The sequence below is a fragment of the Phoca vitulina genome, unplaced genomic scaffold (assembly GCF_004348235.1).
Source record: "Phoca vitulina isolate PV1807 unplaced genomic scaffold, GSC_HSeal_1.0 scaffold69, whole genome shotgun sequence".
Classification (NCBI taxonomy): domain Eukaryota; kingdom Metazoa; phylum Chordata; class Mammalia; order Carnivora; family Phocidae; genus Phoca; species Phoca vitulina.
In genome coordinates, this window is record NW_022589772.1 from 2642407 (window position 1) to 2786585 (window position 144179).

A 144179-nucleotide genomic window follows, 5' to 3' on the forward strand; every position below is an offset into this window, starting at 1 on the left:
TTATCAGGGTTTTTTTTTTTTTTCTGTCTTTGACCCACATATTTGATAAGCACCTTGGTCACATCATCTACTCTTAGGGCTTATGCTTTTCACACTTGAGCTTTCAGCCCAGAATTTTCCTCTGAGTTCCAGACACACATAACTGTGTGTGTACTATGCACTAGGATGTTCCAGAGATGCTTCTCACCTAATAGCCAAGTTGAACACAATTATTTACTGCTCTTCACTGTCCATCGTCAAAGAGAAGGGGTGTGGGGAGATCACACTGCAATCTACCTATATTCTTATGTTAATGAAGGATATCTCCATGCACCCCAGTTCTCAAAGCAGAAATGTAGGAGTCATACTACATCTCTCCCTCTCCCTCAAACTCCTTTTGGCCCCTCCCCACTGTTTCCCATCCAGCCTGTCTGTCTTCTGTCTTCAAGTCCTTTTCTGAATCCATCACTTAGTAGACCTATGAGCTCTGTGGCTTTGGGAAAGTCATATAACCTTTCTAAGTCTCAGTTTCTGCCCAGAAAATGGAGGTAATGCTTACTTCATAAGGCTGTTGTGAGGATCAAATTTACTATTCAAATTTAAGGGACAGTTACTTGGTAAAAAGCAAGTCCTGATAGCAAAGATTAGGCTATATTTGCTCACAATTCCCAGCAAATATCTATGATGACAGCCTCCTGGGCAGGTCTTCTAGATTGAAGGCATTTTAGAATCACTGATGGGCCTACACTGTCACCAGAAAGTAGAATTACATCCCAGAAAGAGAGAGAACAAAGTTCTTTGGCTGCCAATTGTATTTTACTCACAGCTGTCAAGAAAACATGGTGCACACTGCAGGTCATTAGGCAAATGCCCAAATGTGCCCTGGGGTTGTCTTACCCCAGCACCCAAATACTCAGAGAACAAAGCTGAGGTTCATAGAGCAAGGCTTTTCCTATTGTGTGATCCTTGCTTCCTGCAGCTGTTGCTTCCTGGGATTTTGTGGGCAAGTAGTCTGGCTCATAGCACTGTCTCCACTGGCCAGCCACTGGCCCTATCAGATTGCTCCTGTGGAAAATGCTGTTGTATATTTCCTGAGCCCTACTGAGCATATTTTGGTTATCCTGTAATCCTCACTTTTCCTTCAGCCTCTTAGCCAGTACCAAGATGGCAGGAGACACACTCATCCTTTCAGCTCTTTTAATGTCCTTCTGTAGTGTAGTTGCCCAGGTCTTTTCAAGCAGCTGGACAGGCTTCACCATTCAGCAAAGCCAGTAAAGTGTAGTAATGCTGTGATAACCAACTGGATGCCTAGAAACCAGTCTTTGTGAATGAGGTTCCTAAATTGACAAAGCTCCGTGACTTGCTTCAGGATGCAGAAGCAAGGATAATAAGGATTTCTTGGTTCTGGAATGCTGCTTCTCTTGTTTCATGGAAACTCTTCTAACCCAGTTAGATTATCCTCTGGGAAATGAATCAGGGTGGTTTAGAAAATCAGTTAGGCCACCAGTGGTCACTCCTCCAAATTGTTTGGCTAGCTGAGAAGACAGGGGTGTTAGTGCTAGAAAGGCTTCAAAAGACATTGATGGCTTTGTGGTGGGAGAGGTGGAATGGGGAAGAATGACAGAGGAGATACTGTTCAGAGACTATGGAAGAGACCATTTGTTCTTTCAGCTGTCCGGACCATCATTTAGGACACTGCCCTAGGAATAGAATTCTAGTCAAACCTTGATTAACTGGAGCATGAGAGAGTGAATCTTCTGTTCCTAGGCAAATCAATCTCATAATTAGTTCAGCACCAGGGTACCTTGAATGCAGGGGCCAAAAGGGAAATGAAAAGTGAAGTTTGGAGGTTATAAATGGAAGACAATTTCTGAAAGAATAAGAAAGATTTGAGAATAACCTGGGAACTGGAAATACCAATGTTACAAATTTCTATATTTTACAAGAAGACGGTTTTCAAATACGAAGCAGATAATGCTTTAAACCAGGCAGTGGCTTCCTGTTGCTATGACGTAGGCTGAACTAGAATGTAAACTTCATAAGGGTAAGGACACTGTCTATCTTCTTAACCCTTGTGCTTCTTGTACCTAACACAGTGCCTGACGCATGTTGGCAATTTGTAATTGTTGGCAGGTTGCCTTTCTCCAAAAGGGCAATAATCAGCATGGGTGATGAATCCTCCTCATCTGGTATATCAGACTTTTCAAGAGTTTTATTTAACATGTTAATGAAAGCTTTATTTTTTTCAAAAGTTTATTCATATTCAATATAAATATGCTTACAGAATGATACTCATAGTTGTTAATACAATGCAATTTAGCTTAACTTCCACTGAACGTGTACTGAAAATATGGTCAATTTAAGTTAAAAAGGGGGGATTTGCAACCTGGTTTATTTTTCATCTGTTATAAATTTAATAAAGAGCCTCTCTCAAAAGCTGTTAAAGCAGGCAGCAATGAATCTTTTAGGACATTGCCCTAGGGATGAAATTCTAGTCATTCTATATTCACAAACAATTTATCTTTGGTTTACTTCTGTATAATATACAAATTATACTCTAAAAGCTTAAAAGTTGGTACAGCAAAAAAAAATTTGGAATGTTTTAGTGCCAGCTAACAGTGTATAGTGGGTAGACATCTATGTGTAATGTATGAAACAACTATGAAAACTATCCTATTTTGGTTCATATTGCATGTAGCTTATAAATCTATACAAACTAAGACTGAAATAATTTCTTAAATCTGAGTTTCAGTGATGTGCTGGAATTGGCTTGTACCAGCTCATGAGAGTAGATTGTGTATATATCTTCCTAACTCCACTTTTATTGACTTCAAGTTGGTAGCTTGCAATTGGCCACGGTAGGAGTATTTACACCATGGGAATAAGCAAATGCCACAAATCAGGGCTCTCTTGCTCCCCTGCCACCCAAATCCAGTTATTAAATATTTATGAGCACACCACATCATTAGTTAACACTATTGGTTCATCCTCTGAGGACAGTAAAAAAACTCAACAAAATAGTTGTCAGTTCTGATTTTTATAGAAAAATAAATATAAGTTTCATCTCTAGGTTTTCAGTCTAGAACTGAAACTACAGCATAGGCAAGGTGTACCTTTCATATTCAACCTGCATGGGTGACAGGCCATGGAGTCTATGCGGTTTTAAATTTGCAAGCACTTATATGCAAACTCTCCAAAGTTCAAGGGTAATGGTGCTCTAGAAATGCCTCTAGAAATAAATGGCCCTTTCTTATAGACTAGAAAAGAATATGCACCCCATAGTAAAAAGAAACTTTGTTTTAAAAAAACCAAGTAGCCCCCAAAGAAGAAGCAGCTCTGACAAAAGAGCAAGAAGAACTTAAAGTATACCCTAATGAGTATGAGGTTTGTTTTGGGGTTAATGAAAATGTTCTAGAATTAGATTGTGGTGATGGGTCACACAATTTTGGGAACATACTAAAAAAACCTGATTTCCACACTTTAAAAGGGTGAATATTATGGTATGTGACTTAGATCTCAATGAAGTTGTCAGTAAAAAAAAAAAAAAAAGTTAAGATATATTGGCGAATAACAAATACAGGTTCAAAGGATAGTTAACAGAGAAATACATTTTCATGAGCTTATCGAATAACTAGTGTGTTGTTAACGTCACAGATTCTAAAAATCTGGTGAGGGTTGGTTGGCACCTTAACAAAGATGAAAGCAAGCAGCATTTTTTAAAAATTTCACTCCACTCCCCTTCCTTTTTAACTCCTTTCTCCTAACAATTGACATAATGTCTTTATCATTGTGGGTTTAACCAGGGGTCAGCATCATTTTTTTTTTTCTATAAAGAGCCGGATAGTAAACATTCTAGGCTTTGTGGGCCATAAGATCCTTGTCACAACTCAAATCTGCAATTGTAGCCTGAAAACAGCTATAGATGATACATAAATGAACACGTTGTGGCTGTGTGCCAATAAAACTACAAAAACAGGCAGCCTATTGGATTTGGTGCATAACACAGTCTCTGGTTTGCTGACCCCTTGTCTAGACTGCAAAAGTTTGTGGGAGTATTGATTTTGCTTGAGGAATTCTATTGCATAGAGCAATGGTTTGCAAACTAGGGAGGGGGGCAGGATATATATCAGAATCATCTATCACCATATCTTGTCTTTGCAGGATCTCTTATCCCACACTGACCAAAGGCAAAATTTAGGTGTCCCCTGGGTCCCTGACCAATACCCATTTTCACATTATTAAAAATATTATATATCATCTTATCCTCTAAATAAATTACAAGAAGTGTTCCCTTCTCAATCCTTCCCCCGCAATCTTATGAAAGTAGGGCTGAAGAGCACATTTCACTTACTTTTTTATTTTTATTTTTTTGTACTTTTTAAAATTTAAATTCAATTAATTAACATATAACATATTATTGGTTTCAGAGGTAGAGTTCAGTGATTCATCAGTCTTATATAACACCCAGGGCTCATTACATCATGTACCCTCCTTAATGTCCATCACCCAGTTACCCCATCCCTCCACCCCCCTTCCCCTCCAGCCACCCTCAGTTTGTTTCCTATGATTAAGAGTCTCTTATGGGGCGCCTGGGTGGCTCAGTCGTTAAGCGTCTGCCTTCGGCTCAGGTCATGATCCCAGGGTCCTGGGATCGAGTCCCACATCGGGCTCCCTGTTTGGCAGGAAGCCTGCTTCTCCCTCTCCCATTCCCCCTGCTTGTGTTCCTGCTCTCGCTGTCTCTCTCTCTGTCAAATAAATAAATAAAATCTTTAAAAAAAAAAAAAAAGAGTCTCTTATGGTTTGTCTCCCTCTCTGATTTCGTGAAGAGCACATTTTAAATGAAAAATTATCTAGAGTCACAAGATGTAAATGATTTTTTTTTCCCCAGAGAATTATTAACTGTTAAACTAAGAACAGGAAACAAAACTTTACCCAATAAATTAGATCATTATTTAGTATACATTTAAGTTTTCATATTATTCCGCTTAAAGGAACTGGGAACATAGGGAAAAAAGGATAAAAAGAGCTAAGTAAAAATGATCTCTACTTAGAGTTGCAAATGATGATCAGTTCTCCAAATGATAGGTGTAGCCATTAAGCAAAGGGTAATATTTATTGGTGCATAGAGTGGAATCAACTATTTTTCTTATGTCAAAATCAGCCATATCATACACAGTTATTATGTGTATGCTAATATTGACTTATTTTTAATGACAGAGGGTCTAGCACTTCCCTTTATACAGCCTTATAAATGAAGCAGTGATTCTTAAAGGGACACCAACTGGGAGATTATAAAACTTATCTCAGAACTCACACTGCCAAAAATCTGACATTTCACCTACTAGGTCATCTGTCCCTCCCCCAAAAACTGCCTTAGAAAGCTATTATTACAGATGGGAATGTGGTTTATCAGTGTGTTGGGGCAGGAAAAACAAAATGATTGAAAACTGCTGATGGAAAGTAGCAAGATAGACCAATGCATGCATGCATGAATGTAAGGTTGTATCACTGATAAAAGACAGGATGCCCACTTGTATCCACAGCAGGCGGGAAAAACTTTTAACTTCATTAAATAATTGGGGTACAATAAATCTGTCAAACTGCTAGCTCATTTACTCTCCCCTTTTAAATTATTGCTGCAGAATGCTAGAAAATAGGCCTGATTACTTTTATAGCATTCTAGGCAGGCAAATAGGACATTATAGAAGTAAAGATACTTTGGACCAGTCTAGTATGCTCTATTAAGTTAAACTGGTTACCATTCCTCCTTCTAACTCATTTTGTTTAGCAAAGTTCCCTATTCACAAGGCATCTGGGAGGGGAAATGAGACACATACGCGAAAAACTAACACAGGGTAGAAGGTTATAAGTTTCCCAAAATAAGTATGGAGTGCCAGGGACATTCACAGGTGGGAGAGATGACATCAGGTTGGAGCAAAGCATCAGGCAGAACTCCATTAATCTCCAGACTTGTCAGGTATGTTCCCAAGCACAAAAGCAGTTTTTGGTGCTTTGGGATAAGTTAGACCCTGGCTTTTGGTAGTACTGTTATTTTTAAAGAGGCGTTATGTAAGCTTTTTCAGGGTGTGATTTCAAGTTTCTTAAATGTAGTCATTACATCTTGGAGCCATAGATTGCGCTGTTGGAGCATCAGACAATGGAAATCAGTTTGGGGGAAAAAGGTTATTCTGTCTTACTTCATTCAGGCATGTGTTTTCTGTCGTTTCCAGCCACTTAGGTCTGCTACCTAATATATATGGTGGAGATTATTTAGGGCTTTTGAGGAAAGTTAGGGAGAACCTCTATTCCTCGGCAGACATGTGAGCAGCAGATGAGGAAGTGAGACAGATAGGCAGTTGCAGCGACGCACACGCGCGCGCGCGCGCGCACATGCACACACACACACACACACACACACAGCTGACTTGGCAGCTGTGAGGATGGAGGTGGGGAACTCTGTGCCAGCTAAGCTACTTCAAGTGCCTGCATGTCTGAGGCTGGATTTGAAGGCTCCAGCGTGTTTGGAGTTAATTCCCATTAGGTTGGACTCCGCCCCTCTCTCCCAAAGGTAAAGCAAGGTTTTCAGGCATCACTGCAAAGAGCCGCTGGGATTCCCATTCTCTTCTGACAAGTTGTGAGGAGAAGTTGTTTCTCAGATCTGAGTCTGAAGAGAGGGAACAAGTCAATCAGCTTTCGTGGTCAGAAGGTAAATTTGCAACTTGGGCCAAATGCACTGGAAACAGCTGGATAAGAAACTGTTTTTGCTCTCCCCGTGCTCAGCCCCTCTTCTCCCTTTCCTTTCTCAGGCTTCCTGTACTTTCATCTCACAGCTCAGAGAAGCTGTTTTCTTCCCAAAGAGGGCCTGGTGCATTTTTACTTCCTCATAGCCTGTTGTTTGCACAGAGGCTAAGAGGAATCCGGGCTGGATTCCTATTTCATATTGACAGGGCTTGAGGACCTAAGGGTTAACGGTCAGCTGGTTTTCCTAGGAGAGTTGGTAACTTGAGGAGAGGAAGTGCATGTCTCTGGGAGTGGAGAGAGGGCTTTTGCTTGGACCTGTCTGTAGAAGGAGGAGTGGATCCGGTTTGCTGGTGTGCTGGGTTGATCTTTTAGAATTGCCTAAATTGGGACTACGGGACCGAAATAGGGTGATGGGGTTAAACTGAAATGCAGATGTTGAAGTCATTCAGTCCGGCTGGAAACAAAAGATTGTATTCACTCTGTAAATATTTATGAGTTCCTACTATGTGCCAAGCATGATGATTTACAGAAAAACCTGAAATTGTTTGACTATAAATCCATTCTCGAAAAGAACATGGGACACAGTGGTTCCATTTTGTGGTGAGAAACTGAACACAGAAAGAAGCTGAGAGATAAGAAGTCACTGGAAGAGTGGCTGGAGGGGAGAGAGAGGGGAGAGGAGGGATGTTCTACTTCTTGAGAGACTTCAAGTCTTCTCTATTACTTACGGTGGAATGTTATCTTTTCCAGTACAGGGGAGAGTAATGGGCACCTATCCTGGTGTTAGATTTATCACAGATATCATTTCACTTGAACTATGTTTAATCATCTTCATTTTATAGATAAAACTGAAACTCTGAGGTTTTAAGTGATCCTCTCAAGTTCATGTAACCTGTAACGGGAAGACCTCAGGACCCTATCTCAAATCTGATTCCAAAATCTGGACCCTTTTCCACTAAAATGGTATTTCTCAATCATTAGTTTCCAACAGAATCAATTGAGAATTTTTTAAAAATGCAAATCTCATAAATTGTAATTCAGTGGCTCTGAGAAGGAGTGTCACAGTCTGCATTTCAAACAAGCACTGAGGGTGATTCTAATGCAGACGGTTTGGGGCCACCATTTTGAGAAATGCTCTTAATGTGCCACACTGCCTCTCATGTCTGCCGAAGTGGCTGGTGAAGCATCCAGCCCACCTTCTTCCTATACTGGCCAGGTTCACTGAATGGAGGTGATCAGCTGGCGTGGCATTCTATTCCCTTTTGAGGCCACAGGTGGAGGGTCTACTGGGTAACAGTAGCAGGGCTGGGACCAGGAACCTAAGGGTGTGGGGAGATGCAGTACCAGTTAGCCCACTGTTGATAGGGCTTAACGGTGTCTTGCCAAAGCAGGCTGGTAGGAATGGTTTCTAACTGGTGAATGGGAGTCTTAGCTGACCAACTGATCACTGAAGGTGGTGGCATCTGTCCAGCCAGAATAAGAACTGGGATGAAGAGCTCTAACTGGCACCTCAGTTTTCAAAGCAGAAGACAAATGGGGAGCTCAGTGAGCACCATTTTTTTGCAGGGAAGGGAGAAGTTCATATGAAACTTAGGGAAATCATTTTCCAATTCCTACCTTTCCAACCTCAAACTCTGGAGAAAGGGACCAGGACCTGACATGGAGTTTCTTTGTAAGGGCTTTCGCTATCTCTACATGGCCAACTTGATTATTTAGAAATGGTTGTCAGTGACTCAGTTGGTTATCTGTCTCCACGTACTCTCTAACTTCCAGCCTCCAACTGTCTCACCTGCCTGTGAACATCTCAGACACAAATAATAAGTAAAGCCAACATAGCTAGTTTTGCTATTCTTTCTATTCCAGAATAAAAGAGGAGGGAAGAAGAGAGAAGGCTTAGAAAGAGGATCAGCAAGCATGGCAGCTGACGAATTTGAAAGACAAGGCTTAGGTCAAAAGTGAGATATTAAGCAGAGTAGAATAGTGGTGCCAGGGACTGGTGGGGAGGCGGGTATAGGGACTTGTTGCTCAATGTGTATAAAGTTTCAGACGCTAGATGAGTAAATTCGAGAGATCTTCCATATAACTTTGTGCCTAAAGTTAACAGTACAGTGTTGTGCACTTTAAAAGAAATTAAAAGGATAGATCTCACATTATATTCTTAACACACACACATACACACACAAAACCAATACAAGGAACTTTTTGAAGTTTCTGAATTTGTTTTAGTACCTTGATTGTGGTGATGGTGGTACAAATATAAGCATATGTCCAAACTCATTGCGATGTATGCACTAAATGTGTGCATTTTTTTGTATATCAATTACACAAATGGGAAATAAAGCCCTTGGAGTAACTACATCCTGTGATGATTTCAGGCATAGGAGAACTCGGAGTAACTCCCATTGCAGGGATATACAGAGGAGGAATAACTCCTGAAGGACTCAGGTGGAAGAAAATGAGGAGAGAAATGCTTGGGGCTGTGTCTGAAGTAGAAAGATCTAGAATGTTCAGGTTCAGGCTGCTTATATACCCAACTTGATATAAGGAACCACATTGGGCAAAGACATTTCTCTGGAGCGTCACTCTATTTACCACTGGAAACATATGCCTGTGTATCTTGCTCCTTTCCTACAAAAGTCTCAACACTGAGTATGATGTATTTGTAACAGGGTTGGCAGGTAGGCAATGCACACCATCTGGGGGGCATGAGGAGAAAGGCCTGTTCATATTCCTTTGCCAACACCAGTGCCAACAAAGCTGCTCCTCACAGACCAGTCTGAAACCTGTAGTCTTGCAGCCGTGTTTTCCTTAGCAGCTGCAAGTCAGAGACGCCCTTTCTGACCACTTCGTATTCTGGTCATTAACTCCCCGGCTGCTTTGCCTGGACCCCGTTACCTTTGGTAAGGTAGTGCTTTCCTTAACTCCAAAGTTGCATGACAAGCGCAAGTGGGGACAAAAGTATTTGAGATTTTGTCTGTGGGGACTGGGGAGAAAGTGAGGTAAAGGAAGGATTTGGTTTCTTTTCCTCCCACCTAGAAAAAAATAAGAGCAGTTTTTCCAGTTTCATCGATACTAAGTGCTTATGTATGAGTATGTACACAGGAGAATGAAAAGGTGAGAACAAATAATTAAAGACTTGGCAATGAGACACCACAGAGAGAGGCAGAGTGCTCATTTTGGGGGGAAGGGGGCTAAAGGTAAGCTCCCAGCAATCTGAGTTGATTAAGGGCTCTCCTCTGGAAGACCAACCAAGCTCTTCTCTTTTCCCTCTGATGATGCGACCAAAGAATTCGGCCTTATGTTACAGCAGAAAAAGTTTCAAATGAGACATAATGAATGATTTATTGACAGTGAGAGTTGTTAAGCTACTGAGAAAAATCAGAGAGTCCCCTTCTCTAGAGTTCTTTAAAAGTAATCTAGATAACCATTTGATGTGTACGGCTTAGGTGGGTTTCCTGCCTCAAAAGGTTGAAGTGATTCCTACCCATGAGTCTGCATTAGAATCATGACCATATCTCTTAAAGATTAGTGAGCATTAGCCTTCAGTAAGGACAGTAAATGCAGAACACACTTTGTGCTTCCACCCTGGTTGTCACAACTTTCTGGCCACACTCACTGCATCCTACACAACCACTCTCAGAAACAGGCACGTGACCCATTTAGGAGATGGAGAAACTAAGGGATGAGGGACCATTTGACAACTAAAGAGAGAGTGTCAGTAAGAATCCTATCAATGTCTTGTTACTGGACAAATTAGCAGGTACGCTGGGGTTGAGTTCTCGTTTTCTGAAATCCAGTGTAGCTGTGTGGCTAGAATTCCAGGTCAGGGAAACAAAGCCATTGCATACATGACGTATACAGGAAGAACAAAGATAGAAGGAAGTATAGCACTGTACATGATTTTTATTTATGTGAGTGCAAAGAGACTTGGCTAGTTCCTGGGAATGAACTTGGATTGCTTTGGAGGACTGTCATGGAGGGACATCCACTGTAGGCCATACAGGAACTAAAAGCATTTGCCTGAATGTACTTCCCCATCTGGCACATGTGAACACATAGCAAAGTGCCTACGTAGACACCAAAGCCAATGCCTCCCTGTCCAGCCACAGGTGAAGCTGGGTTGGGGTTTATTCTATGCTCAGAAAACACTGAGCAATTGGATCTCTGGGCTCTCTTCCTTGACTGCATGAGGTCACATCTATGATTCAGAAAGGTTTACATTCAAAATACATAGGCTTCATCTCTCCATTGTTTAATGCCATGGTCACCTTTAACTTCACATTGTTTGAGTCCTGGAGAGAGAACATTAGAGAATTATCTGTGGCAGTGATTCTCAGCTTGCTGTCCACAGATAGTGCTGGCTCGCCACACCTCTAGTCCTAAAAAGGGTGACTAACTTTCCTAGTTTTGTCACTGTAAGTCCCACATCCCAGGAAATCCCTCAGTCCCGGAGAACTGGCCTGACTGGTCGTCCTAGTCCTCAGTGAAATAAGGACAATGAGTTTTTCCTGAAGTTAAAAGTATTTAAATTCTGAAAGCCGATGAGTTTCTCTAAAGCTAAGCATATGTAATTTAAACTGGATTTTGTGATTCTGCCTTCTTATATCTTGGCTTCAAAATTCCATTTAAAAATAAAATTATAGTGACAGTGGTTGGTAGTATTGTAGTTTTTTAAACAGCCTGATTTGTCAAAGATGATGATAATCTTTTTTTTAACAATTTAAAAAAATAAATAAAAGATTTTATTTATTGGGGCGCCTCAGTGGCTCAGTCAGTTAAGTATCCGACTCTTGGTTTCAGCTCAGGTCATGATCTTGGGGTCGAGAGATTGAGCCGTGCATCCAGCTCCATGCTCAGCATGGAGTCTGCTTGAGATTCTCTCTCCCTCTTCCTCTGCCACTCACGCGCCCCCTGCCATGCTTGCACACTCGAGAGAGAGAGAGAGAGTACGCACGCACACATGTACACACGCGAGTGGGGGAGGGGTGGGGGGGGAGAGAGAGAATCTCCAGCAGACTGTGCACTGAGCATGGAGCTGAGTGTGGGGCTTGATCTCACCACCCTGAGATCATGACCTGAGCCAAAATCAAGAGTCTGATACTCAACTGACTGAGCCACCCAGGCACCCCCAGATGATGATAATCTTATGTCAGAACCCCACCTCTTATTTCTAGTATAATCTAGGTACCACTCACTGATACAGTTTCTTTCTCTGCCTTAAATTCTCTGCCCTTCTACTGGTTGTCATACCGGGAATTTTGATCTCAATGTGATGATATTTATGGGCAACATATGGGGTTGGTTCTTTTTTTTTTAAGATTTTATTTATTCATTTGACAGAGAGAGACACAACAAGAGAAGGGACACAAGCAGGGGGAGTGGGAAAGGGAGAAGAAGGCTTCCTGCCGAACAGTGAGCCCGATTCGGGGCTCGATCCCAGGACCCCGGGATCATGACCTGAGCCGAAGGCAGATGCCCAACAACTGAGCCACCCAGGCGCCCTGTATGGGGTTGGTTCTGACTAGAGCTGCTGAGCTTGAAACAGCTAATGCTCTTGTTCCTCTGGTTTACACACTGCTTAGAGAAAGTGGCCTTCCTCCTACCTTCCCAGTCTGCCTCTCTAAGTCTTTCCCCATTCTTAAACATTTTTTGAAATCCTAGCTGGGAAACCATGGAGGCTTTTAATTGTAATACTACTGGGGTGATAACGGAGCAAATGGCGGCGGGGAAGGTGGTGGGTGAATGAGAAGTGAGAAGTCATGGCTGTGCCAATAAATTACTGTGCAACCTTGGACGAGTCACTTAGCTTTCTAACCCTCACTGTGCTCATTTGTAAATTGGAGGTGACACCTTTCTTACCAAACAGAGAAGGTTGTTGGGCAGCGGTCATGACATAATGGCTTTGGAAAGGAATATGATGATGCAGCCCTAAGTGTTTGTCAGCTGGTTTCCTCTCATCCTCCCGCCTGAGCTTCTTCACCAGGAAGTGAGACCATAACAGAGGGCTGCTTGCACTTTTCATAATCTTACAAACTCTAATATCACAAGCAGAGGCATTACCTCATTGCAGCCAAGCATACCTGTTTCCTAAGAACAATTACTTAAAACTAGTTCCACTTCTCCTCCCGTTGGCTTTCCATCCCTCATCACATCTTCTCACCCCGCCCCCCTCAGGCATAAATCCTCATTCCCAGGGGCCCAGCTCAGGGCACTTTCTTCCCAAGCCTTAGCATTCCAAAGTAAGCACCTGCAATTTATGATCTCTTCTCCCTTCCTGCACAAAACACACAGCACACAATACATATGTTTCAGGAGGGGAATTGTGGTGGACTGAAAACAGAGCGTTATGCTAAGAATCAAATAACTGGGCTCTGGTCTGGCCAGTGTACCTCACTAGTCCTTTACCCTTGGGTAAAATTACTTCCTCTTCCGACTCCAGTGTGCAAAGTGATGGGGGGAGGGGTGTTAGTACTATGTGGTAGAAAAGTACCGGCCCAGGAATCTGCAGATCGGCTTTCTTATTCCGGTGCTGCTGCTTGCTAACTTACTCTGTGACTTGGGGGAAAGGATTCCCCCCCCAATTACCGGGCCATGCTCCCCCATATGTAAAACAAGAAGGTTGAATTAGGTGATTCATTAAGGTCCTTGCCAGCCTGGAAATTAGCTGCTTCTATGCAATGGTTTCATTAGACAAACATGAGTTAATGGTGCTTGTGAAAAGACCCACAGCTGGGCCTAGTCCCCGAGACCCTGAGTACAACTGCTGCTTTTTCCTGACAATGTCCCAAATTGGCAGTATGCTAGCCCCATATAGCCAGTGCCTGTACTCCCCTTATCTTCGGTCCCCCATTGCTGGACCCCTCTCCTCTCCCACCACCTGTAGTTTTATGCAATGGTGATGAATCATGGAGAAGTTTCTGAAATATACTCCACCATCTTCCTGCTGGAGACATTCACAGTGCAGTCATCAAGCTGCAGTGTGGTCTCTGCCCTAATTGAGGCCAGAAAGCAAAGGCAGAGTAATGGAGTTGGGAGGGAAGTGGTTGATTTTTGACAGAGGGGTCTGTGAAAGCCATTTGTGAGCTGAGCTGAGGAGATTAGATCTGAAAAAAACTCTCAGTGTCTTGAATCTGAGATTACTTGTTACAGAGGGCACCTTGAAAGGTCCTTACAGCTATATATGCATGTTCCTACTGCCAGGCAGGGGCTACCTGATCCATTTCAGAGAGAGGAGAAGCTTTCCTGACTATATTGAGCAAAGGATGAGGCAGGTTTTCTTAGTAGCCTGTCTAGACTTAAACAACCTTCACTGGTTGGAAAGTTGCCTCCCATATTGTTTTTGGGAAAAAGTGACTAAACAGTGCTCACTCAGTGACAAGCAAGGGGTATAAGACAGGCACCCCTTGTTTTATTCTACACATTTCAACCCTGTGAACAGCTCATACTGAGGCACTATTGGACATCCTACATAGGTCACATGAGCACATGCTGTAACTCCATAGTGAGCTCTCCTTCCCTCTTCTCCCTTGTAGAAGGGGCAGCCCCGTGAGTTGTCTTCCTTCTTCCTTCCTTCTTTCTTCATTCTCTGAAAACGACTTGGTTTCTGACCCTCTTGAGATATCATCTCCTCCCAGGCCCCCAGGCCAGCAAGGCCATTCCACTGGAAGCTGAGGATTCTCTGGGCCGCCTTGGTTTCATTCCAGCTTCAGCTCCAGCCACTTGTTTCATGCTAGATGTCAAGAGTTGAAAGCTGTCTGATTAGGCTGCATTTGAGTTGGTAGAACAGTCACTAATTCAGTTCTATGGTTCTTCCTTTGCAGCCTAGAGACCCTAGAACTCTGAATCAGGTGGGAGGAAGGGAAGATGGGAAAAGTGCTGGAAAGCAGAATCCCAGAAGGACCCAAATGGGCCTCAATAGAATAATCTTATCTAAAGGCAAGGGCCAAGTTGTCCATAAATGAGCCCTAGGACTGGCCAGCCAGATGAAAAATAGGCCAATGGAGCCTACATGCTAACTTTCTGCATTTGGTGCTATGACCCAACTCATCTCCCCATTCCTGCAGAGAAACCTGGGACCATGAGGAGCAGCCTGACACTGGTGGGGACCCTCTGGGCCTTCCTGTCTCTTGTTACTGCTGTGGCCAGTTCTACCAGTTACTTCCTGCCTTACTGGCTCTTTGGATCCCAGCTGGGGAAGCCAGTGTCATTCAGCACATTCCGGAGGTGCAACTACCCTGTGCGGGGAGAGGGGCACAGTCTGATCATGGTGGAAGAGTGTGGGCGCTATGCCAGCTTCAGTGCCATTCCAAGCCTGGCCTGGCAGATGTGCACGGTGGTGACAGGTGCCGGCTGTGCTCTGCTGCTCCTCGTGGCACTAGCTGCTGTCCTGGGCTGCTGCATGGAGGAGCTCATCTCCAGAATGACGGGACGTTGCATGGGAGCAGCACAGTTCGTGGGAGGTAAGACTGTTGCTGGGGTTGGGTAGGTCTTGGAGCTTGGCAGTGGGGGTGGGAAGTGTTTCTTCATGGAGAAATCCACTCTCAGCCCCTTCCCTTTATCCAACTCAAAGGCTACGAATGGAGACTCCTTTGAAACACCCAGCCTAGGACTCCCCAAAGTGCCATCTATACCAGGGCTTTATTTGCAGCAAAATTGGCTAGCAGCAAAGTTGATATCTGGTTTGTTAGCCCTCCATTTTCATCACCTTCTTCTGTCTGAACAGTGCTCATTTAATGATATTATCCAGGTCCACTTTCTAGGGACAGCAATGTATACTCTAAATACACTTGATCTCTGGGCGCCTGGGTGGCTCAGTTGGTTAAGCGACTGCCTTCGGCTCAGGTCATGATCCTGGAGTCCCGGGATCGAGTCCCACATCGGGCTCCCTGCTAGCAGGGAGTCTGCTTCTCCCTCTGACCCTCCTCCCTCTCATGCTCTCTGTCTCTCACTCTCTCTCTCGCAAATAAATAAAATCTTTTAAAAAAATAAAAAATAAAAATAAATAAAAAATAAAAAATAAATACACTTGATCTCTAAGAGCCTTGATCTCTGGTAGTTATCTCAGAGGACAGTGATCTGATAAACATATAGGCACAAGTCCTCATCACTAACAAGTTTGATGTACAATCCTCACCAAAGAAATACACCTCTAAAAGTGAAATGCTAGGTACCAGACAGACTATAGGTGACTGCTTATTTGGCCTTTATCTAAGGCTAGCCCTGTCTGGTAGCCATTAGCAGTCTATCCCGATTTCTTAGGGCCCTGACCCACCCTACTTATTTTTCCCTCATTCAGTCTCCCTCTAAATTTAGTGCAGAACACCTGGGAGGCTGGTGATGCATAGATGGGCCAGGAAAGGACCAAATGCAAAAATGGCAGACTGCAGGAAGGCAACGGGGGCAGTTTAATTGGAACTTTATGAGAAGAAAAAGCAAGTTTAGACAGGCAAATCTGTGGGTGAATATGTGAATTATATTTTATACCTGGATGGCACACTGGGAAAAAGTGCTGGTAGAACCTATTGCTGAAGTGGTGGTTGTTGCTCGTGAAGTTTCAGAATCATTACTCAATTCATTATCATTATCATCTCCATTAGCAGTACAGTGTGGGTGACTGGAGCCAGGAAACTTGGATCCCACTTCTGGCTCTTGCCCTGAGTTGCCCTGTGGTCATGGGCAAATGACAGTGACCTTTCCTGGTGCTCATCTGCCTTCCTTCCTTGAATTTGTTCACTGGCAAGATAGTGCAGATCCTGATTTTCTTTCTTCTCTCTAATGACTGTATTCAGGTGGCCATAGAGTGAGGTGGTAGTGGTGAACAAAGACAGCGGTTCTCAACAGGGGCTGATTCCTACCCCACCCTGGACATTTGGTAATCTCTTTGAGACACTTTTGATTATCACAACTTGAGAAGTATGCTATTGACATCCAGTGGGTAAAGGTGAGGGAACAAGAACAAGACAGCTTCCCACTTCCAATGACAAAGAAGTACCCAGCACAAAATGTCAATAGGGCCAAGGTCGAGAAACCCTGAGCTAAGATATCATGGTTTCCTGACCTGCTTATTAAAAAACACTGATTCTTTTGGTTGTGCCAGTTAAGGTGATATTTTCTGGTCCCCTCTTTCCTCAGACTCAGTGTAAAAGTTTTAAATATGAATGAACATTCTAGCCTCCCTTATCTCTGAATTTTTCCACTCTTTAGCTACTAATGATTTCCTGGCCACATTGGAAAGTCATTAGATTAGCTTCTTTCTTCCCCCTTGAGAACCATGGTACAGAACCAATTACTAAGGCTGGTCTAAGCCAATGACTTTGTCTCCCTTTGGGGACTCTATGGATATCACAAATGAACCTTAAATGGGCTCACTTTTCACCTGAATTCTTAGGCATGCTATAGATAGCTTAGCACTTTTATGGACACATTATTTCAGGAAATGACACTTAGCTGGCAGAAGAAAGAGATGGTCTTTTCAACCCATATTTATAGTCTCAGGTCCCAGTTCATTGCCTGGCACAGAGCAGGTGTTCAGTAACTGTAAAGGAATGAATGCACAGCTAAGACAATGTTTAGTGTATATTGGGATAAGTTGGACATGTGAGAGCTGGGTTCATGCACATCCTATCCTTTTTTACCAGGCTTCCATTCAGGGGGGTTAGCACCCTGAGTCCTTTTCTCTTCTGATTTGAGAGGGGCAACTTAGCTTCACTTGAATTTCTAATAGTTGCCAGCAGAGAGTGAGGAGGGGCCAATGGGTAGGAATCAGAAGGCCAGTAGCAACAGCTTCCATCAGACTCCAACCATTAACAGTGGCTCCTGTTCCCAGCTTGCTTGGGCTTGACTGAGACTTTAAGAAACCCTTGTGGTTCTCCATATGATACATTTAATTGATCCTACTTCCTAGGTCGAGAAACTCAAAGGAAATTCTTGAGATACGTGGGTAGATCATGGAGCTTTAGACACTCATAGACTGAGTGGGGAAGAACTTTGGCTGAGTGGCGGGTGTCATACAGAGGAAATCAAAACATCAGTACCCTTTTCATCTCATATGATTCCCCATATAGAATGATTCCCCACTGACCCATGCTCGTAGGAACATGGTCACAGTATTTATACTTAGAGGAGGGATTTTAAAGTTCAAGAATAAAACACCATTTGACAGTAGGCATGGAAGGAGTCAAGACCCAAGGCGTGGTAGTACAAGGTTTATCCCTGGATATGTGAAAGATATTGGATAGGTTGCTAAATTTCAGCAGCTTCCCCATCTGTAACATCAGCCAAATAAGGGTCATTCCTACCACCTTTTTGGGAACTGGTGCCTGTCAAGGTTACATAAGATGTGAGAGAATGGTGAAGACTGCTTGGATGGATCATATTTTCTAGGAGCCCCTTGGCACATGACCATTACCCAAGGGTCTTCAGAGACCTTGGATCTGACCTCTTAGAGATACGCTCTGCCAGTGTCAGGAAGCCAAACCTGAACAGCATGTTCAGCAGCATGGATAAAAGACACAAGAGAAAGAGCTGTGGGGGTTAAGTTTAAGCTTGTTCAGCTGCAGGGAATTGATTTTGTTGCTCCAGGCCTGGCTTCTCGGCAGCTAGTGCATTAACTGAAATACATCAGGGGGTGGAGCCAATTTGTTTTAGGTCTGGTTTATCTCTGCCAGACCCCAAACCACTGAAGAGATGGAGTATCCATTAAGAACAACCCCCTCCCCCTCTTGACTCTTGTTCCCCAGTTTGGCAGCTGCCCACAGAGATGAACGGTGGGAAGTGGGAGAGACAGGAAGGAATAAAGAGCTGCTGGCCTGAGTCAGACTTAGCAAGGTGACCTGATGGGGCCCTTGGGTCCCATTTGCTCCACCTGCAACTGATCCAGCTGGACAAGCCTAGGGTCCAGAGAGCCTTCCACTGGGACCTTCATGCCCTGCTCCAACCGGTGAAGGAAACATCTGGCCAGGAGATTATTTCAACCCTGGGGATCCTGAGGTTTCCAACCAGCTGGCCCCCAGTCCCTGAGAACAAGGTCATTATTCACATTCCCCTGTGTATACATATGCAAGATGCTTGTGAATTGTTCTCTATCTTCAGTGAGAGCTAAACAAAGAAGAAATAGTTGAGAAGTAAATATAAGGAACTTCTTGGCAGGAAAAAGTGTAAGATCTTGGATCGGGTTACTTGAGGGAGGCCAAGAATCTTTCTAGAGCAGGGAATGTATCAGGATCACCTGGAGCGCTTAAAAAATGTGGACTCCCCATCTCTCCTATCCTCTTTCCCATTCTGATATACATAGCAACAGGTGGAAGTCTGGTGTTTTGAAAAATCTCCCCAGTGACTCTGATGTGTATGCTGTGTTCCCTTTCCCCAACTCAAGTGAGAACCATCCCCCTGGACATTTTTTTTTCTTTGAGAAGATATAATTCAACATACCCAGACAGGCACCAGTGTTTTTTTCCATGTAAAGTCTTAATGCTACATGCTTCAAGCTCAATGAAAATTGCCACTGGAGGCAGATCCCTGAGAACCTGAATCAAGGAAAGAGAGCTACTTTTCTTTCTTTCTTTCTTTTTTTTTTTGAGAGCTACTTTTCTAAAAACCATTATGTTCTCTGGAAACCATGCATTTCCTGGAAAATCCTTCAAAGTTTCACTGGCATCATTTAATTTATACTTACCATGCTGAACAAGGATACAAGTGGCTTTCTGTTTGGGAAAATAGTATTTAAAGAAGTTAATACTTATGTAGCAAATTGGAGCAGAGCAGAGAATATGGGTCAGAGCTCCTGACTCTCACCCCTGGGCTTTATGCACTGGTGCTATTGATTTTTCCTTTTCCTCTTGAAGATGAAATGCTATCACAATGTTTTTCAGAGTGGCCCATGAACCAGTTGCATAAGAATTACCTGGGGTGCTTGTTAGGGCCATTCTAAGCATATTGAATCAGAACTGATGCCCTCCAGTCTATATTTTACACAGCCTCTCAGACTGATTTATTTTTTTAAATATAGTATAAAATAGTTCAGATGTATGCACCACTCAGCTTAAGAAATAGAATATTACCAATACAGTTATAGTGTCCTTCATATCGTGATCATATTCCCTTGTTCCTATAGGAAAGGTAACTACTGTCTTTGATTTGTTTTTATCATTCTCCAGCATGATTCCAGTACACGCTAAAATTTGAGAACCTCTGCTCAGTTTCATTCATAGTGTTGCTTTTTTCTAGAATTCCCTTTTTTTCCATCTCTGTCTGTAAACATCTGCCTATTTCTCAAAGTTCATGTCAAATGCAGCCTCTGTGTGAAGTCTCCCCTGATCTATTTTAAATGTCTCTCACAGAAGTAAATTGTCTTATAACTCTGAGAGAGAATATGGGGTCAAATGAATGGGACAGTTGAGTGGGGAGCTCCCTGGGAAGGGAAAGCTGAGATTATAGCTGGAGGGCAGACTTATAAATTTTCTACTGTGTTTGAGTTGAAGTTGTTCTAAGAGCAATAAATGAGCAAATAACAAATTAACCCATACTAGACTTCTGCTCAGGTAGTAAATTCAAACTACCTAATAACCGTATTTGGACAGATATTTGGGGATCGGGTTGGGCGTGTAATAAAATGATTGCACACTCAATATTTGTACTTGTGAATGGCTGTGGAGGAAGCAAAGGGGGTTGGTTAACACCCAGGGAGGGGGCTTTCTCTGCCCAGAGACAAAGATTTGGCATCTGCCTAACGGAGAATGTGCGGTTAGGAGGAGGCTATACAACTGTTGGGATATGGAGAAGTAGTAATTCTGGCATCAGGGGAAGGTTGACTGTAGCTGGGAAGTAGCTGCAAGGAGGGTTCCAAGTTCTGTCCAAGAAGGTGTGTCTGAGGTTTTGTATGGGAGTTGAGGTTGCCTGCCATAAGGGCTGAAACAGAGTGAAGTGTTTAACCCCAGGCCTCTGCTTGGTCAGAGAGGTGAATTCAAACCATAGCAACCATGTTTGGGGAGGACATTTGGTACATTTTGCATTAGGGGATTCTTGTGGAAAGAAAAGCTGAGGAAGGGAAACAAGATGGCAGCCCTACTGATCACTGTATAGTAGGGAAGTAAGGATAGTAACATATTCTAAAGAGCTTTTTTTCCCCTTTCTAGAGGCAGATGAGAATAAGAAAGTACCCAGCTGAACCAAGGGACATATGTGGTTGGAGGGGTAATAAAACCAGGAGTTAGCTATAGCACTTAGAGAAGGGGGAATGCATGTTCCTAGGCTACAGTTACTGAATCAAATATCTCTGGCTAAGGCCTAAGAATCTACATGTTTTAATAGGCCCCACTCTTCCAGAAGGTGGCAAGACCTGACACTGGCAAATGACTTCTGCATTTCTATTTGAAGCTCATCTTCAAAATCCTAAATTTATGAGAACTGTTGGAAACAAATATAATTGAGGATAAATTACCCTGTGACTTCATTTTTAAAATAAGTCTCCCAGGACACATCTTTCTCCAGCTATGAGCAAATGTGATGGAATCAGCTGTCAGTTACAAGTCAAACATCTCCATGAAGCATGTGTACAACCTACTTGCGCTCATCTGTCTAAAAGGCAGGAGGGAGGATAGGGGATAAGAGGAGTAGGAGGGCTGGTTGGGTAGAGCGTGGGGCCACATGCACTGGGGCAGAACACATGCCTGGCCGAGATTTCTAGTCTCTGGCTTGGTGCCTGCAAAAAATTGCAAGATAACAACTCCAACCAGGAAGATTTGAATTGAGCCCTGTTGAGCAATTTGACTTTTCAGCTGTATTTTTTCTGAGGACAAAGAGGTGAGGAAGAAATTAGCATGGAGAATATAGGTGGAAAATGAGAGAGGAGTCATAGGGAGAGGCTGTTGTTTAATAAAAATAATTTTTTGTTGAACACTTTCTATATGCTAGGCACTCTATAAGCATTATTTCTTGAAACAGCCCTATAGGATGGAATACTATTATTCTCATTTTAAAGGCAAGATAACTGAAGCACAGAGAGATTAAGTGACTTGCCTAAAGTCACACAGACTCTAGGTGGCAGAGCTGGAATTTGAACTTAGATCTAGACTGACTACAGAACCCTTTCTCTCTTTTTTCCCATATTATTAAAATATAATTGACATATAACACTGTGTAAGTTTAAGGTGTACAACGTGATGATTGGATATACATGTATATTGTGAAATATTAACCATAATAAGGTTAGATAACACATCCATCACCTCACATCATTCTGGTTTTGTGTGTGTGTGTGTGTGTGTGTGTGTGTGGTGAGAACATTTAAGATCAACTTTCAAGTATATAATACAGTATTGTTCTCTGAAGCCATTGTGTTGTGCTGTCTCTCTGGATCTAATGCCTATAAGATTCCTAGTACTTGCTATAGATATTGTTGTCAAAAGGTGGTCATTTCTGGATACCTGTCTTTAGAACAGCAGAGCTTCTAAGGGGTTGATGATTGCTCTGATTAGTGGGAAAAGTGTTGCCAGTAACTGGCTATGTGACCATAGGTAAATAGCTTTCCCTCTTTGAGTCTCAATATCCACATCTGTAATGGGGATGGATTGGAGTAGGTAATCTCCAGAGGCCTTTCCCTCTCTAAGATTCTATGGCTGTATCAGTTGTCTAGGATGATCTCCCATTCCCGCTATGAAGATCCCTTCAGAAGGCTTCCCCATTGGGTAGCATGGGCAAAGGAAGCTGTCTGTCAAGTACCCAGAGTATACTCTGAAACAGATGCATTTATTGGGCACTTATTATGTACCAGTTACCAAGGGTTCCTCCCTTCCAGGAACACACACTTTAGTGAGGGAAGCAGAGCTCAATCAGTTGTGAAGCATATATTATCACAGGATATTTTAATCACAGGAATAAGCACAGGGTACTGTGGGAACACAGAGAAGGAATATGTAACTTAGCCTGGGGGTGGGACCTTGGGGATAGTGAGAAAGGCTTCCTGGAGGAGGTGATTCCTGACCTGAGCTCCTCTACATGGTAAGGTCTGAGGAACAAGAGGGGGCTGAGGAGAGTAGAAGGTTCCCCCTGCCATGTTGAGACACACACTTGGCCAGCACTGATACCTGCTTGAGAAATCAGAGTTCATGCCAGTCCCAGGGTTCTGAATGTGGAGGTTTGAAAGCAGAACTGCTGTTCTTTTATGAACTTATGTTCTTTTCTTCCTAGTTTGTGTGGAAAAGCTCACTTTTTAGTAACTCTTCCCTCAAAGGATATATATACTAGAAGCAGGAAAAGGCTAGGATTTCATTTCCAATTTTGTCCTTAACCCATTGTGCATACTCTGGGTTCCATATTCTGGCTCATACTTCCTCATCTCGTAGGATTTCAGTTTATCTGTGGTACAAACAAAGAAAACAGAGGAACCCCTAAACAAATAGGAGTGTTGTTCCATTGCCACTGGATAAATTCCAGAGCCTAGAAAAGTCTTTGAGTGACCAGTTTCATTTCCTTTAAGACTATGAGACAGATAAGAATGCCTTCTAATTTTAAGCATTCCACTGAAGGGAATTTCTAGCCTTAATTGGTCATTCTTTTAGTTTCTAAACCCTCTCTCACTGTCAGAAAGTTATCACTGTTTTCCTATTTAAACCTTTCTTTTTTAAAAAAGATTTTTATTTATTTATTTGAGAGAGAGAGGAAGAGAGCACAAGCGGGGGAGGGGGCAGAGGGAGAGAGAGAAGCAGGCTCCCTGCTCAGATGCGGGGCTTGATCCCAGGACTCCAGGATCGTGACTTGAGCTGAAGGCAGACACTTAACCAACTGTGCCACCCAGGCACCCCTATTTAAACCTTTCTTGCTATTTCTTAAGGCCCTCATCTTTTTCTCTGGACTCACTGAATATTGAGAAAAGCTGGTTGCCATGTTGTAGACAAGCTTAGAGTACTTTGAGATCTCTTCCAAAAGGATTCATCTTAAGGCAAAGTGGGCTTATTAGCTTCTCAGAGTGTATCTGGAATCTTCGTCAGTGGGGAAAGAGAGGTGTAGGTGAGGCCAGTAGTCCCTGGAGTAGTCTGCCTTTCACTGTCCAGCTGAGCCCTGGAGCTCTGGAACCTCTAACTATGTCATTCATTCATCATTAATCAAACACCTGCTCTGTGGAGGTTCTGTGTTATGTGCAGTGTCAGCAAGCAGACCCAGATTTGTACCTCTCGTTGGAAGAGTAAGGTTATCACTAAGATCCCACAGTTACTTTGTAGTGACCAAATAACCTAAATAAAATGGACATGAAGACAAAGGTTTAGTGGAAGGTATTGGAAGCCAAATAAAGGAGAAATTCTTATCATAAAATTGGAATGATATCTCAGAATAAGAAAGTATTTCTGGAAGAGGGAGTGTGGTGCCCTCCTCAACAGGAGAAGCCTATCCAACGTGTATGCTTTCTCTAGATCTCAGTCTGGCAGCTGAGTCCACGTGATAGAAATCATGACCTACCTTCAACTAACAGGGACCTATTTGACTCTTAGAAAAGGCTGAATTTTAGGAAAGAGTAGCAGTCTCTACATTATTATTCTTTGAAAATCAGACCAAGGTAGAAAAGGAGTCTGACTGGGGAGTCCAACTTAGTGTTGTAAGCCATTGTCATAAACATTTGGGCTGTAAAAAGTACACTGGACTGTCTCAATTTCTAACACTGCCCTTTCTTTGTAAGTTGTTCCCTCTACTATCTACCTCAACTCACTGCCTATGGCATGGCAAAGAAATCCTGTTGAGTTGGTAGTGTCATAGACATTTAGGGTTAAAGGGGAAAGGTAAACTCTGAACAGAAGAGGCAGAAGTTGAGCCAAACTAATACAGAGAGAAATTTTGGGTGACAGAAGACCTGTTATATTTTTTTCTACCTATGTGTATGCTTTTCTTTCCAGGGCTGCTGATAAGCTCCGGCTGTGCATTATACCCCTTAGGATGGAATAGCCCGGAGATAATGCAAACATGTGGGAATGTCTCCAATCAATTTCGGTTAGGTAAGGTGGCCTGGGCAGGATGGCAGTGATGGTTTTTTTGGGAATCTAGTTTTCAAAGTGCTTTACCTCTTACAGGGGACTCTGCTTGCTAGTGGTGCTTGTCTGAGTCTCTGTCATTATGTTGGCTTGTGGGAAGTGGTCGCTTGTCCGGATTCATTTGGCCTTGCTAACTCACAAAGGACTTAAACTCCTCTTTTTAAATTATGTCTCTCCACATCCTTTACACATTTTTACCCAGAGTCCTATGACCAGTTTGGGGAAACCCTATCTACAGGGGGATTTCAAATGCTTAGAGACTGATGATCGGTCATTCTCTGGAAAACTCCTAGTTCCTATTACTATTTCTTTCCGAGGCACTGTTTTCCCACTATAAATCAACAGTGTCTCTTCTCACGCTCTACCAAGGATGTAGCAAGAAGTCATTTGGTTTACACCACACATTAGGAACCTAGATTAAATATGGGGAATTGTTACATGGTTACTGGTATGTTAATGGCAAGAGTTGTCAAATATTAGAATGGGTGACAGAAGTAGCTCTGGACTCTTCTATGGTTGCCAATCCTCACTGAGAATGGCTTAAGTTCACTAGTGTGAACTGGGAATAGATTAGTCTCCAACTGAAAGACTTCAAAATATTTTCCCAACTTACTATGATGGAAGGGAGTAGAAGGGGAAATGTCTAGGTTTCCTTGAGTATTCTCAATTGTAGGAGAGGATTTTGGAACAATGAAGCCCCCTGTTCCCTATAGCTTATGCCCCAATACTTCCCTTTCTCTCTGTTGCCTCAGACTGTTTTTTTGAGTCTCACTTGACTCATTTTTAGAGAAAGGAGTTGTTCACTATAGAAATATAACATGAGGGAAGGGCTATATAGAAGATGTGACAAATGTGGACCCTAGAATGCCCAGTGTTACTGGCTCAGGGCATAGCTGACTGGCACCTTCTGCCATAGGTGAAGGAATGAGTAAATATTTGGGGGCAGGTTCTGAAGAAAAAGGAAGCAGGCCACTGGTCCAGCCAGTCAGGATAGAGAAAATTGAAGATTTAGCACATCTCTCCTACTTGGTTGTTAGACATATAATTCTCCTTTTTAAAATAACAGCTTTATTGATATACAATTCACATACCATAAAAGCTGCCCTTTTAAAGTGTACAATTAGCGGTTTTCAGTAGATTCACAAAGTTGTGCAATCATCACTATTATGCAACTCCGAATATTCCAAAAGAAACCGCTTACCCCTAAGCAGTCACTCCTTATTCCCCTCTGCATCCAGGACCCAGCAACCACTGTCAATATAGATTTGCCTATTCTAGAAATTTCACATAAATGGAATCAAATAATATGTGGTTTTTATGTCTGCTTCTTTTACTTAGCATATTGTTTTCAAAGTTCATCCATTTGTAGCATGTATCAGTACTTCTGCTTTTCATGGCTGAATAATATTCCATTTTATGGCTATAACATATTTTGTTTATCTACTCACCAGTTGATGCATACTTGGGTTTTTCCACTTTTAGGCTATTATGAATAATACTGCTATGAATATTTGTGTACACATTCTTGTATGGACATATATTTTCATTTCTCTTGGGTATATTTCTAGAAGCAGGATTGCTAGGTCAAATGTGAATCTATGTTTAAGCCTTTTGAGGAACTGCCAGGCTGTCTTCCAAAGTGACTGCATCATTTTACATTTCAACCGGCAATGTGCAAGGGTTCCAATTTCCCAACATCTTTACCAATAGTTATTTTTCATTTTTTAAAATTATAGCCATCCCTGCGGTATGAAGTGGTATCTCAATGTGATTTTAATTTGCATTTCTCTGATAACTGATGATGTTGAGCTTCTTTTCATCTACTTATTGGACATACCCTTCCTATATCTTCCTTGGAGAAATGTTTATTCAAATTCTTTATCTATTTTTAACTGGGTTATTTGCCTTTTTTTTTTTATTGTTGTTGAGTTGTAAGAATTCTTTATGTATTCTGGATACTAGACCCTTTTCAGACATATGATTTGCAAGTAGTTTTTTCCCATTCTGTGGGTCATATTTTACTTTCTTGATGATATCCTTTGAAGCACGAACTTATTTCATTTTGATGAAATCCAATTTTGTCTATTTTGCTTTTGTTTCTTGTGCCTTTGGTGTCATATCTAAGAATATATTGCCAAACCCAAGGTCATGAAGACTGTTTAGCTATTCTGGAACTCTTGCATTTCCATGTAAATTTTAGGTTCAACTTGTCAATTTCTGCATGAAAGCCAGCTGGGATTTTGATAGGGATTGTGTTGAATCTGTACATAAGTTTGGAAAGTATTGCTACTTTCACAATATTAAATTTTCCAATCCAAGAACACAAGATGACATTCCACTGAGTTAGAGCGTCTTTAATTTCTTTCAATGATATTTTGTAGTTTTCAGTACACAGGTCTCACACTTCTTTTGTAAAATATATTCCTAAGTATTGTTTTTTTAAGATTTATATATTTACGAGAGAGAGAGTGGAGGAGGGGCAGAGGGAGAGAATCTTCAAGCCGACTCCCCACTGAGCATGGAGCCCAATGTGGGGTTTGATCCCACAACCCATGAGATCATGACCTGAGCCGAAATCAAGAGTCAGATGCTTAAACGACTGAGCCACCTAGGCCCCTGTATTGTTTTTGACAATATTATAAATGGAATTGTTTTCTTAATTTTATATTTTGATTGTTCATTGTTAGCATATAGAAATACAAATGATTTTTCTATATTGGCTTTGTATCCTGCAAGCTTGCTGAACTCCTTTATTAATTCTAATGATATTTTTGGGTAGATTTCTTAAGATTTTCTATATACAAGGTCATGTCATCTGAGAATAGAGAGTTTTAGTTCTTCATTTCCAATCTAGATATCTTTTATTTCTTTTCATTATCTCATTGCCCTGGCTAGAACCTCCACAACAATGTTGAATAGAACTGGTGAGAGCAAACATCCTTACCTTATCCCAGATCTTAGGAGTAAAGCATCCAGTTTTTCACCATTAAGTATTGATGCTAACCATGTTTTTTTTTTTTTTTTTTATATGTGGCTTTCATTAGGTTGAGAAAGTTCCCTTTTATCTATTTCTAGTGTGTTAAGCGCATTCATCATGAAAGGGTGATGGATTTTGTCAAATACTTTTTCTTCAACTACTGAGATGATCACATGCATTTTATTGATTGCTCTTCATATGTTAAACCAACCTTGCATTTCAGGGATAAACCATAGTTAGCCATGGTGTATAATCCATTTTATATGTTGCTTGGTTTGGTTTGTTAACATTTTATTGAGGATTTTTGCATCTATATTCACTAGGAATATTCATCTATAGATTTCTTTCTTGTGATGTGTTTGTTGGATTTTGGTATGAAGGTAACATTGGCCTCATAGAATGAGTTGCTACTTTCATTAATAAAAAAAAAAATGCCAAAGTAAAAAATTGGAGACATGATTTGTACATAGTCATTTGGCAGTTTTCTGCACTAATCACCACACCCAAGGGGCTAGTTCACAAATGGGCAATTTTGTGTGCGGTTGTTTTTGTTTCAAGTTGATGGCCATCAATTGTGTTTACCACAGGATCATTATTTTTCTCTTTCTTTTCACTCAATATTTTGTATTGTTTCTTTCTCCATTGCATTCTCCTCCTTTATTTACCTTTCTCTCCTGCACCATATGTCTTCCGAAGGGCTCTGGCTCCCCTCTCCTCAGTGCACTGAATACTGTTGTTCTGTGAATCATTAGGGATGAAGGGATTGCTGCATCCTGCTCGAGTCAAGCCCTCCCAGTTCCTTTTTTGAATCACTCTTTCAAATTCTTCCAACTGCCTAAGTGTCTCTCATCCATGAGCCACATTTCCTGCCATATTCTTCAATTATAGGCCTCCGTATTAGCACTTTTCTGGCAAATACTGAAAAGAAGAGATAACCTGTGCCATCCTTGATCCTCTTCTGGTCAGCTGCCCAAACATACATGACAGTGCCCACTGTATTAGCAGCTGTTCCCTTGTAATATAGAGGTGGCAGGAGCAGCAGCAAAACAGGTAGTAGAATTAAAAAATATATTTTATGATATGTTGTGGATACCAAGGTTTGGAAATACCAGTGCTAGAAGTACAGCCTTTCTCTTTAGACCTTTCTTTAATGCTCTGGAGATTCTGGTAGCATGGAAGCACCCTCGGCACACGTTAGATATTGTGTGGATGGATGAATGAAATAGGAGAAAAGTACCCTTGGTTTCCAGTATACAGACTTTTGTTTCTTTTTCCTTGAGAGGCAGATGGTAGATTGAAAGATTATAGGCTTTTGAGTCAAAGATCTCAGTTGCTATCCAGGCTCTGCCACCTATGTATTTGTTATGGAGGTAAAGTCACTTAACGTCCGTGTCTCACCTTCCTTCTCTGTAAAATGGGGGATAATAATAATACCTGTCCCCAAAAATCTTCTCCAGATGAGAATTTTCACACTTCACCCAGTGGTTTTTCTACTCTCTTGCTTGTATATTTTGAAGAACAAAATTTAATAATTATAATAATAAAACATAAATCTTTTCCATTTAAAAAACCTGTCCCAGTGTTGTTACAATGAAATAATAAAAGATATATTAAAGTACCTAGCGCAGCATTTGACTTAAAGTGGGTGGTGGCCTTTAAAAGATAGCAGAGCAGAATGTGCTGGAGGGTAGACTATCAGTCAGTGGCATTACTTTGATTCTGCTGTAGGCTCTATACTCTACTATGCACTCCGTATTTTGGATAGGAAGTTTCACAAAGTCAAGAAAGACATGAACCCTACCCAAGGAACAAAGCTTCTTACCCTGACTTGCTTGAGAGAGATGAAGGGAATGTGGAGGACAATGGAAGCAGGCATTATTAGTCTGCCAAGGTGATTCTGAGAGTAAGTAAAATAGAAATTCTACTCTGAGACTCTGAATGGCCTCCTTCATTTTCCAGTAGAAGGAGTCACACTCGTGTCTTTAACTCTTCTTTACCTGAGTTTCCATTCAAGTTATCCTGAACCATCCACAGTTATGATTTTTGTCCTAACCTGAATTATCAAAGATATAACTTGTATTAAATAGGCAGCAATCTTGATGTCTGTGTTGGATTAAAGATGGCCACAAATTCTTTGATGCTCTTCCCATAGCAAGCCTGGGTCTATCTCTACCACTTATCCCCTAAATCTGGGCTGGCCTATAACTGTTTTAACCAATAGAGTGTGGCATAGTGACATAAAGCTCATTCTGGGCCTAGCGTCTAAAGAACTTGTAATTTCCATGTTGGTTTCTTGGATCTCTGAGCCATCATATGAAATATTTGACTACTCTGCTGGAGGGACCAAATGGAAAGTCCCAGAGATGCTTGGAAACAGAGGCCCACCTGAGTCCAAACTTCCAGCCATTCCTTCCAAGGCACCAGACATGTGAGTAAAGCAGTCCTAGGTCTTCCATTCAAGCCATCTGAATACCACTGAATGACTCTAGTTAAAGCCAATTGCAGTGGAGATAGCGCTCAGCTGAGCCCTGACCAAATTTTGACCAATAGATTCATGAGATATAATAAAATGGATGTTGTTTTAAGCTACTATGCCCTGGGGTTAGTTTATTATACAATAATGGTTGTGTATTTTGAAGATACAATAATGGTTGTATAACAAACTAACCAGAAAAATGCCAAATCATATACATATAAATTTAAGATTATTATTTTTAATCAAAAGTAATTTATGTATGTGATAAAACAGTACATAAATGTATAAAATGCAAAGTCAGAGTCTTTCTCCTAACGCCGACTCCATTCCCCAAAGGGACCATTAAGTTTTTTTGTATCTCTCCAGAATTTTTAATAAATATAAAAATATGAGCATATCTTTATTTTGTTCAACCAAGATCATATTATGTATCTATCTAGCTATATGACTAACTATACCATTCTGAACCTTGCATTTTTCACTCACCAATATCTCTTGGAGAGCTATCAATGTTTATAGATCTCCCTGCTACATTTTAGGCATGCCATATTTTCCCATTGTAGGGATAGAAGGCAGGGATTTTTTTTTCTGTGAGATTAAGTAACTTGCCTAAGGTCACTCAGCTGATAAATCGGCAGAGCTGGGATTCGAATTCTAGATGTCTGGTTCTAGCTAGCACCATCCAATAGAAGTTCCTGCAATGATGGAAATGTTCTGTGTCTTCCTATCCAATGTGTTAGCCTTTAGCCACATGCCATTGTTGAACAATTGAAATGTTAGGTTGATGGGACTGAATGTTTAATTTAATTTAATGAATATTTAATCTTGTTAATTAATTAAATTTAATTTATTTAATTTTATTAATTTAAATGTAATAGCTACAATGTGACTAGTGGCTACCATATTGGAAAGCACGGCTTGAGCATCTGTGTTCTTAAACTGCTATGCTCCTCTACAGAGAAGAAAGAGCCTACTAAGGAGACTCAGAAAGAATACCCAGAGAGACATATAAAAGAAAAATAAGAATTCAGGGTCACAACAGGCAATTGTGTTTAATACTGATGCAAGTTGCTAGATGAGGATAGAGAAGTGACCACTGGAGTCTGCCAGACAAAGGTGACCTAGAGGAGCAGTTTTGCAGTTATAGATACTGGAGTAATTTTGAGGTGAAGAAAATGAAAGCAGCATGTATAAACAATTCTTTCAAAAAGTTTTGCTACAAGGGAAAGCAGAGAAACTGAGCAATAGCTGGAGGAGAGTGTAGGATTAAGAGAGGCTTTTTCTAAATTGGCCAAATACTTGAGTCATGATGATAATGATTCTGTAGTGGAGACAGATTGATGCAGAAAAGCAAAGTCCTTGAGAATGTGAAGGTACAATGAAGAGGACCCTTGAATGGAGACTTCATTTCAGCTGGTTTCCAAATACATGTATTTTAGCTTCACTGTGATCTTCAAAATCCTCTTAGACCCACAAAACTACTAGGGAATTCCTTCATACCCGATGGCCTATCACCCAAATAAGTCCCACTGAAAATTTCAAGAAGCTAAATGGGACATAGCTGTTTTCAAGCTAGCTTATAAAACTACACAGTAGCACTTAATTCTAAGGTAAGGACTGTACCTCCTATCAATGGATCACATTTGCAAGATGTTCTCATGAATATTATCTAATCTGATTTTCAAAAGTGCATGGACAGCAGGTGGTAATATGCCCATTTTATAATGAGGAAACCCGGAGGTAGGAATAGGTAAAGTAATTTGTGTAAGGTCATACAGCAAGTGAAAGGCAGAACTGTGAATGGAGCTTATCTCCTAATTCACTGTTCTGTGTATGACTACAATGACTTTTCCCCTCTCCACTGGTGAGGGTATGCCTTGAGTCATTTGAGAATTTCTCCTCAAGATAAACTTTAGCGCTATTGTTTTCAAAAACAAATGTCTGAAACATCGTGGAAAGTACCTAGTATTGCATCTTGTCTCCTTCACTTCCACCCTCAGCCTAAGTCCCCTGTTGATCTTTTAGTATAATCAGGGTACAAATACAGAAGGTGGCAGCTGAACCTGATGGGATTCTGGAAGAGGTTGTAAGTGGAACGGACGTGTGTGGGAAATTTTAAAGTGCCTCTAGATTTGACTTGCATTAAATAAAGACACCTACATTGTCTTGCTAAACTTGATCATAGGAGAAAGATATACAAAAGTTTTTTTTTCATATGCTCTAAGATCATATACAATCTTCCTAGGGTCACTCTCTGGTCTTCTAGCATATCTACTCCTTACGGTACTACTTACCTTAGTCTCTCTTCTTGAAAGAAAGAGATTGGGTGGTGCAAAAAAGGGAAAATAGAAGATCAGAGGGTGTTGGAGAAGACAAGGCTCTCCAGACAAAAACACAGTTGTATAAGGAATCCCCAAACTCTGGCACCCCAAAAGTTTGACTATCACCAGCTAGACCCCAAGACCTTGCCTTCACTGCCCACCTGCTTGTACTCACCGACCTTTGTCCCACATTTTTCCTTAAGCTCTTCTTTCCAGCTTCTCTCTTAACTCAGGCAAATGGAAAGTGAAACTGCCCCTCGAGCAATAGTGACTGCCCTGACAAGACCTCCTGCCTGCCCAGACTATCCAGACAAGTTTTAACTCAAGCCCCGACTCAAGTCTGCACAGATGGACCATGAAGTGACCTCTAGAATGACCGATGACTATCTTTATTATAATGCTAAAATCTCCACCCAAGGTGGAGCCTCAGCCTCATTTATATAACATACAACGGTATGTATAGGCATGGTTCCTTAAGGCACATTGTGACCTTATGCCTGCCTCTGCATACAATGACAAGACTTCCCTATCTAAATATTCATCCTCACCCTAAATAAAAGGAACCCATCCACCCTTGCTTGGGGACTCATGGCTTTGGAAGCTATTCCCCGTGACCTCCTTATTTGCTGCAAATAAAGTTTACTTTTATGCAACAACTCAACCTAGTGTAGTTTCTGACTTACTAAGGAGCGAACTCATGTTGGTTGGGTTACATGACCACCTTCCTCCCACTGCCTTTTCTGTTTCTAGGATCTTCTCTCATGTCTCCCAGTCTATCTTCCAGGTCCCCTGTTGTCCTTATCCTCCCTCAGTGCCTGTTCTTACACCCTGGAAACATACCTTACCTGGCTCTCACCCACCAGAGTCATCAATTAAGCAGTTTAAGGAATCGACTCCCTTTCTTCTTTTTAGCCATTTAAAGAAGAAATTAACTTGTATGAAACCATAAGAGACCCCCGAATAGCTAAAACAGTCTTGAGAAAGAAGAACAAAGCTGGAGGTATCATGTTTCCTGATTTCAAGCTATAATACAAGTCTATAGTAGTCAAAACAGTATGGTATGGACATAAAAGCAGACACACAGATTAATGGAACAGACTAGAGAGCTCAGAAATAAACCCACACAAATATGTCAATTAGTTTATGACAAAGGAACTGAGACTCTACAATGGGAAAAGGAAATTCTCTTCAAGGGGCGCCTGGGTGGCTCAGTCAGTTAAGCATTTGCCTTTGGCTCAGGTCATGATCTCAGGGTCCTGGGATCGAGCCCCGCATTGGGCTCCTTGCTCAGCAGGGAGTCTGCTTCTTCCTCTCCCTCTGCTCCTCCGCTCATGCTCTCTCTCTCTCAAAAATAAATAAAATCTTTAAGAAAGAAAAAGGAAAATTCTCTTCAATAAATGGTGTTTGGAAAACTGAACAATCATATGCAAAAGAAAGAAGCTGGGCCACTATCTTACACCATACACAAAAATTTACTCAAAATGGATTAAAGACTTAAACATAAGACCTGAAACCAAAAACCTCCTAGAAGAAAACATAGGAAGTATGGAAGTAAGCTCCTTTACATTGGTCTTGCCAATCACTTTTTGGATTTGACACAAAAAGCAAAGGCAACACAATTAAAAATAAACAAGTGGGTCTATGTAAAACTAAAAAGCTTCTGCACAGCAAAGGAAACCATCAACAAAATGCAAAGGCAACCTACTAAATAGGAAAAAAATATGTGCAAATCATATATCTGATAAGGGGTTAATCTCCAAAGTGTATAAAGAACATATACAACTCAATAGCAATCCCCCCAAACAATCCAATTTAAAAAATGGGCAGAGGATCTAAATAGGCATTTTTTTCAAAGAAGACATACAGATGGCCAACAGGTACATGAAAAGGTGCTCAACACCACTAATCACCAGGGAAATGCAAATCAAAATCACAATGAGATATCCCCTCACACTTGTTAGAATGGCTACTATCACAAAGACAAAAAATAACAAGTGTTGGTGAGGATGTGGAAAAAAGGGAACTCTTGTGCATTGTTGGTCGGAGTGTAAATTGGCTGATACAGCCACTGTGGAAAACAGTGTGGAAGTTCTTCAAAAAATTAAAAACTATATGATCCAGGAATTTCATTTCTTGGTATTTATCTGAAGGCAATGAAAACACTATCTCAAAAAGATATAGTCACTCCCCTATTGATCGCAGCATTATTTACAGTAACCAAGATATGGAAGCAAACTATGTATCCATTGATGGATGAATGGATAAAGAAAATGTGGAATATGTATACAATGAACTATTATTCAAGGATAAAAAAAGAAGGAAATCTCGACATTTGCAACAACATGGATGGACCTTGAGGGCATTCTGCTCTGTGAAATAAGTCAGATAAAGACAAATACTGTATGATCTATAAAGCCAACCAAACCAACCAACCAACCAACCAAAGTCATGGATACAGAGAACTAATTGGTTATTGCCAGAGGCAGGGGGTGGGGGTGGGTGAAATGGGTGAAGAGGGTCAAAAGGTTCAAATTTCCAATTATAAAATTAGTAAGTCTTGGGGATATAATGTACAGCATGGTGACTATAGTTAATAATACTGTATTATATATTTGAAAGTTGCTAAGAGTAGATTTTTAAAGTTATCATAAGAAAAATATTGTAACTAGGTATGGTGATGGATGTTAACTAGACTTACTGTGATGATTATTTCACAATATGTGCAAATATTGAATCATTATGTTGTACACCTGAAATGAATATAACATTGTATGTTAATTATATCTCAATAAAAAATAAATAAGAAAATAACAATCAAATATTTAAAATAGGGAAAAAAAAACCTAAACACTAGTCAGGAGCTTGCACTGAAACCTACAAAAGGAGGGACCTCGCAGATTAATCAGTGGGCTTATTTATAATTAGTGAGACCCAATAGGGGCAGGTGACTTTTTCAAGGCCCACAACAAGGGACTTGGGACTAGCTTCCTGACTCTCAGGCATATTGTAGGTGCCGCTCAGTGGCAATCCCATACCTGTTTGTTGAATGAATCACTCATTCAGTAAGAAGGGGAAAGTCAGACAAAGGCGCTTAGCAACAGCCCTGTTAAGTGCAAACTTTCCCACGCTTTAATTTGATTAAGTAAATGAAAGATTTAAGCTGAGAAAGGTGTTTTGATGGTTGTTAATTAAACTCTGGCCATCACATAGAGATTTCAACAACTTGATCCCACACAAATGAATCCTCAGTCCAACATTAAATTAATGCATTTCACTCCTCCTCTTGTTGTCCTTCATCAAGCCTCTAATTGGCATCAACAACAGTGGGAGCCAGGGAAGAAACCCAAGGGAAGATTGCCTAGTGGTAAGAGTGGGCTTTAGCGCAGCGGCATCCTTAGCTCTGTGACCTTGGGCCGATTTTTCAGCATGTGGGAGCTTATTGCTACCTCCTGGGGTCGTTGTAAGGATTAAATGAGATCACACATGCAAAACACCTAGTACAGTGTTTGGTATACAGTTACCAGTCAACAGTTGTTGTCTGGTATCATCATCATCATTGTAATAATACTAATTGTTGAAATGGAAATGTTCCCAGTACTTTTCAGTAGTTTTCGGAAAAAGGACCTATTACAGCAAGGAGCCATTATTTATAGCATGATGGCTTAAAAACACAGGTTAATAGTAGAAAGATCTGCATTCAAATCTGAGCCCTGCCACTTACTGGTTGTGCATTTTGGGGCATGCTATTTAACCTCACTGTGTCTCCATTAATGGGGATTGATAAAAGTAGTTTTCCCCATAAGTTATTGAGAAGATTAAGTGAGGTAATACGTGCGTACAAAGCATTTAGCACAGTAGGCTGCACTAAATGTAACATGTGTTAGTAGGTAGTCGGCCCAGTTCTCAAGAGCCTCCTTAGGGAGCATGCCCCAGGCTTGGTTACTGGGAAGGAGGGAGAGACCCACTCCACTTGACAAAGGCCTGCAGCAGAGGCTCCCCAAAGGCCTTGTGTGGGCTCCCTGTGTTTCCTCTCTCAGAGGCCCATTTCCTTTGCTCTCTCATCATTTCCTCTCATTCTTGCCAGTTCAAAGCCTTTTACGGTGACTCGGGGTTTGGACTTTATGGGTTCAGTTTCCAGGCATTTCCTGTTACCTTTCCTCTCTATCAGTTTCCTTCTTTGTGGACGGTCTGTTTTCTTGTGCTCAGCAGAGCACAATGAGGCAGCTTAATACATTCTCATATCCACAGAGGGGCAGCAGAGTGTGGTAGCAACAGTTCTGGCCTGGGTCAGCTGTGTTTTAATTTTCCGAAATTTGCTTGGGCATGTCACTTCCCTACCCTGAGCCTTGGTTTCCCTGTTTTAATAGAGAGAACATTGAATTAGACTGATGAGCAACCAGAGGCCCCAGACACCTACTTAGATCCTTGCTGTGACCTACCTTTGTGGTGAGGCCTTTGATCAAATTTCGTATTTATCTATTGTGTTCTTAAAAAACCAGAAGGATAGGGGTGCCTGGGTGGCTCAGTTGGTTAAGCATCTGCCTTCAGCTCAGGTCATGATCTTAGGGTCCTGGGATTTAGCCCAAGGTCATAGGGCTCCCTGCTCAGCAGGGAGTCTGCTTTTTCCTTTTCCTCTGCCCCTCCCCGTCCCACTCATGTGCAATCTCTCTCCCTCTCTTTCTCAAGTAAATAAACAAAAATTAAAAAAAAAAAACAGAAGGATAAACCAGTCTACTTAAGGCCATCCTAGAGGAGAGGAACCTTTTAGTATCACTCACTCATGGGAGTGAGGGCCAAGGATGGACCCAGGGAATTGGGAAAAGCACCTCATTCGTTGGGCAGCAACAGATAGAATGCTCTGCGGAGCCTGTCCTTCTGGAAAACTCATGGCTCAGGTGTTGCTTAAGGTTTTTCAGTTGCCCTCCTGGTTCACACAAAGAGGAGTTTCCACCTGGAGAAGCTGGGCTAACTAAGCTGGAACAGGCAGGAAACAGTGAGTCAGGGAGCAATGTAATTCAACAGCATATCCCTGGTGCCTGGCACATGCTTTGCACTCTCTAAATGTTGCACTGAGTGGAATGAACAAATTGCAAGATGGCTCTGTTGCCATCTTACTGTGTGACCATAGCCAAGTTATTTCAGCCCCTTATATTTTTGTGCTTTTTATTGAAATATATTTGACCTATAACATTATGTAAATTTAAGGTGTACAACATGTTAAAATGATAGATTTCTATATGGTAATATGATTGCCATTGTAGTGATATTTAGCACCTCTACCTTATTACATCATTATTTCTTTGTAGAGGTTAGAATAATTAAGTTCGAGTCTCTTAGCACGTTTGACGATTATAATACAATGCTATTATCTACATTCACTATACTGTGCATTAGACCTCTAAGGTTTACTGACTACTTGTTGCAAGTTTGTACCTTTAAACAACATCTATCCTATCTCCCCACCCCCCTCCAGCCCCTGGTAACCACCGTTTTACTCTCTGTTTTGGACCACTTTGGCTTTTTTTAGATTTCTCATATACATTTCACTTCTTTAAACCTGGCTCCCAGAGACTACAGTGAGGATTATTTTATCTACCTTTAGGGATTGTTTTGGCCATGAAATTACAAAGTGCATGTAAATGTGCTTCATGAAAACAATGCCCTACAGGTCTAAGGGGTAGAAGATGAGAAAGCGTATCTACTGCTAGATTTCTCCTCCCTATAATTTTAGCGACTAAACTTCAGTGCCAGTTTTCTCACTGACCATCTTCTTTTAAAAATAGTGAAGAACATCAAGTAATGAGACTCGGTACATCCCATGGGATGCTAAGCTATTTTCATTTTGAATAGAAAAAAAAAAAAAAATGATGGTGCTTATAAACATTCTGCCTTTCCTGAAAATAGCCTGCATGAAAAAAAGGGTGTTTATCCTGCAATAGTTGATCCCGAAGGTGACTTCCAGCCTGGTGACTCCAGAAGACTTAGAAAAAGACCTCAAAGGGCGGGTTCTCTGTTTTATTTGGCCTTATTTCCCCACTTAGCGCCTTGCAGAGGGTCTAGCAGGCTCCCTGACTGAAACAGTGAATGCAGAATTGTGAACTGGTTGTCTGATCATCAGACCACCACGAGATGGCGGTAAAGTCAGGTGAATTCATTCTGTTCTCTGCTGCTTTCTCAGTCCCGCCTCTGGTCCTCAGGTCAAAGAATCTGATTCATGCTTCATCTCCTTGCTTCCGTTTCCTCCACTCAAATTTCCTTCTATAAACCTCAGTAACAGTCTTCTTTGTTCCCCTCACTTTTAGTGTCTTTCCCTGGCTACTCTGGAATGATACACTATCCTAAGCCTTTGTTTAAAAACAGAAACCAGTTTTAAATAGGGGTGTTAGTACCGTAGTGCCCATTTCACGGGGCTCTTGTGAGGATGGAAAGAAGTGACGTACCTAAAACAGTACAGGGCATGAACTCAATAAATGTCAACAAGAACTGCCATTATTATTATTGTTATTCTTATAGGTTAGACTGACCCAGGTTATTTAATAAGTGAAATTTATTTTCATTTATTATATAAGCAGGAACCAGAGGGAAAACCGGGGATAGTTCTTGCACATTCTCGGGGCAGTTCTCTGGCAAAGTTAGAGTTACATATTAGGGGTGGACATATATGTCCATCCGCTGTGTTGCATGACTTTTTCAAACCATCTTTACTTTATCTTTTGGGAGAAATTGCATATAAATATGTCTTTCAAGAGAAATCCCATAACATTGCATCAAGCATACTGTAGGTTGTTTGTTTTTTTTAAGATTTATTTATTTATTTGAGAGAGAGAGAGCATAGAAGGCAGGGGCAGAGGGACAGAGAGTCCTAAGCAGACTCCGTGCTGAGTGCAGAGTCCAATGCCGGCTAGATCTCAGGACCATGAGATCACAACCTGAGCTGAAACCAACACCTGGTCACTTAAACAACTGAGCCACCCAGGCTCCCCTGCCCCGCTGTAGGTTCTTAATTCAAGTTTGACTTTTCATCTAAAAGTTGGAAGAGTTTGAGCTAATGATATGGTCTCATTCAGGTGGTTCCCCACTGGACTGTGCATTGCAATCATCTGGGCCCTCTCCCCAGAGATCATAATTCTATAGATCTGGAGCAGGGCCTAGAAATATGTATGTTAAAGCTTTCTCCAGACATTTGTGGAAACTAGTGGACCAGTTGAAAAATGGGTTAGGTTGAGAGGAGAAGGGGCCCAGAAGTATTGATCATTCTAGGTGCTGTTCTGAGTGCTTTATATGTATCATATCATTTGACCTTCACAGCCGCTCTGTAGTGTCACTTCCATTGTGCCCATGGGAGAGCTGAAACTCAGAAATGTTAAATGACTTGCCCACAGGTTCAGTTTGTAAACGACAGGTCATGGTTACAAACACCATTCTCTGTCATCCTCATTTAGGAACTTGTTCGTGCACCACATGAGTTCCTGAGCACACATGGGCCTGGCCCAGTCTCTACTCTCTGGCTACGTGGCAAACTTTATCAAATACTTATCTGTCTGGGCGCCTGGGTGGCTCAGTTGGTTAAGCGACTGCCTTCGGCTCAGGTCATGATCCTGGAGTCCCGGGATCGAGTCCCGCATCGGGCTCCCTGCTCAGCAAGGAGTCTGCTTCTCCCTCTCCCACTCCCCCCTCTTGTGCTCTCTCTCTCTCTCACTCTCTCTCTCAAATAAATAAATAAAATCTTAAAAAAAAATACTTATCTGTCTGCTCAATGGCTTTCTCTATAAAGACATTCCTGCCTCTAGCTGGGACTTGATGAATGAATAAAACAAATACAAGAGGATTAAATGAAATAATGAATAGAAAAAGTGCCTCATAAATTGTAAAGTGCTATACACATATTGGGTGGTATTATTTGTGGCATTGGTTGTTACCCAGAGATACCGGGCCCAAGGAGAGCCTTTAGGGTCTATATCTATTGGCCAGTGGAGCATGGATAGAAATACCTGATATTCAAACCTAGCCTTGCAGGTATGGGGCTAAGTCAACAGCTGGAATGAGGGTGCACTTGCTTCTGAGTCCTGAGCTTTGTAGGCTTTCCCGGTCTGGCATTCTAGCATTCATAGGTATTTGAAGATCCTGTCAAAAGTATATAAGAGTAGAGCAGTGATATGGCACACTGCAGGTGGTGAGGATGTGTGCGCCATCGCTCCTTCCTCTTTCTGGACTCCATCTGTGCAGTAGAGGTTGCATTGGCTGCCGTTCAGTCTTGCTGGAGGGCATCGCTCCAGAAGATCAAGTCTTGATCCTGGCAGGCACACCCCTAGAGAATGAGGCTACCCTGGGTCAGTCCGGCTCTAATCGCCCTGGAAGTAGCCAGCCACACGCTTGGAGGTGAAGTCCGTGGTTCCCTGGCCCATGTTGGGAAAGTAAGAGGGCAGACTCCCAAGGTGGCCAAACAGGAGAAACGGAAGAAGACCTGCCCAGCTAAGTGGTGGATGCAGTACAACCGGCACTTTTTCAATGTGGTGCCCACCTTTGGCAGGAAGAAGGGCCTCAATGCCAACTCTTAAATCCATTGTAACCCTGGCTTTCCCCAATAAAGCCACTTAGTCCAGTCAGAAAAAAAAAAGTATATAACAGTCACTCAGTAAGCATATGATAGACACTTACTGTATATGAGATACTGAATGAGACACTGTACATAGTCTTCAAGAAGCTTCGAGGAGACATTTTATATATATACACATATATAGATGTCTATCAAATACAACCATAATAATATCAATCCTAAACCATAATGATATCATCAGAAGGAATAAATACTGCTAAGGCACATGAGAACTCTAGAACTTATCTTCTTTCTCTTAGTATCAATTTTCATCTATATTATAGAAAACAATCCGTGACTCTCTCCATATTCCTGAAGATACTGCACACCACTCTCTTGATTTGTCTCACATTCTGTGGCTAAAGTGATATTTCAAAAATGCAAATCTGATGTCATTCACATTCTTTAACAATCGTTCCCCATTGCCTGCAGGATAAAGACTCCTTAAGCATGGCCTATAGGGACCTTGGCCATCACTTCCATCAACACTCAAGCTCCTCCTCCTGCCCAGCCACCCTGAAATACCATGTTCTTTCAAACCTTTGCAACCTTGCATGTGTTCTTCCCATAGTTAGGAATACCCTTCTCCCCTTCCTCAGCTAGGTAACTCCCTACTTTTTCTTGAAAACTCCTTGCCCCCTTTGAACTGCACTTGCTGTCCCTCATCTATATCGTTGTATTGCTCTATGTCGTAGCACTTGTCACACTAATAGTCTGTTTACTTGTTCCACTTCTGTCTCTGGCTCCCTTTCACTCAATCTAGTTTGTTGATCTTACCTATGCAAGAACAACATATTTAAAGAGCATACCACAGTGACTTTATTAGCTGAAAAAGTTCAAGTGGATGCAATCAGAAATCTATTGAGCAGATGCTAGAGGAGAGGGGCCAATTTCTTAGAGGCCAAGTATCTTACAGAGCTCATGTTGAGTCAAGCAGGTCCAGTACTTGGTTTTTGACTAGTCCTTTGGGGAGAGTACCTTAGTTCATTTGCACTGCTGTGAGAGATGCCAAAGACCTGATGGCTTATAAACAACAGAAATATTTTTCTCACAGTTCTGGAGGCTAAGAAGTCCAAGATCAGGGTGCCAGCAGATTTAGCATCTGGTGAGTTCTTTCTTCCTGATTCATATGTGGCAGTCTCCTCGCTGTGTCCTCACATGGCAGAAGGGGGCAAGGGAGCTCATTGGGGTCTCTTTTATAAGGGCACTAATCCCATTTATTAAGGCTGCGCCCTCATGACCTAATCACCTCCCAAGGGCTTTACCTCCAAATACCATCACATTGAGCATTAGGATTTAACATATGAGTTTTGGGGGACACAAACATTCAGTCTATAGCAATTCCCAAAGCTCTTCTGAAATGCTACTTCAAGCATAGTTTGATGGGCTGTATAAAGAACAACACAGAGTGACAAGAAGGTTTATTCAGGGAAAGGTGGGGGCCAATCTTGAGAAAGCCCCAGAAGCACAATTTAAGTTGACCTGAGACTTAATTCCTCCCCTTTATCCCCCATTGAAGAAAAAGATCATCAGAGTAGCTAAAACTCAGGATAGCTATGCAGGAAATAACATAAATAGGAAAGACTGGTTGGCAACATACAGGGATGGGTCAGAAGCAAATGCTTAATAGTGCCGGGGAAGATTTCAGTGGAAGGACTCAATTTTTTTTGGCAGAAGTATAAGAGAAAAAAAAATCAACCTTATCAGGTCATCTTTGTCACCATGAGGATTTGACTCTTTACTGAGTGCTACCCTCACTTTCTAGCAAGTGGCTAGAAATAGTGGCTACTAACAAAAACATGTTTACCCAAATAGCTAAAGTTTTCAAAGGATTTTTTGTTTTGCCTTTTTCTCTGGCAAGGGAGCCTAACAGGCTTCTGGAATCTTCAATAGGTTCTGGGCCTCCAGTCTGGGTTCCTGTTGAGACTCAGGCCCAGCCTGGAAAGTGAAAAGAAAGCTGTTCTCATGGCTTTGGCTATCTTTTCACTGAGGCTATAGTGGGGTGGGGGATAGATAGGGTGTTTGGCAATTGCCCTTAAATTCATGACTTTGCTTTACTTTTTACAATTACTCTCCTGGGCTGAACCCAGCAGAGAAGGTTTCTCCTCATTTAGCTTGGCTGCATTGAAAATGTTTTTATGCTGCTACCTGTGGAGACCCTATAGTTAGCAGGATCTCTCTGAACAGATGGGACCTCCAGCTTCTTCCAAACCCTTGCTGCCTGCTTAACACAAAATGCAAGTCCCCATGGCAAGAATATGTTGAATACGCAAGTATCAACCCTACCCTTCCCCCCATCACACACACCACACAGCAGTTTGGGAGGTGGGTTGCAGCCCTGGTTTCATAAGCTCAGACGTTGCTACAGTGATGGGAAGAGCAGCTGATTTTCCTGAGCTGGGTCTGCTCTGCAAAACCCCCACCTTTATTAGGAATAGGTCTGTTGAAGACCTCAGCCTATCCACTCAGTTCCTATGTGCCAGGTTTTCTGGTGTTCTAATCTTATACTAATGTTTTCTAAACAAACTCTCCCTGCCTTTCTTCTTTTCCTCTTCCACCTCTCCCATTGACTCTCCTTTAGACTCTTTCTTTTCTTTGCTCTCTCTCTAGTTCTTCCCCTTTCCCTCCAGAGAATTCCAAAGGAACTTACGTATCTCTCTGTAACTGAGGTGATTGCTCTCAGGACCAGTGCAGGCAGCCTGGTTTGATACCATGAAGGCTGTGAAGGACTCCCCCCCGCCCCCAGGTGGCTCCTAGACAGACATCTCTGCATATCTGTTCTGTCTGCTCTGGAAGGTGAGGTTGAGGACAATGTGTTGGTTCCCATTGCAGGTCCTCCTCCATCCTTGGGGTCACTTTTTCCTTTATTTTGTCTATAAGGCTAGAGCAGTGTCTCTCAAGTTCCCTGGTTATTTGAGTATATTAGATGATAAAACAGATGTCAATATCGTTCCCTTGCATTCTACCTGAACCACCTCCCCAAATCCTGACTCCATGAGTTCCTAGAATTTGGATGTCATCTTTGTAGGAATACAGTCCCAGTCCTCACCCTGGAGCTGTTTATATTGTTAAACAGCTTTATCCCTTGTTATCCTACCCCAAAACTCCAAGCTACTTCACAGTTCTCAACCCCTCCATCAGCCTCTTTCTTACCACAAATCCAGAGCTCCTTACCTCTGATCCTGGGTCACAAGCATGCCTTTTCCTGGAGTATTAGATCCCAGAACTAGCTTTTTGCAACAACTTGTGTCAAATCAAAACTTCATATATCTGAAAGTTCCATTTCATTGCATCTAGCACTAGTCAGTGTTGGAAGTGTTAGTGGTCATTATGTACTTGCTATGTCCTTGCTTCCCTGTCTCTTCCTCCAAACTTTCAGGGGCCTAGACTTCCGTCAGATGATTTTCTAAAAGGGAAGACTTGAGAAACCCAAAAGACAGACTTACCTCACTCTTTTTAAGTGAAGACTTTAAAAAAGAAATTTAAGATTCATAGCAAAATTGAGGGGAAGGTGCAGAGATTTCCCATATGCTCCCTGTCCCCACACATGCATAGCCTCTCCCACTATCAACATCCTCCACCAGAGTGTGGTACACTTGTCACAACTGATGAGCCTATATTGACACACCATAGTCACCTAAAGCCCATAGTTTACATTAGGGTTTACTCTTGGTGCTGTACCTTCTATACATTTGCACAAATATATATTGACATGTATCCACCATTATACTATCCTGCAGAGTATTTTCACTGCTCTACCAACCCTCCATGCCCTGCCTATTCATCCCTCCCAAAACCTACCAGCTCATGGCAACCACTGATCCTTTTACCATCTCCAGAGTTTTTTCCTTTTTCAGATGTCATATAGTTGGAATAGATAGATAGATAGATATAGATAGATAGATAGATAGATAGATAGATAGATAGATATAGAGGTAGCCTTTTCAGATTGGCTTTTCACTTGGTAATACATATTTAAGTTTCCTTCATGTTTTTTGTGGCTTGATAGCTCACTTCTTTTTAGTGTTTAATAATATTCCATTGTCTTGTTGTGCCATAGTTAATTTATCCATTCACCTATTGAAGGATATATTTGTTGATTCCAAGTTTTAGCAATTATGAATAAAGTTGCTATAAACATCGTTGTGCAGGCTTTTGTGTGGACATTAGTTTTCAGCTCCTTTGGGTAAATACTAAAGAGCATGATTGCTGGATCATATGGTATAAGTATCTTTAGTCTTATAAGAAATTGTCAAACTGTCTTCCAAAGTGGGCTTACCCTCTTTATGCCTTCTCCCTCTTTCTCCAAGCAGGACTCCTTTCTTTGAATTAGTTCTCTAGCAGTGTTGGCTTCTAAGCTGGCATTCTGAGCATGCCCTCTGCAAAGAAAGCCTCTCTGTTAGACTCTTTCCTACTCTGATTCCCAATCCTGATGCCCACACCAATACTAGACCCCACCAAAATCATCAGCCTGTGGCTTACTCCTCCCAGTTCATAATGATCCATTTACAGTAGGCCAGATACCATGTCCCTAAGGACATAGGACTGGGGCTCTATGGAGGGGGGTCAGTTTAAGTAGCAGCCAGTCATAATTTGTTCTCTAAACAGCAGAGATGTAATAATCTAACTTAATGCTGAATCAAAGAAAATAGAGTCAAACTCCAAACCAATTTGATTTGCAACTTGGAATAAAAGCAACGTGTCTTGATTTAAATGTCAGGCCCACTGCTGAGTGATGATTTAATAACTTTTATGAGGGATCTTGTCACAGCAAATTCAGCACTGGACTAGAATGACTCACAGATAGAGTGTTAGAAATTATACAGGAGAGCACAAAAAGGAACAGGCTTCTCTTAGGGCTCCTCTAGAAACTTTTGCATAAAGCTAATTTGCAGTTAGGACGTCTTTTCTCCTCCTACCCTACCATCCAATCTTTTTCTTCACAGATACCTATGCATGTATGTAGAGACAATCCCCAGCTGTGATGTCAGCTCACTGCATTATTTTCTGAGGACACAAGAACAATTCTAGCATGGAGGCTCAGAATTGGTGCAGTTAATCTGAAAGGTGAAGCAGCAGTGAGCCTGGTTATTTCTGAAAGGGACCTCAAGAACTCATCTGGTCTTTACTGCTCTGTCTTCAGACGGGTACTTAACTACTTTCTCTGATTTTAAAGGTGAGAGAACTGAAGTCCTGTGGGGTTAAGAGATTTCTTCAAAGACTCCTATCTCCTGACTCCCAGGGAATCAATGCTTCCTCCTGCATACCTTGTGAGATATCTTTCCTTGACCTTCCCCAGCTTCCCTGGGCTAACATACTAGAATGCTCAAAGCTGACCATGCCCCAGTTCCAGTCAGCTTCCCAGGTCAATAGGAAACCATGCACAGCTGTTCTTAAGGAAAAAGATTCCATTCTGTTGGCCTAATTGTTCAGTTATCAAGATTCATTTTGGAGGTAATTCAAAGTGTAAATATATTGTGTTTGCCTAGATGAGGGTTGCTTAACCTCAGAAATACTGACATTTTTGGCCAGATCATTTTTTTGTTGTGGGAGGCTGTTTTATGTATTGTTGGATGTGTACCAGCATCCCTGCCCTCTGGTTAACTGGTCTCTTCCTACAGTATACAACTGCCTCCAATCCCTTTTATATAGAGATTTTAAGTTAATCTTCCCAAACTATACCTCTAACTCAGTCATTCTTAATGGGAAGCAATCCACTCCACCCCCACTCCCAGGGATGCTTGACAATGTCTGTTGATATTTTTGGTTTCCACAACTCGGGGGGGTGGCGGTGGATAAGTTGCAGACATCTAGTAAGTAGAGGCCAGGGTGTTACAATACACCAGACAACCCTCCCACTCCACCTCACCTCACCCCCATACATCAAAGATTTTTTTTTTTGGCCCAAAATATCTATAGTGCCAAGGCTGAGAAACCTTCTTCTATCATGTCATCCTCTGGTCAGAAAATTTCCATTGTTCCCCATTGCTTGTGGGAAAGATGCCAGATTTCATGGGTCCTCCTGGTCTATATTCAGCTTATCATTTGCCAACTATAGCTCCTTTTCTGAAGCAACTGAATGGAGTACTGTTTTTGAAACATGTGGTCAACTTTATCACTTACATAACTTTGCTCACACCAACCACTCTGACTGCCTAGAATGCCCACTTCCCACTGCTAAAGTCAAGTTGAAATGCTATCTTCTCTGTAAAACACTACCTGATTCTGAATTCTCCCAGATACAAATAATTCTTTTCCTAGATGTTCTTATAGTATTTCCATTATATGTCTCTTAAAACATTTATCATGTTCATAGTAGAATGGAAATTTTGAGTTGGAAGGGGCTTTTAAAAATATGTCCAGCAATGGGGCGCCTGGGTGGCTAGGTCAGTTAAGCGTCTACCTTTGGCTCAGGTCATGATCTCAGGGTCCTGAGATTGAGCCCTGCATTGGGCTCCCCACTCAGTGTGGAGTCTGCTTCTCCCTCTCCCTCTGTGTTCTCTCTATCTCTCTCTTTCTTGCTCTCTCTCAAGTAAATAAATAAAATCTTAAAAAAAAAAAATCTGTCCAGGGGCGCCTGGGTGGCTCAGTCGGTTAAGCGTCTGCCTTCGGCTCAGGTCATGATCCCAGGGTCCTGGGATCGAGCCCCACATTGGGCTCCCTGCTCAGCAGGAAGCCTGCTTTTCCTCTCCCACTCCCCCTGCTTGTGTTCCCTCTCTCGCTGTGTCTCTTTCTGTCAAATAAATAAAATCTTTAAAAAAAAAAATCTGTCCAGAAAAATTCCCTTCACTTAAAGAAAAGGAAACTGAGACCCAGAAAGCTGAATTGATTAGTTGAAGGCACACTTTCCCATAAGTCTTGGACCATAGTAACTTGTGTCCTTGGCTCCACTCTCCTGGCATGGTTGAAATAGGTTACCATGGACTTTCAGTCTTGGCACTCACACCTAAACTCTGACACTTGTATGTCGACAGAGTAATTTTTCTTTCTGAGACTCTGTTTTCTCAGCTTTTAATGAAAATAATCATGGCTGTTGTGAGAATCAAATGAGATGGTATATTCAAAATGTTTGGCACATGGTAGGTACTTAATATTTGTTAGATGAATAGAAGAATCAACAGTGCTTTAGGGAGTAGGATTTAGGAATTGGTGATGGTCTATGGGACTTCACTAAAAAGTGATTGGAGGTAAAGGGTGGTTACTGCTCCCTATTTTGCACCCTTCCATAGAAAACACAAATTCCTCTGTAGGCCATTGGACCAGTGTCCAAGCTTTCTGTGGAGTAGGTGAATACTGACAGCAGCTCTCAACTTGAAGATGTAGTTCTTGAAAGGTTTGCTTTTTTTCTCCCCTTTTGCAATGCTACTGATACAACCTCTCTATTCCCTCAAGCAAATAACAGGTCGGATTGTGGGGAAAGGGTTGGATAGAAGGTATGTTTCCTCTATTTCTCCTTGGCTCCCTGTATGGCAGCAGCCTGGAGCTTAGGTGCTGTTCAGTGGCCTAATAGGAGTCTCTGTGAGAGGAAACTCTGATTGAATTTGGTGTGGCCATGGGAGCACTTTGGTGCTGGCTCCGAGCCCTGTGATACCTGGTTTTGACATGACTTCAATAAGGTTATTGAAGCCCTTCTAGCCAGCTCTTCACTCTGGAGCTGCCCAGTCTGTCAGCTTTCTTCCTGCCTAGGGCTTTGGGGTAATGCCATGCTATGCATTTATTCCTTTCATTTACAGAAACAAGTCTTTCCCTAGCCCCAGGGTGCATGTATCTAATAAAAATATCCCTGCTACTCTAATGGGGGGGTGACCTGACAAGCAACTGAAGAAATAGAATGAGACTTCTGATGCCTTGTCTAGACTAGATTGGGAGCATGCCAGAGAGGAGGAAGTTGCCTGACAGTGGGTCTACCCCAGAGCTGGCTCCTGTCTACTCTACCATGTGAGCACAGGAGATTTTGGTTAGAGGGGCTATGGGAGAAGCTCAGGTGAATCTATTACAAATTAACTTAGGAGCCCCCTCTTTAGGGCTTATAGGCCAAGGGTCCTGTAAGAGAAAAAAAAATTACTTTTGGGAGGATGAGGAAACCAGTAGAGAGGACAGAGTACCAGACTGAGAGTAAAGAGACTTGGTCTAAATCCCTGCCTCTACCTCTCTGCTTCCTAGGGCTAGAGAGTTCCTAGGGCTATCAACTAAGCCTCACATTCCTGTCTGTGAACTGAGTACAATAAAACCTTCAACCTTCCTCCTAAGGATGGCAGAAGTTGAAGGTTTGCCCATCTCTGGAGTTTTCACCTTGTGAAACCCAAAGCATTATATAAAACCTCCTACTTTTAGTGAGTAAGTATGTGTGTATGTCTAAAAGGAGGTGTGACAAGGTGGGGGGAGGATACAAATTTATTGGCTGCTCACCTCAATATGGTATTCTTCAGTTTACTCTTTCCAGAGTCCCGCCATTATTTTTCATGTTGAGGCCACTTTGTAGACAGTTGAATTATTTTCTCTTTCAAATTCACTCCATCTAAGGATTGCATTGTTTCCATATCTACTGTAGTCTGGCTCTCAGTATAATTCTGGGTGGGGCCATGGGATTTCAAGGAGTTATATGACTGCCTCCATCTATTGGTAAAGTACTATCTCTGCTGAAGAACTAAAATTTGACATTTGTCATGGCAGGGGATAAGGGATTCACTCTTTCATTCAAGTATAGAAGGAAATATACACAGTGCTAATAAGGGCCTTTGATGAAGGAATTTGAATTACGGAGGTCAGGGAAGACTTCGCTAAGGAATTAATGATTGGGCTGAGCTTAGAAGAATGACTGAATATTGACTAGGCAAAGAGAGTGGTGGGAAATATTTGTATACATGTGCATATGCAGTAAGCATTTTAAGCAACAGAATATGCATAGGCCTTATGGTGGGAAGGACTGTAGCACATTCCAGAAACAAATAGAATAATACTGCAGCTGGTTTTGTAACTTTAATAAAAAATTTAAGCCATAGATTTGTATGGTGAGGATTAAAAATGCAAGTGTACCCATATTTGGAGTATTGTTAGGCTAAAACATGCATAGTGAGCACCCACTGTTGATAGAGCATGGGAGGCATTATCAAGAAAAAAACAAATACATCTGCACTGTTGAGCCAACAGTCTGGAAGGGGGTAAAGGGCAAATAAAAATATGTCATATGCAAATTTTCCTCCCCAAATTTTGTCCAACAGGTACACCCATGTAAGGGATATATAGACAAACTCCTGGAGGGCTACTTGGTTGAGGTGACTTGAGCCCACTGGGGTTAATCTGGAAAAGCTTCCTGGAAGTCCTGGATAGTGTTCTGGGGAAGATATGAATTGGTGAATAAGAGGGAAGAAGCTGTTTCTGGCAAGAGAGACAGTATGAATAATAATTTGGTGGTGGTAGGAACACTATTTCTGAGGTGAGAAATTTGGGATAAATTAGGTTGGCCTGAATGGAGGAGCAAAGCAGCCTAAATTGGGGCCATGTTATACTCTTTATATGACATGCCAAATAGTCAATTAAAAGAAGGAAAATTAAGGTTCACTGAGCACCATGTGAACAAAAACAATTGGTTATTAAAAAGTAAATTGTCAAGAAGATCAGTCTTGACATCTCCAACTGACCAACTATAGTCAGGACTAGCTTTCTGCAAGACTGTGAGGTAGATGAAGGTCACTGCCTACCTCTTTTCTTGGGGCCTCTCTACAATTTTCTACCACTGACATCTACTCCAATTTCTGGAGTCCTGTTTGCTTAGGCACTTGATTTTAACAATTAGTTGTTACTCTGTTCCCTTATAAATTAATAGCTCTCCTTTCTTTGGGCATTGACATTTTCTGAGGGAAAATTCTCTGAGAAAACATAAATACTTCAAAGGACAGAATCTACCTCTGATAGAAAGGCAGGTGGTGGAGTGGATGTTTTTGAACAGGTGACCTTTCCTATTACCCTTTAAATTGAAACTGCCGCCTTACAAGCTTGGCCTTGATTCCAGTGCATATTTCTTCCCTGGATACTGAAAGGGTAGGTTAAGATAAAGGCATGTAGCAGGGGGCAAGGGATTTTTATTTGTTTTTGTGCCTGTCAAATCTCCTGATGATGCAGAATACAGTTCTTTGGAAATCGTCCATGCACAGCAGCACATCTGTGTGGAGAAAAAGGTAGAGCTTTAGAGTCAAGATTAGCCAAGGTTTATATCCTGACTCTATTGCTGTCTCGCTGTGTGATTTTTCACAATTAACCTGTGCCTCAGTTACCTCATCTTAACGAGTGCATATCTCACATAGTTACTATAATGATCAATGGGATATATGTCTAAGGAGTTTAGCATAGTTCTTGACACTTGATCAAGTTGTTCTTGTCATCAGTTTCATTAGCAGCATCACCACCGCTACCACTCACACCACCCCCAGGTTCCTACTGTAACAGAATAAAATTCTGTAACTTCTTGCTAAAGCAAATACCAGCCATCAGCAAAAGAGGAAAGGAGGAAACAGGAAGCCCAGTTGCACTCACACATTCACATTAACTCTAACACCCCAAGGAGAACGTATGAGAAGACAACCCAATCCTCATGTCTCTGTCCCTATTTCTCCAGGTACCTGTCGGCTTGGCTGGGCCTATTACTGTGCTGGAGGTGGAGCAGCTGCAGCCATGTTGATCTGCACCTGGCTCTCTTGCTTTGCTGGAAGAAACCCCAAGCCTGTCATGTTGGTGGAGAGCATCATGAGGAACACCAATTCTTACTCCATGGAGCTTGACCACTGCCTCAAACCTTGAGTTTTGGCAGAAGATTGGAGAGGGTGGGAAAGAGAAGGGAAGAGGGCCTTGAAAAGAGACACTAAGACTAGGCCACTTGCTACCCACCTGCTAGTAGTGTAGCCTCATGTTTGCATGCTTTTTAAATCACCAGTCAGTCATTTTCACTTTCCCTTAAGCCATTGGGTCAGTGGCTATTTACAAAATTCATCAAGAACAATGATTCTCTCAAGCATTTACCCAGCTGGTGAGTACCCACTAGCCCTCAAGTCCCAAAGTGTTCGTTTGTGCAAAGTAAGAAGAAGACCTCACCTGAAAGGTAACTTCACAATCAAGTAGATCTTCAGAGATCTACAGCTCCTGTCTATCATTTAAATGTTGTGTAAGAACATATATGCAAGGAAGGACCAGGAGATGGACTGGGCTGGTTCCTACCACTCCATGTATATGGCCCTCCCCCTGGTATTTATTGCCATCTCCAAACATCTATGGAGTGCCACTGCTCAAATTTTTGTGACTTTCTCAGGACTATACCTTGACTCTTCCTATTTTCTCCTGCTTCTCTTCCTTTCCAGTTGTGGGGAAGCTTGTGGGGAGGGCGACTCCCAATGGGGAAAATACTAATCAAGGATGACTGCATATAGTCTAAGACCCCTTCCTTATTATGCTTTAGAATATTCATAAGAGTTCATTTTGTGTTCTGGCTGGGTGACTGGCATCAAAATAGTGGCAAGTATTCCCTAGTCCCTTATAGATACAGAAATGGTGTTCATCCAATGTTCTGAGCAGAGACTAGCATTTGTTGTACATTCAATAAACATGAATTCACAATGATGATGACAAGGTTGTTTCTGCTGGCTCCTTATTAAAATTTCTAGTAGAGTTCATTTTTATTGACTAGGAAATTCACAGTGGTCTTTTGACCCTATAGTCATTCCTAGCATGATATAAGTTTCTCTGCCTGTTTCAAAGACTGCTCATCAAATGCTTTCCCCTCCATCTGGGGTGAATTAGACATGAAAGAACACAGCTTTGGTGTCACCTAGGGCTGATGTATTTTTAGGGCTGGCCTCCATCCCATCTGTGCTCAAGTCTGATGGATGATGTAGAAGAACTTGGTGTCTCCCAGGGACAGAATCTGTCTCCCCCACCCCAACTAATTCAGGCCAGCTCTATTGTTCCATTACTATCGCTTTAGGGTTTAGGGAGAGCCTGTGACTCAAAAGGCCAGCTCATCTGTTTCTATTCTTAATCACTCCAGAGTGGTTTGGGTACAGCCCTACCTGGAAGGGGAGAAATGGCCAAAACTGGCTTCATTAGTTACATGCCATTTCAAGAAGGGTCAGCGTCCTGATATTGACCTTATGTAGGTAAGTGAATTCAAGCATATACTTCATGAGCTCATTCATTCGTCTAGTCACTCATTCAGGATACATCTCTTGAGTATCCTACTATATGCCACATTCTGTGCTAACTGCTGTGGATAAAAGGAAGAAGAAGCACTCACCCTAAAAGAGAGAGTGGTGGGCATTGATAGACACGTAGATAAATAATTGCCAGTGTGTTAAGTGCTAGTAAGTGAAGAAGAGGGGGCTAAAGGATCACGCAGAGAGGCTATTAAACCAACTTGGGGTGAAGGGATGCATGAGAAAACGTCATAGAAAAGATGATGCCTAAGATAAGTCTGAGAACTGACTAGGGGCAATTAGTCAGCAAAAGCAAGAGTGTACTAGAAAAAGGAGCGGGAGCATGAAGACATGAAGAATATGGCACCATCATGAAAGCAATGAATAGGGTTGTAAAAAGGGAGGTGGCAAAAATGAAGCTGAAAAGGGAGATACTACCCAGATTCCCTGAGGCTTTCTACTCCAGGATAAAGAGTTTGGATTTTATCCTAAAGGATCACCACGAAAGGGAAGTGACATGAGCATATTTGTGTTTTTTCAAAAATCAGTTTGACAACAGTGAGGAGAATGAAAGAGAATAGGGAGAAACGAGAGATATTTCAGTAAACCAAGTGTAAAAAGATCCAGTCCTGACTAAGGTAGTAACTGTGGGACTTGAGCAGATGGATGAATTTGAAAAAAGCTATTTAGGAATTAGGTTAGGTCCCACAGTACTTAATCTAATGGATATGTGTAGGTGAGGGTTAGTGAAAGTTTGGGGATGACCACTTTGGGATATGGGTGGCTCTTATTACCAACATGGGGAATACTAGAGGAATAACATAGTAAGGAAGTGATGATTGAATTCATGTCAAGAATTATCTTCCTCGTGGAACTGGATTACGTGTTTAAGGTAAGGCAAGTTGAACACACCTCATTGGAAGGGAAGAAGTGTACTTGGGTTTGCAATTATAAGAAAGATGACTAAGAACAGTTAAAACAAAAATGGAACCAGCTCAAGCCTCATTTTTATTATGTAGAAATAATAATGCAACTTTAATTTAGGAAACCCCAAGATATAGAGAATATGTCAAGCATTTGAGAAAAGGCAGACCGCTCTCCTTAGAAAAGACAGATCAGGTGATCTCTCTTCTCAGGATAGGGAACCTCCTGAAATTCTGTGGGATGGAATTTGTGTGAGTGGTATGAATCTTTAAGCCAAGGTCTTGGCAGGAAACAGATGGCATATTCAGTAAGGTATACTTAGCTGAGATGAGCTTAATGCAGGGACCATTTATGGTGGTATGTGTAGGATTAAAGGAAACTGCCAGTGCTGGTGAGACATACAGATACGATGAACAATGGGGAGCTGTTATCACCTATAAGCCTGAAAGGGCAAGGGGAAGAAAGTGTGTTATTGGAACCCAGCAAGAGCTATACGGGTGCAAGAGGGAGGCTGCCTAAGAGCTATGGCTTTAGGTAGCACAATGTGGACTCCGCTTAAATGTAACACAGCTGGGAGGGAGACGGGGCAGAAAATCTACGTATCTCACTCTCTTACCACTCTGATCTCCTGCCAGCATCCACCATTATCCAGACCCAGCCAGATGCCAGCTAGTAAGGAAGCCTGTTGCTACAGTCCAATGAGGTCAGCTTTGGCACAGAACATGGCAGAGAAGGGCAGAGAATGAACCTTGGGGGGTATGAGGGGCAAATGGAAAATAACAACTCAGTGAGTGTACTTGGCCCTTGACAGTCATTCCCTTACACATTGCTCTCCAGGAAACCTTAATTTGCTGCCCTACATGGCCCAGACACCCGAACACACTGGGAAGTAGTTATACCCTAAAGAGGGGACTGAGCAGGAAGGAGTTAATTCCATTTTAAGAACCATTTTAAATGACTGTCACCTTGTATAAGGTACTAGTTAGTTGGAATGTTTCCTCTCTTTTTCCAGGGAAAGGAGATAGGATTTAAAAGGGATTTTTTTTTTTTTTTTCCTGTGAGGAAACCAGGCCTTCAGGCTCTCACTCTTGAAATCAGCTGCCTTCAGGGGCTTATACTAAAAGAGGGGTCCAGCCCCTTGTTCAATTTGAATTTAAATTCCTTTCTGCCTGTGTCTGGTTTCTTTGCTGTCAAGCCATGTTTTTGTGTAGATGTCTGACTAGCCTGTTTTTTTTTCCCCCTATGGCCTGGAGTAGTCTCTTGAAAGCTAAGCCTGCCTCCTCTGGCTGCTGTTGAACAGAGAGGAAGTAGAGCCCCTGGTTCAGGTGGAGGGTCAAATGAGTCAAGTGAGGACCTTAGAGACTGTGGTTTGTCCCATGCCTGGCTGGCTGACATGCTCCCCACCTGTGTACACAGATGGAGTGACGAACCATGGGTCATTTACGACTCCTAGAAACACATAGATCTTCTTGGAGGGGTGACAGGATGGAGGCTATTCACCTGGACAAGCTCACAATCCGCTGGGTGTTTCATAAGAGCTCATTTAGCAGGACATTCTTTCAGGAAAGAATGCCAGATTGGCAGTAACTGCCCGATTAACATGCCTTCATGTCTATAAGGTTATAGTTTCTACACTTGGGGTGGCCCTTGGTATACTGCAAGTGTTAAGTCACTCCGGTGTGTCTTAGACGATGTCCTCTCCCTAATGTTGTCCCTCATTATCCCTGGTCCCAGGGGAGTAGCTGGCTCCATTCCCTTGCAGTTACTCGTGACTGCCAGGCACTGATATCCTGCCTTGCCAAGATGGAAAGGAAACGAAGATGGAAAGGCTCTGACCTCTGGGTAAGAGCTTTCCGGTTTCTGCAAGAATTGGTGGCAATATGGGGGTTTTGCTGGATGAGGGGAAATCCTAGGAAGATGAGGGGATGGGGAAGCTGCTGAGAAGCACAGGCTTTATAAACTGTCAAACAAGGTGCCCTGAGAGGGAGAGCCTGGCCCCTTCAAATGTGATAAAGACACTTTCTTCAGTCTGGCTTTCACTTTTGGTAGAAGTAGTAATGTGGAGAAACTTTAGGATGGTATTTGGTCCCAAGGCAGCCTGTTGGGGTGGGGGGGACGTTTCAAGAAAATTAGTGAATGCATTTTGTAAAAGATGGAAGGTATCCCACTTGGTGGTTTGAGGGGAAAGGTGTGTTATTTCTAGAATGCACAATCAACCTCTTACCAGGCCCAATAAAGCTTTCTTAGCAGACAGGAAGCAGGACCCTTTCAAGGAGTCATCTTCGCTCCATGTCCCTGGTTTAAAAGCATTCCCTGAGCTTAAGATATTTATTACTGGCCTCTCTTTCAGATGTAGAGATGTGTATTTTCAGCTTCAATTTTCATTTTGTCTACTTATGAGATTAGGCTCTCCCAGGGTGATCTCTTCTCTGAATGCATCAAACCCCCACTGAGTCCTCAAAGCTAACAGCAAAATAAACAGTTGCTATGTGTGCACACAAATGATTTAGATTTTCATTATACAGAGCTGCTGATATGTCAGGAGGCAGAAGTAGGGGGAGACAAAATGCTTGGTTTTGACTGCAGCACTGTATCCTGTTCCTTCCTCCCTCTCTAGAAAGGAGGCCCCAGAGAACAGTACTTGGGAAAGGGGGGCATTGAGGCCAGCTGGCATCCATGAGGGCAGCCCACAATGTTGGCTCCTTTTCATGTAGTGCCTCCACTTACTGGAGAGATGGTGGCAACTACAGAAAAGGAAACAAAGCTGGTAGAAAGGTCAAGGGGAATAAAAGTGGGATAGATAAAGAGGTAAATATTGTAATATTGGGAATAATTGCCTCTTCCCACTGTGGCCTATTAGAATCTCATTTGGTGGGGGTGCCTGGGTGCCTCAGTCAGTTAAACGTCTGCCTTTGCCTCAAATCATGATCCCAGATCCCCGCATCTGGCTCCCTGCTCAATGGGGAGTCTGCTTCTCTTTCTCCCTCTGCCTGCCACTCCCCCTGCTTGTGCTCAATATAGCTCCCTCTCTCTCTGTCAAATAAATAAATAAAATCTTAAAAGAAGAATCTCATTTGGGGAATTTTGCAATTTTGCACTTCTTTCCAAAACATCTCTTTGTATCTTCTGAGCTAAAATACTGACCCCTAAACAACATGGTAGAATGAAGACTGTCTAGGCTTTGGAGTCAGGCAGATCGAGGTTTGAATCCCAGCCCAAACATTTCCAAGCTGTGTCTCCTTGGGCAAATTATTTAACTTCTCTTTGTTTACTAAACTTTCTAAGACAGCATCTCCTATTTGCTTTGGCCTTCACATTCCCAGGAGCTATGGTAGGTATTTACCATTCAGCAGCTCCATACCTTTCACTTCACACTGATTATTCTAACACAGTGATTTGTAATTCTGGCTCACATTAGAGTCCTCTGAGAAATTTTGAAAAAAGTTTGATGCCTAGGTCCCACCCCAGTTTAACTGAGTCACAGTCTCTGGGGGCCACTAGACTATCCCATCCCATTTTCATTGAGTACTTCATTCAATGAGTACTTCAGCATGTGGCTTACTTCTTGTCTGCCATCCTTTTGGAAATTTCAACATTCATGTGAACTTCTGTGTCAACTTCTTGGCCTCCAAGTTCTTTGGCTTCCTTATCTCCAATTATATTTTCTTTTACTTAATCTCTGCGGCTCCCACTCTTGAAATCAGCAAGAAATGCACCAGCACCAAAGTCCTGATTTTAAGCCTCCCATTCCTGACCAACACCTCTTATCCTTTCAGTTCATGTTCTTAATATCTCCACCCTATCAACTCTTTGATCCCATCTTACTTACCCAATCTAGAGTCCGTAGTTCATTAATGCAATCACCTCTTGAATGAATGTTCCATTCATTTGACCCTTTCATATATTTGTCCCACAAAGCCTTAAACCTGTTTAAATTTAGTAATCTTCCTGGTCTGTGCTTGTACCAATTTCCCAACCATTGAGAGAGAAAAACAGTAACTGTTCTTGCACCTTTTCTCTGTCTACACCCACTCCCTTGATGAGTTCATCTAATCTCCTGTCTTTAAATATCCCTACCCTTGCTACTCAAAGTGTGAGTTACAGTTCAAAAACATAGGAGTGCATAAGAAATTTAGAATCTCGGGCCCCACCCCAGACCCATTGAATCATAATCTGCATTTTAACTAGATTCCCGGGTGCATTAAAATTTGAAAGGCAATGATCTATACCAGTGGTTCTCAGCTCTGATTGCAAACTGGAATCAGGTGGAGAGTTAAACCTCTGCTATTGCCCCAGCCCACTTTCAGAGGTTCTAATTTAAGTGGTCTAGGGTAAGGCCTGTGCATGCATAAATTTTATAAGTCACTATGTGATTTTAATGTGCAGCCATGATTGAAAACAGCTGACTTAAATATTGACAGCTCCTCAATTAGTATCTTCTAGGCCAAACTTCTCCCATGAATTCCAGGCTCATAAGTCCAACTACATACTCCACATATCTACTTGGATGTCTAATAGGCTTTACAAATTATACATATCCACAACCAAGATCCAAATCTTCCTCCTTAAACCTGCTTTTTATAATTATCACCATCTTAGTAAGTGGCACCATACTTATTTGGTTACCCCCCCACCTCCTTTGGTGGCCCTTCTCATCCTTTTTTGGCTCTCCTGCCTATGTTCTATCTCTTAATTTTTAAATACTCTAGGGCACATTGCTCCTTTCAAGATGCAGAATCTCCCCAGATGATCTTATCTATATGATGATGACTTAAACATGATTAGGTTGCTCAAATCTAACCTATGCAAAAGAAAATTACTAGTTTTCTTTATCCCTTCTCTAACCATTGCTCCTGCCAAAAATTTGGAAGTAATCTCTGAATCCTTTTCTTCCCTTGGTCCCTACCTCCAATCCATGTGCAAGTTCTATCAATTATACCTACAAACAACATTCCTTATCTGTTTATTTCTCCTATATTTACTGGTACCATCCTAAGACATTAATGATAAAAATGTATTAGCAAACTGGGACTAAAAGGAGGATATCCTAACCTGATAACAGATATCAAGCCTTCAACAAAAGTCATACCAAATAATGAATTTTAGAAACATTCTAATTTAAGTTAGTAAAAAGTCAATGAAAAATATTTCAGTCCACAACAGCAACCAAAAATATAATGTACTTAAGACTAAATCTAACAAAAGATGCAGAGGAATTTACAAAACATTACTGAAGGGCACAGGAAAAGACTAAAAGGAGAGATAAATATGTTTCATGAATTAAAAAAAAACTTGATATCTCAGTGTGTCAGTTCTTTCTAAATGAATCTGTAAATTCCATGCAGTTCCAATAAATATTCCATCTTTTTTTTTTTTTTTAGTGTAACTTTACTTGTTGATTTTCACATTTGGATTCAGATATCAAGACTTCATGCAAAGCTATAGTGATTGATAAGTATAATATTGACACAGGGATCAACAAATAGACTGATAGAGCAGAATAGAGGAATTGCTATAGAGGAATAGAGGATTGCTATAGACTGAATCGTGTCCCCCCTCCCCCAGATTCATATGTTGAAGCTCTGAGAATGTGACTGTATTTGGAGATGGACCTTTGGGAAGTAATTAGGTTTTGATGAGGTAATGAGGGTAGGGCGCTCATGATAGGATTAGTGCCCTTATAAGAAGAGATACCAGAGAGTTTGCTCTCTCTCTCTCTCTCTCTCCCCATCTTGTGAGAACACATCATGTACCCTGAGACTACCCCTTCAATATCAGCCTCAGAGTGAAAATGCACAGAGAAAAGCTGCCCCAGCTGGTACACAGACCAGGGGAGCAAGAGAAGCAGGCTTGTTGTTGTATGATACTAGATTTGATACACAGCAAAAACTGACAGGTATAATGTTGTTTATGTATATATATAGCATAACATATATATACACACATACATTATAATAAATTCATATGCACATATACATATCACCAAGTCTATGTATATATGTAATATGTGTGTATGTGTAATAAAAACAGGAATAATAAGCACTAAATTTAAAAGAGTGGTTATTTTTCAGGAAACGAACAAGGAATCCTTATTTTCCTATATTCTGCTTCATTTTCCCTCGTAGCATGTGTTAGTTAATTGTTCCCCTCTACCTCCCACTAAAATGTAAATTCCACAAAAGCAGCTAACTTTTCTTACTTGTTGACTGCTGTGACCCAAGCATCCAGTACATTGCCTAGCACACAATAGGAGCTCAATAAACACTTGTTGAAAAAATAGAGTTGTTTACACATCCATAAGTAGGGACAATACTATTGGCCTTGCAGAGTTATACTGAGGGTTAAAGGAGCGTAGGTCTGTGAGCAAACACAGTGTCGAGCCTATCATCTAGGTACTCTGTTATGTCAGTCTCCTTTCTTGTTCTATTCTGAATCTGCAGTTTCTCTGTTGAACTATCTCAATAATGTATATCGCACTCAAGGTGTAGGTTCCACTTCTTCTTAGCTGTACAATCTTAAGTTGTTAACCACTCCATGTCATGGTTTCCTCATCTATAGACTGGGGACAGTAATACCCACTTTATAGGTTGTTTGAGAGTATTAAATGATATAAAGACATTAAACACTTAACACAGGACATGACACATAGTGAATGTTCAGTAAATATTAGCTGTTTTACTATCACTACTACTACCACTACCACCACCACCACCTCTACTACAAAATAGGCAGTTGCTTGTGTGGTATAAGTTCAAGAGTATTTGGAAGGTTTCTTTAATAAAATAATATCTTCTATACCAGCCTGCCATTTATATATTAAATTTCACCATATAGAATTACTCTTTTGGTTTATGTCTTGTCCTTTCCAGCTGCCTCTTATAAACTTCATTGGAAATATGCTGCCAACAGTTTTGCATCATTAGCTTTATGTGATATCTTGTTTTCCTCCATTCCTTGGAAGATGGGGAATGTGAGGGCCTTGAGTACAAACTTGGGGAAAGAAGCAAAGGGACAAATTCCAAAGGCAACCTTGGGTTACTTGCTCCTCCTTTTTAGGGATGGTCTTGTTCAAAATTGCTTCTAGTTATCATTCTCTTTCTCAGCAGGAACCAACTCTCTACAGTCGCTTACTTATAATGTGGGTGAGGGGTTGGAAATCTGTGAGACATATTTCTTCTATTAGGGTTTCCAAGTGTTCCATGTTCTGAAGACTATTGCTAGCTGTTTTATGTCCTATCATCTCTTTAACTGTTGTAGACCTGCCAAGAGAAACCAACCCCAAACTCACTACACAGGTGCTATTGGCCTGACTTCTTCCTGGGCCTGTGAATATTATCCTTAGCTCTTCTGATTATAAGGCTACATTATTTTGCTCATATCTTATTTCTTGGACATGTGCTTAGGACTCTTTGAAGTGAATTCTGGAATGATTATAATGGGTGTGCAAATATTTGCAAAGGTTTGTGCAAATACCTATACTTATTTGACCTCTTTTTTTAAACAACCTTATTAAAGTATAATTTAAACATCACAAAACTCACCTGTTTAAAGTATACAATTCATCGATTCCTATTACATTTATAGAGTTCTGCAACCATCACTATAATCCAGTTCTAGAACATTTATGGTTGCCTTCTGAATGTATTCCTCGTACAATTACTTAGTATTCTTGATGGGAATCCTAGAAAATATCTAAGCTTTAGCTACATAGTTTTATGGAATAGGTGCCTTCTAACAAAGTGGTACAAAACGAATTTCTGTAGAATTAATACAATTTTAAATGACCAAAAGCTTTATACTTCTCATACAAGTAAAAATGTATTTAGTGACATGTGTGGGAGAAATATGGAAATCATGCAAAAGACTGACTAATTTGGATATTCTTATGAGGGCAGGATTGCATTAGGACTAGTAACCACTAATTGCCTCAAGAGACAAAAATTCCAGTATCTCAACACAGCAAAAGTTTATTTCACCAGGTCTAATGCAAGTTGGTGGGGATTTTCCTCCAAGCAGTGACTCAGGATTCAGGTTCCACCCATTTTGTGACATCACCATCTCAACATATAGCTTCTGAGATCATAAGAGGAGAAGAGAAAGATGGAGAAGAAACACTAGCACTTAATCCCTTGGACCTAAAAGTGGTACACATGACTTCTGTTTAGAGTCCATTGGTCAGAATTAGCTACATGGCCCCAACCTGACTGCAAGGGAGTTTGGGAAAGTAGGTTAACACTTAGATAATTATATGATCAAGCTATAGTGGCCAAGCCTTTGGTGCTTTTTTTCTCCTCCTTCTGCCCCTTCCTTAAGCCCTCAGAATGGCTAACATCTCACAATCTTCTGAGTCCACATTTTTTGCTTCTAGAAATTAGATGCACTCTTTGTCATTTAAAATGTGCAGTCAGCTAGATTGCAATACCATGTTCACCAAGAAGTAACACAAGTGAACATACCTGTCTTCAGCGTGCAAAAGCCTCCTCTAAGATTGTCAGTTCTGTACAACAAACTGTTTTATTTCATCAATTCAGCAAGATTAATTTTTTGTAAAATTCATACATCTGTACCAATAAATATCCATGTTTTTATGAATCTTTGTTTCCAGTTTTATTGAGATTTGATTGACAAACAAGTATTGTATATATTTAGATAATACAACATTTTAGGGTGTACAATGTGATGATTTAATATACATATACATTATGAAATTATTACCACTATCAAGTTAATTGACACATCCATCACTTCACATTATTACCAGTGTGTGTGTGTGTGTGTGTGTGTGTGTGTGTGTGTGCATATTTAAGAATCTTTAGATTGCAGGTGCCTGGGTGTCTCAGTCGGTTAAGCGACTGCCTTCGGCTCAGGTCATGATCCTGGAGTCCCAGGATCGAGTCCCACATTGGCTCCCTGCTCAGCAGGGAGTCTGCTTCTCCCTCTGACCCTCTCCCCCTCATGCTCTCTCTCTTTCCCATTCTCTCTCTCTCAAATAAATAAATAAAATCTTTTAAAAAAAAGAATCTTTAGATTGCATCCATTACTTAACCAGCTCAATAAATCACCAATGATTTTGGTCACTGATTATCCTTATTTAGTGCTTATGATAAATGTCACAAAGGGGTGTCTTTCCCTATCTTCTAATTTCTGTTTCCTCAATCCTTGTCATACTCAATAACATCATACAATGACATACTCAAAGTCAGGAGCCTAAAAATGAAAGCTGCCAAAAGGGCCAAGAGACATGGGATCTAGTCCTGGCTCCTGCTACTAATTAACTATATGACTTTGGGTGAGTCTTTTAACTTCTCTGAGTTGTCTTCCGTATCTGAAAAAAATATCATAAGATCTGCCAATGATAAATGAGTGGTCAGGGTGACCTCAAAAAAGCAGCCTTGTAGTTGCTGTTGCAGGCTATTTCTCCCTGCTTGTGTTCTAGGGGTTTCTTCTTCTCTGAGAGCCTTGCTCCTGGAGTCCCAGTCCCTCCCTCAATTTTTGTGGTGCTTCTCTCCAATTATTATAGATTGAAATATAAGTTGTGTTTTTAAAGTTTTTGTTGGTTCATTAAAATTCCTTATATTTCTATACCCCTAATATAATGCCACATCTCTGTCTCAGCTCCCTCACTCCCCCAAAATGCAAAGTCCTTTTTGACTGAACTTTATATACTTCATCTCTTCTTTCTAGGTCAGACGTGCTCTCATTATTTATACAAAATTCTGACTCAATAGCATTCCAGGATCCAGAACCAAACTCCAAACTCTTTGGCATACAACCTAGGAAAAATGACCTTTCTCATTGTTATTCAAGCTTTCCCTCTGACACTACACATCCCCACTATGAGATGTGACTCTTTCACACTTCTGCTCTAGCAGCCAGGACCAGCACATCTCCACACCATACTTTTAGGTCTCAGTCAGGGGTAGTGTAGGACATTAACTCATTTACAAAAAAATTGTCTTTTCTTACTCTAAACTATTGCCAGACTAAGGTTGTTTTCAATTAGCAAATTGGGAGAGGGAACGGTTTTTCTTCCCCCTTTTTTGCATAGCCATTCTGTGTACAGGGTAGTTGGGAAGCTCAAAGGAATCCATGTAAATAGAAATGGCATATATCTATATTATAGGTATGGAGCAAACTCAGATACAGAGTGGAGGTATATATGGGGACCATCCTCTATAATTTATCTTTCCCTGGTTGCTTTTAGAAAGAAAAAAGCTAGAATCTTCATACATCTTAAGTTTCAAGGACTTTTATTATTTGTATGGTTGGCATACTACCATTCAAATATAATCATATCTATTTTTCATCCCTATTGGGTTCTGAAGAATAATGCACATCTCTTTCCTTCTGTAAATCATAGCAATGCATGGACATTAACCTCTACTGAACCTAATTCCCAGCTGCACCACTAACTGAAATGTATCCTGCTTTCGTGTCTTCACCCATGCACTATCTTCTCTCTTAATTTATATTTTAGACTATCAGATGTGACAGCAGTCAGAAACCCATTTTATTTCTAAATGATAAAACAATCATGAACATTCAGATAAATTTAAATATTTTACAAATCAGCAACTCAAAGACATTTAGGGTTCCATTATGAAATGTAAATGGCTACCCTTCACTGCTATACACTATTGAGCACTTTTATAAAATCAACAAAAATTGGTTTCCATTCTTCTGGCCAACCATGAGGGAGAATTCTTTCTCAAAGTGGTGTTCTACCACAACTGTAAATTCAGTCACTGTTTGTGGTAGAAACCCAAAGATTACACTGGTATCTGAAATGATGGGAATAGTAGGTTCTGTTTTGTTTCCAGAATCATGACAAGAAAAGGAGAGGTTGGGGAAAAGTCTGAGTATTGCTAGCTCTTGGATGTGTACTGATTTATGGACTCACAGCTCTGCAAACTTGTGCATGGGGAATAAGGAGGGGTAAAGAATATATGGGGGTACACACACATATACAAGTGTCCTTTTATTGCTGTTGTAGGAGGAATTCTAAAAATACATCCCCCCTTCTTGACCAGGTTGCGTCCCCTAATATGATGATCACTGCTATGATTATATTATGTTATATGGCACAGTTGACCTTTAGAGAGGGAGATTATCTCAGTGGGCATAATCTAGCCATATGAGCTTTTAAAGACAGAAAATTTTTTCTGGCTGGTGACAGAAAGAAAAGGCAGAAGGGGAAGTCAGATTCAAAGCATGAGAAGGATGTGAAGTCCTATTGCAGATTAAAATACGGAGGGGACCATGTCAGAAAGAATACAAGTGGCCACTGGGAGCAGAGCGTGTGCCTGACAATAGTCAGCAAGAAGAGGTCCCCAGACCTTAGTCCTATAACTGCAAGGGGTTGAATTCTGCCATAACCACATGAGCTTGGAAGAGAGTCCTAGGCTTTCAGATGTGAATGCAGCTCAGCGAACAACTTATTTTCAGACTTGTAAGACCCTAAACAGAGATTCCAGTCACATCATGCTGTACTTTTGGCCTACAGAACTATGAACTAATAAATAGGTGTTATTTTAAGCCACAAAAGTTCATAGTAATTCGTTAGGCAGCAATAAAAAACTAATATATTACTGAATTAATCTTGTCCCAGGACTGTGGGACTCCTGAAGCATGGATCATGTCATCTCTATGGGAAAGGCACACTATCCGTAATGCAGTCTTCCATCCAGTGCATACTCCAGAACTGTTAGCTGGTGACAAGTAAGCTCACTGGGCCAGGTGCAATTGCTCAATGTGTTCATTGCACTTGGAGTGTCATTGAGCTGCTTCTTTGGTTCACTGCTACTATTAAACTGCTGGTTGGAAAACAAGGGGTTCAGCTTAGGTTCTCTCTTCCTGTACAACAGATAGGAAGGGTCCCTCAGGCACACAGGAGTTTAACAGCAACATCATGTGGTCTTAAATAAGCCAGGCTGGGCTCCCTCTGGGACCAGGGAGATGATATCAGGGATAAAAATAAACCACTAGGCACTTGCTGGCCTGGTTCTTGGGTTGATGAGCCAGATGATGAAGTTGCACTTTTAACATGATCATGAGAATGGAAACGGGCTCACTCCTCCTTCGGTTCTCATTAGAGTCTTTGTCCAGAGAAAGGCTATATTTACAGGTGCTTTGCAAAATGAAGTTCCCTTCCTGTTCTCAGCAGGGAGGGCAGCAGTGGCCACTGTAATGTTGGCTTACTTTCCCTCCTGCCTCCATCTCTTCCTTTTCCTCCTCCTTTCTTCCCTTCCCTTGCCCCCAATTTCTAATTTCATTTTCTTCCTATTGAGCTGTTTGGTTGGGAGAGTGAGAGCCCCAGAGCAGTGGCAGAAAAAAACAGCCTCTCAGAGTGAGATAAATGCCCTTTATTCTTATTTGAGTTTCTCACTGCCTAGAGTGTAAGGGTAGAAAATAGAACAGTCTAACAGAAGCGGAGAGCAAGACCTTTTCCATGGTGTTTGGAAAAGACTAAAAGAGGGGGCAGAAAGGAGGATGAGGTGACCCTGTTCCTGTTCCTCGGCAGTCACACAGTCAACATTTCTGGAGTGCAATGACATTTACTGTCATTTCATGTCATGTCACTAAATAGGGTACAAAGTGGTTTCAGTACAAGTGCCCACTGTGTGCCCAGACATTTGCTGTCTGTTCTAGGTCTCCAAAGGAAGCAGAAGATTTGGTCCCTGCCCTTAAGAACTATTAAGGTTGCCATGGAGCAGAGAACCCATATATGAAAAAGACAGGCAGTCCCGGGATCATGCAGAAGAACTGAGGGGACAGGATGTTATGGGGCTAGAGGAGAAGAGTGGAAGTAATGTGACTTAGTAAAAGCAACAGTCATGGTTTTCAAGGTGCAGAGAAAGTTTCTTTGCAGCATGTGGTTAGGAAGGATGATTGAAATATAGTTTCATGGATGCAGGGTGAGGTACAGATGAACATTCTTGTGCCCAGTTGTCACAGAATTTTCATATTGTTATGCACTGAAGTGTGTCCTCCTAAAATTCATCTGTTGAAGCCTTGACTCCCAATGTGACTATATTTGGAGAAGGGCCTTTAGAGATGTAATTAAGGATAAATGAGGTCATAAGGATGGGGAGCTAACCCAAAAGGACTAGTGACCTTATAATAACAAGAAGAGACACCAGGAGGTGTGTGCACAGAGGAAAAGGCCATGTAAGGACATGGAAAGATGGTGGTCACCTGCCTGCTAAGGAGAGAGGCATCAGAAGAAACCAATTCTGCTGACACCTTGATCTTGGACTTCCAGCCTCCAGAAGTATAAGAAAATAAATTTTTATTGTTTAAGCCACCTAGTTTGTGGTATTTTGTGATGGTAACCCTAGCAGATTAACACACATGTGAAGGAAGATTGTTCTTAAGCCTCAAGCTCTGGTTCTCAATGCTGGATGAGGATCGCCCTAAAGTCACTTACTCTCATCCAACTGGGAAAAAGGTTTACGTGGGCTAACAGTGGTGGGTGTATCAGCACTGGAGGATACAGGCAGGTTCTGGCATCATTTTCAGCTAGATGACCTTTTGTAGGTCACATTACTTATCTGGGGCATTTTTGTCTCTTCAGTGAATTAGGAAATTAATAAGAATAACTTGCTAATGCATGGATATAAAGTTCAAGGTGAGGCTCATAATAACCTTGGCATATTTTTCAAAACACTAATGCTCCACTGCTTTGCTTCCTGTTCCTATTGAGAGTCCCCAGTTTTGATATTACAGGTCATTTCAGGTCATTAAGGTCTGCAGTCTTATGAACCCACTTCTTGCTCTTGATAAGACTTCTAGTCCCTAAAGAATCAGCACCTTCTGCCTTTTGGCTGGGTAGAGTCAAGAACATAATTCATCCTATGGTACCACCATTAGGTGCTAAGTGAGAGGAAAATGCCTCTTCTGAGGTCAAAGTTGAGGGGAACCATGAGAGTGATGAGTAAGGGCTCCTGAATCTCTTGGCTATCAGATTGCTCAATAGGTGAGTCTCAATTTAGGAAACACTAGTGCCTTCTCCTCCTGCTTTGTGTTCAGTCTTAGAAAAGGTATCCCCAGCTCTGGAGGAGGTGTGTGGAGTAGACTGATTTCTCATTGTCAGAGAGGAGCTCCCATCTTTAGCTCCCTTTGCTTTTCATTAACTAGGTATATCTTGGCTATAATTGTCCATTCAGATAGCCTGAATACAGGTCTGCTTATAGAGACCAAGGGCCTGGGTACAAGAATGGAATTTTGAGCTCATGGACACAGACTTCCTGGTTCTCCCCTGATGCTAAGTCTAGTTCCTTCTCCCAACCTGTTCCCAACTTCCACTATGCAAATACACACACTACCCACCTGAACTGGGGAGGTCAAGAACCCCCTGAAGCCCATACTAGAAATTCTGAGTACATCTGAATAAGTGGCAGAATGATTGAACATCTCTTCCTTTGGCTTTGATGAGCCTCTAACCGAGGCAGAAGATTTATTTCTGTTGTCAGTGTTATTTTAGGGTTCGGGAAGTAGTTGTCTACCTGGTTCTTCAGCCAATCATAGGCACTGGTAAAGAGAGGGCTGGCAGGCAACAAGGTCCACTGGGGATAGTGCAGGTTATTTTGAGCTTATCTTATTCTTAGCCAGCAGCCTGGGGCGTTGGTGTCTGCACATGATTCAGTTTTGCCCGGTGGTGGTAGCAGCAGGACACTTTGCTTCAGGTGCTTAGCATTCAGTATTGCAGAAATGAATTATGGGAAAAGAGGTTTCCGGATGCCAGCTCAGTCTCCCAGTAGACCTGGAGGGTCAGGAGGAAGATTTCATGTAGGCAGCCTGCTATGTAAGCAGATGCAGATACCAGTGCCCACAGGGGAGCCTGGTACTTAAAACAAAGAACAATCAACCCCAAACCATAATATGTCTGGTCTGATTTAGAGTTCTGAGAAACTAAGGCCTCTATCATTCTGATGTGACAAGACTGGCAAGGGACTGGGCAAGGACAGAGGAGCTGGCAAAATGCATTAGGGAAGGGATGCCTTCCTCTTTGTGCCCCTCCCTCAGAGAACAGCAAAGGAGAGCCAACACCTGCATCTTCAGTGGGTCACACACTAGGGGAGTAGTTACTCTGGTTTCCAGAAAACCCTTCCCCATTGTCTCTACACTTTCAAATCCTTGGTGTGTAGAATTCTTTATAACTCTAACCCTTTTCTAACTTCCCATAGGAATGTTTAGCCCAGTGCTGGCCACATTATAAGTATTTATTAAGTGTTGAATTAATGGTCCATATTGGTGGCTTTCATACTTTAAAAAATCATCAGAACACTTTCTTGCAAATATAATCTTACTCTAAATAGATAGAAGGAAAACCACTCTGATTATACTGGTGTTGAGGGGGATGGGAGTAGCAGAGCTATGTCTCTCAGCCCTCCTTCAATATATCCTATGGGAAAGAGTCAAGAATGTTAAGATTCCCTCAGCAAGGCTTCATTAAGTGTCTATGGTTTGCCCATCCCCATATGCATTCTGAAGGGTTTCAAAGGAGTAGAAAGCTTTATCATGGAGAAAACAGAGTTTAAGATGGACAATAAAATGTATGTATTAAATATATATGAGAGAACCAGGGAACCATGAGGAAAGAAAATATCACAATGAGCTGGATTTCACAGGAAAGGCTGGCTTTAAGCTAGGTCTTAAAATAAATGCAAGATTTCAGTTTACGCAAAGAGTGGAAAGTGCTCCAGATTGAGGCTACAGTGTAAGCAAAAGCACAGGAGTGGAAATGAGCATAGCAGTTGGCACCAGCATGGAAGAAGGGGAATGGTAGTGGAGAAGCCTATGTAAGTAGAAGAGGGTGTGTGTGTGTGTGTGTGTGTGCGCGCGCGCGCGTGCATGCACACATGCGAGTGTTGGAAGGGGTGGGATTTACAAAGCAGCAAGTTGGAGTCAGATGATGGTGGTCTTTATAGTCTGCCAGAAGAATTTAGGAGCCGATATGCTGTGACTTAGAGAACACACACATGGAAATGATGAGAGTCCACAAGTCTGAGTAAGAAGTTACTGCATTAATCCAGGTCAAGGAAGGGAAGAAACTGAGGAGCCTGGAAAGGATTAACTCAGTGGGTACCAGTTCCAGAGTCATATATGTGAAATTACTTCTGCTGTTTTCCTTTGCTGGCAGGGTGGGGTATGGAAATTTCAGGGTTTCAGCTCACCTTCTTACAGGGTAATTTTACCTTCACTGAGAGAAAAAAATCCTTTTCCAGGTCCACAGCACTTTTCATTCAACTTAAATTCTCTGTCTTAGGGAAGCAATCATGAGTTTCAAAACAAACCAAGTAATACATGTTCCCTCTCTAGACAATTAGTTCACTTCTTTCCTCTATGTGAGGAAATCACTATATGAATTTTGAATAATGAAATTTCTCTGTATCTCTTTAGACTGTGATTTATTAAATCTCAGATTTCCTATTAGATTATTAAGTAATTCTTTTTTAAATGTCCTTTTTGTAAACATTACATTCATAATAGTTCTTTTTTTTATTATGTTAATCACCATACATTACATCATTAGTTTTTTTATTATGTTATGTTAATCATCATACATTACATCATTAGTTTTTGATGTAGTGTTCCATGATTCATTGCATATAACACCCAGTGCTCCATGCAGAACGTGCCCTCTTTAATACCCATCACCAGGCTAACCCATCCTCCCGCCCCCTCCCCTCTAGAACCCTCAGTTTGTTTCTCAGAGTCCATAGTCTCTCATGGTTTGTCTCTCCCTCCGATTTCCCCCCCTTCATTCTTCCCCTCCTGTTATCTTCTTCTTCTTCTTCTTTTTTTTAACATATAATGTATTATTTGCTTCAGAGGTACAGATCTGTGATTCAACAGTCTTGCACACTTCACAGCGCTCACCATAGCACATACCCTCCCCAATGTCTATCACCCAGCCACCCCGTCCCTCCCACCCCCCACCACTCCAGCAACCCTCAGTTTGTTTCCTGAGATTAAGAATTCCTCATATCAGTGAAGTCATATGATACATGTCTTTCTCCGATTGACTTATTTCGCTCAGCATAATACCTCCAGTTCCATCCACGTCATTGCAAATGGCAAGATTTCATTCTTTTTAATGGCTGCATAATATTCCATTCTACGTACATACCACACCTTCTTTATCCATTCATCTGTCAATGGACATCTTGGCTCTTTCCACAGTTTGGCTATTGTGGACATTGCTGCTATAAACATCGGGGTGCACATATCCCTTCGGATCCCTACATTTGTATCTTTGGGGTAAATACCCAGTAGTGCAATTGCTGGATTGGATGGTAGCTCTATTTTCAACTTTTTGAGGAACCTCTATACTGTTTTCCAGAGTGGCTGCACCAGCTTGCATTGCCACCAACAGTGTAGGAGGGTTCCCCTTTCTCCACATCCTCGCCAACATCTGTCGTTTCCTGACTTGTTAATTTTAGCCATTCTAACTGGTGTGAGGTGATATCTCATGGAGGTTTTTTTTTTTTTTTCCCCCAGTCTTTTGAGCATTTATTAAAATCTCAAAAACATTGTTATTAAAACTTACCTAAAACCTCACCTCTTTTTTATACAGATTTTTTTATTATGTTAGGTTAATCACCATACATTACATCATTAGTTTTTGATGTAGTGTTCCATGATTCATTGTTTGCATGTAACACCCAGTGCTCCATGCAGAGTGTGCCCTCTTTAATACCCATCACCAGGCTAACGCATCCTCCCACCCCCTCCCCTCTAGACCCTAACTTTGTTTTTCAGAGTCCATAGTCTCTCATGGTTCATCTCCCCCTCCGATTAACCCCCCTTCATTCTTCCCCTCCTGCTATCTTCTTCTTCTTCTTCTTCTTTTTTTAACATATAATGTATTATTTGCTTCAGAGGTACAGATCTGTGATGGAACAGTCTTGCACACTTCACAGCACTCACCGTAGCACACACCCTCCCCAATGTCTATCACCCAGCCACCCCGTCCCTCCCACCGCCCACCACTCCAGCAACCCTCAGTTTGTTTCCTGAGATTAAGAATTCCTCATATCAGTGAAGTCATATGATACATGTCTTTCTCCGATTGACTTATTTCACTCAGCATAATACCCTCCAGTTCCATCCATGTCATTGCAAATGGCAAGATTTCATTCTTTTGATGGCTGCATAATATTCCATTGTACACACATACCACATCTTCTTTATCCAGTCATCTGTTGACAGAAATCTTGGCTCTTTTCATAGTTTGGCTATTGTGGACATTGCTGCTATAAACATCGGGGTGCACATACCCCTTTGGATCCCTACATTTGTATCTTTGGGGTAAATACCCACTAGTGCAATTGCTGGGTCATATGGTAGCTCTATTTTCAACTTTTTGAAGAAACTCCATACTGTTTTCCAGAGTGGCTGCACCAGCTTGCCTTCCCACCAACAGTGTAGGAGGGTTCCCCTTTCTCCGCATCCCCGCCAACATTGGTCATTTCCTGACTTGTTAATTTTAGCCATTCTGACTGGTGTGAGGTGATATCTCACTGAGGTTTTGATTTGGATTTCCCTGGAGCAGAGCGATGTTGAGCACTTTTTCATGTGTCTGTTGGCTGTTTGGATGGCTTCTTTGGAAAAATGTCTGTTCATGTCTTCTGCCCATTTCTTGATTGGATCATTTGTTCTTTGGGTGTTGAGTTTGATAAGTTCTTTATAGATTTTGGATCCTAGCCCTTTATCTGATATGTCATTTGCAAATATCTTCTCCCATTCTGTCGGTTGTCTTTTGGTTTTGTTGACTGTTTCTTTTGCTGTGCAAAAGCTTTTTATCTTGATGAGGTCCCAATAGTTCATTTTTGCCCTTGCTTCCCTTGCCTTTGGCGATGTTTCTAGGAAGAAGTTGCTGCGGCTGAGGTCGAAGAGGTTGCTGCCTGTGTTCTCCTTTAGGATTTTGATGGACTCCTGTCTCACATTGAGGTCTTTCAACCATTTGGAGTCTATTTTTGTGTATGGTGTAAGGAAATGGTCCAGTTTCATTCTTCTGCATGTGGCTGTCCAATTTTCCCAACACCATTTGTTGAAGAGACTGTCTTTTTTCCATTGGACATTCTTTCCTGCTTTGTCAAAGATTAGTTGACCATAGAGTTCAGGGTCCATTTCTGGGCTCTCTATTCTGTTCCATTGATCTATGTGTCTGTTTTTGTGCCAGTACCATACTGTCTTGATGATGACAGCTTTGTAATAGAGCTTGAAGTCCGGAATTGTGATGCCACCAGCTTTGCTTTTCTTTTTCAACATTCCTCTGGCTATTCGGGGTCTTTTCTGGTTCCATACAAATTTTAGGATTATTTGTTCCATTTCTTTGAAAAAAGTGGATGGTATTTTGATGGGGATTGCATTGAATGTGTAGATTGCTCTAGGTAGCATTGACATCTTCACAATATTTGTTCTTCCAATCCATGAGCATGGAACATTTTTCCATTTCTTTGTGTCTTCCTCAATTTCTTTCATGAGTATTTTATAGTTTTCTGAGTACAGATTCTTTGCCTTTTTGGTTGGATTTATTCCTAGGTATCTTATGGTTTTGGGTGCAATTGTACATGGGATCGACTCCTTAATTTCTCTTTCTTCTGTCTTGTTGTTGGTGTATAGAAATGCAACTGATTTCTGTGCATTGATTTTCTATCCTGCCACTTTACTGAATTCCTGTATGAATTCTAGCAGTTTTGGGGTGGAGTCTTTTGGGTTTTCCACATAAAGTATCATATCATTTGCAAAGAGTGAGAGTTTGACTTCTTCTTTGCCGATTTGGATGCCTTTTACTGCTTTTTGTTGTCTGATTGCTGTGGCTAGGACTTCTAATACTATGTTGAATAGCAGTGGTTATAGTGGACATCCCTGCCGTGTTCTGGACCTTAGGGGGAAAGCTCTCAGTTTTTCCCCATTGAGAATGATATTTGCTGTGGGTTTTTCATAGATGGCTTTTATGATATTGAGGTATGTACCCTCCATCCTTATACTCTGAAGAGTTCTGATCAAGAAAGGATGCTGTACTTTGTTAAATGCTTTTTCTGCATCTATATCGAGGACTATATGGTTCCTGTTTTTCTTTTATTAATGTATTGTATCACATTGATTGATTTGCGGTTGTTGAACCAAACTTGCAGCCCAGGGATAAATCCCACTTGGTAGTGGTGAATAATCCTTTTAATGTACTGTTGGATCCTATTGGCTAGTATTTTGGTGAGAATTTTTGCATCCATGTTCATCAAGGATATTGGTCTGTAATTCTCCTTTTTGATGGGGTCTTTGTCTGGTTTGGGGATCAAGGTAATGGTGGCCTCATAAAATGAGTTTGGAAGTTTTCCTTCCATTTCCATTTTTTTGGAACAGTTTCAGAAGAATACGTATTGATTCTTCTTGAAATGTTTGGTAGAATTCCCCTGGAAAGCCATCTGGCCCTGGGCTTTTGTTTGGTGGGAGATTTTTGATGACTGCTTCAATTTCCTTAGTGGTTATAGGTCTGTTCAGGTTTTCTATTTCTTCCTGGTTCAGTTTTGGTAGTTGATACATCTCTAGGAATGTATCCATTTCTTCCAGATTATCTAATTTGCTGGCATAGAGTTGCTCATCATATGTTTTTATAATTGTTTGTATTTCTTTGGTGTTGGTTGTGATCTCTCCTCTTTCACTCCTGATTTTGTTGATTTGGGTCATTTCTCTTTTCTTTTTGATAAGTCTGGCCAGGGGTTTATCAATCTTGTTAATTCTTTCAAAGAACCAGCTCCTAGTTTCGTTGCTCTGTTCTACTGTTCTTTTGGTTTCTATTTCATTGATTTCTGCTCTGCTCTTTATTATTTCTCTTCTCCTGCTGGGTTTAGGCTTTATTTGCTGTTCTTTCTCCAGCTCCCTTAGGTGTAGGGTTAGGTTGTGGATTTGAGACCTTTCTTGTTTCTTGAGAAAGGCTTCTATTGCTATATTCTTCCCTCTTAGGACTGCCTTTGCTGTATCCCAGAGATTCTGAACAGTTGTGTTTTCATTTTCATTTGTTTCCATGAATTTTTTTAATTCTTCCTCAATTTCCTGGTTGACCCATTCATTCTTTAATAGGATGCTCTTTAGCCTCCATGTATTTGAGTTCTTTCCGACTTTCCTCTTGTGATTGAGTTCTAGTTTCAAAGCACTGTGGTCTGAAAATATGCAAGGAATGATCCCAAACTTTTGGTACTGGTTGAGACCTGATTTGTGACCTAGGATGTGATCTATTCTGGAGAATGTTCCATGGGCACTAGAGAAGAATGTGTATTCTGTTGCTTTGGGATGGAATGTTCTGAATATATGTGTGAAGTCCATCTGGTCCAGTGTGTCATTTAAAGTCTTTATTTCCTTGTTGATCTTTTGCTTAGATGATCTGTCCATTTCAGTGAGGGTGTGTTAAAGTCCCCCACTATTATTGTATTGTTGTCGATGTGTTTCTTTGCTTTTGTTATTAATTGGCTTATATAATTGGCTGTTCCCATGTTAGGGGCATAGATATTTACAATTGTTAGATCTTCTTGTTGGATAGACCCTTTAAGTAGGATATGGTGTCCTTCCTCATCTCTTATTACAGTCTTTGGTTTAAAATCTAATATGTCTGATATAAGGATTGCCACCCCAGCTTTCTTTTGGTGTCCATTAGCATGGTAAATGGTTTTCCACCCCCTCACTTTCAATCTGGGAGTGTCTTTGGGTCTAAAATGAGTCTCTTGCAGACAGCATATCGATGGGTCTTGCTTTTTTATCCAATCTGATAGCCTGTGTCTTTTGATTGGGGCATTTAGCCCATTTACATTCAGGGTAACTATTGAAAGACATGAATTTAGTGCCATTGTATTGCCTGTAAGGTGACTGTTACTGTATATTGTCTGTGTTCCTTTCTGGTCTATGTTACTTTTAGGCTCTCTCTTTGCTTAGAGGACCCCTTTCAATATTTCTTGTAGGGCTGGTTTTGTGTTTGCAAATTCTTTAGTTTTTATTTGTCCTGGAAGCTTTTTATCTCTCCTTCTATTTTCAATGACAGCCTAGCTGGATATAGTATTCTTGGCTGCATATTTTTCTCATTTAGTGCTCTGAATAGATCCTGCCAGTCCTTTCGGGCCTGCCAGGTCTCTGTGGATAGGTCTGCTGCCAATCTAATGTTTCTACCATTGTAAATTACAGATCTCTTCTCCTGAGCTGCTTTCAGGATTTTCTCTTTGTCTCTGAGATCGTAAGTTTTACTATTAGATGTCGGGGTGTTGACCTATTTTTATTGATTTTGAGGGGGGTTCTCTGTGCCTCCTGGATTTTGATGCCTGTTTCCTTCCCCATATTAGGGAAGTTCTCTGTTATAATTTGCTCCAATATACCTTCTGCCCCTCTCTCTCTTTCTTCTTCTTCTGGGATCCCAACTATTCTAATGTTGTTTCGTCTTATGGTATCGCTTATCTCTCGAATTCTGCCCTCATGATCCAGTAGTTGTTTATCTCTCTTTTTCTCAGCTTCTTTATTTTCCATCATTTGGTCTTCTATCTCACTGATTCTTTCTTCTGTCTCATTTATCCTAGCAGTTAGCGCCCCCATTTTTGATTGCACCTCATTAATAGACTTTTTGATTTCGACTTGGTTAGATTTTAGTTCTTTTATTTCTCCAGAAAGTGTTTCTCTAATAACTTCCATGCTTTTTTCAAGCCCAGCTAGCATCTTTAAAATCATCATTCTGAACTCTAGGTCCAACATCGTACTAATGTCCGTATTGATTAGGTCTCTGGCAGTCGGTACTGTCTCATTCTTTTTGTTGAGGTGATTTTTTCTGTCTTGTCATTTTGTCCAGAGTTGAATAGATGAATGAGAGACCAAAATGCTAACAGGGTAACAATGTCCCCAGAAAATACACTCTAGACTCTAGACAAATCAGAAAAGACCTGAAACCGGGGGAAAAGAAAGGGAAAGAAAGGAAAGAGAAAGAGAAAAAAAAAGAAAAAGAAAAAGAAAAAGATAAAAACAGAACAAAACAAAAAAAACAGAATATGATCAAATATGATCGGGCTGGTGCATAGATCAGTGCCACACACTAGATTTTGGGCGTATTTTGTCTGTTAGAAGAAAGTCCTTCCCAAAATTTTAAAGAAAGAAAAACTTATATATGTACAAAAATATTGGTTAATATGATGAAGGGATGGAATACGACTGTAAAGATGAAAATTATAAAAGATTTTATAAAAGGAATTGATAAGATAAGAAGTTGGTTGAAAAAAGAAAGAAGAGGATTAAAAAAAAGGGAGAGAATGCAATCAGGCAGGAGACTAGAACAAAGCCATACACTAGAAATTTAGGGTATATTTTGGTCTGTTAGAAGAAACTGTATCTCAAAATTTTAAAGAGAGAACAACTTATATATATATGCCAAAAATAAGGGTAAGTACTATGAAGGGATAGAATATGACTCTAAAGCTGAAAAATAAAAATGTTTTTCAAAAAAGAGATTGATAAGATGTTGGTTGAAAAAGGGAAAAAGAAAAATTCAAAAAAAAAAGACAGTTAAAAAAATTAACTTTGAAAGACTAAAGAATCATGGTAAAAAAAAACATGAATTCTATGTGCAGTATTCCCCTAGCGCTGGAGTTCTGCCGTTCTCATTGATCAGTAAACTTGGTCTTGGCTGGCTGTTCTTGCTGATCTTCTGGGGGAGGGGCCCGTTGCCGTGGTTCCCAAATGTCTTTGCCGGAGGCAGAATTGCCCCACCCTTGCCCGGTCCGGGCTAAGTCATCTGCTCGGGTTTGCTCTCGGGAGCTTTTGTTCCCTGCAAGCTTTCCGTACAGCTTTGGAGGCCGAGAGTGAAAATGGCGGCCTCCCAATCTCCGCCCCGGAGGAGCCAAGAACTCAGAGCCCCGCTCCTCAGTGCGCTCCCCAGAGAAAAGCCGTCAGTCACTCCTGTCTCCTCGGTCTCCTGCCGCACTCCGTGCTCACCCGGCCTGTGACTGAGCATTTCTATCTCTGGCGCACGACCCCGTGTGGAGTCTCCAAACCCAGCAGATCCCTGCGGTGCGCTCTCGTGCCACTCCTCCCAGGGGAGGAAGGTGAGTCTCCCCAGATCTGCCGCTTGTCGGGTCCCTGCTGGAGGAGCAGTGGCCCGACTGTGCCGCGGATCACGGTTTATGGCCACCCCGAGCTGAGAGCCCGCGCCTTGGCTCTGTCTCTGCAGCCGGCTTCCCTGCTCCGATCCCTGGGAGCTCTGCCGCACTCAGGCACCCCCGGGCTTTCTGTGACCCCGAGTGTCCTGAGACCCCACTGTCCCAGCGAGTTTTCCACCCCCCGCTTAGCCACTGGAGCGACGTCTCAGCGGAGCCGACTTCTAAAAGTTCCGATTTTGTGCTCCGCAGCTCTATCACTTGCCAGAAGCGGCCGACAGAGGCCCCCTCCCCCACCGCCTATCTTCCAGAATATCGCCTCAGATTCACTTCTCCCCACGTCCTACCTTCCAGAAAGTGGTCGCCTTTCTGTTCAGAGAGTTGTTGCTATTATTTTCTTCGATCTCCTGTTGAGTTCGTAGGTGTTCAGAATGGTTTGATCCCTATCCAGCTGAATTCCTGCAACCAGATGAAATCCAGGCACATCATTAGTTTTTGCTGTAGTGTTCCATGATTCACTGTTTGCGTATAACACCCAGTGCTCCATGCAGAACATGCCCTCTTTAATACCTATCACCAGACTAACCCATCCCCCTACCCCCTCCCCTCTAGAACCCTCAGTTTGTTTCTCAGAGTCCATAGCCTCTCATGGGTTCATCTCCCCCTCTGGTTTCCCCCCCTTCATTCTCCCCTTTCTGCTATCTTCTTCTTTTTTTTTAATATATAATATATTATTTGTTTCAGAGGTACAGGTCTGTGATTCAACAGTCTTACACAATTCACAGCGCTCACCATAACACATACCCTCTCCAATGTCTATCACCCAGCCACCCCATCCCTCCCACCCCACCCCCCACTCCAGCAAGCCTCAGTCTGTTTCCTGAGATTAAGAATTCCTCATATCAGTGAGATCATATGATAGTAATGTCCACAATAGCCAAACTATGGAAAGAGCCAAGATGTCCATCGACAGATTATTAAGTAATTCTTGATGTTTATCTCTAGTAGTACTGTCCTTATGAAAAGAAAGGATGCTTTTCCCAGTGTATTAGGCTGCTGTGATGTGCCTTCTAAAGTTGTTATAGTAAAACAAATGGATCATGTCAGTAAAAAAAGAAAAGAAAAGAAAAAACTACTTCTTAATGTCACTAAATCCTTATTGATTTGGGCTGGGCCAAACCGATCTGGAAAATTACTATTTGCACTTTCTTGCAGGCTGAAGGCCTGCTCCACTGCAATCATTTTTAAAGCAAGTTCCATCATTAGTCTACTGGAACACCAGCCATCTGACTACTCCGGGCAGTCCAGTGCATTTCCAATAAAGACCAACAGCCCAGGGAATGCAGCTTCTAACTTGGTGCTGGCTTGAGCCAGTACGGACCTGCTTGGAGGCATCAGCTTAGTGTGGCATCATGTTTGGTGGCACTCAGATTGGATATACAATGAGGATTTGTTTTAAAGTATCTGAAGAATATTTTACAGTACAATTGGATTGTAAGGATCCTAGGAGCATTTGCTAAAGTTACAAGCTCTAAACAAGAAATTTTAAGCAGCCTGGTCTGCACAAGCAGTGAGGCATTTGCCTCAAGAAATGTGATCAAATCTGAAGTTAGTGCACGTATTCCTTCTTATATCTGTAGTGCTACAGGTAGCCTTTGTCAATTCACAACCTGACCATGATTCAAATACCTTCATGTGGGGTCCAATTTTAGTGTCCTGTCTAGGTTAGGATATTAGAGCAAAGAAGTGGGAGTGGTGGAAATCAAGGGGTCGCAAGGTCTAGGCCAAGGAAGTTCAGAGAGAAGAACAGAGAAGAACACATCAGGATAGGTATATGTGACTAGCTAAGAACATTCCCTGTACCTTGGAGATATGATGGCTGTCACTATCATGAGTGAATATAACTCTCTATGAGAGAAATAAGGAAGAATAAAGAAATCAGGGATGGGACGCTAGGGTGGGGCCACATGTCACTGTGCGGCCCATCCATTGAGAGGTATTTAATAAGAAACTTAAAATAATTAATTCTACGTATTCAATATATTTTTTAAATAAACGAACTATTATAAGAACTAAAAGAACTACAAGTGAATTGAAATACCTGACCTTATGGAGTTTACATTCCAGTGTGGAGCAGGAGACAGGCAAGAAACAAAAGAAACAGATTCTTTCCCTGAATGATCTCATCCAGCTCCATGGCTCTATTTACCATTTATATTCTAACTCATAAATTTACATATCTAGCCCTGATGTCTCCTTAGGACTCCAGACTTATTTATCCAATTGCCAGTTTAATGTCTCTATTTGGGTCTTATGGGCCCCTCACGTTGAACATGACCAGGAGAGAATTCTTAATATTTTTTCCCAAAATCTGTTCCTCCTACAGCATATCCCATCTTGATAAATGGCCTCATCACTCCTCCAGTTGCTCAAATGAAGACCTAAGAGTCATCCTTGGTTCCTCTCTTTTCTTCACCCTCCTGCCTCTAGTCTGCCAGCAAATCTTGTCAATTCTACTATCAAAATACCTGCTGGATCTGACCATCCTCACCACCTCCATGGCTATAGCCCCAATCTGAGCTGTTACCATCTCTCACCCGAACAACTGCAAGAGACTCCTAATTGGTATCCCTGGCCTCCACTTTTTTTTACCATCTAGTCCATTTTCCACAAAGCAGTCAAAATTATCTTACATACTATGAATTAGATCATATCACTCTTCTGCTTAAAAACTAATGATTTCCCATGACCCTAAGAATTAAACAGGAACACTTTTTCAAGGCTTCCCATAACGTCTGGTCAAGATCTGGCCCTAGCTTATTTCTACCATCTCATCTCCTATCAGCCTTTCTCTCTCTTCTGCTTACTAAGTCCGAAGTACACTGGTCTCCTCCCTATTGGTTGAACCAGCCCAAGCTCTTTCCCTCAGCTTGCCCTCTGCCTGCCCTTTGCCATTTATCTTCCCTCTGCCTGTTGCTATCTTTCTCTGGATCTTCACAAGGCTTGGTCCTTCTTATCTTTCCAGATAACCACCTCAGAGCAACCTTCCATGGCTATCTAAAATAGACCCAAGTCTATTTTTCTGGCATGGCACCTTATTTGTTTTTTTCATCATACTTATTGCAACTTGAAATTACTTCTCCTGTGTGTGTGTGTGTGTGTGTGTGTGTATGCATTTATGTCTCTCCCATTAGGCTGCAAGACCCAGGAATGCAGGGGCAATGACCATCTAGTGTCCATGTCCAACTCAGTAAAAAATGTTTTAAATGAACAAATGAGTGAAGAAAGATTCTGGAATATAGGCATCATGAAGGTCTGGAGAGACTAAAACTATGGGTTTTCTAGGCCCCAGACCTTCACACCAAGGACTGTTCAGGTTAGGTACAAACTTTCAGGATAAGATCAGAGCCAGAGATTACTATGGCCAGGGTGCATTGTATGGAAGCCAGAGCAGTAATTTCATCTGTATTAGGTCAAAGAGAGAAGACTGAAATAATAAATTCAAGTCTAGCATGAAGTTGGCCCTGATAACCAATGTCCAGGGAACACAGATAGTTTGATGCCTCACACAAGAGGAGTCTTATCCATGCCCTTATAGCAACAGTATGAGATACACTTTCATCTGTATTAGGTCAAAGAGAGAAGACTGAAAGAATAAATTCAAGTCTAGCATGAAGTTGGCCCTGATAACCAATGTCCAGGGAACACAGAACTTTTCTTTTATTAGAAGCAGAATGCTTTGGCATTAGACAGACCTTGGTTTCAATACCAGCTTAGCCACTGACAAGCTGGGTGACTTTGGGCAATTTATTTAGCCTACCTAAGCATCAGTTTTCTCATCAGTAAAGTGGTTACAGTGATACATCTACTGCATAGGGTTATTGCAGGAACTAATGAGAATAAAATGTAGAACAGAACCTAGCACATAATACAAACAAATGATGAACAAGAAAAATAAGTATGAGGAGGAGAAAAAGGAGAAATGAGCTCTCACAAGTTTATGCAGACCTAGGATTCTGTCTATATCATTGCCTTGGCTTGGGTTCTCAAGAAGTGACTGTGATTGCCTGGCATGATTACATGGATTATAATCTGAAGGCTGTGGCCATACTAAAACCCAGTCAATTCATCAGGAAAAAAATAGAATCATTCAAGCTAATCAGATGACCCAGGGCTCAGACCATGGGCCAGCGGTGGCTTACTAGCCCAGCAGTTCTATGCCACCAATATCCATGTGGATCACTTGACACTAACTCCTCCTCATACTTTGAGGTGGAGATGTATGGGTATAGCACAGAGTCACAGATGGCCATGGAGTCAGGAGAAGCTTCAATATGGCTTCCTTCAAAGAATACCACAAATGCAGTACAGTCAAAAGAAGTCACTTAGCTCCAGAATGAGGGCATAAATTCTGAGAAGTAATCATACCAATAGTTGTTCTTGATGCACAAATAGAAGTAGCAGTGAATTATCAATCCTAAAATTAGAAAGGAATATTTTCTATGAATATTTGTAGTTCATTATTGACTTTTGAGGCTCATTATACAAGTACTAAAATATGGAATTTTATGATTACTTTGTATAATTATATATAGACAAAGAGAGCCAAACTCCCTTTAAAATCAGTGGGAGATGTGCATGAGGGATGAGAGATAAAATTGGTCCCTACGTATTTTTCAATTTTGCCTGATGTAGAATTCAATACTTCAAAATGACAAAAGACTCATCTTGTTTTCAAATAGACTATAAAGCATGATAATAATAATTTATTTACATAGCTGTGTTCTTCTGGGAGATCACAGCATTTTGCAGCTGTTCTCTTAGCTATTTTCATATTGGAAGGGGTAAGAGTTTTTATTCTCTGCTTTTTTTCCAGCTATGGAAACTGAGGCACAGAGTGGCCAAGACATTTATTAACAATAGCATAATAGGCTGTTAATACATTGTGTTTTAAAATGGGATTAATAAGGATGCCTGCCCTATCTCATACTGTTGCTATAAGGGCATGGATAAGACTCCTCTTGTGTGAGGCATCAAACTATCTTAACCTTACCTCCCACTCCAGCCACTACTGCATTGTTTATTTCCCTGAAGACTTCTAACCTGACAATGCTTCATCTTGGACCCACTGCTACTATCTCTTGCTCTCTATCCTGTGGTTTTGAGGACATCTAGGATTTGGATGTCCTTGGGGCCTGCCTTGAGCAAGGGGAGCTAGAGTTGATGGAGAAATGCTTTCCACATTTTCCCTCTAGACTGGCAGTTTTGAGATATACTCTTTTAGATACCTCAGTTTCCCAACCACCCACAGAGATACCCAACTCAAGAATGTCTCCTTGTGTTGTCTTTTCCATCCTTCCCTGTTTCACTTCCCCATCTTTCTCCCTGGAATTACTCCCCAAATATATTACCTGCACCCAAGCCTCTCCCTTGGGCTCTGCTTTCAGAATAACTAAGGCCAAGAAAGAATGACATGAAATAACATAAATGAGAGAAATTGAAAACCCAAAGTGCTATGTAATATAAGCTATTAATATTACTTATGTAATGTTAGCAGTATTCATACAAATTATAACCATCATAATTAATGCTCACATTGAAGCTACTGAAGGACTGAAGCAAAAGTTGACAGGTATTTTTGAAATTCTGGAATCACCACAAATCAGTAGTATGTCTTCTTCTGGAGGAACACAAAAATTTCAAGAGGTATGCAGGCAAAGAGTTAAGGGAATCAACTTCCAGTGTCATCTCAACTTCCATATGTATAATTCATAAAACTGACCTGCCTGAGAACATGCTTACAGTCAAGGTGTCCTACCAAGTTTTCTCTTCCCCATCTCTCCTTTCACAATCATCCTTCTCTCCCTACACAAATGAGAAGCAGAACATTCATCTTTACTTTTACTATAATGGATCCCATCTTCAGGAATATGAGAGTCCTAAGAGAGCAAAGCAAAGAGAGCACTGGTAAGAAATAACTTACACAAACCTCTCACTGCCTAATGGTCCTGTAGCTTCTCTTTAGTGTGCTGTTAATTTACACACATAAATTAAAAATGCCCTCATAATGCAAACAATGAATCATGGAACACTATATCAAAAAGTAATGATGTAATGTATGGTGATTAACATAACATAATAAAAAAATGCCCTCATAAAAGCAGAACATGTACTTATGTATAAGTGTAGGACAAAATGTTTCTAAAATGCTATCTAGAATGTGATGCCCAGAACTTTGGGAAACCAGTTTCATTTAATTTGGAAAAAAATCTTTCTCCTTAGCTGATACACTTTTACTAATTCAGTCAAATGAATAATTATAAGCAACAATTTTCAACAATAAAATTAAATTACTAATCTACATATATATAATAATTCTCAGTGTCTTCCTTTCTGTGTACCCTGAGTTTTAAAGGCACTTCTAGAAAATTTAGATTAGAAAACTGAGATATAGCATATAAAGCATGTATATGTGTGTATATGTATGTGTTTATGTGTTTGTAGCCCATGAAGCAAGTTCTAAAATGCACAATTTCCAATTTTTTAGTTTGTAATTTCTTATTTTGAAATAATTTTGGATTTTGCCCTTGTAATTAATGTATACCTTGGGGGAGATACTTTGAGACTATGTGAATGTCCTGGTTCTCTATAAATTTTGCCTGCCATTTTTAGTATCTGTTGATGGATCTTATCTGCTACAATTGTTACTGTGGTGTTCTAACACTGTGGTGTTCTAGTTCCCTCATTTTTTCTACATTTGTTAATTGGAATTCTTGTGGAATAGCTATCCCTCCTCCATTCATTCATTCATTCATTCAATTATGTGTTATATCAGTATGGACTCATGGATATTTCTTGTATCTTGATGGGCTATAATCCTGTACTGTTGTTATTTATTTTGTTTCTCAAATTGTTCCAGCTTTGACCATTGGTATCCTTAATAATTGGGAAAGAAACCGTGTTGCAAGTCAGATGGTTTAAATTATTGACTTTCAACAAAATGGAGGGACTAGTTGAATTATCAGCTGATTGATCATTAAAAACAATGTCGATGAGAGAACCCTGTAATTTTTTATATGTAATGCAGAAGATGCTCAAAAAATTAAGTCACATTGTAATAAGAAAACTTCCATTTCCATATACTTATTTAGTTGGACAAGATTTCTCTTTTTTTTCTTATTTAAATTCAATTAGCCAACATTTGGTACATCATTAGTTTTTGATGTAGTGTTCAATGATATAAATCATTATATAGCTGCATATAACACCCAATGCTCATCACATCACATGCCCTCCTTAATACTTATTCTGTAAAAAGCAAAAATTAAAAGAAAGAAATTGGATCAGTGCTAAAGTACCTAAATCTACAGTTTTCAATAACACTTTCTTTTTTCATATTTAACAATTTTTAAAAATGTATAATATATTCATATAGCTTTATCAATTATGTACTACTCATAATTGTAATAATTACTCATAATTACTCCAAAAGAAAAGAAATAGCTATTACCCACTATGGTAACAAAAAATTTTTAAAAATTAATATACAGAACTATAAGTATGTGAGGGTGATCAATAAAATGCTTTTAAGTATATTACTATAATATTCTGTAGGGTAAGTAGAAAAGAGGCACAAGTTTAAGGAGAAAATGTGTTCACATATTTTTAAATGGACAAGGTTGGGTATCAGACCTCTATGGTATTTTGATAACATTGGATATATTTATAGGGATAACATAATAGTTTTATTTAACAAGTCAATATTTACAATACACTAGAAAATATATCCTTTCCAACTGTTAAACTTATGTTACAAGCTAGATGTTAGTCTAAACATGTACCAGGGAGTACATTGTTTTTCAAAAGTCTTTTGGGAGTTACATAAGAAAAAAGGAAAGAAAAAGAACCTGGTACAAATGACTGGCAAAAGTTTGCAAAGTTTTAACAAGGTAGTTAAAATTGCTAATGATCTGTAACTCAACCTGAGTTCACAAACATGTTTTGGGCAGACCTGGCTTGTGAAAGTTCCCAGGAGCCACTGTGGTGGCGTGGTGATGGGCTCTCTGGACTGCCTGGCTTTCTTGGGGCAGGTGCCCAGGGGGCCATGCCCTTCAGCAGAACCTCATGAAATGGCATTACGAAATAAGGTATGGGTAGCTCTGCAGGCTACAACCCTCTTCCTAGGACCTTTCCTTTCTCACTCCCTTCTCTCAAGGCCCTTTAGCTAAAAGCTGCTCGTGGAAAAGGAGCTGTGTTCTTTTTCGCTAGTGTATAAAAGCCTATGAGTGGTCCTTGTCAGGAGGAGCTCATTTGAGATAGAGAAAAGACAGGGCTCTGCCCCCTAGGAAAGCAATGGTTGACCTTAGCAAGAGTAGGTAGGGGAGGTAGGCAGTAAAGCCTTTCCAAAAAGCGTACCAGCAAAGAGCTGACCCTTCAGTCTCCCAGCACCTCTGCTTTTTCCGTGTACTTGACAGGCCTGGTATTTTGGGGAAGGGACTGAGTGGATACATTTTGCAAGCTTTCTCTTCGTCTGTAGTCAGCCTGCATGTTAACCTGATCATTTAAACATGCAATGGCCATCCTTGCCCACTGTGCCAAGTTGTCACCAACAAGGCTACCCAAAGAACTGTCCAGAAAGGGATCTGAGATTTAAAGTAAGTATGTTTCTCAGATGAGAGATGGATATCCTCTGGAAAGTATAAACACTTATATAAAGTCATTCATTCCACAAATATTATGTGCTGGTCAAACTCCAGGCACTTGGGATATATCAGGGGAAAAGCAAGCCAAGATCCCTGCTTTCCTAAAGTTTATATTCACTTTGATAACCATACCTAATAAGTATATGGTATCTGTATTAGTGCATTTGGGCTGCTATAACAAAATACTACAAACCTAGTGCATTATAAACAACAGAAATTATTTCTCACAGTTTTGGGGGGTGGAAGTCTGAGATGGGTATCAGAGTGCCAGGATGGTCACCCTCTTCTGGGTCTCAGAATTTTTGTTGTATCCTCACATGGTAGAAGAGGCTAGGGAACTCTCTGGACCCTCATTTATAAGGCATTAATCCCATCATGAGGGTTCTACCCTCATGACTTAAGCACCTCCCAAAAGCCCTAACTGCTAATACTGTCACCCTTGGGGGTTAGGCTTTCAACATACAAGTTTTGGGGAGATGCAAACATTCAGACCATAGCAACATCTCTGTACCAGACCCTGTTTCAAGTGTTTTACATGTATGAACTCTAATGTTTACCACAATCCTGTGAGGTAGGAGCCTTTATCATCTCCATTTTACAGATGAGGAAAACTGAGGCCTAGAAATTTTAAGTAATCTACCCAAGAATTTGTACACAGACATTATTAACATTAGTAAAATATATTTTATTTATCTGACTCATGCTATTTCTCTTAGACAGAGTCCAGGAAACTGAGTAACTGTTTTGTTTTGCTTTTTTAATGTGGCCAAGTGTTCTGTGACCATTGCTTTTGTATATCAGCTTGACTGGGCTATGGAGTGTCCAGATACTTGATCAAACATTATTCTGGGTGTATCTGTGAGGGTGTTTTTGGATGAAATTAACATTTAAATACTTAGACTGAGAAAAGCAGATTGCCTCCCTAATGTGGGTGGGTTTCATCAATCATTTGAAGACTTGAATAGAACAAAAAGGGGAGATTCACTTTTTACTTTATTACTATTTTAATTAAAAGGTAATTTGTGCTCATTATAATAAGTAATAAGTCAACAAAACAGATTTTTATCTATCATCTATTGAGAGATTACACTTCCATTATTCTCTCCATACAATTAACCAGTTTGACACTGAAAGTAGGGTTGTGAGCTGTTGTGTTTTATGTGGCATTTCTCCTATTACTAGTGATTTTTTTTTAATGGGCTTCTTAGTTACATACAGTTCCTCTTGGATCACTGGCCTATTTCTATGTTTTGCCCAGTTTTTCATCTGACGCTTTATCTTTTTTTTTTTGCGACATTTTTATATGTCCTCTATATAAGCCTTTTTTATCCTATGTATGTTGAACATTTTTTCTCAGTTGATATTTTCCACACCCTATTGTTTTTATTGAGGCATAATTTATATAAAGTGGAAAAATCCTAGGATGAGTTTTGAGAAGTGTGTACATCTCTGTAACCACTACCTCAATCAGAATATAGAACATTTCCAGCACCCTAGGGTTTTCCTTTGGGCCATTTCTCAGCCAATACTGCCCCCAAGGTGGCTCTCTAAATTGATTTTAACATGTCCTTGAATTTCTTATAAATGGAATCATCCAGTGTGTACCCTTTGTGTGACTTATTTTTTTAAGATTTTTAGATTTATTTATTTGAGAGAGAGAGAGAGCGAGAAAGTGAGCACAAGTGGGGGGAAGAGGCAGAGGGAAAGGGAGAAACAGACTACCTGTTGAGGAGGAAGCCCAATGTGGGGCTTGATCTCAGGACCCTGAGATCATGACCTGAGCTGAAGGCTGACGCTTAACCGACTGAGCCACCCAGGCACCCCTTGTGTGACTTATTTTACTTAACATAATGTTTTTGACATTCATCAATGTGTTGGTGTGTATCAGCAGTTTGTTTTTTAAAAAAATAGTTGTATTCCATCTTATGAATAGACTATAATTTCATTTTCTATTCTATTAGTCATGGATATTTGGGTTGTTTATAGTTTTTGGCTCCTATGAATAAAATGACTATTAACATTTGCTGCAAGTCTTTGGATATATACGTGTGCTCATTTATCTGGGATAAATACTGAGGACAAGACTGCTGGACCACAGGATAGGCATATGTTAAGCTTTAGCAGATAATACCAAATTGTTTTCCAAAGTGGTTGAACTAATTTATACTCCCAACAGCAACATACGAGCATTTCATTTATTCCACATCCTCCTCATCACTTGGTTTCATCGGTCCTTTTGATTTTAGCCATTTGGCGGGTGGATAGTGTTATCTCATTGTGGTTTCAATTTATTTTCATTTATCTTTTGACTTTACATGTGTAGTTTCTCTTGTGGAACCATCTTATTTTGGAGTTAGTGACATTTTCCCCTTGTAGGGAAAACCAGGCTGTGAGAGACTTGGACAAATGTAAATATAGATCCAGAGGAAGGAGGCCAGGAAGTTTACCCCCGGGTTTAATAGACTGTATCATGGAATATATAACCAGCAGTCATTACGAGTTAGAATTGGGTCACGATTCTTGAATCCATACAGGGCACAAGACAGTCTGAGTTTTCTATATCCAAACCTCTTATTGGGTTTTTGACAGTGGGGTGGCTTCTACATGTAGATTAATTACGTAGCTTAGCTGAAGATTGTTTGTACTGGCTTGGAAAGCAGGAAGTCAGCATGCAGACATACAAGCCTTGGTAAGGGCTGGTTCAATGTACAGCAGAAATCCAGACTAGTTGGTCCATGAGCTCATATATTTTGTTTGGCTTTCACAGTGTGCTAGCTTTAACTGAAGCCAACATTTAAAGATTCAGGAAGTTCACATAAAAATCATTCACATTTATCTACAATCAGCTGGAGCTGAGTAATAGCCAGCCCCCCTCAATCAATGACGTGTTCTCCAGTTTGTCACAGTCTTCGCCACTTCCCATTGCTCTATGACAGAAGCTGAGTGTGAAGTTTTCTTATGCCAGTCCCACATTACTCATTTATTTTACTCATCATGTTCCTATAGGTAATTGAGTTTGTAACCTGAAATAAAATACCACGGAGAAAAGACAACAAAGTATAAATTTTAAAGACTAGCATTTATTAATAATGTACATGAACGGAGGGTGGGGGAGAATAAAGGGAATGAGAGAGAGACAGAAAGAGGGAGAGAGACAGAGAGAGAATAAAGTCCTCAGATGGACTGCTTTACTTACTCAGCTCCTTAGTACCTTGAAGTTATAAATGTCCTTCTATACAACTTTACATAGAACAAATACACAGAATTATCTTTAGAAGCTTCAGCAAATTGCAAAAGGCCCTTTTCTAATTAATTGTTTTTCTTTGGCATTGGTATTGTGACACAGAATTTTGAACAAGGTTTTCTTGTAACAGAGAAACTGTGGATGCTTCTGGCAGGGAAGGAGTGAGTATAGTCTTTAAAAAAAAAAAAAAAAAAGTGCCTGCATTTTACTCTTGGGACCAACTCTCAAAGAGTTTCATCCCTTTCTTGATCCATCTGAAAGTGGCTCACCTCCCCAGCTAACAGAGAATTTGGCTGGGAGAGGCAGCAGCAGTGACTAAGCTGGCTAGCTTCTTAAGTATAGATCAGGGGTTCAGTAGTTCAATGCACCCGAGCCCAAATAATTTGCACCTCTAACAAGTTCTCTGGCCATGCTGATGCTGCTGGTCCAGGGACCACATTTTGAGAATCCCTGGTGAAATCTTCAACCTCTGGTGAAGAAAGATAACTCATTGGAGGCTGTATTAATGATTTATGCTTAAGAGGGTTGGACATAAAAATTATAATCCAGCTGATTTAATTGCATGTTCTTAATACATGCTTCCTGTTACTAATTACCCTGATTTTTTTTCTGTAAATAGTTCAAGAATTGGAAGTATTTATAGGGGTTTTTTTTGAGACATAAATGCAATCAATGGAAAATTGACTCAGTTGAACCTGAGATCTAAGTCCTTCATTTTTTCCCTGGGGAGTCACCCCAATAAGCAGCCAAACATACTCTGCCCTGTGTTTTTTGTTTTTTGCTAAAGCTTGGCAAGTTTCCCTTGATCAGGAAGTGTTGGGCTTCCATGTCATCAGAAGAGACCAGCGTAAAACAGAAAGATCAGGCAAGCTCTAAAACTAGAATGGGCATGCTAGGAAAGTGACAAAGGGATTATTTCCTCTTCTTAATGGGTTTAAGGGTACTATCTTAATGCTCCCTATAACCTGTCAAAAGCCTTCCTGCTAAAGTGCACTCTGTCTCTGTCTCATCTTTACTGCAGCCAACCATTCCAAGGTTACCAATGAGTATCTTTTTGTTCGTGTGTTCTTGCAAAATCTACAGGTTTTTTTTTTGTATAGGTTTTTAATTTACATAAACGTCATTCTAAACCTCACTGCTGCTTTTCCCACTCAGCTCTAATATTTTATGATTCATCTATGTTGCCAGGTGCACCTCTAACTTCAGCAGGCATCAAAATCATCAGGGGAGGGGTGCGTGGGTGGTTCAGTTGGTTAAGCATCTGCCTTTGACTCCTGTCATGATCCTGGAGTCCTAGGATTGAGCCCCACATCAGGCTCCCTGCTCAGCAGGGAGTCTGCTTGTCCCTCTGCCCCTCACCCCGTTAGTGTTCTCTCTCTCTCACTCTCTCTGTCTCTCTCTCAAATAAATAAATAAAATCTTTAAAAAATCATCAGGGGAAGCTATTAAAAATATCAATTGCTGGGTTCCACTCCAAGAGATTCTTTTTTTTTTTTTTTTTAAAGATTTTATTTATTTAACAGAGAGAGACACAGTGAGAGAGGGAACACAAGCAGGGGGAGTGGGAAAGGGAGAAGCAGGCTTCCCGCCAAGCAGGGAGCCCGATGCGGGGCTGGATCCCAGGACCCTGGGATCATGACCTGAGCCGAAGGCAGACGCTTAACGACTGAGCCACCCAGGCGCCCACTCCAAGAGATTCTTGTTCAGTAGCTATGGGGTGGTACCTAGGAATCTGCATTTTAAACAACTTCATCAAGATATAATTTACATATAATAAAATTCACTTGTTTTAAATATACAACTTAAGAATTTTTAGTAAATTTGTGGAGTTGTGCAACCATCAGCATAATCCAGTTAGAAGTCTCCATTTTAACAAGCTTCCCAGGGCCTTCTGATGTAGCAGGTTTTCAGACCACCCTTTAAGCATTATAGAGATTAAGAGAATGGTTTTTGTGACTCTAACAGCTCTGTCTCCTCTTACTAGATCTTTTCATGGCCCTTACCTGTCTCATGCCTTTACCCTTCTCACTCATCAGGGCCCTCCATGCGTTCCTTTTATATGATGTGAATTGTACTCATGGCAACCATGCCTCTCATTTATCTTTGCTCTTGCCCTTCTCACACATATATCAATATTTTCCTGTTAGATGACCCCATCTGAAATGCATATGCTTACTCAGGTAGTTGCCTATTCTTTCATTCATGCGACTCTTAGAACTCACTTAAAAATAATCTTTTGAACTATGGAGAGGGAGACTATATGAAGATCACAGGGGCTTTGTGTCACAACAAGGCATATCGATCAGCCAAGAAAAGTGATGTTGCTTGGCTGGGGAAGAAGGTGTTTCTTCATGTGAAAAAATAAAGCTGACCCAAGGAAAGTGGAGCAAGAAGCCAGCTATGGGTCATAATCCCCAACCATCTGTAGTTCCATGAGAGTGGTAGGATCAATAATTAGAATCTTATTAGTTCATGTGTAAAGTCCTGCTTTTCAAGACACAAGCAACAGTACCTCAAGCTCTGTCAGGGGCCTAAATTGGGAACAAAACCCAAACATTGCTGCTTTTGGCTTTCAGGTAGATCCTGGGAATGGACTTCACTTACAGGTGTATCAGACTCTGGGTCTACATACAAAACCCAAAATTCTAGATGACTTTAAAATGAACTTTGTAAACCACTAAAAATTATCTAGAGTTTTCTATTCAAGTAAAAATATTTATTGAGCAACTGTGATGTGCCAGGCACATTAGTTTCTGTGTCATTGGTACACTTAATTAAATTCACCAGTGAAGACGAAAAAAAATAGATATTTTGACCTTTGTCCTGAAGCTCTGATTCAGTAGGTTTGAGGTAAGGCTACAGGCATTGCTGAGGAGGGACAGGGTTGAAAATCATGGCTGTAGAGAAGGGGTTCCCCAACTTTTGTTTCCTCAATGTCAAAACCACAGTGCAGAAATGCTGATTGCTATTCACAGCTAATGCTAAGTTCACGCCTGTTAAAACAGTAACCCAGGATGCTGTTTTTATACCTTTTCTTTCAAACCCTCTGTCATGGCATGACTGCCATCCTACTCTCTAGAAGTAGATGCTATGTGATTAGAACTCAGTACTCTGACAAATCGAAGCCCCCAGAGGCTCCCTGTAGGTTACATTGTTTTGGGCTCACTACTGTAATGTAAAACCTCAATGCAAAACTGAGAGTATCTGTTTTTCAGAAAGGTGATACATATGTCTAATACAGTAGGCAGAATTCTAAGGTGGTCCTTGTAATGGGCTGAATTGTGTTCCCCCACAATTCATATGTTCAAGTCCCAACCTCTAGTCTCTCAGAATGTAACAGTATTTGGAGATAAGATATTTAAAGAGGTAATTAAAATTAGGATGTTAGAGTGGGCCCCTAAACTAACATGACTGATATCTTATAAGAAGAGGGAGAGACACCAGGGATAGGTGCACACAAGAAAAATCTATATGAAGAGGCACCAAGAGGGGAACCATTGGCAAGCCAAGGAGAGACGTCTTAGAGGATTCAAACCTACTGACACCTTGATCCTTGGACTTCCAGGCTCCACAACTGTGAGAAAATAAGAATCTGTTGTTTAAGATACTTAATCTATAGTATTTTGTTATGGAAACCCTAACAAAGTAATACAAGCCCTGAAGACTTCCATTCCCTGGTTTATAAAGACCTTCTCCCAATTATTCAATCAAACAGAAATCTAGATAGTGCTGTGATTTTTCTGATGTAATTAAAATCCCAAATCAGTTATCTTTAAGAAAGATTATTCTCTGTGAGCCTGACCTTATCAGTGAGACTTTAAAAGAGACTGGGTTCTCTAAGGTCAAGAACACGGCAGGGATGTCCACAATCACCACAGCTATTCAACATAGTACTAGAAGTCTTAGCCACAGCAATCAGACAACAAAAAGAAAAAAAAGGCATTTGAAACAGCAAAGAAGAAGTCAAACTCTCACTCTTTGCAAATGATATGATACTTTATGTGGAAAACCCAAGTCCATCCCAAAACTACTAGAACTCATACAGGAATTCAGTAAAGTGGCAGGATAGAAAATCAATGCACAGAAATCAGTTGCATTTCTATACACCAACAAGACAGAAGAAAGAGAAATTAAGGAGTTGATCCCATTTACAATTGCTCCCCAAACCATAAGATACCTAGGAATAAATCTCACCAAAGAGGCAAAGAATCTGTACTCAGAAAACTATAAAATAGTCATGAAAGAAATTGAGGAAGACACAAAGAAATGGAAAAATCCTCCATGCTCATGGATTGGAAGAACAAATATTGTGAAGATGTCAATGCTACCTAGAGCAATCTACACATTCAATGCAATCCCCATCACTTTTTTCAAAGAAATGGAACAAATAATCCTAAAATTTGTATGGAACCAGAAAAGACCCCGAATAGCCAGAGGAATGTTGAAAAAGAAAAGCAAAGCTGGTGGCATCACAATTCCAGACTTCCAGCTCTATTACAAAGCTGTCATCATGAAGACAGTATGGTACTGGCACAAAAACAGACACATAGGTCAATGGAACAGAATAGAGAGCCCAGAAATGGGCCCTCAACTCTATGGTCAACTAATCTTCGACAAAGCAGGAAAGAATGTCTAATGGAAAAAAGACAGTCTCTTCAACAAATGGTGTTGGGAAAATTGGACAGCCACATGCAGAAGAATGAAACTGGACCATTTCTTTACACCACACAAAAAAAAAGACTCAAAATGGGTGAAAGACCTAAATGTGAGACAGGAGTCCATCAAAATCCTAGAGGAGAACACAGGCAGCAACCTCTTCGACCTCAGCTGCAGCAACTTCTTCCTAGAAACATTGCCAAAGGCAAGGGAAGCAAGGGCAAAAATGAAATACTGGGACTTCATCAAGATAAAAAGCTTTTGCACAGCAAAAGAAACAGTCAACAAAACCAAAAGACAACTGACAGAATGGGAGAAGATATTTGCAAATGACATATCAGATAAAGGGCTAGTATCCACAATGTTAAAAGAACTTACCAAACTCAACACCCAAAGAACAAATAATCCAATCAAGAAATGGGCAGAAGACATGAACAGACATTTCTGCAAAGAAGACATACAAATGGCCAACAGACACATGAAAAAGTGCTCGACATCACTCGGTATCAGGGAAATCCAAATCAGAATCTCAATGAGATACCACCTCACACCAGTGAGAATGGCTAAAATTAACAAGTCAGGAAATGACAGATGTTGGCGGGGGTGCGGAGAAAGGGGAACCCTCCTACACTGTTGGTGGGAAGGCAAGCTGGTGCAGCCACTCTGGAAAACAGTATGGAGGTTCCTCAAAAAGTTGAAAATAGAGCTACTGTACGACCCAGCAATTGCACTAGTGGGTATTTACCCCAAAGATACAAATGTAGTGATCTGAAGGGGTATGTGTGCCCCAATGTTTATAGCAGCAATGTCCACAATAACCAAACTATGGAAAGAGCCAAGATGTCAATCAACAAATGAATGGATAAAGAAGATGTGGTATATATACACAATGGAATATTATGCAGCCTTCAAAAAATGAAATCTTGCCATTTGCAACGACGTGGTTGGAACTAGAGGGTATTATGCTAAGTGAAATAAGTCAATCAGAGAAAGACAAGTATCATATGATCTCACTGATATGAGGAATTCTTTTTTTTAATTTTTTTATTATGTTATGTTAATCACCATTCATTACATCATTAGTTTTTGACGTAGTGTTCCATGATTCATTGTTTGCGTATAACACCCAGTGCTCCATGCAGTACGTGCCCTCTTTAATACCCATCACCAGGCTAACGCAGCCCCCCACCCCCCCTCCCCTCTAGAACCCTCAGTTTCTTTCTCAGAGTCCATAGTCTCTCATGGTTCTTCTCCCCCAATATGAGGAATTCTTAATCTTAGGAAACAAACTGAGAGTTGCTGGAGTGGTGGGGGGTGAGAGAGATGGGGTGGCTGGGTGACAGGCACTGGGGAGGGTATGTGCTATGGTGAGCACTGTGACTTGTGTAAGACTGATGAATCACAGACCTGTACCTCTGAAACAAATAATACATTATATGTTAAAAAAAAAAAAAAGAAGATAGTAGGAAGGGAAAAATGAAGGGGGGGGAATCGGAGGGGGAGATGGAACAATGAGAGACTATGGACTCTGAGAAACAAACTGAGGGTTTTAGGGGGGTTGGGGGGATGGGTTAGCCTGGTGATGGGTATTAAGGAGGGCACATATTGAATGGAGCACTGGGTGTTATACACAAACAATGAATCATGGAACATTACATCAAAAACTAATGATGTAATGAATGGTGACTAACATAACATAATAAATAAAATTAAAAACAAAAACAAAAACAAACAAAAAAAGAGACTGGTTTCTTCCTGGCAAAAGCAATTTCAAGTATGAGAAGGATTCAACACGAGGGAGATTCTCTGTTGCTGAATGGGGTCATGCAACAAGGAATGTGGGTGACCTGTAGTAGTTAAGAGCAGCCTCCAGCTGACAGCCAGCAAGGAAATGGGGACTTCAGTCCTACAACTATAAGGAACTGAATTCTGGCACAATTACACAAACTTGGAAGAGGATCTTGAGCCCCAGATAAGAAAGCAGCCCACCTTGATTTTGGTCTCGGGAAACGTTGAGCAGAGAACCCAATCACACCATGCCTAGACTTCTCATCTACAGAAATGTGAGCTAATAAAATGGGCGTTGTTTTAGGCTGCTCGGTTTGTGGTAATTTGTTATGCAGCAATAAAAAATGAATTTACATTTTAATGAACATAACCTACTAGGTAGTGTTTCTCAATCTCAAGTATGTATCAGAATCACCTGGAAGGTCATATTCTTGGGCTCCATCCCCAAAGAGTCTGATACAGTGTATCTGGGATGAGTCCCAGAAATCAGTCTATTTAACAAGCTCTTCAGGTGAAACTGATATTTTGGGTTGAAAAACATAATGTGAGAAACAAACTGATCCATTGATTTTCTTGTACTGCTGAGATGCCTCATGGACTGCTTAGAGGTAGGAGAGATTTTTTGGGGGGAGAGGATGTTGTTAATAGAGCAGATTTCTTGGACTCACACTTCACGATCCATCAGAAAATTCCTCCTTATTTTGTTTTTTAGATATTACTCTTTACATTCTTTCCCTACCCCCTTTCATTTATTTGATATTTTAGACTTACATGAAAGATATTCCCTGAAGAAAGGATTCCACTATTTAAAAAAATTAGTTGGGGGGGGGGAGCTTTCAGATTAAACCATGTCATTTGTTTGCTAAGAGCTATCTTTGTGCCAGGTACTGTGTTGGGTGATAAGTACAGAGACACACAGATATGGGCAATGCGTCTTATCTTTCTTGCTTACCATTGTATTCCCAGTACCTAGCACAAGGTTTGGCATATACTAGGTGCTCAATAAATATTTTTGAACACATGAATCAACAAGTGAATGAATAACACTAGTAATACTGTATTGTAATTATTCATTTATTTGTTTGCTTTTTTATTAGACTGTCAACTCATCAACAACAGAAACCATGTCTCTTTCATTGTTGTATCACTGGCACCTCCCACATGACCTGACACATAGGAGGCACTTAATATCTGTTGAATGAATAGATTAATACAAAGCAGGTATAAAACCTTGCAATGGCAACATAGATTAAGTATAATAGATCCAGAAAACAGAACTGACAGTTACAAAGCCATAGGCTCCCTGTATGAAGAATGAGACATTTTGTGTGCTTTGGGACTAAGCCAGAGTGATAAGCTATAGCAACTACCTTAGACAATACCACTGTGACCTCATCTTTGCCTGATCTGTCTCTTCAACAGATTTGATTGCCAGGTCTGTAGAGGAATGTGCTGGGCTGCTGTTTCCTCCTTAGCAGGCAGTAAGATTAGCTGGATTGTAGCTGGAATCTGAAAGGGACACTGAAAGGCCCTATGCCTTCTCTCCAAATGCAAATACCACTTGGAGGGTGAAAGCTCAAATCTCCATTTCTCCACTTGCAGCAACTTCACTTAGATAATCAAGTCCCTTTCATCTGCTAGCTGACTTTAACTTGCTTTCATTAGATCTGGGCTTGAGTAAAAGGACATTGTGAATCTGTCACTTGCCACAGAGGTAGATGAGCAAGCAGAAAACAATGGGCAATGAGCAGAGTAGGGGTCCAGAGGCAGTATGGATTTAGCAGATGTTAGCATGAAAGGTGTTAGTCCTGAATTCAAGCTTCTCTCACTTCACATTTTACCAAGAATCTACTTGGACTCCATCAGTAAACCAACATGCCAGCTTTGTCATCGAAGTTTTTATTGCCCCAGATCAGAGCTACCATGATATAAGGCATGGCTCTACTAACCCTACACTTTCTCATCATTTTAACCTACAGGAGATTTTTTTCACTCTTCCCAGGTTTATATGAATTTTGTGTCTAGCTCAGGAATCAATGAGCTAAAACATTGTACATAGTTGGCCCTGCTAACTTTATGCTCATTATTGGATACAGTAGAGTTGACCACGTCTTAAATAATAATAGGGACAGCAAAACAGTACAACTGGGAAAAGCACAAGACTTAAAAACAGGAATCCCAGTTCTACCACTATTAGCCTTGGAAAAAATAACCTCTTTTGGCCTCAGTTTTCTCATCTGTTAATAGCACCTGCTGTACCCACCTTATAAAATTGTTTTAAGTGTTAATAGAAAAAAAGGATAACAAAGCCTACTAATAAAATTATAATGAACTATAAATATGTAAAGTGGTTATCTTTAAAGTAATGGACTCAATAGAATGAATATACAATTTACCCTCTAAATCAGGACAAATTTCAAAGTGAAATAATTATTAACAGTTATTAATCTACAGTGGGCTTAAAATGGAATTTTATGGAATGGAATGAAAATTCAGGCTATGGTCAACCTTACACTGACCTTTATTTCATTCTGTCCAACCTGCCCACCTCTTTTCTTGGCTTCTTCCCCACCCCTTTACTCTAAAACATTCTGCTTCATCTTCTAGCCCAAGTACCTTGTTCAGGAGGAGCAAGAAAATGTATGTGTATGAGAGTATGTGTATTTTTTGAAATATCTGACCTAGAAAAAAGTCGGGCCATGGATACTGTTGCTATTACAACCTAAAAATCCCCAAATAAATAGCTGCAATGCTCAGCTTTGACTGATGATTGATTACTCAAATGGGCTCCAGTTCTCCCCTGGACTCTTTTTGTTTCCTCCCCTCTAATATTATAGTCTTTTTGCCTCTGACATGTTACTAAGTATAGTGCAAGGCAGACCCAGCCGGTCTGGTCTGGATAGCCTCCCCAGCTGAGCAGCCAGATATAATAGCCCGGGGCACATCCTGGGTGGGTACCCAATGGAGAAGCTGAGAAGTGACTGACTTTGGTTCTTGCAACAGAACAAGCAGGTGGCCAGCTTTGTTCAGGCTCTTGGCTTAGGAGGTGGCCTTGTCCTTTTCTGATGGAGTTTACCCCAAAATTTTCACTTAGGACAAAGGAAGGAACTCACCTCCCTTTTGGGAATTGAAAAGGCTACTCTCAAATGGAAATTGATGAGAAATGATAAAGCCAAAGGCCAAGTGGCTGGCCTAGTTTCTCCACTTTTCCTTTCTCATCATAATGAGCGCCAAATTCAGAAGGCTGAGTGAGCACTCATTAATAAAATTCAATGGGTAAAGTGAAATAAAATTTACAGCATAATTAATCTGACACATATTTAATAGTAAATAGTAAATATTATGTAATAGTAAAAGGCAAATATGCTGCTGTTCTATCAATATATATACACATATTAAGCCATTCATGCAAATGAACATAATTGGAATTTCTTTTAGACAATAATATAAGTATTTCTGAGTCAGTTATGGCTATCTGTCCCTTATTTTTCTTTTTTCTTTAAAAAAAAAAACCCACCCAAATCCCTTTGGTTTGGTACCATATTATGGCATACCTAGCCTGGTATAACAACTACCTAGCTGGTCTCTCCATTGGTACCTGAATCATCATGCTCTGTTATTCAAAGATTGCGAATGGCTTCCTTTGCGTTCTAAATCTGACTCCAACTAATGTTTCCTGCCTGATCTCTTGCTATCCTCCTACTGACATTCTTTCCTCTAGCTACATAGATTACTATCTTATGAGCAGTTTTAAAATTTTATGCCAAATTTTTGATGGCATATCTGTCCTTCACCTAGAATGCCAAACTGCACATACAAAATCCTACCTATAAACTGGAAAGAATCCTGGGTCAGGACATAGTAGGTCTGGATATTGGTTGTGGCTCTGCCATTAATTTGCCATGTGAAGAATATAAGCAAGCCATTTCACTCCTTTGAGTCTCACCTGTCTAGATCTCTAAGGTTCTTTCCAATTTGAAAACAAGAAAGAAAGAAGAAAGAGAAAGAAGAAAGAAAGAAAGAAAAGAAAGAAAGAAAGAAAGAAAGAAAGAAAGAAAGAAAGAAAGAGAGAAAGAAAGAAAGAAAGAAAGAGAAAGAAAGAAAGAAAGAAAGAAAGAAAGAAAAGAAAAGAAAAGAAAGAGGGGCACCTGGGTGGCTCAGTCTTTAAGCGTCTGCCTTCCTCTCAGATCATGATCCCAGGGTTCTAGGGATCAAGCCCCTCATAGGGCTCCCTGCTCTGCGGGAAGCCTGTTTCTTCCTCTCCCACACCCCTGCTTGAGTTCCCTCTCTCTCTGTCAAATAAATAAATAAAATCTTAAAAAAAAAAGGAAGGAAGGAAGAAAGAAAGAAGAAAGAAAGAAAACGATTAGTTAACAAAAATAAGCATTAAGGAGGGCACATGATGTGATGAGCACTGAGTGTTATACACAACTGATGAATCACTGAACACTACATCTGAAACTAATGATGAACTATATGTTGGCTAATTGAATTTAAATTAAAAAAATTAAAAAAATTTAAATCATACCTACTTTCAAGGTCTAGTTCAAGTATACCATCCCAACCCACAGCTGGTGGCTTACAATGATCTCTCCCTGTTTTGAGCTTCCATAGTGCTTTCTTGCCCTCATGATTATAAGATGGCTTCTTTAGCTCCAGTCTCACTAACCCTGCCAAAAGAATAAAAGAGTAAAGTCTTTGTGTCAAGATTCCTAGTAAAGTCCTGAGATTTGCTCTGATTATGCCAACCACCAAATCACTGACTGTGGTCAGGGCAATGTCATACACTGCTTGGCTTGAGTCACAAGGTTCACCATCTAAGGTTAAGCGTGGACTACAGTTGGGAAAGAAAGTTCAGCTCCATTACCAGAACCAAGGAGAATGGATCTTGGAGAGACAAATGTCCACAACATTGTCCCAATGCATTTTTCCACACTGCATTGTACAGTGGTTATTTGCATGCATGCCTTATCATCTCATTCACTCATTCAACACATATTTTTAAGCAACTACTGTGTACCAGGCAGAGTGCTAATTGATGGGGACTCTATTGTGAACAAGATTTAGTGCCTACCCTCATGGTATTTATGTTATAGTAAAGAAGACAAACAAAATAAATAAATAAATGAAACAATATAAGTTGTAATAAGTTTTTTGAAGAAAACAAACAGGATGCTGAGTAAGAGTAAGGGAGAAAATTACTTTAGGTAGAATCTTCAGGGAAGATCTTTCTGAGCTGGTGATTATAAAGAGGAGCCATTTAGGGAAAGATGAACCACTGGAAGCCTTTTTTGCCTGAAGATATTACAATGGGAAATAAAAAGCCCTACTATAAACCACACACAGAAAAAAAATCCCTCAATACAACATTCATTCCATTTTGTAATAAGCATTTAAGAAAGCACTTATATATGCCAACTACTTAAAAAGTGGGTGTGAGTTACAGAAATAAATGTCATATTGCTCTCAAGAAGTTTGCAGAAAAGTAGACTTCCCATGGTTCCTAAAGCTCTACATTATCTGGTTTGCCTCTTCCAATTCATTTTGGACTAGCTTTCTCACTACAAAGCAGGCACTCCCACTTTTCATGTTCATTGAACATATTAATATGTGTTCTAGTGACTTTGCATTTTCTCTTCCCTTTGACTATTGTCTTGAAGGAAGCTACTCTCCAGTCTACTTCTCTATCATGGCCTCCATGCTCTTGGTTCTTCCAAAGACCTTCCTAGCCAAGAAATTCTGTTTCTTGGGGATTCTGTTTTGCTCCTGGGTTGCAGTTAAGATCTTTAATTATAAAAGTCTTTTATAAAAACAAGTCTCAAAAGTGAGAGAATGGGAGGAGAAAACTATTATGGTGGATTATGGTGGAAGAGGGTTAGGGGTGGGTGGAAGGTGGGTACCATCTGGATATCTGGGGAAAAAACATTTCAATCATGCAAAGACTGGGTTACACAGGTTTTAGTTGCAAAACCTCTAGTGAACACGTAAATAATCAGATATGATATAATCTCTTCATGCATTGCCATTCTCTCTCTGAATAGTTGGTTTCTCTTTAGCAAATATGGGCCTTACCCAAGTCAAATTTTTTCATTAGAATTTCAGTAGAACATGGTTGTGTTCACATCCTGTTCTTCACCAAAAATACCATTGGTTAAGGCAAATCATGTGAATAGTTGTTTTAACTTATTGAGGTATCATGTATACACAATAAAATGAACAACCCTTAAATTTTCAGCTCCATGAGTTTTGACAGTTGTATACACCCAGGTCAGATCAAGTTTACATGCTGCTCTCATTTCCCCCTGGGTATGTTTGCACAAGGCTCTGCAGACCATTTCCACTGATTAAGGGCTTCCCTCTGGCTCAAGGCTTTGACTCAACTCTCCAAAATGTGGAGGTCAGGGTGTTCCTGGTACTAGAATCACCCTCTTCTGGTCTGGATGCCTGGATTCCCTAATCCTGATGGACTCAGTGGTCAGTCTTGTCCCACTACAACCTTTTTGTTCTGCCCACAGCAACCAGAATGCTTTTTAAAAAATTGTATATGTGGCTCACATTGTATTTCTATCAACATGCTTCCATATAAGATAGTTAGCCCCTCCTTTTTCTCTTTCACAGCACCCTGGCTCTTTTCTTCATAGTATTTAACACAAGCTATAATTATATCATTTATCTTTGCAACTCCAAACACATTAATTCAGTAACTATTTCACTAACAAGTTGATCTATCTACATTGAGTCTTGTCCTCCTCCATTTCAGTCTTGACCCTGAAGTGAGAGTGAAGTCAGAGTGATATTTGAAAAATGTATAGTTGATCCCGTTACTCATCCTGTCAAAAACCCTTCAGTAGTTTTATGTTTGAATAAAGTCCAAATTTCTTAATGTTACTGCTCTACTCTGGATAGACTGTTGCACTATGGTAACAAGTTAACCCCAAAATCTCAACAACAACTTATCTATTGATCACTATGTGTTTCTGATGTGGGGGGGGAGTAGAAGTAAGGGGAGCCTGCAGACTCAGAAGGTCTGGCAGCTGGTGGCCCCATCTTGTAACTGAACTATCTACAGTGTAAATACATTATATTTCAGGCACTTTGTTCCTCATAAACTCTCTCTCTACAAGTAGCCTTTAGCAACCATGAGAGAACTAAGCCCTAATGCCCTAAGGCAGCCATTATATGTAATTCATTAACTTCTCTCTTATGCATCTAAAATGGTATTTTTATGTATCATCTTTGGGAGGATTGAAAAAAAATAGTCATGAAAATAATTTTCTGTGGTTCGGATGAGGAACCTTGGTTGAAAAAGTCTACAAGTCTGGGAGGGTTCCTGACACATAGTAGGTGGAGGATCTATGTATATCTTTTTAAAATAAAGAAACCTGTAATGTTAAGTCTAGAAGAGATCGTGTAAATCATCTAACCTAATGGTTTTCAAACCTGGCTATGCATCATAATCTCTTGAGGAACTTCTTAAAAATTTATATTTTTCATTCCACTTCTAGAGATTCTGATTCAATATATCTGGCAGGGGAACCAGGAATGTGTATTTTTAAACAAGACCCTCTGTGATTGTGACACAGCCATTTAATTACTGCTTTTGGCTAATGAGCAGGCATTTGAGTATCATGTTTTATTTTCACAGTTGGAGTAGTCTTTGTCCCTTTGGTGCAGAATACAATTCAAAGGAAGAAGTTAGTTGTTGTTGTTGTTGTTTTTTTTCCCCTGAAAAGCCAACAGTTTTATCCTTAAGTTTTAAAAAACAGTTCTTCCTAGGATTAAACTGAGCCATAACAAGGCTAGATGCTTTTCAAGGTCTTCAGCTCTAATATCCTGGGAGACTTTACTTTTAAGCCAGAACATCTCTTCTTGTGGAGGAAAACAATTGGGGCACTTGCTCTTAGGAATGAAACCCTCTTCTCAATAAGATGGGAGTAAAAGCAAGAATAAAGCTGGATGTGTTGGAAAACACTATATGATTATGTTTGTTTCCAATCTCAGATGAGTAAAGAGTCCTGGTTCTGAAGAGCCCCTTCAGAAGTCTACGAAGACAGCTTATACCTGTGTCGATCTCTTTAATGTGACAAAATCAACTGGAAAATTCTAGGGTTTTAAGGCTACATTCCTTGGCCTAACAACACTGGTGTCTTTTTCATGGTTATGTCTTTCAAAACACATCAAGTCCAGAACCTTAGCTGTGCTGTGAAGTTTTCTGGGCTATTTGGTTGAATAATGGAGCATAACCTATAGTTGTTTAGGGGCTGCACACAGGGCTTGGAAAGCATGCTGAGGTAGATAGGTGTCAGCTCAGTGGAGAGTTTAAGTGTTTGGCTCACTTTCTCAAACTTCACTCCATTTCATCAGTAGTGAGGGGAGAAGGGCTTTTCCTTGTATTGGAAATAAAACATGTGTTTCCAACACAGTTCCAATGGGAAATTCCTTTCACCATTCCAAGCAAACCACAGCCTAGAAGAGTTGTATGTGTGTTTGGTGCAATCTTTTCCCTTCATGGTTTTCAAGACTGAAGACATATGTGTTAATATAATAAATTTACAAAGCACATTTTATATAGTTCATTGACTAACATTTCCCAAACTATATTCTGATGTACTGTAGTCCCTCAAGACACTTTGAGAAAAATGAATTCCTTCATAAAATACATTCGGTAAGGCTATATATTTCAAATCTCATTTTGTACATTTACTGTCAAAATAAAGGGATACAGAATGTCAGTGTTCATTACTATATAATTATACTGGTCCTTTCAATAATGAAAGGTCTGCTTTTCCTTTTAACCCAGGGAATGACAGAAGTGGTTACTAGTACACAATCCAAATAAACCCTAAATGCAGGTTTGGCATTGCATTGGATGACTTCCAGAGGCCCCTTCACTAATATTTCTCAGTCTTTGAGAATATTTTCCAAATGGTAATCCACAGTATATCATAAAATATTCCTCTCGGAAATGGTATCTGTTTATATGACTGGGATATGATGGGTGTAACAAAGATAAACAGGTTTTATAACTGCAGCACTTCTCAGAGCCTTTAATAAGATTATGTGCATAGTAAATATACAAAATGAGATTTGTAAGGAATCTCAGAAATCTCCCTACCACAACTCTCCTACATTGGGTATGCTGAGAATTCTGGGATTTGGGCTCCTCTTCCTAGAATATCCCAATCTCGGGGTAGTTCCTGCTCATTGTCTCTTAAGACTTCTTTCATCAGGAACTTCTTTTTTAGGTCAATAATGTAGTAACTTAATTCATCCCATCCTCAGATGTCTCTGGCTCTTAAATCTGGCAGAATTTCTTCTTCTTCTCTCCACAGCTTTTATTTTCTGGACTCCACTTCCCTCATAGGAGTCTTTACTTTTGATTAGCTGCTCTCTGAGAATGTAATGTCCTTATTCCCTTTTTTTTTTTTTTTTTTTTGCCACCTATAGTACTTCATCCCTGTATGGCCTCTGACTGTTCTTTGAAATAAGCCAGATTCCTGTTATTGTTGTTTAACAATCAAGGGACATGGAATCTAAAGTTTTCTTCATAGCTTCTAATCTTTTTTTCTTGATTAAAGAGAAAACAAACCATCAGTCATCGCACTGAGGAATTTTATGTCATTTATTCCAATTTCCTGCACTAGAGGTAGATATACTTTCTATTCTTTAATCATAAGAGAATCACTGTTCTACCAGGCAGTGAAAAACAATCTCCAAAGGGTAACATGACCATTTGGCATGAGATGGGCCTAGCTTTGCATTTAATGAAGCCAAATTAAATCTGTTTCCACAGGAGAGGAACCATTTCTAGCATTCTGCAGGATTGGTTTTATATCTACCTTAAATTAGACAATCAACTGATATTTACTAGACCCAGAACTATTCTAGGTTCTTAAAGTATCTAGATGAGAAACATAGGACTTGGTGTTTGCCATAAAAGACCAGATAGTCTATGGTTCCCCCAAAGTAGTTCTCCTTTGGATTAAACAAGACACATGATACAAATTCCAACAATCTCATGGAAACCTGTGGAAATGTACCTTAGAGTATGGAGACAATTTCATCGGCAGAGGGAAGAAGGAGGAGAGAATAGCATGAATACAGATGCAGAACCAAACAAGGTGTGAAGTAATATTTTCATTTTCATTGTTTTTATCTTCATAAATGTCTTCCCATTAAAAAAAAAATTCTCAATAGTGGGTTACGCGAGCAGCTTGAGTTTTCTTGTGATTCTTACTGGTAGGACAAGGCCACTTTTAATTCATATTCTGTCCAAAGCTGCAGTCTGCCCATCTGTATGTTTTTTTGTTTCCATTTCCTCTAATCTACCACTGCTTTTGTCTGCTTCGGCTCAACTGCTGATACTTGGTACAAATTTGAAAGTTGCCCTGCACTTCCTCTTCTGTTCTTCGTCTTTCTGCCAGTACTCTTATTCTTATAAGCATTTATAAAGTGCTTCCTTTAAACCAAGCCTTGTGATAAGTGCTGTAAGTAAATAACAGAGATGAATAAAACATGCTCCTACCCTCAAGAAGTTCATAGTCCAGTGGAATATGGGAACAGATAAGATGACACCAATAACTCTCAATCAAGACAAACTGGCCAGTGCCAATGGGAATACTAAAGCTTATAACTAAGAGGAATATGAATTCTGGCTTTCTCAGTTGGGCATGTAGTATTTGTTTCCACCTATGCATTTTGTAGACCTCTATTATGCCATGTTTTGCTATAAAAAATTATTGTGTATATGTGTGTGTGAGTTATCCTTGGCTGGCTATTGTATGGTCTCCATTCTGTTCTACCAGCAGCCAATTGATCTCTGGAATGGCTGAAATGTCATTTTATAATGAGCTGAAGCTATGCACTCTGGTCTATTATCCTTCAGTGGAATGGTTTCTGGTGGTGCTGGGGGAGGAGAAGGAGAAAGCTAAGACAAAGCTGCTCTTCTTGGCCAGGAAGCATCCCTTTGACATAACACCTGGGATTGGTGGGAAGAAATAGCAAATAAACTGAGTCACTGGTACCAGTGTTGAGTCAGGCACTCCCATGACGATGCATTCCTTTCATACTTGCAGAACTGAGGAGAATTAGTCTCATCAAAATAAGTAGTTTCTTAATCCATCAGAACGTAGGCTCTTTAATGCTGACTTTTGGTTCATAATGAAAATGTGATGAGACAGCAGGCAGGAGGTGGAGTCTGGCTGTACTGGACTTATAACAGCCCAGGCAATGGATGGTGTGTGGCTTTGGAATATAAGACCTGTAAATACAGCCCACACTTGACATGATGGCAATAGGGAAACTTTCAGAATATATCTGTATCAGGAAAACTGACGCAACTCTCTACCCTGTCTCCTCCAAGTAGTAAGCATTATTGCACAGTAGTGCCTACTAAGACAATAGCCATGATGAGATAGCAATAGCTATTAGCAATAGCCATGATGAAAGAAATGGTGACAGAGGAGCAGAGGTTGTAGAGTTGCTTATTATTTGTACAAATGGAGAGAAGAACCTGTGGGACTGGGTTGGAAAAGGGCTGGATGGGTTATAGTGAAGAAATGTACTATCTGCCAAGTCAGTGTAGAGACAATAGGCACAATTCATAATGACCTATCCTGTTCTATTTGCAGGTTGAAGCTCTGTGATAGTAGTCCTCGATAGGAAGGTGAAGGGGATCAGAATAGGCCATCCCAAAATATGCCACTTTGACGTAAGGATTATCTTGAGCCAAAGGCAATTAAGAAGCAGCAAACACAGAAGAGCTCTTTGCTCTCCCCCATCTGCCTAAAAGAAAGATATAAATTTCCCATTGTGAAAATGTTTCTCATCCTCTCTTCCATACTATGAGAACAACCCTCATAACTGAAGATAGAAAGTTGGCACAAGATGGGTCTGCACAAAAGACATTACCAAAATAACCCTTAACTTCCATTAGTTTCTTCCATGTATTTATTTTCCCACAATTCACCATGCCTATAAACCCAACCCCTTTCGTTTTTATTGTCTGTCACTTCTCCACAATTTGCAGGGTCCAGGTACAGAACCTAAAAGAAGAGTGAAAATATTTTTCCTTCCCTACAGGGACAGGTAAGTGATATTGGAAATACTTGAGATGTTTTTTGAAAAAGTCACTCACCCCTGACTTTCAACCCATTGAGAATCATTGTTCTAGGAAAAAACCAGACCTTGAGGCCAAAGTGAATGAAGTCAACTTGCCTCTGCCTGATGATTTACCCTGATTCTGCCCCAGTACTAGTGAACCAGGCACTTTGTTATTTCTCTTTGAGTAGTCCTCCACTCCATACCCCTGTTTCAATAACTAGGTTCTTCTGCAGTCCCTGACATAAGCTCTTAAAAAGATAGCTTCCCCGGAATGCACATTCTTCTAAAGGAGTGGTCCTCTAATTTTAGAGTACACTGGAATTAGTTGTACTCTGCCAGGTAAATACAGGCTGCCTCATTAAATTTGAATTTCAGATAAACAAGAAATAATTTTTAGTATAACTATGATGAATGCAATATTTGGGACATATTTGTAATAAAAATAATTCATTGTCAGAGTAAATTATGCCTGACAGTTGTTGTAAGTAGAGTAAATAGGAGGTTTGTCCCCCTCAAATTGGAGGTAGGATTGTCAATTGACTATAGAATCAAGCCTTATTCTGTTAAACTGAACTATATGTATCTCCTCTCTGGTCCCTGGAAACAGTCCCTGACTCAGAGGAAACCTGCCCCTTTAGATGCAGAACTCTGGATAGAATATTTCCTGTCTGTGTCCTAATGAATACCTCAGTCCAGCTGAGTGTAACTGGCCTAGAATACAGAGCTGTATTCGGTGTCTCCTGGGCTGGTTTCACAATAAGAGTTCAACTGAAGCTACAGAAGAATTTGTCAGTAGCCAGCTGAGACCCTAAGAAATGAAGCTATTCATGAAGGGTTGGGGAGCAGTAGAATGTTTTTGGAAGAGACAGAGCAACAGAAAAAATATGTTGGAAAACTAGCTAGGCAGGGTTTGTGTGTGTGTGTGTGTGTGTGTGGTCTCTTTTTATGAAGAGAGAGTGTTAGAAATGATTCATTTATTTATTCAGCCATTCATTCATTCAGCCATTCTTTCAACATGTAATGTGGGTCTACTATGTGTCAACCACTATTTAAGGAGCTAGTGATACAAAACAGGAAAAGGAAAAAAGTTCCAGCTTTTATGAAGCTTATGTTCTAGGGAGGAAAGATCCAGTGCAGAAGTAAGTAACTTGGATCAAGACCATGTCCTATTAACCCACTGAGGTCACTACAAGCAATGAGCCTAGGGTCACTAGCAGCCAAAGGTCAAAACTAGAAGGCAGAGCTAAGTACTGCCATTTGGGTGTCCTCCCTCATCACTTCTGGGTCTAAAGCTACTTGTCCCTCAAGGTCTCCCTTCTGTTCCACCATCCATAAAGCCTTTTCCAACAACTGCCTATAATAAAATCTCCTTCTCTTGCTATCTGTGTCTATAGTCTTGGACTTAGTTATGCAGGGTCTCATTTCCTAGCCATTTTTACATCTGTTCTTACCTTGCTGGTGGTAGGGGTAAGTGAGGGGGTCTGTCGCTAACAGAATAAAGGGTAAGTCTGATTCTTCCCTCCAGAAATCCAGGATCCCTCAAGATCTGGCTCTGTCAGATTCCCTGCAGATGCTAGCCCCATTCTGAACCTCAAATATGACAATGCATCAATATCAAAGGAGCTATGAAGACAATTCACTCTTCCAAAAGATTCAGGAATTCCTTAGCCAATCCTGTTTCTCTTATGAGAATGGGAAGTGCCAATCTATGTAGTCCTGGAGGCTGGGTTATAAGGGTGGAGTTATAAGGGTGGGTTATAAGGGTGCATATCAGTTAATGTTTTTAGTTGTAAAGAATCAAAACCCAAATCTGTCTAGTTTAGGCAGAAATAAATTATTTGAGGCTTGTTAGAAGCTTATACAATCCCCAAGAAAGCCAGAGAACCAACTTGAAGGCAATGCAGTAAAAGATAATACTCAAAATTGCAAGGCAAAAGTAGAGATACCACTGACACTACTGCTGGGCACAAAGACCAGAGCTTGAGCTATGAGAAAGAGAAAGGCAGACCCTGATATGAAGGAGCTGGCCTGATGCTATTACCCAAGACTTGGTGCTGCTAGGAGCTGGTCTGGCACTCATAGCTAGCTAGGCCTTAGCTGTTTTCCTGTTGAACATAAACAACTTCACAAAACAGCAACATCAGACAGGGTCACTCTATAATGTGATACATTAAGACATAAATGTAAACATTGCCCACATCATAAAAAAGACCAGACATCCCCTTACCCTGGCTAATATGAATGACTGCTGTTTCTTTTCTTTTCTTTTTTTATTATGTTATGTTAATTACCATACATTACATCATTAGTTTTTGATGTAGTGTTCCATGATTCATTGTTTGTTTGTAACACTGCTGTTTCTTTACCAATTACAACTTTAGTTTTGTGTTAGCTGTCCCTCTCCTAGGTAAGATTTATTGTGAGATATCCTATCATAGAATTACCACTGCTTCCTGAAAACATCCAATCTAGAATGAAGCCCCACTTCCTTAAACCTTCCCCCAAATCATCTAACACAAGTAGTCCAAATCCTATAATAAGTCCTCTCTAATATTCTCCCTGTGGTTTGCATTTTCCCTGGTAGCAATGAGTGATAAACCCAACTTGTTCATCTGCAATGTGTTTTCCTGGTGGTCTTTGGTTAGCACTGAAAACTGCCAATGCCACTTAGTGTGGGCACAGACACTAGCCCTAGAACCTTTTCAACTGCTTCCTCTAAAAAATAAATGGAACTTCCCCTGCCTTGGCCAGAATGGAGTCCATATAGTATGTGCTCTTCTGCATCACTAGATTCTGATTCCAGGTCTGAGTAGGTACATGTGATTGAAGGAGCATAGGTCACATACCTATACTCTAGCAGCAAAGAGGCTTCAAAAGCAAATATCTGGTTTCTTTGAGGAGTCTGGGATTTATAAGGTGAGGAATTCTCAAAACATAGGAAGGGTGTTCAAAAGAGCAGACTAGTTGTCGATCCCAGATCCTCAGGATCCGTTTTACTGGTCTGGTCTGCTCATCCCTCAGTGGCTATGAGTACTGCTGCTAAAGGCTTACATCTATAACCTTCTCTGTAGGACTGCCTTTGAGCAACTGAAGCCACATCATCTGAGGGTTATATCTTCCCTCCAGGGCTGACCACAGCCAATGGCTGATTGGGGCAGCAGTACAAAATCTCCATCCTTCTGCCTCAAGATAAGATAGACTCTTCAGAGCCATTTATATATGTTAAGAGGTACCTGTAGGATCAGGTTAAGGCAGATTTCATCTGAAAACACATCCTTGTTTAGCTTCTCCCCCTTCTCTATCTTGTTTTCCACACAGATTTCTCCTGAGAACATTCTCCTAATAAAATACTTGCACAGGAACCCATTCTGGGGAACTAATTCTAAGACAATGTCTAATGTCCACACCTTTAGCTGACCATTATCAAACATATATCCTTTTTCCATACTTAAACTTCACAACAACAAATGCCTCCCTATAATATAAAGCAACTTTTCCTGATATAAATGAAAACAGGCAAAATGGTGGCATCTCAAATTCTGATAAGTTATTATATCCAGCTCTCAGTCCAGGATCTTTGGATGATGTACATTTATCCTCTGGTTCCATCACAATTCCATCTTGAAATTCTGTAAACTAGAAACTACATATAAAGTTAACTATATATAAAATAGTATAATGAGAGGGGGAAATGGAATATGTCACAGCAAGGAAGAAACTATGGGTAGATATTATAGTCTGTTCTGCAATTTTTCCTCTACTACTCAGTCAATATTTCCTTTGGACCTTCTTTATATTCATATTTCTTTACCTCAGACATGACCTAACCCTTCACCCCTGAAGTGTCATGGTCCTTGGTATCCCTACTTATCTGTGATTGTCCAAATTTTCCCTTTTAACATTCACCACTGGAAAGGCAGCAGAAAGAGTTGCCTTGAAGGATCCTCTGGGGTCCAGACACACTCTTCCCCACCTTCACTCTACAGTGGCAACCCTGTCACATCATCTAGCTTTGAAATTCCCATTCTGGCTGTTCTTCTGGTGGCATAAACAGCCCAAAATAGCCAGGTAGCTGTTTTCTCCTCTAGGTAGCAGATATGTTGTTGTATGTCTGTCCAGAAGAAGTATATCTCCCCTGAGTACTGAAATTTCTAAACGAGCAGAACCATACAACTTTAAAAAATTTTTTTATTAACATATAATGTATTATTTGTTTCAAGGGTACAGGTCTGTGATTCAACAGTCTTACACAATTCACAGCACTCACCATAGCACATACCCTCCCCAATGTCCATCACCCAGCCACGACATCCCTCCCGCCCCGCTCCACTCCAGCAACCCTCAGTTTGTTTCCTGAGATTAAGAGTCTCTTATGAGAACCATACAACTTTTTAAGTGGGCTATTAAATATAATATTGAGAAGAGACACTCCAACTTCTACCCCTTTGTTACTAGAATACTGGTTATAACAGAAACAGGACTGTCTATTGGCCACTAGTTCAGAGCATATGCCATGTCCTATAGGGATAACACCTCCAATTTTCAGATCTTGATTCCTAGAGATTCTGTGGTTGAGTTTTTAATAGACAATTGCACTGCTCTGCCAGGATAACTGCTAGATATCCTGGATAACTCCAGGATAACTGGTTTACAATGTCTGTGGTAAGATCAGTGAGTCTTGTGAGTATTAATCCATCACTTTCTTTCTTTCTCTGTAAAATAAGTTTCTTGTGAGGGATACAAGGCAGTGAAAAGGATATTCATTAAGTCTGTGGATGGTGGTATTGGCAGAAACAATGCAAGCTGGAAAAGCAAATCTATATCAGAGTAAATATCATTCCCAGTGAGGACAGATGGGTTCTTCTTCCACAGTGGAGGGCATCCAAAGTAATGGACAGGGCCCATAATTTCAAATTCCTTTAGCTCTCAGCTTTAGACCAAGAGGCCCATGGAGCTGGCAGAAGTGCCATGATTTGGAAGAGTCCATCTGAAATAAGGTTTGAAGTCTATTTCTGGATGTACCATTTGAATCTGTTTCAGTTAATGGAGAAATCAACATGTGGGCACATGTTCTGGATTAATAACTCCCTGGATGGGTGACTCTGAAAACCATGGGAACAGATAATGAGGAAGCCACAGAGGGTTTTTATTGGCATGAGAGCCAAAGGAATTACTTTTATAAAAATGCAATGTTCTAAAACAACTCCCTTTTCTTCCCTACCTCAAATATTGGAATATGTCTCATGGCTACAAAGTGAGATGGATAAGTGATGAGTCTGCTTCCTTGGATTTACGTGGATGATCAATTTAAATAACTCACAAAAATAGTCCACTCTGAGGCTGTGTGTGTGTGTGTGTGTGTGTGTGATCCATCCATCCTTTGTGTGTGCCCCCCCCAAAAAATTTTTGAAAAGCACTGTTAAACCTTTATAGTGCAACATTAATAGGTAAATGAGAAAACAGAAGACTCTGGAGAATGGAAATGAATGATTCTGGAGAAGAAGGGAGGCTTGATCTGAGTTGTATAGACCATGGATGGGCATAAGGGATAAAATTACTTTTGGCTAAGACTGCAGGGCTTGCTGTTATGCTGATAGCTATAGGTAATCTTCTTAATTAGGCAACGCTACGAAGGTAAGGGGGAAAACACTGGTTTTGGCTTTCTCAAGGTCTTGGCTCCCTAGAAGCAGCAGCTTACAGTGAGAACAGCAGGTGACATTGCCACATCTCAGATAACCATGGGCCAAAGCATTAGGGGCTCTTGAGCCAAAGCCCTCTATGTTCCTAACTTCAACATCTGCTTTCTGATTCTTTGCGTCTTCTTTCCAAAGAGAAAGGTCACATAACTATCAAGTGGCAGAGCCAGGGTTCTCAGGCAGGCTGTCTAGTTCCAGAGCCTGAATTTAGATGATGGCACAATTTCTGCTTTCTGGGGTTGGTGACACTGTGTGGGTTGGCAGCCTCCTCTATTTTGCAAACCTCCACTCAAACTTAGTAAAAAAAACCTGCAGGTTATTTTCCCAAAATAGACCATTCCCTATTACCGACCCCCTTACCAACCTCATTCCTCCCTACCTTATATACCTAAATCCTGAGGTGTTTCCATCATGTTTTAGACCTCTCCTGAAATTACATTGCAGGTAACAAGTACCAGATACATCCAGCTAAGGGCCATTGGAGTCCAGCCCTGCAGGTTTTGTGTGCAGAAGATTGAATTCTCAATTACATTCTCTCTGCTTCTGTGCCCTGCATCCTGGAGAATCATGAAGCACAGGCCATGAAGCAAGCCATAGAACTCCTGGGGATTTGGTCATTAGTTGTCAGGGCTGAAAGCTTTAATGTGTCTCTCTGTAGAGCAATGGGAGATGGTGAGGACACTAAGTTATTTTAAAAGACACCAAAGATTCTTTCTGACTGTCCTTTGCACTGAGGCTTGTGCATAATTTCAATACACAAGAATGTCTTCAGCAAGTACCCTGTGCCCAGTACTGTGCCAGGTGTTATGAGAGATTCAAAGCCCAGGAAATGGTTTCTGCCTCTAGAAGTTTTCAATCTAGTTAAAAAGACACCATACACACCCAATGGATCAGTAGAAAACACTTCATAATTATGTAAAAAATTACATGTAACCTAGCACCAGTATAAAAGGTGCTATGGAAAGTCAGAAGAAAGAGAGAAATAATCATAGTAATAGTAATATTAAGACTTAGTGTTTATTGAGCACTGAACATGTGGCAGGTATTTTCTAAGTACTTGAAAGTATTAACTTCTTTAATCCTCTCAACAACTCTATTGAGTGTGGTACCAGTTTTACCCCACTTTTAAAGATGAGGAAATTGAGGCACAGAGCATTCAGGCAACTTGCCCGAGGTCATACAGATGGTGAGTGACAGCACTTAGATTTAGACTTAGGCAGTGCAGAGCCACTGTTGCCTAGCACTCTATTCTGCCTCCATTTCAGTGAATTAGTTGGAGGAGTCTTCATAAATGGTGTGGAACTGTCTTCAAGCTCTGAAGTCTACACTATAACAAGGCTTGAAGGGTGGTGTAGGTTTGGAGGATCAGGGAGTATACTGCAGTTTAAAAAATAGTAGGATCACATTGGTTATAACTGGCTATCTTTTTACTGAGCCCCTACTAGACAGTTTTCTTTTGCAATGCAATGGATGGTTTGCATGTCAGACTGAAACAATGTGATATATAATAAGAAGAACCTGGGCTTTAGAGTCAGACAAATCTAGATTTGGGTTCTGGATCTGTCCTTACTATGTGTGTGACTATGGTTTAGTTACTTAACCTGTCTGAGTTAAATACAAAAGCACATTGGCTTTAATCAGCTCTCTTTTTATTGCACACTTGGTAGGTGCCATGAGCTTTACCTGAATTATCTCACTTAACCCTCATGGCAACTCATGAGCTAGGAATTACTATTCTGATTTTACAGATGAGAAAACTGTCCAAAATCAAATTATTAGTAAGTAGTAGCATAGAGAGTCTAGTCTTGGTTTGTGAGTATGTTCTGTGACTGCCTGATATTCCCATTCAGCCACTATCAGACTAGACCATGATTTTAGCTGGATGGCCAGAGTTAAGACTCAGTTTAAATGTGCAGAATATTGAAAAAGATTCTTAGCTGACACCAAATGCTTTGCCATTTGACTGCAATTTCACACAAATTAAAAGAGAAACAAAAAGAGGGGTGCCTTGGTGGCTCAGTCAGCTAAGCGTCTGAGTCTTGACTTTGGCTCAGGTCATGATCAGGGGTCCTGAGATCGAGCCCTGAGTAGGGCTCCATGCTGGGTGTGGAGCCTGCTTAAGATGCTCTCTCTCCCTCTGCCCCTCCCGCACTAAAGAATTTTATATTTATTAAAGATTACTAAATGTTTAACTGTTAACCTAAATATGGACATTATCGAATAACCTTATTATTTAATTGTTAATTTACAAGAATAAACAGGCAATGATGCATTGGTGGGGAAGGGAAAAAGGGTGAGAAGGGACCAGCTCTACCAGATATTAAAACAGATATTGTAAGGTGACAAGACTTCAAACGTGGTGGTATGTAAAAGAATAAAACAAATCAACAACAAAAATACATAACACTCAAATAGGTCCTTGTATAAAAATTACTAGATACATGATAAAAGATGCACATTGAAGTGTTAAATAACACAAATTCAACCAAGTAAATTTTAAAGATGTAACTGGCTTTTTTAATTGATTCACGTATTGGGCAGCATTCCATCTAGCAAGTAGAGAGGAGCTCCAAAGGGCTACGGAAAAGGGAAAAATTTAGAAGTAGAGAGGGAGTAGAAAAAAGGAAATTATTAGTAAAGAATCCATTGTTTTAAACGATGTTGCCCTCCTAAGGGGAATGGAAGGGGTCTATCAGTAAAATTCCTAGTGCTGACCAGGAAATTCCATGGTAACCTGTTAAAGGTTACATTCTGGGAGGCTGAAACAGCAGTTAGGTTAGGTATTATTAGTTTACTGACATGGAGCCTTAACCTAAATGACACCATATGGGGCCTGCAGTTTTCTTTTTAACATAGGAAAAGTTCTTTGTATATGTTGAGCATCTTTACATATGTTATCACCCATAAAATTTACAACAGCCCTATGAAATAGATATTATTCACTTTCATTGTGTGGATGAGGAAATAGAAGCCAAGAGAGATTAAGAAAGTAGGCCAAAATTGATACAGCTCATGAGTGACAAATCAAGACCTAAACCCAGGTTATCTGACCCCACAGCCCATTTACCTCCTGTTATATCACACTGTTTTAATATGACTGCAACACACAAACAATCCACTGCATAGCAAAAACAAGCTGCAGGGAGAACACATAGCAAATTAGTGTTAGTGTTTGTGTTAGGGAGGTTACCTTATGGATTTTAATTTTTGGCTTTTTGGTATTGCCTATGTCTATAATTAAAAAGCCCCTGTTATATACAAAATAATAATGAAAAGTAGAGAGAGTATAAGATATAAAGAGAAAACCAAGGTGACAGAGAACACTTTCCTTCTAAGAGGAAAGTTCTCAGGGACCGAGACCACACTTCATTAAGCTGCTATATTAAACTTGATCATTGGAATCTCAATCTTACCTGAAATGGCAAAAGAACTTGAATTACACTAAGTTTTTTCCAGAAAGAAATCTAGTGAGTGCTTAAGGGAGCCTGACCTTACTTGCCTGGGTCAGTTTGTCAATTGTCCAGAATGGAGTCTCCAAATCTTACTCAGAGACTGGAAAGGTGAGACTATGTACCACAGCCAGCAGCCAGGGTATCTGGGAGCTAGTGAAGCTATTCTTTCCGACCATCCCATCAGATACACATTTAACAATTCCTCTTGACTATAATCCCTCAGAAGGGACACTGGGAGATAGCTTATCCTATACATGCACTCCAAAAGTTAGTCCAGGATTAATATGTGCTCATTCTGCATGGCAGAATGGTAGTCTGGTTGAAATGATTGGTTGGTAATTTTCAGTATAAGACTGAGACAGTTCTTCAAAGCAAGTTGTCTTAATATCAGCAGCAGCAGCAACAGCATTAACACTTGTTAAGTAGGTAATATGTGCCAGGCCCTGTACTAATTGATTTACATGTCATTTAAACCTCACAACAAATCTTGTCAAGTAGATACTATTATCCCCATTGTACAGAGGAGGAAGTTAAAAGACTAACTTGCCCAAGAGCACACAACTGCTTAGTCAGGGTAGAGAAATTCCTTCTCCTGCCTTGACCACTGATTGAGATCGTTACCTAATTGCATCTGAATTAAACCTAGAGGGAGGATACCCGCACAGGGTAATTTTCCCTCCCCCTCCCCAATCCACTGCAGGTAGGACTATGTTTTGTCTGCAAAGTGATAGCAGTGAAAAGCGTGAGGATTTAGGACTTAGGCTGTTGAGCGCTAATTGGCCTTTCTTGTCTGATCCATGTCTGCACTGAAAATACTTACGTACTCCCTGCCTGCCTCTCAGAGATGTTTTTCCACAGGTGGTTTTCTGTGTATATCGGGGTCTATTTCACCTGTTGGAAAAATAAACCAGCAATCACGATTCCTTCCCTTGAGACACCTACCATCTAAACAAATGGTAACGTTTGTGGATAGCATAACTACTTGCATGGTGAAAAAAAAATGTGGAAGAAGCACACAGATGCAAGCCTAAATCCGTTGAAGCAAAGAAGGAACATTTTGCATAAACTGAAGCCTTGGGAAGAGTGATTATGAAGGGGGTTTACCTGTTGGAAAAGATAGTACCCACGGAGATTTTGCACTAACTTTTGACTGTATGAAAGTCAACTGCAGGAGCCATTTGAGGAATAGGAAAGGATGGCCTAAACATGGCACATAAAAGTGTGAGGGAAAATCTTGATATTGGCAATGTTGAGAGAAGGCTTGAAAGAAGAAATGGAAAGCCTGAGTATGAGAGAATTGAGGGGAGAATACATATAGCTCTGAATTCACTGGATAAGCAAGAACTTGCTTTTATGCAAGAGAGAAGGCACATGGAAAGTGAGAAATGGTTAAGAAAGTTTTCCTACAGAGGCTGGGAGGTAAATGTGGATGGTAGATATTTCACAGTAGAAGAAAAACTAATGTGTCTCTCTGGACTCAATTGATCTGTTGGATTATTGCCTCTCCCTGCAGGTAAAGGCCAACTTCTCATACAGAAAAGAACTGGCATCTACTCTATTTTCTGTGTGCCGGAGTCTGGCTTAGCCCTTTACATGTATTATATCATCTTCAAAGCAACTCCACAAAGTACAACCCCTAACAGATGGGAAATTTGAAGCCTGTGGAGATTAAGTGACAAGTCCAAGTTCACACAGATTGTAAGTGGCTGAGCTCAGGGCTGTTTGACTCCAAAGCACACATGCTTTCCCAGGCACTTCATCTTGGGCAATGTACCAATCTTTCTATTCTTTACAATATGTGACAGACCTCAAGAAACTAGTATGACCAGCAGGCGGGCTAGTAGGTCTTCTTGTACAGGATGTACACAAACATTTATGACTCCACCTGCCTCTATTATTGAAATTCACACATCATATGAGGTAATAGTGTCACCCTCCAGTCCTCACAGTTAAATTTCTTACCAGGATAACCCAGAAAGAACAATAGTGACCAGGTTTTGCTCGTTGGTTCTCTTGGTGGAAGAACATCTGATCATATCAGTCAACACATAGGAAACAGGAGGGAGGAAGGACGGGAAATAAAAGAGGCCTTCCAGACATTAAAGCTCCAATAGGTGGTTAACACATGAATTCACCCAAAGTTCCCCATTAGTTACACAAAAATATAAACATAAATCTAGAAAATTCTGGGTACTGCCTGGTCCCAGATGACATCAACAATATGGGGTGAGACAAGTAACTCTTATTCTAAGAGACTAGGCCACAAGGTTTTCTATAAATATCTTTTTTTGTAGGAAACTCTAGTAGAGCCAGAATCCCTAAGATTCCACCCATAATTCTATTTATATATTTTTCTCCTATTTTTAATTTAATTTGATTTTTTGAAATATTTTATTTATTTATTTGACAGAGAGAGAGAGAGAGAGAGATGGCGAGAGAGAGCACACAAGCAGGGAGAGTGGCAGGCAGAGGCAGAGGGAGAAGCAGGCTCCCCGCTGAGCAAGGAGCCCAGAGCAGCGCAGGATGAAGGACTTGATCCCAGGACTCTGGGATCATGAACTGAGCCGAAGGCAGACGCTTAACTGACTGAGCCACCCAGGCGCCCCACCTATTTTTAAAATTTTAAAGCATTTAAATATTTTAATATTTAAAATATTTCATCTTAATTGTGGTCAAAAATGCATGACCTGAAATTTACCATCTTAACCATTTTAAGTGTATGGTTCAGTGTGTTAAGTATATTCATATTGTTGTGCAACAGATCTCTAGAACTTTCTCATCTTGCAAAACTGAAACTATATACCCACTAAACAACAACTTCCCATTACCCCCCTCCCCCAACCCCTGGTAAAACCATTCTACTTTTTGTTTCTATTAATTGGAGTAGTTTAGATACTTTAGATAAGTAGAATCATAAGGTTTTTGTCTTTTTGTGACTTATTTCACTTAGCATAACATCCTTAAAATTCATTTAGATCCTATTTTTAAATCACTTGAAGTCCCTCTTTGTAGGTATAAGTGAGAGTTATGACTTTTTTATGGTATGGCAAAATACCTATAACAAAATTTACCATTAGTGACATTTAGTACATTGACAATGTAGTACAACCATCACCACTATCTACGTCCAGAACATTTTCATCACTTCCAAAAGAAACCCCATACCCATTAAGCAGCCAATCTTCATTTCTCCCTCACTCTAGCCCCTGGTAACCACTAACAGCTTTCTGTCTTTATGGATTCATCTATTCAGTGTATTTCATATAAATGGAACCCTATATGTGGCCTTTGGGGGTCTGGCTTCTTTGACTTGGCATAATGTCTTCAAAGTTCATCCATGTTGTAGCATGTGTCAGAATTTCATTCCTTTTATGGTTAAATAATATTTTGTTGTATGGATATGACATATTTTGTTTATCCATTCATCGTTTGATGGACATTTGGGTTGTTTCCACTTTTTGGATATTGTGAATGGTGTTGCTATGAACATTTATATACATGTTTTTGTTTGCACATTTTTTTTCAATTCTTTGGGGTATATATCTAAGAGTTAGGACATTTTATTAAGGGGTATTTTTCCTGTCTGCCTTGTCAGGAAGCTGTATAACTTTCTGCATCCTTTCACCTTCAAGACAGTTGCCACTGTCCCCCAATAGGACATTCCAGCACATTGTTTTTAGGAGGTAAATCTATAAACCACAATCTAGAGAAACATTAAAACTATGATTATCAATAACTACTACCTTCTTTTTAAAAAATATTTTATTTATTTATTTATTTATTTGAGAGAGAGAGAGAGAGAACGAGTGGGGCCAGGGGGGCAGAAGGAGAGGGAGAAGCAGACTCCCCGCTGAGCGGGGAGCTTGAGATGGGGCTCGATCCCAGGACCCTGAGATCATGACCTGAGCTGAAGGTGGATGCTTAACCGACTGAGCCACCCAGGTGCCCCAATACCTACTACCTTCTAAATACTAGTCTAGTCTACCAATTCCATGAATCCTCCTCTCATAATACTAACATAACTCTGCACATTCTTATCCCTAAACATAATGTATTATATTTTTATTTAAACATATCATATGTGGATGCCTAGCTTCTCAAACTAGAAGCCAATTAATTCCTTCCAGGACCAGAACTATCTTCTCTCTCAGATGTCCCCAGATGCACATAGACTAGTGTCTGCACAAAATATTGGTAAGAACATGAGTTCTAGTCCTGGTTTCATCACTTAGCAGCTGTGTGATCTTGGACAAGTTTTTGCTTAGCTTGTCTGGGTCTTGGTTTCTTCATCCATAAACTGAAGATAATAGTAGCACTTATCTGCATCAGGTTTTGTGAGGATAATGACTTAATGCATATGTGAGGTACTTAGAATAATGCTTAGAACTTGGTAAGTGCTCAGCAAATATTAGCAAGTAGTGGTAGTAGTATTATTTAGGGTCAGATGGAACTGAGCTCAAATTCCAGCTCTGTCAATGATTAAATATACATGCATGCTGTGTCATTGTGAGCTTATTGCTTATAGTACACACACACACACACACACACACGCAGGAGCAGCCTCCTGTGTTAAACTCTGTGACAGAGACAGGTGAAACTTTTACTACCAACTGCCATCTGTGTTCTCTCTTTTGGCATCCAGTAAGACTGGACTTGTCCTCCTATTCTGCTTGCTTTGTATGCTGGTTGGATGCAGAGGTTCTAGTAGAGAACACCAAGGCCCTAGAAGAAGATGGGAGGAGAATGGAATCCAGAAATACCTTGTGGGAGGCTGCCTGTCAAACACCTTATTGGACCATGGAATGAGTGAGTAATAAACCTTTTACTGTGTTAAGTCCCTAAGATGTTGGGTTGTTTTTCATAGCAATTAACCTTTAAGACTAATATAATAATTTGCTAATTTGGTATGCTCAATATTCAATTAGATTAAAATTATAGCAACCTCAACTGAAATAGACAAATTCAGGTGTAAAATTCATTTCTAACCTAAGGCCCTCCCTGCAGTTCTGTACAAATTGATCCATCCAAGCAGGGCTGGGACAATGATCAGAAAAGTGAGGTGCCTGAAGTCTCTTCAATGACTCCCTGTGTCCATGACTGCTTGGCTTCTTGTTCTTCTGGTCATCCCCTGGCATCTGTGTGTGCTAGGACACATATGCCCACAGATCCCTTAAATGGAAGGGTTATGGCCATAAGCCCCAAGAAACTTCATTAGAAATCCAAGCCATTTTCAGGCCTGGCCCTTCCTTGCTAAGCAGATAAAAGGAGCCTGCATATACTCCCTCTCCACCAGCTGCTTTCCTGTGCTGAGCTGGCTGACCTGCCCCAACCTCTCCATAGAGGTGGTCTGCTCTGCCATGATTCCTTGGGGAATTAACTTGCCCTTTGCTGGCTGTCTCTATCTCAGAAACATCTGTTCAATGGCCATATTTGGCCTTGGAATGGGCTCCAGATCCAGCATTTTGGGGCTGGTGATGAAGCAAACATAGGGAGCTCTACCAGTCCAGCACTCTCCACCCACAACATGGCCCCAACGCACACACCTACATACATGCTTAGAGTGCCTGTTGCTAAAATATAACACTCTGAGGATTCCAGTAGAGGTAGCTCCTAGGCTGACTGTTCCAACGCTCTTGCTTCATATTAGTAGTCTAGGGGATTGGGCTCCCATCCATTTTAATTTTGAATAAGAGAAATTGGAAGAGGAATGGAAATATGGAGGATGGAGATGCTTTGCTGCTAAAAATAATGCTAACAGAGAGAGGGGGAGAGAAAAGGGAGGAGGAAAAGGAAGGGGAGGGAAGATGAAGGGAAAAGAAGAGACAGAGAGATGCCAGGGGATAGGAAATCAAAAATAGAAAAGAGTGGGGGATGCTACAGGGGATGGGAATAGAAATAAAAAAGAAAGGAAAAGAAAGGAAGAAAATCCAGAAAAGAAAAAAACTTCAGGACACAAAAAGAAGGAAAAACAAATAGAGATATGAAAAGGAAACATTTAAGACTGAGAAGTAGCAGTAGGGGAGTGAGAAACCCAGAGCCATTGAAGGGGGGAAGGGAGAGTGGTGGCAGGACCTGTGCCTCAAACAGCTCAGATAGAGCCAAAGGAGAAAGGCCAACCCTCCTGTGGCAAGCTTAGGGTAAGCCCACTAGATTGTGAGCCTTCTGTAAGGCTCTGCTGACTCACCTGGGACCATTTCCAGAATGTTCTCAGATATCTTTTTTTGTTTGTTTGGTTGGTTGGTTGGTTGTTTTTATTATGTTATGTTAATCACCATACATGACATCATTAGTTTTTGATGTAGTGTTCCATGATTCATTGTTTGTGTATAACACTCAGTGCGCCATGCAGTACATGCCCTCTTTAATACCCATCACCTGGCTAACCCATCCCCACACCACCCTCCCCTCTAGAACCCTCAGATTGTTTCTCAGAGTCCATAGTCTCTCAAGGTTCGTCTCCCGCTCCGATTTCCCCCCTTCATTCTTCCCTTCCTGCTATCTTCTTCTTCTTTTTTTTTTAAACATATAATGTATTATTTGTTTCAGAGGTACAGATCTGTGATTCAACAGTCTTGCACACTTCACAGCGCTCACCATAGCACATACCCTCCCCAATGTCTATCACCCAGCCACCCCATCCCTCCCAACCCCCACCACTCCAGCAACCCTCAGTTTATTTCCTGAGAAAAGAATTCCTCATATCAGTGAGGTCATATGATACATGTCTTTCTCTGATTGATTTATTTTGCTCAGCATAACACCCTCCAGTTCCATCCACGTCGTTGCAAATGGCAAGATTTCATTCCTTTGATGGCTGCATAATATTCCATTGTATATATATACCACTTCTTCTTTATCCATTCATCTGTCAATGGACATCTTGGCTCTTTCCATAGTTTGGCTATTGTGGACATTGCTGCTATAAACATCGGGGTGCACGTACACCTTCGGATCTCTACATTTGTATCTTTGGGGTAAATACCCAGTAGTGCAATTCCTGGATTAGATGGTAGCTCTATTTTCAACTTTTTGAGGAACCTCCATACTGTTTTCCAGAGTGGCTGCACCAGCTTGCATTCCCACCAACAGTGTAGGAGGGTTCCCCTTTCTCCGCATCCTCGCCAACATCTGTCGTTTCCTGACTTGTTAATTTTAGCCATTCTGACTGGTGTGAGGTGGTATTTCATTGAGGTTTTGATTTGGATTTCCCTGATGCCGAGCTACGTTGAGCACTTTTTCATGTGTCTGTTGGCCATTTGGATGTCTTCTTTGGAAAAATGTCTGTTCATGTCTTCTGCCCACTTCAATCCATTCTTGATTGGATTATTTGTTCTTTGGGGGTTGAGTTTAATAAGTTCTTTATAGATTTTGGATAATAGCCCTTTATCTGATAAATCATTTGCAAATATCTTCTCCCATTCTGTCGGTTATCTTTTGGTTTTGTTGACTGTTTCTTTTGCTGTGCAAAAGCTTTTTATCTTGATGAAGTCCCAATAGTTCATTTTTGCCCTTGCTTCCCTTGCCTTTGGCGATGTTTCTAGGAAGAAGTTGCTGCGGCTGAGGTCGAAGAAGTTGTTGCCTGTGTTCTTCTTTAGGATTTTGATGGACTCCTGTCTCACATTGAGGTCCTTCAACCATTTGGAGTCTATTTTTGTGTGTGGTGTAAGGAAATGGTTCAGTTTCATTCTTCTGCATGTGGCTGTCCAATTTTCCCAACACCATTTGTTGAAGAGCCTGTCTTTTTTCCATTAGACATTCTTTCCTGCTTTGTCGAAGATTAGTTGACCATAGAGTTGAGGGTCTATTTCTGGGCTCTCTATTCTGTTCCATTGACCTATGTGTCTGTTTCTGTGCCAGTACCATACTGTCTTAATGATGACAGCTTTGTAATAGAGCTTGAAGTCTGGAATTGTGATGCCACCAGCTTTGCTTTTCTTTTTCAACATTCCTCTGGCTATTCGAGGTCTTTTCTGGTTCCATACAAATTTTAGGATTATTTGCTCCATTTCTTTGAAAAAAGTGGATGGTATTTTGATAGGGATTGCATTGAATGTGTAGATTGCTCTAGGTAGCATTGACATCTTCAAAATATTTGTTCTTCCAATCCATGAGCATGGAGCATTTTTCCATTTCTTTGTGTCTTCCTCAATTTCTTTCATGAGTACCCTATAGTTTTCTGAGTACAGATTCTTTCCTCTTTGGTTAGATTTATTCCTAGGTATCTTATGGTTTTGGGTGCAATTGTACATGGGATCGACTCCTTAATTTCTCTTTCTCCTCTCTTGTTGTTGGTGTATGGGAATGCCACTGATTTCTGTGCATTGATTTTCTATCCTGCCACTTTACTGAATTCCTGTATAAGTTCTCACAGTTTTGGGGTGGAGTCTTTTGGGTTTTCCACATAAAGTATCATATCATCTGCAAAGAGTGAGAGTTTGACTTCTTCTTTGCCGATTCGGATGCCTTTTATTTCTTTTTGTTGTCTGATTGCTGGGGCTAGGACTTCTAATACTATGTTGAATAGCAGTGTGATAGTGGACATCCCTGCCATGTTCCTGACCTTAGGGGGAAAGCTCTCAGTTTTTCCCCATTGAGAATGATATTCGCTGTGGGTTTTTCATAGATGGCTTTTATGATATTGAGGTATGTACCCTCTATCCCTACACGCTGAAGAATTTTGATCAAGAAAGGATGCTGTGCTTTGTCAGATGCTTTTTCTGCATCTATTAAGAGGATCATATGATTCCTGTTCTTTCTTTTATTAATGTATTGTATCACATTGATTGATTTGCAGATGTTGAACCAACCTTGCAGCCCAGGGATAAATCCCACTTGGTTGTGGTGAATAATCCTTTTAATGTACTGTTGGATCCTATTGGCTAGTATTTTGGTGAGAATTTTTGCATCCATGTTCATCAAGGATATTGGTCTGTAATTCTCCTTTTTGATGGGGTCTTTGTCTGGTTTGGGGATCAAGGTAATGGTGGCCTCATAAAACGAGTTTGGAAGTTTTCCTTCCATTTCCATTTTTTGGAACAGTTTCAGAAGAATACGTACTAATTCTTGAAATGTTTGGTAGAATTCCCCTGGGAAGCCATCTGGCCCTGGGCTTCTGTTTAGTGGGAGATTTTTGATGACTGCTTCAATTTCCTTAGTGGTTATAGGTCTGTTCAGGTTTTCTGTTTTTTCCTGGTTCAGTTTTGGTAGTTGATACATCTCTAGGAATGCATCCATTTCTTCCAGGTTATCTAATTTGCTGGCATAGAGTTGCTCATCATATGTTCTTATAATTGTTTGTATTTCTTTGGTGTTGGTTGTGATCTCTCCTCTTTCATTCATGATTTTATTTATTTGGGCCATTTCTCTTTTCTTTTTGAGAAGTCTGGCCAGGGGTTTATCAATCTTGTTAATTCTTTCAAAGAACCAGCTCCTAGTTTCGTTGCTCTGTTCTACTGTTCTTTTGGTTTCTATTTCATTGATTTCTGCTCTGCTCTTTATTATTTCTCTTCTCCTGCTGGGTTTAGGCTTTATTTGCTGTTCTTTCTCCAGCTCCTTTAGATATAGGGTTAGATTGTGTATTTGAGACCTTTCTTGTTTCTTGAGAAAGGCTTCTATTGCTGTATACTTTCCTCTTAGGACTGCCTTTGCTGCATCCCAAAGATTTTGAACAGCTGTGTTTTCATTTTCATTTGTTTCCATGAATTTTTTTAATTCTTTTTTAATTTCCTGGTTGATCCATTCATTCTTTAGTAGGATGCTCTTTAGCCTCCATGTATTTGAGTTCTTTCTGACTTTCCTCTTGTGACTGAGTTCTAGTTTCAAAGCATTGTGGTCTGAAAATATGCAGGGAATGATTCCTATCTTTTGGTACCGGTTGAGGCCTGATGTGTGACCTAGGATGTGTTCTATTCTGGAGAATGTTCCATGGCACTAGAGAAGAATGTGTATTCTGTTGCTTTGGGATGGAATGTTCTGAATATATGTGTGAAGTCCATCTGGTCCAGTGTGTCATTTAAAGCCTTTATTTCCTTGTTGATCTTTTGCTTAGATGATCTGTCCATTTCAGTGAGGGGCATGTTAAAATCCCCTATTATTGTATTGTTGTCAATGTGTTTCTTTGCTTTTGTTATTAACTGGCTTATATAATTGACTGCTTCCATGTTAGGGGCATAGATATTTACAATTGTTAGATCTTCTTGTTGGATAGACCCTTTAAGTAGGATATAGTGTCCTTCCTCATCTCTTATTATAGTCTTTGTATTAAAATCTAATTTTTCTGATATAAGGATTGCCACCCCAGCTTCCTTTTGATGTCCATTAGCATGGTAAATGGTTTTCCGCACCCTCACTTTAAATCTGGAGGTGTCTTTGCGTCTAAAATGAGTCTCTTGCAGACAGCATATTGATGGGTATTTTTTTTTATTCAATCTTATAGCCTGTGTCTTTTGATTGGGGCATTTAGCCCATTTACATTCAGGGTAACTATTGAAAGACATGAATTTAGTGCCATTGTACTGCCTGTAAGGTGACTGTTACTGTATATTGTCTGTGTTCCTTCTGGTCTATGTTACTTTTAGGCTCTCTCTTTGCTTAGAGGACCCCTTTCAATATTTCTTGTAGGGCTGGTTTCGTGTTTGCAAATTCTTTAGTTTTTGTTTGTCCTGGAAGCTTTTTATCTCTCCTATTTTCAGTGACAGCCTAGCTGGATATAATATTCTTGGCTGCATATTTTTCTCATTTAGTGCTCTGAATATATCATGCCAGTCCTTTCTGGCCTGCCAGGTCTCTGTGAATAGGTCTGTTGCCAATCTAATGTTTCTACCATTGCAGGTTAGAGATCTCTTCTCCTGAGCTGCTTTCAGGATTTTCTCTTTGTCTCTGAGACTCGTAAGTTTTACTATTAGATGTCGGGCTGTTGACCTATTTTTGTTGGTTTTGAGGGGGGTTCTCTGTCCCTCCTGGATTTTGATGCCTGTTTCCTTCCCCAAATTAGGGAAGTTCTCTGCTATAATTTGCTCCATTATACATCCTGCCCCTCTCTCTCTTTCTTCTTCTTCTGGGATCCCAATTATTCTAATATTGTTTCGTCTTATGGTATCACTTATCTCTCGAATTCTGCCCTTATGGTCCAGTAGTTGTTTATCTCTCTTTTTCTCAGCTTCTTTATTTTCCATCATTTGGTCTTCTATATCACTGATTCTCTCTTCTGCCTCATTTATTCTAGCAGTTAGAGCCTCCATTTTTAATTACACCTCATTAATAGCCTTTTTGATTTCGACTTGGTTAGATTTTAGTTCTTTTATTTCTCCAGAAAGGGTTTCTCTAATATCTTCCATGCTTTTTTCAAGCCCAGCTAGTATCTTTAAAATCAACTGTGTGACCATTCTGAACTCTAGTTCCGACATCTTACTAATGTCTGTATTGATTAAGTCCCTGGCAGTCGGTACTGCCTCTTGTTCTTTTTTTTGAGGTGATTTTTTCCGTCTTATCATTTTGTCCAGAAAAGAATAGATGAATGAGAGAACAAGATAAATGAGAGAACAAAATGCTAACAGGGTAACAATGACCCCAGAAAAATATACACTAAACAAATCAGAAGAGACCTTCCAGAAAGTGGTCACTTTTCTGTTCAGAGAGTTGCTGCTATTCTTTTCTTCGATCTCCTGTTGAGTTCTTAGGTGTTCAGAATGGTTTGATCCCTATCTAGCTGAATTCCTGGGACCAGACGAAATTTAGGTCTCCTACTCCTCTGCCATCTTGCTCCTCCCCCCACTCCTTGAGTTCTATATGATTATAAAAGCACTAAAAATCTCAAGGTTAGAAGGGAACTGAGATGAAGCCACTCAAATAATCATCCATGGTTCCCAAAGTAACACCAGAAGTTAAATAATGTGAAAAGAATGCAGGGTATGAATCATGAATCAAGCAAGAAGAGGCTGTTCTACCTTGAACTGCTGTTGATATCAGCCCAGCCCAGTTTCCATGATTCATGAAGCAAAAATCCACCAATTAATGTCTGCCACCCTTGGAATAATGTAGGGTAGGTAAATTTCAAGACAGACAGGACATACTTGTTCGTGAGGTAAGAAGCCAGGTAGCAGGTACAAAAGGTGATGCCCACCATGCACCTCCTCATGCACATTGGTCAGCCTGTGCCCCTTCCAGGGGACCCTGGGGGAGCTCCGAGACAGCCTGTTCTCAGATATCTTAAAGGCCTCATCACAAAGTTGCTGCAGCTTTATCTCATTTGATGTCTGTTATGAACACTATATCAAATGGAGAAATAAGAAAGATAACTGTTCCTGGCCACTGCTCCTTCATAGTTTTTGCTTCAGGACCCTAGATTTAGGCTCTATTCTCAGAACAATGATGAAGGAAAGAAAGGAACTATGACTAAAGCTAACAAGTAGGTAAGGGGTAGTGGGTCAAATTACCATCCACCTCAAAGTCTCCTGTGTTTCTCCAAGGGAATCAGATAACTGTGATCCTTTAGGGGAAGTAAGAGCAAGAAAGGAAGAGGAAAGGTAGAGTTGGGATACCACAGGAAGCCATGTTGTTAACTACTCCTCCTGGACCTCCTCTTGATGATGATGGCAGCGAAAAGGAAGTACATGACAATTTGACAAGCTTGAGAGACCCACTCCTTCCTTAGTTTCCCAGACTTAATGAAAATCCTTCAAGGCACAAGGGCCTCTCAGGGACATGAAGCCTGGCTGAGCTTGATAATCCTACTCTCAGGGTGACTGTGTAAGTGGGTAGGGTTAATGAAGAGTTGTTGGAGGCCAAAGGTGAGTGGGGAATTTTGTAAGTTAAATAACTCCTACTCCTAGATCTTCCCAATTCTCCAACCTTACCTCTGTCTCTCTATCTCTCTCCCCCTCTTCTCTCTCCTCTCTTTTTTACATCTGGTACACACAGTTGGATTATTTATATGTTTATATACATGATATAAATATATCATGGTATCTAACAATATATATTGTATCACAATATATACCACATATATTATATCATATATTGTTAGATACCATGATATATTGTCATCATTGGCCCACACATGGATTTATTTTATTTATTTATTTGTTTGTTTGTTTATTTATAAAGCCAATATGATGAACACTTGTGAACCTACAGCCCAATGGAAAAAAACTAAGACATCACCTAGAAATTTATATCTGCTTACATGCTCCTAGTCTCTCTTATCCCTTTGTTCCCTTTGTTGCCACCAGAGGTAACAACTGTCTTGTATTCAGTGTTTATGGTTCCTGTGATTTACTTCCCATTTTATTGCATTTCTATGTACACACTGGCACTTTGGTCACTCAGCCATTTACCTAACTGTGTGACCAAAGGCAAATTTCTCAGTGTTTTTAAGTCTTAGTTTCCTCTAATTAAAAAAACGACAATAATACCTGCCTCAGAGGGGTTTTGTGATGATTCTGTGCCTTAATGCATATAAAGCACCTAGACAAGAACTTTGCAAATGAATATGGGTAGTAATAGTAGTAGTAGTAATGTGCTGATATTGCTGAACTGCCCTTTTTTCCCCTTTGTTAACTCATGTGCCCTCTCCTCGAGGAAGACTAACCTAATTTCCTTAGTTGAAACCAGTTGTTTATTTTCTCTACATTCCCATGGTACCTATTCACACCTTCATTCTGGCCCATATTTCATACTAGTGCTAATAACAAGTCTGTTTTCCTTTAAAGCAGTAGTTCTTAATATTATCAGCACATTAAAATCATCTGGGACCTTTAAGAGTCCTGATACAAGCCCTTTAAAGCAGTGGTTCTTAATTTATCAGCACATTAAAATCACCTGGGATCTTTAAGAGTCCTGATCCAAGCCCTATGCCAGACCAATTAAATGAGAATCTCTAGGAGTGAGACTCAGGCAACAGCACTTGTTACAGCTTTTCCAGGTGATTCTAATGAATAGCCTTAGAAGAGGAGTCGGCAAACTCTGACCTGCAAGCCAACTCCCACCCACTGCCTACTTTTGTAAATAAAATTCTATTGGCCCATTTGTTTATGTATTTTCGATGACTAATTTCACACTACAATGGCAAAATTGAGTAGTTGTAACAGATACTGCCGGGTCCTCAAAGTCTAAATCATTCACTATCTGAATCATTACAGAGAAAGTTTGTTGATCTCTACCTTAGAAAATAATTTGAGTGTAGGGACCAAGTCTTATTCATCTCTACTTTTTCTAAATATGGCTAACACAATGCTTTGCTCATAGCTGCTTAATAAGTGATTGTCCAAAGAATGGTTAGAAATGAGGTGGAAGGTCCTGTTTGCCAAATTCAAATCTGAAGTCTATTTTTCCAGTAGTGCTGACATTAGCCAGTATTTTGAAGTATGTGAAGTCCAGTCTTCAACAAGTCTCCTTGTTGGTTGGGAGATCACCTAGAGAGAGTACTGGAAACAGAAAGTTAGGAAAGCTGCCTTGCCTTGCTCCCTGCATCAATTCTCAGAGCACAGTGCTGGCCTCACCACTGCCATCCAGCATTCTTTGGTTTTAGGATCTCTAATTGGTTTCCATCTCCCCCCAGGTCCTTCCAGTTTGGGAAGTACTTGAATTGGTTGACTTTTGGAGATCTCTTTCAGATTTGTCTTATGGGCCATCTTGTGGTTTAGTTATTTATATCACAGTGGTTAAAAATTGACATTGTGGAGTTAGGCAAACCCAGGTGTGAATCTTGGTTGTGTGACCCTGGTCTCACTGCTTACTGGCTCAACATGTGTTTCTGAATCTGCAAAATGGGTATAGCAGGGCATACCTCATAAGGTTCTTGGAGTAAATGAGATAATGCCTGTAAAACACTAAGCAGAGTACTGCGCAAACAGTAAGCACTCAGTTAAATGTCACTCTGACCTTCGTCATTATACCTATCATTGCCATCAAAGGTCTCAGAAACCCTGCCATGGTTGTAAGCCCCTCAAAGGCAGGGGCCTTGTCTTAGCAATTTCTGCCTCCCTGCCATGCCTGGCACATAGTGGGCTCTCAGTGTGCATTAATTGCTTGAATTGTAACCTGTCACCTCAAATAAAGCTCATGGCAGGAATGCAGATGTCAGGCTCCACCTCACCTCTCACTTTCCACTGCCTATATCCCTAGGCATCTGGGTGTTAATCAAGGCCATATATCAAAAATAGGCACTGACATATGTAGTAATTTTACCAGCCTCAGGGCCGTCAAAAATTAATTTGTCTACTTTCCAAATGAACAGTAACTTTATTAAAATTCCCACCTCTGACAAATACATAGTGCATTAATTTTTCCTAGGGAAAGGAACTGCCACTGAGGTGTTATTTCTAAAACATTTGTCACAACAAGTCTAAATTACTAAGATAGTGCTTAGATTCAAACTAGAGGACATGTAAAAGGCCAGGCTCCCAGTCTTTGACAGGAAAAAAATATATAGAAAAGTCATTCTAATGCTACCAACCATTTCTCCTGCTTCAACACAATTGGGCTCAGGGACTGCTATGTTAGCCTGGGAATAATGCACTGTGTTTTGGAAATGTAATTGTTTGTATTAATAAAATGCTACTGTACAGAAGCTCCAGGCCAGCATGTCTGGACTTGGCCACTTCCATTGATTTACTTAACACTGTCCTCAGGAGCATAAACAGGGTAGACACCTTAGCCAGTGAGAGATCACTGTGGGGCAGTGTCAAAATCCTTGTCAGTTCAATAGCAATCAGAACAAGATTAAAGATCAGGTCACCGAGTACTTAAAGCCAAGAACAAAGGGGGGAAGTTTATTTCCCTAGCTCCTGTTTCTTCTTTCTGTGCCCTTTGCCTGGCTACCACACCAATCCCACAGTGGGTGATACATTTCTTTACACTTGGTCTTAATGTAGGCTCTTCCCAGAGAGAGTTGCATTTATATAGAGGTTACTGGGTTCAAAATAAAGGATTGACATGCTAGTAGTAGATAAATCTAAAGATATTCATGCCAAGACACATCTTAGTCAAAGTTCTATAAACTAAAGACAGAAGAAAATATTGACAGCTCTAAGGGAGAAATAACACCTGGCTCAGAGTGGGGGGGCGGGGGAAACAGTTCAACTTACTGCAGATTTCTCATCAGAAACTGTGGAGGCCAGAAGAAAGTGGCACAAGATTGTTAAAGTGTGGAAAGAAAAGATCAACCGTAAGTCCCACATCCAGGAAAAATATCCTTCAGGAATTAAGCCGGTAATTTATGTATTAGAGGGTTAAAAGTGGGGCAGAGTGCATAAGATTGCCCAATACCATCACTGCAATATAAGAATTTCCCCCCCTGTTACTAGGTATTGATTACTCAAGTTGATATATTAAGCTAAAAATAGTTTAGTTTCAGTAGGGAAAATCATTTTTTCATGACTCTGGGTTTCAAAACACAGAAAATTCTACCTAATGTACCTCTATAAAAGGATTTTATTAGCTCACATGGCTAAACCCCTTCAGGCATAGCTAGATTCAGTGATTCAAAAACCATCATCAGGATTTCGTTTCTCCCTACCCCTCAGTTCTGCTTCCTCAGGATGTCTGTATTGTTTTTGTTTGCTTGTTTGTTTGTTTGTTTGTTTAAAAAGAGATGGAGAGAGAGAGAGAGCAGGGGAAGGGCAGAGGGAGAGGAAGAGAGAGAATCTTAAGCAGGCTCCATGCCCAGTGCAGAGCCAAAGCGGGGCTCGAACTCATGACCCTGAGATTATGACCTGAGCTGAAATCAGAGTTGGACACGTAAATGACTGAGCCACCTAGGTGCCCCCAGGATGTCTGTATTCTTAAATGGGCTCTCCTCTTACTCAGAGATGGCTGTCAGCAGTAATACAGACTATTATCTTTCCATATCCCATTCCAGTAGGAAAAAATGAGAGTACTTGTCCAACATTTCCAAGAAAAGCCATAAAATTCACTCTGATTGGTAAGTTTAGGATACAAGTCCACACCTGGAGTAGTCACAGTAGCCAGGCAAATGCTGTGTGACCATTGATTTAGGCCTGGGTCTCAGGGCTGGAGGTGGAATTCCATCCAGGAAGTTGGACTGAAGTGGGAATGAAGTTGGGTCTCTATATGAAAATTAGGGTCCACTGGCAAAAGTAGAATGCTTGCTGGGGAGGCAAACAGCAAATGACCTCCATAACCACACCTAGCCAATCTCTTGGAGTTGTTTGATGCAGAAAGTTTGCATGTTGATAAAAGGGTACCAATGAAATTTATTTATTTAGACTACCCAAAGCATCCTGTGCAAGACTCTACAAAATCCCAGTGGGTTTTCTTTTAAGTTTTTTTTAAAGATCTTATTTATTTATTCCAGAGATGGAGAAATAGAGAGGGAGAGAGAGAAAGAGAGGGTGGGGGGTGAATCAGAGGGAGAGGGACAAGCTGACTCCACATTGAGCACAGAGGCCTATGCAGGGCTGGATCCCACTACCCCAAGATCATGACCCAAGCCAAAATCAAAAGTCAGACACCCAACTGACTGAGCCACCCAGGCATCCCCAAATCCCCATTGTTTTATCATGAACGTGGGATTAATTTAGAAGTGAGAAACAAAAAAGTAGGGATAAATAGGACATTTGAAAGGAGATATAAACAGTGAGATACCCCAAAGGCTGGTCTGATTTAATACTTCAATATGTTGTGGATCAGGGGTCAGAAAACTTCTATAAAGGACCAGATAGTAAGCAATTTTGGTTTGATGGGCCATACATGTGCTAGCATGAAAGCACCCATGGACAACATGTAAATAAATGTGTTTTGGCTGGGTGCCAGTAAAATTTTATTTTTAAAGCGGGCAGTAGGCTGGATTTGGCCCACAGGTAGTAGTTTGTTGAATCCTGTTATAGATGGATAGTAATGTACTATGTGGGAATATGGGCTCTGTTGTTAGATGTGTCTGGATTTGAGTCTTACCTCTTACTCACTAGTTCTGTGTTCATGGATAATTTCCTTAACTACTTTAAACCTCAATTTCCTCATCTGCATAATAGAAATAATAATAAGAGATATCTAAGAGGGTCATTGTGAGAATTAAAAGAGAATATGCACATAAATCAGAGTATAATGCCTGGCACATGTGTAGTAAGTGGTCAGTAAATTGTAGCTATTATTATTATTATGAATAATTGGGGGAAAACTGTAGGAAAACCTTGTGAGAGGGAAGAAAGATAAACTTCAGTGTTGTTTTAAGGATACATATTTATTAAAACATTCCAACTATATTTTTAGAGTAGTGGGATTTGTGTCATCGATTACAATTTAGGAAAGAGAATTACAGCTTTCAGGGAAGGGTCCACAATGACTCTTCTCTCAAGATACTGATGAAACCCAAAAATTCCCCAGAATTACTGGATGCCATTTTAAAACAATCAGTAATTTAAAAAAAGTTATCTTGTTCAAATTTATTTTGTGTCCACACCTGGAATTCTGCATATATTTGTAATGATTATCCTTCACTAACTACAGAGTAGAGCTGGAGAAGATTTAGAAAGGGCAAGCTGGGGAGATTATTGGTTTATATGGGTGAATGCATGAGGGCCCACTATCTTTAAATCAAATTTATAACACTGACCTTAAAAAGGTGTGGTGAGTACTAAATGCCAGAAATGGATATTCCATTTTTTAGTAATGTGAACTTAGTGAGTATCATTAACAAATTAAAGCACTCAGCACAGGGCCTGGCATAAAGTAGGCATTCACCAACTATTAGTTCTCTTTCTTTAGATGCACACAAAACTAGACTTTATGCCCAAAGGGATGAGTCTTCCATTCATAGGGAAAACTGAAATTCTACATGGTTCTTTACTGGGTTACTATGAAGCAAATGGGGTTGGTGGAATACAGTCACAACTAGGCTTATCACTTAACTGGACCAATAAGAGAACTAGTGCCATGTTAGATATGTACTAGAAATCAGTATGCAGGAAGCAGGTTCAAGTAAACTCAAGAGTCAAAACCAATACCAGGAAGTAATATGGATAATTTAGTGCATTAATTCTCAAAGTTATAGTGGCAAACAATGACTGGACAGCATAGTCTAGGTACCAAGATCTTTCTACTGACTCTACTAAATAATGTAACTCACTTCTGGGACTTTTGTTTTTAAAATGTGGACAGTGAATCTTGCATGAAGATGATATTGAGGACCCATGACACTATACTCCCTTGAAGGTTTTTCCATTCTCTTGGCCAAGTGAGACCTAAGCTTCATAGGGAGGCAATAAAACATACCCACCAATGTAGAAGTCTTTACAGATATGACTTAAACTCCCAGAGCTCTCCCAAGGATGTTAGATTTTGCCAAGACGCTGGTATATCCTAAATGCTCTACTTTGTTTCAGGGATGACTATTGTGGTCATAGGCTAGATGGTGCTGGGTGGAAAAGATCTTCCAGAGTCCAGAAAAGGGTGATATCTGTTTTACCATCCTGGATAGAGGTAAAGGCAGTGACGGCATGGGTCCTATGTGCTACCATTTGGACAGAATAGAGGTGGTGAAAGTTAGGACAATTATACACTCCTCCCTCTTTAAAGGTGCTTGTCAGAGGCTCATGTCTATAGTCATGTGTCATGTCTTCATCCATGACAATATATTCTAATGGTTAGACTGAACTGTGTAGTATTATAAGAAGTAATTACTTATGGCAGATATCATGGTTCTGGTTGTGAATGGAGGTAAGTGCAGGAATTAAAAAACATTGACCTTTCAGAATTTTATTACAGCTGTAGACAAATGAGAGACATAAAAAAAGGAGGATGACTGTTGATGTAAGATTCCCAGGGAGGCCAATCTTGAGTGGACTCACTATGGTTCACACTGTGGTACTGACTTTGCATTGTGAGAATCTTTTTTTTTTTCCAGTGCACTCAGCAGTGATTAGGATCTGGAGGATTGACACTATTAAAACCCACAAAAAACTGATGTATAAGCCAAAACCAATTTATTTATTTATAATGAGAATTAACTGCTAAACAGGCTAGAATACTCATGTCAGCTGATTAGCAAATTTTCTCCCCATAACAAAGTTTATATGGGAACATAATTACAATCAAATTACTTCTTAACACATAGGATCTCAGCAAGGGGAGTTAGGTGGTAATCTTAATGGCTAATAACACAAATTGGGATGGCCTGGTGCTTCCATCCCACTGTATATAGACCTGCCAAATCATGTTGGTCAACATCCCCTCTCTGAGTCTAGAGATTATCAACTCCCTATGCCTCTTTAATTGCCCCCTTTTCTAGACTCCCTAAAGAACATTCTCTTGTTAACAATTCCTTCTTCAGACTTATCATAAAATGATTAGATCTTATCTTGCTGGATGGCATCAATCATGTAGCAGATCTGCCTCCCAAAAACTACAATCTTGCTTGGACTTGGGGACTCCCCAAGTCTTTGTAGTTGCAGACTACATGATCAAGTAGGTTACATCTCATCAGTTCTCAGTAGACTTTAATTAGCTTCACTCTCAGAGAAGTTCACTTTGGTATAAGTTCTGAGAAAAACATCTGTGTAACTCTCTTTATGCTAAATAATGAGTTTATTCTAGTTGAAATGGATGGTGTCGTTATAACAAAATTTTTAAGTGGTAAACAAAATGGTTGCTAGCTAGTAGACAGTAAAGCATTATCCCAGTATCCTATTCCTATGCTCAGTATGATTGTTGGATTGTATCACATAGAGCACAAGAATTCCTTGACTGGGAATTCTCCTCAACAAGGAGCTTCTAGAAATGGGAGGTTTTATCGCCCAGAATTAATTGTCTGTTCTGAGAGGCTATGAAATCTGAAGATTTCTTGGAGAAGAAGGTGATGTTGTTGCAGAGAGAAGGTCCAAACAGGAAATAAGGTGATGCATCTTTGTGAGAGAGCATACAATAAATTGTGTCCCTAAGGTAAGGAAAGATTGGTGATGAAGCCAACTGAATGCCCCCATCAGCATTCCAAGACCATACTAGGGTCAGTAAGGAAAGTGTTTGGAGGCTATTGGGTTACTCTTTTGTTACAGAATTGGGGGTGCTAGATCAGGATACCTCCAGGTAATCCCAGAGACACTTAAAGTTCAAATAGATCTACTTGTTAGAGGCTTTCATACAATCCCAGTACCACAGTGGGAATTTCTTGGCACAATTGGAATATGAGCATTCAGGTCTCCTTGTTATGAGAGCATATGGAGTAAGGTGGATGTATAGCAAGCTGTTGATAAAGGAGACCCCTTGTGAATGCAAATAAAGATTGGCACAGTGGTTAGCGAGGCACTGATGGGAAAAACGATCTATTTGTTAGTGCTACAGGATGAAAATGGTAAGGTCCTAGGTGGGTTTAAGTACTGTCAAAGTTAGCATAATTCTCTAGGAACAAGGCCAAAGTACAATGACACTTCATGTTCTGAGAGGTCTTGATGGCTGCTAGGGAATATGGAATTACTGATCTTTCTTCAGGAAATCAATTATGGGGACATACATCAGCACCAAGAAGCAGGGAACAGAGGACTGATTATTATTAGCAAGCATCAATTGTCACTGGATATCCTTAACATTTTAGAAAACTGTGTCTCTCCAGCATGGCACTACTTTTCTTCAGAAGCATTAGGAATCCATACCCAGAGCTGATGTGTGTGCCTGTGTGCCAAGAGCACAACACAAGCAATCAAACCCCACTTCTTCTTGAGATTTATTTATCAATGATGTTGATGTCCATGTCCCAGGATTTGTCAGATGGGATGGTTCAGAAAGTTGTCTGCCATTATTCGCTTTTCAAGATTCTCAACTAGATGAGGTCAGGTGGTCCATAATGGTATAGAGCTCAACATCAATGGTAGTGATCCTAAATGGTGATCACACTGAGGCCTCTAGAGTCAGAAACTACTACAGAGCCTGACCCTAAGTCTTCAGTAGAGATTTATTTAACCAGGTTCCCTCACCTGCCAGGTAAGGCAGGAGTATATGCTGTAGACATAATAATTATGATGAAGACTCCTTCCCCAACTTTCATTAATATTTATCAGAGGTCATTATCCTAGACCATTTTGACTTGGCCATTATACATGCTATAACCTAAAGTAAGTTGTTGTAGGAAGAGGAGAGTAACCTGGAATTAGTCGGGCTTGGTTAAAAACATGTATGTGCCTGAAGGGCTAGTTCTCAAGGAAGTGGACCAACAATTCCAATCAGAGTCTTCAAATGGCCATGCCATCTGGTTTGTCAATAGCTAAGGGATCCAGGTGTTTTTTTTTTTTTTTTTTGAGCAAGCAGAGGTCTTTAAATAGCAACAAAATACATAGCTGTATGGAACAGTAGTAGAGTTGTGTTTCCATGAAGATTGGTTTGTGTTGAAGCTGGACTCTAGTCAATAGGCAGAGCAGGTTCCAGCCTCCAGTAGAAAAATGTTGATAGGATATGGAATGCAATTAGGAATTCAACCAAGTGTTCTAAACCAACAGGGAACTATAATATAGACCAATAAGGGTGAGGGTGAAAGTCTTGGGCCTAATCTTAGGCACAGAAGATTTAGGCCAACAAACTCAACCCAGATCTCACCCATTGGAGGGAACGGTGTTCCCAGTGCACTTCCAGGGTTGTTTTCATTGGCTCAGATTGGCCAGAGTTTCACCTACAGTCTTTCAGTACTCTTGGGGAATTGGTTCCAGTTGCAGAAAGTGCCTGTGAATTGTTTCCATCATTGTCAGGTTGGGTTTGATTTTGTGATAGGTCACCAAATGAACAAGATCTGGTTGTTTAAATTCCCAGAAGCACATGAGTTCATGACTGTCTATGAAGTGGTATCATAGTTCCTCACCTGTATTTTAAATGTTAATTCAGTATATAAATCTTTAAGGCTGGAGGTGAGAGGGATATAAGTTTACAAAGTGACCTCCTCTCTTACTGGTGAGTTGGGTTATTTATCCTTGCTGGGGCTCGAGAACGTTTGGCAAGGCAATCTCTTGTGAAGTGACCAGCCTGGCTGCAGTAGAGGCACAACTGAGCTTCTTGCTGGAGGGCTCGTTTGGCTGGGGTGAGAGGTGGCTGGCTTCCACGCAACTGTATAGGTTCTTCCTTGGGTGGCAGATCTGTGGGGCTGGAAAAGGCTTGGTGGTGGATCATGGAAGCCAACATTGGGAGCTGGGTCTCTGACTGAAGAAGCTCTGGCCTGTCACTATGTTTCTTGTCCAACTGAATACACTGAGTGATCAGGTCTGGAAGGTTGTCCATCATATCTGTGCCACTCACTTCATCCTGGATGGAGTCAGCTAGTCCTTCTTGGAAGTTATCACTCAGATTGGTTTCATTACAGCTCAGATTTTGAGCAAGGAGCTGGAAAGTAGAAGCATCCTGCTGAGAGGAGGAGTTGTCCTTTTTGTTCAGAAGGTCTATTTCCTGTTTTGTAGGCTCACCAAATGATTGCTGGAACTCAAGAACAAAGTTCTCATATTGTTTCAGCAGAGTGCTCTGGTCAGGCCCAGATATGACTCCACAACTTTCCATCTGCTGAGATAAGTAATCAAAAAAGAACTTGACTTGGACATCATCTGCAGGATTGGGGAACTTAAGAGTTGTCAACTGTGCAAGAAATCTTGAGAGATTAGCAGGGTCATGGTGAAACTGAGAGAGATGTTCAAGTGAGCAGGGTACAGACATCATTGGGGTGGCCAGGGTAGGCATGACTTGGCCCCTCGGATCAGGACTCTCTTCAGTCAGATGCTGTATTTGTGGCTGCAGAATCAGATTCTCTGTCTGAAGGGAGGAATGCTCTACTTGCAAGGTAGGTGGTGAGTCTGTGTACTTCTCCATTGTATCTTCTGGAATCAAGTGAGACTAAGTAGAATTGAGTGCCAGTACTGGAAACCAATGCGCAGACAGTAGGGTTTCTGCTGTTATCAGAGAGAGAGTGTCATGAGCAAGTAGCCAAAACTGCTACCTATGAAGCAGTCACAAGGGAACCCTGAGAGCTGAATTGGAGAGATGCCAAAACTGTTGTCCACTATTCAGTGTTGCCTCTTCTCATGGAGAATGCCAATGTTCTGCACATTCAGAAGAGATAAATTACCTTAGGACACATAGAGGATTTGGAATTAAGAAGACAAATACAAAAGTCACAGTAGATTTCTTTCCCCACTCCCTTTCCTTGTAATATAGGGGAAATTTGCCCTTGAACTAAGCCTTTGATTCTAAAATCTCTCTTTTTTTTTTTTATCAGAGAATCAAAGAATTTTACAACCCGAAGTGATCTTAGAGATTATCCAGGCCAAATTCATAATTTCATGAATGAGAAAACAGAGACCCAGAAAGGTAGATATTTGCCCAACTTCACACAACGACTTAATATCAGAGCTGGCATGCTCACCAGTACTGTTGTCAAAAATAGCACTTCCTCCAGGACCATAAATATGCTCATTTGTACATGCTACTTGAGCATGACGACGGTTCATGCTCCTTTCTACTTAAAATGTAATCTGGGAGCAAGCACCATCAGCATCACCAGGGAGACTGTTAGAAATGCAAACTCAGGTCCCACCCCAAACCTACTGATTTAGTATTCCACTTAAACAGATTTGCCAGGTGATTCAAACGTGCACTGAAATTTGAGAAAAGCTTTTTTAGAGAGCATGCAGCCCTAATTGGAATAATCACTGGCTGGACTTGAACCTCAATGCCCCAATCCTAGCCTGCATTGCTGTAGCGATCTGATTACTGTGGTGGTAGTTAATCCATATTTTTCTAGATTCCTAGTCTTTATCTAAGGTCACATTTGGTTGTCATGGAGATGCTTAAGATACCACAGGCAAGATGAAAAGGTGAAGCTGGGAACTTAGTAAACAAGAACAGAATATTCTTAAAAGTATAAAGATCAAAATGTTTAGTAGTCATCCCTGCATTGATAACAAGAATAAAGGAACCTGTTAGAGTTAAAAAACAAACCCCAAACATATGGCATATCAGTTGAACTATTCTGCAGTATAATTCCTCTCATTGCCCTTTCCTAGTGTAGCATACCATTTAATTGCATTTAAATTGGCCTCTAGTGGGCAAAAATGTGTATCATTGAATGTAAGACTTGATTCTCTAGGTTTTATTTGATGGCTCCTCCTCTCTGGACCTATGGAAGAGATTACTAGAAGATTGAAACTGTATAAGATTGGGGCCCAGAAACTTACCCAAACACTGGCATTAATCAGTTGGATGACATTAAAGAACTCATTTGGGTCTCAGTTTCCTCTTTCATCTAATGAGGATAACTATCTTGTCCAGATAGGTGCCCTGAGTGGCAGAGAGATGCTCTCAAGATTGTTCCAGTGCAGCTAACAATATCATTGGTGAGGCTCTTTCCTCGTCACATATTGCCAAAGTAGGGAGATACTGTCATATTCTTTCTTCCTTCCTTTCCATATCTCACCTTTCTAGGCTACCTTTCCATTTTCCAGGTGCCCATCCATGAATTTATTTCTGCCAGTCCAGCTAGGTGTCATTGAAAGGTAAGATGTTGATTAATTAATGAGGGTTAATGATTGGCCTTTCTCAAGGCATTCACTTTTTCCTCAAACTTTAATGTCTGTAAGAAACAACTTGGTTCCAATCCCCAACAATTCCAATTCAATAGGTCTGGGGTGGATGCCAGGAATCTGTACTTTTAACAAACTGCCCAGAGGATTTCTGATGTTGGTGGTCCCTGTGATAAAGCCATCCAGATGAGCCTCAAGGGAAAAAGCCATATTATAGCATCACAGAGAAGTAAGAATGGGGAAGGGGACATATTTGGAAGTAGGAGGCCCTCAAATGACATAGAATAATAGGTGGCATATACTTCTGCATAAAGTCCACAAAGAGCCCACACTGTTCTTCAAAAATGTTCTTCTCTCCCAGACAGTAGAGTGCAAGAGTTTAGCCTGTAGGTTCTAGAGTCAGCATGACCTGGGTCCAAATCTTGGCTTGGCCAAAAGTTGTGTGACTCTGGAAAATTACTTAAACTCTCCAAGAACCAGTTTCCAAACTTTAAAATGGAGGTGATTTTAATACCTTCCTCACAGTGTTGTTGTGAATATTAAATGGGATGAAAAGAGATTAGTACAGCTTCATTCAGATGGCCAGTGATTCATAAATGTTAGCTATCATTTTGCTAGGTCCACAGTATGTTATCTGACTGTGTTTTAGAATTTAATTTTTAAAAAGTTTTTGAAAGGTGACACAGAGTATGCACTGTT

At 40.6% G+C, this 144179-nt stretch overlaps 2 protein-coding genes and 1 long non-coding RNA gene across 3 annotated transcripts in view; 1 reads left to right on the plus strand and 2 right to left on the minus strand.

Moving 5' to 3' along the window:
• Positions 1 to 6387: 6387 nt before the first annotated feature.
• On the plus strand, positions 6388 to 52728 carry LHFPL1 (LHFPL tetraspan subfamily member 1). The gene is made up of 4 exons (XM_032392794.1): positions 6388 to 6685; positions 14784 to 15179; positions 24603 to 24701; positions 51723 to 52728. The coding sequence occupies exons 2-4, from the start codon at positions 14798 to 14800 to the stop codon at positions 51902 to 51904; spliced, it is 663 nt and encodes a 220-aa protein (XP_032248685.1). The 5' UTR covers positions 6388 to 6685; positions 14784 to 14797; the 3' UTR covers positions 51905 to 52728.
• Positions 45400 to 51816, minus strand: LOC116624681. Its single transcript, XR_004297933.1, has 3 exons — positions 51727 to 51816; positions 49517 to 51269; positions 45400 to 45486 (listed from the first exon to the last, which is right to left on the minus strand). It is a non-coding gene; the product is annotated as an uncharacterized LOC116624681 (long non-coding RNA).
• Positions 52729 to 136739: 84011 nt separating the features above from the next.
• Positions 136740 to 144179, minus strand: part of RTL4 (retrotransposon Gag like 4) — a 353764-nt gene continuing 346324 nt past the window's right edge. Inside the window, exon 4 of the mRNA XM_032392722.1 lies at positions 136740 to 142001. Coding sequence (XP_032248613.1) covers positions 140863 to 141771 — 909 coding nt within the window. The 5' untranslated portion in view covers positions 141772 to 142001 and the 3' untranslated portion in view covers positions 136740 to 140862. The remainder of the gene's footprint in view (positions 142002 to 144179) is intronic.

Coding starts and splice junctions, on each gene's coding strand:
- LHFPL1 (XM_032392794.1), top strand. CDS start 14,798: ATGAGGAGCAGCCTGACACTGGTGGGGACCCTCTGGGCCTTCCTGTCT. Junction 15,180..24,602: donor AGCAGCACAGTTCGTGGGAG/GTAAGACTGTTG, acceptor TTTTCTTTCCAG/GGCTGCTGATAAGCTCCGGC. Junction 24,702..51,722: donor CTCCAATCAATTTCGGTTAG/GTAAGGTGGCCT, acceptor CTATTTCTCCAG/GTACCTGTCGGCTTGGCTGG.